General features: G+C 41.1%; 1 protein-coding gene across 1 annotated transcript; it reads right to left on the reverse strand.

The window, feature by feature from the left end:
- Positions 1-62,135: 62,135 nt before the first annotated feature.
- On the reverse strand, positions 62,136-121,645 carry LOC149428760 (sprouty-related, EVH1 domain-containing protein 2-like). Its single transcript, XM_089667035.1, has 5 exons — positions 121,477-121,645; positions 111,352-111,520; positions 105,910-105,974; positions 76,890-77,036; positions 62,136-74,694 (listed from the first exon to the last, which is right to left on the reverse strand). Exons 1-5 carry the CDS (start codon positions 121,615-121,617, stop codon positions 74,047-74,049), a joined length of 1,170 nt encoding a protein of 389 aa, XP_089523161.1. The 5' UTR covers positions 121,618-121,645; the 3' UTR covers positions 62,136-74,046.
- Between the last annotated feature and the right edge of the window lie 20,332 nt (positions 121,646-141,977).

Here is a 141,977-nt window from a genome sequence, read left to right on the forward strand (position 1 = left end):
TACAAGGCATAGTGGCCACCGGTTTTGCAACACGGATGTCACAAGAAATTAAGACGTAATTCAAATAACGCATACTGAATTTCTCAGAGATGAAACACTGGGGAAAGAAATAACAGGCATTTGGCTGTGAGGCATGAAAGCACCAATACTAAGAGGACATACATTTTCTGCTTGGAGTTAAACTTTAACCCCTTGGCGCCGGCCCTTTAAGGGTTTCAGAAGCCAGGAGGCGGGGCGGGGTTTAGGATCATGTGACCGCCGTGACACGCCGTCATGGCGGTCACATGATCGGGAAAGGTCCTGATCGAAAGAGAGAGGAGATCGGGACCTTTCCGTGAGTACCGGACATGTGTGCTGGGAGAGCACATATGTTTTTTTTTAATAGAACGCAAATGTGCGGCCGCTCGGCGTCTAGGCCCAGACACCGGGAGGCGCACATTTGCGTTCGGCCGGTGCCAAGAGGTTAAATATACCTGAAGCCAAGAACAAAAATGTCATATATTGCAGCTTACCAATCCTAAGTCGCGGTGGCTGCATTCATTTTCTTTTTGCAGCCTTTTTTAACCTTTTGTTTTCACCTAGTGATCCTGCCAGTAACACCCTACTTGTCCTAGGGTGACAACACTCACTTACTGTACTGTATCTATGGAGAAGCAGCATTGTCAACCTAGAACTGGAAGTGTTTTAGGACTACAGTAACCTCCTCCCTCCTCTTCTCCATAACATAGAGGGGAGAGGAAGGGTTTTGTAGCTCTCAGAGTTAGCCAAAGCAGTCGTACTGATAAGAGTGCAGCAGAGAGCACAGAAAGTAATCCGCTCACTGAACTTCTGGCAGAATGAACAGGTATTTCTTTGCATTTATTGAACACATATAACAAAATGCTTTCTATTATATATTGGCAAGATGGGTTTTTCTTTTAGCAACAAAGTTACAGTCAGAATAAAACTGACCAGTAAATCTACATATCATCACATATGTACAACAGAAATCTACAGAATATCACATGAAATGCATGATATCTGTATTTTTTGTTTAAAATTCAATTCAGTTATGTAATAAAATCCATATGTGGAGTTAAGTTTGCGTATTTAGGCTCCATGCACACTAGCGTTTTTTTTAGCCCTGGATCACGTTGATGCGGCACGGCACGGCACATCGCATGTGATTCGCACAGGAACCACACCGCATTCCTGTGCAAATCACATGCAATGTCTGTGCGGTGCGATTGGAGCCATACATTTTGTATGGGTCCAATCGCATTGCATCCGCACCAAAAAGGTGCAGGACCCTTTTTTGTCTGCACCTGATTCGCATCGCTTGGGTGTTCTACATGTACTGTAAATATGCTAATAATATGCTAACGCTCCTAAATGCTACTAAAACACTACTAAAAAATGTTATTATCTATGTTTTTTATCCAGCGTTTTTTGAGCTAAAAAAAATGCTTGTGTGCATGGAGCCCTAGAATACATGCTCATTAGCTCAAAAAATGCCAGTGATCTTAGCAGGAAAAAAAACGCTAATCTCGAGTATTTATTTTTACTAGCATTTTTTTCTGCCAGAAAACTGCTCTCAAAAATTGAAAAACAGAAGGGTTTTTTCTGCCTCTAAACACTGAGCTTAAAATATACCTCTAAATGTCCTAATGTGCATGGACACATACAGGGCTGGGAAAAGGGCTGGGCGGAAAGGGCAGGAGCCCTGGGTGCAACAATTCACTGGAGGGGAGGGGGCACAGTTGGAATGCAGTGACGACACAGTACAATGCGGCTGGCAGATGGTGGCTGTCCACTGAAGATGCAAAGCAGTGCACACATCGTGGCTGCTACCTAGAACAGACTATGGGTGTTGGAGCGCTCCCTCTGTCGGGTGGAGTGATTCGCCCGACGGATGATTTCTAGTCCCGGCCTTTGACGTGACGCCATTCAGAGGCTGGGATAGGCGCTGCGAGGGACTGTGCAAGTCGGATTAAGTAAGTGATCAGCTGAGTAAAAGCAGAAGCCAGTGAAGGATAGACAACAAGTGCGATGTTATGTAGACTTTGTCATAAGGCTTTGAGGAGGAACTGTGGACTGCAATGGAGGAGGAACTGTGGACTGCAATAGAGGAGGAACTGTGAACTTCAGTGGAGGAGGAACTGTGAACTGCAGTGGAGGAGGAACTGTGAAATGCAGTGGAGGAGGAACTGTGAAATGCAGTGGAGGAGGAACTGTGAAATGCAATGGAGGAGGAACTGTGAACTGCAATGGAGGAGGAACTGTGAACTGCAATGGAGGAACTGTGAACTGCAGTGGAGGAGGAACTGTGAAGTACTTGGGGAGTGTAAGGGTTGGTAATATGCATCGGGAAGGGGTTCATCTACTGCCAATGGTCACTGATGTATCTCTCTTCATCAGTGATCGGTGGCAGTGTTAATTAACCTCATCAGGCTGCAGCATGAAGGGACTAATAAACACTGTCACTGTCCACTAATGCAGCACAAAGAGGTTCATTAACACTGCCACTGATCACCAATGAAGAGAGATGTCTAAATAGCACTTCCACACTAACCATCCATGGAAACAGATTAAAGTGGAATTCTAGCTGAAATCTAACCAGCCGTAAAGATGCCCCCTCCTTCTCCTAACACCCACATTGACTTACCTATTTTCAGGCTACTCCAGTCCAGTCATGTGATCTCCCTATGTGAGCAAGCGGCATATGCAGGGGAGAGGAGAGAATGTCGGCAATGGCTGAGCTATGGGTGATGTCACCACTCCAGGCTTTACCAATCGTTGTCGGCTGCTCTCTCCTGTCCCCTGCAACTGGTTGATACAGGAAGGATAATGTGACTGGACCGGAGCTGTCTGACAATAGGTTAGTATATATGCCTTGTATTATTTTTATTAGGACCATTTTTTTTTTGTATTAAAAATTCAATGCATGGCTCCTGCAGACTGTCAGTGTAAGCTGCCTGCTTGTACCTTGTACTAGCAAATAGTTACACACTGACAAGAACCATCAATGAACTACCTAGAGCGCTCACCAGCACTCTTGTAGTTCATTGAAAACTAAAAGCCGTCAGGCACAAAGGCTTATGGTATTTGTAGTTTTCTCATTCAACAGCGCGTTGGGGGAGAAGATCCCCGGTTCACTATCACTAGAGGCTGTGGGAACATGTGAGAAGATGCCGCAGCAGTGGGAACATGTCACATGTTCCACCCTAAAAATGAGTTAAAGTAATCAAAATGAACAAAATGTAATTTTGACTAGCATACAAATGCACTAAGGCAGTGCAGCTTTGATACACATTTACTGCAGAGCACCATAACTGTGGTGTGCGTCATCAGAAAAAAATGCCACATGTGCCATTTTTGGTCCAGTCCTGTGCATTGGCAGCCCATTCAAAATAAATAGAATGCCTTAATGCAATGAATGTTACTGTATGACATAACACAGGCTAACACACCTGTGTTAACACAATGCACAAGAATGGAATCCAGCCTCTCTGATCTTCATACATGACCTTGGTCAGTGACGTATGGCTGCCATACACACTTCCATAAATGATGGATTTCTTTTCCCATTGATCTCTCTCGATAGGGACAATCAATTTTTAGCCGTTAACCCATTCAATTGCTATGACACACAAAAGGGAAGTGTGCTTTAATTGATAGCTGGAAGGTACGACTATAAGTTATCGTTCGCATCTGTTTTTACATGTAATCTCATAATGTGATTGTAATGGAACCGACCCAGTCTGCGCTTGGGTACTTCCGTTATAATACCGACCACAGACACCACAGCCAACCAAACAAGACTATACGACACCAGTCTGTCTGAACATGGAACTCTTTATTTGAAACTCGAACTGGCTTTTTATACACTCGGGGCAATCCCCCTCCCTGCATAATGACACAGGGCAGGGCAATCTACTCTTAGCAACAAGAGATACACAGGTATTCAAACTTCACAGCAGCAGACAGTCCCATCAGGAGGGAAGGCTGCTGGAGACACTCCCCCACTAAGCTAATACATATAAACACATACATTCTATAATAGTTTGCTCCTGAGCCAGACACACAATAGAACAATGGAATGCAACCACATGACATTAAACAATCAACAACCCCCCACCCCAATATTAGCACAGATCACACTGTACCCCTAACAGGCAAAGGGTGAATTACACATAATAGGGATATGGGGAGCTGAGACAGGGGTCTCCCCACCTCTCTAAAGTGAGCTGGGTTCCATGGGACTCCCATCACAGTGATCAACCAAAATATAAGTGAGTTGATGAACAAAGCATCTCAGTGGTACAAACTGTGGAGTTGCCTTTTTGGTGGAGAAGATTCATGGTCCTGTATTTCCATTGACCTTCTATACTCGCTGTTTGTGACCACATGACCTGTGCTCCTATCCTATGGTAAGAGGCTGTGAATGGTGTTGGTGGAGGATATTTTTTCTTCTTCTTCTCTTTGACGACTTATCACCTCTTCCAATTTACGTTTTCATGCAAAATACAGTCACATTATATGGACTTTTCCTTAAGGACTTTTGATTTATTACTGTATCATTTATGTTAGAGTGAGATAATAAGCGCTACATTTGGTTTTTGTAAGTAATTTCTCTTGTTTGGCCCATGTCAGTTGTCATCTAGATAAAAGTGAGAGGAAAAGCCCATCACTGACTGTTGTCACAAAAACAGGACAGGATGAGAGGGGACAGTATTGTGAACTACAGTTGTGTCCAAAATTATTCAACCCCCAATGCTGTAAAGGGGTTTAGGGACTATAGTGTACATTTGGAATTGTATTCAGAATCAAATCCTACAAGGACGTTGTAACTACCCAAATGCAACTAAAATGACATCAATTGTTTATGTAATACAGTAGTAAATGGTTCTTATGTGGTTTCTTCATTGCCACAATTATTCAACCCCTTAAAGACTACCACTCTGAAGAACAGAGGTTCATACAGGTGCTTTCCATCAGGTATTGAAAACACCTGTGGATGTCACCGAGCAGCAATCAAGCATAATAAGCACCAATTAGGCAGCTTTAAAATGACTGTGATACTCAGCTCCTTCTAGACATTTACTGGTGTGGTTACAAACATGGTGAAGGCAAGAGAATGGTCCAGGAAGACAAGAGAAGAGGTGATTTCTCTTCACAGGAAGGGCAATGGCTATAAGAAGATTGCAAAGATGTTAAACATACCAAGAGACACCTTAGGAAGCATCATTCGCAAATTCAAGGCAAAGGGCACTGTTGAAACGCTACCTGGTCGTGGCAGAAAGAAGATGCTGACTTCGACTGCTGTGCGCTACCTGAAGCGTAGAGTGGAGAGAAGTCCCCGTGTGACTGCTGAGGAACTGAGAAAAGATTTGTCAGATGTGGGTACAGAAGTTTCAGCCCAGACAATAAGACGCACACTGCGTAATGAAGGCCTCCGTGCCAGAACTCCCAGGCGTACCCCCTTGCTGTCTCCAAAGAATAAGAAGAGTCGACTGCAGTATGCCAAAAGCCATGTGGACAAACCACAAAAGTTGTGGGATAGTGTTCTGTGGACTGATGAAACAAAATTAGAACTGTTTGGGCCCATGGATCAACGCTATGTTTGGAGGAGGAAGAACAAGGCCTATGATGAAAAGAACACCTTGCCTACTGTGAAGCATGGTGGAGGGTCAATCATGCTTTGGGGCTGTTTTGCTTCTGCAGGTACAGGGAAGCTTCAGCGTGTGCAAGGTACCATGAATTCTCTTCAGTACCAGGAGATATTGGATGGAAACGTGATGCAGTCCGTCACACACCTGAGGCTTGGGAGACGTTGGACCTTTCAACAGGACAATGATCCCAAGCATACCTCCAAGTCCACTAGAGCATGGTTGCAGAGGAAAGGCTGGAACATTTTGGAGTGGCCATCGCAGTCACCAGACTTAAATCCGATTGAGAACCTCTGGTGGGACTTAAAGAAAGCAGTTGCAGTGCGCAAGCCTAAGAATGTGACTGAACTGGAGGCCTTTGCCCATGAAGAATGGGCGAAGATACCCGTAGATCGCTGCAAGACACTTGTGTCAAGCTATGCTTCACGTTTAAAAGCTGTTATAACTGTAAAAGGATGCTGTACTAAGTACTAAGATTGAATGTCACTTGGGGGTTGAATAAAACTGATAATGCTGTGAGCACAGAAAAGACATTTGTGGTTATTTCATTATAACTGTTATGTTATATTTGTCTGACCTACAAGTGCCTCTTTAATGTAAATGTAAGCAAGATGACTGAATGATCAAAAGCAATGTCAAACTGGCCAAAACACTCAATTTCAGTGGGGGTTGAATAATTTTGGACACAACTGTACATGATGAAAATGCTTATTGCCCTGCGCAGAGGTCTTCCAACTTGTTGCAAAATCTTTGCAGCTGATTCTGTACAGTTCTGCTTTTCCCAGAAAAGGAAGAAGTATTTTCACAGCCCTTCGTTTCAATCCTAAACACCAGTCTAGCAGCCTAGAAACGTCTTGGCAGGTTTGGTTATTGCGGCACAAATAGGTGGATAACAGATGGACCAAAGCCTACTTAACCTGTCACAGTGTAGCAGTCTGCATTGTAGGAGTAAATGGTCCTTGTGCTTATGGATGATGTGTTTTTCCTCTGCTCTGCCTCAGTGTGAACTGCTGCTGGTCTCATTCCAGCAATTTCCTCAATTGCTCATTGTTTTCATGGCTATTTCCTGAATTGCTCATTAACAAAAGCAGCCTGATATGATTGTGATCTGGGAAGGGCTGCCTATATAAATAAATACTAAAAGTAGATTAAAAAAAAGAGAAAAAAATATACACCGCAAAATCAAAGACAGCAGAAAGGAAAAAAAGAATAATATAACTACTGGCTAAATATACATTTGTTGGTAAGAATGAAGTGGGGTCACTTGTTTAGGAGGGTTTGTCTGATATATACATAACACAGTGATCAGATGATACATGTGTACATTTTTAGCCTTTTTATAATTTATTAAAAGGTTTTATATAATATAATCTGAAGGCATTTCTAGTAAGCCTTTCCGATTTGCACTCTATGCAGTATCTGTTTCCTGGCCACCTGGTTTGCATCCTCCTCACTTGGTAAAAGCTGTCTAGTTGCTCTGAAAGCTTGTTAAGGCCCAACCCCAGGTTATTGAAAAAAATTCTCATGACACATTAAAATAAAATAGACTATCCAGTCTAAGATCCAGTGCTGTCCTCTCTGGGGTTGAGTGACACCTAGAAGCATTCTACCCACATTCTGTGAGCCCAGGGTGTCAAGGACCAACCCCCTAGTGGAGCATCATCAGGTTGTCCTGGACTCTAAAGGACAATGCTGCAACGAAGAGCACCATGCCATTATGTGGTGCTACTCCCTCTGGCATTCAGACACTGTCCACCACCAGAAGAAGAATAGATTTTTGATTTCACATTCCTTTTAGACTGTAAGCTCTAATGAGCTGGGCCCCCTTATTCTTCTTGTACTGAATTGTATTGTCTGCCCTCATGTTGTAAAGTGCTGTGCAAATTGTTGGTGCCATATAAATCCTGAATTATAGTAATAATAATAATGGCCAGACCAAAGATATGAAAATGGTGTGTATAATGATTTTTTTCTGTTTAAAATAAGTTTGCTGGGGTTCTCCAAAGGTTTAATGTGTGTGTAGATAGTGGGGGGTGGGGGGTCTGGAGTGGAGCTGGGTTTTAAAACTGTCAAACTATAGTGTTAGCTATTGCTGATCTGTCATTTGGAAAAAACAAATTGCCTGTCTGACATAAGCTAGCCATACATTTATGGATTCCTAAATCTAATAGATTCCTCTAGTCATGCGAAACAGTGTGGATGGAGGATTCTACCTTGCTGGCTATTATATTGTAGCACCCATGGCTGTCAGAATACCTGAACAGCAATTGCATCTGATTGGATGCAGTCATTGTTTGGCCCACTATTTTCCACCCAGGGTCTTTGACAAAGGTTGATTGAAAATTTGACTTTTGCAAAACTGGGTGGTGCTGATGGGGCCACCTATGGCTGGGATTTGAACTGCTTATGGAAGCCTATACTGTTTTGGCTTCAATACTTTCTGATCACTGACCCTAAATACAGAAATGCAAAATTCTGACTTTTCTCCAACTTTCCTGCATGCTTGTTCTGGATCTGTGACTTAGAATTTGCAAAGCCAGTGATAAGTGAAATAGGCAGCTAGTATTTTCAGAAGAAGGCCCTCAAAGCTTTGTCTCTTCTTATAGGGCGAAGCGGTATTCTTCAAGTGTACTATATGCTGCTGACTGATAGAAAAAAAACAGCAAAGTGTGTATAGAACCTCTGAGCTTTATGTATTGTGCATAATGGAAATAAAATAAAAATGTAATGAGATCCCAGGATGCCAGGGACAATAATATTCACAAGTTGGGTTTTCTTTTGGTCACTCTCAGCTGCAATGGTTACAAGGATAGAGAGAGATACATTCACACTTGTTTATTCTCTGACAAGTGATATGTGGAGCATCACTTTTCAAAGTGTGCCTAAGCAGCTGCTTCTGCTGCCTCCTGAATGTTGTGGGGTTTTCTGCCAAATTGACTTTTTTTTAATGATGCAACCATGAACCACGTGTTTGGTGAGTGTGTGTGGTGAGTCTACTAGGAGGAGCCATATGTCATCTGAACATACTGCGTTACATTTGGCGCTGCATGTAAACAGCCCCCCTCTGGCTGTATAGTCGGGGGTGGGGGTAATTTACAAGTATGGATGTAAACCCAGATGACATCTGGAACTGTTGAAGCCGAGAGTTATCTGAGTCTTTTTTGGCAATCAAAATTTTTGTCCACCAGGCCTGGGGTAAATTTTTGGGTGACCAATAATTGGGGTGAAGCCCAATGGGTAACAGTCCTGGAGGATACAGTATGTTTCCTGTTTTGAGCCAACACATCAAGAAGAGTAACCCCGATCAAGGAATGAAGTCTGACCTCTGCGGGTAGGTTGTTCAGAGGCCATGGGAGACAATTAAGGGGAGTTAGTAATATAGCTTGCTCCATCTGAATCCATCATTTTTCTTGATGATGCTTACGCCAGTCAAGAACTTGTGTCATATACACTGCTCTAATGATATTTTAACAGGTCCTATACCACCTCATATTTTAGGCTGTGACAGAAGTGAGTAACTCAAACGATGGCCCTTATGAGACCAAAGAAATTGGCAAAATTCCACACACACTTGCTTGAGAAAGTGTATAAGAATACGACTGGGGAGAGCTTGTAAAAGTTAACCAACAACAGCCCATGTCAGACATTATAAAACAATCCACCTTTAAAGTGATCCTTAGAGTAGATTTCAACTCTCACTGGATGACAGTTAGTTTGCCAAAGCATTGTGTGCCATAAACAATAGCCATGTTATTTCCCAATAAAATACTGTTTCCATCTTTTCTTCCTCATCTTCATTTTTGTATTACAGTGCTGCCGATCTTCTCTAGCCTCTTTACATCAACTTCCTGTCTATGTGCACGTGCACCAGCTGCAGCTGCATATCATTACTCAGGAAGTTCTTCCTGATGGCGACAATGGCGGGACATGATTGTGGAGTGGCAATGAGCTTCAACATGGCAGCTTGGTGGAGGCGCATTTGATAGGATGATATGCAGGACAGCATTTGGAAAACGGTGTCAAAATGTAATCATTTCTTACTTATAATCTTTTTGGGGGATTTTAAAGGCAACCAGAACATTCAATAATAAAATTATATACATTATTTCTTCTACATAAAATCTATTTTCCTAAAAGCAAAGCAAAACTAATTGTTCATGATCCAAAAAGGGGGTAATGTTTTTGTACAACAAAAAACAAATACAATGCATGGCCCTGTTATAGTAGTATTGTCTAGGATAATGGATTTAATACTGCCCCTAGCAATTCAATATAAGACAATGGAAAGAGAATTTATTTCTTTGGTTTAATTCCCTGGTCCTGCCATAGTAGTACTGTTGTTTTCTTTCTTTTTGTGGCACTAATGAGAACTTTTGGCCCAGCAGTCTTTGTGCGCCATCCAGGGGCAGACTGACAACTCATGAAGCCCCCTGGCAATAGGGGATCATGGGGCCCCTGTGTCCTTGCCCAAACTCAAAAAAGCCTATGAAAAAGGTACCAGGGGCATCTCATGGGGCCCCCTACTGACCCTGGGCCCTCGGGCAGTGCCCGAGTTTCCAAATGGTCAGTCCGCCCCTGGTGCCATCAAATGTATGCCCCTATGGTGGTTATTTGCCTGTCATGACATGTAGAGATGCCTGGCTGCATGAAACTCTTTGTATGTGTATTGTGAAATTTTATAGTTTCATTGCTGCTGCTGGTTGGATACAGCATATTTTTTTAAAATTTTTGAAAACTCATATATGTTTATGAACAAAATTGTAAATGATGTTTGTATCCACAGAGTGGTATTATATCACTGAGGAAGACATTAAAGTTCGAAAGGCATTGGATGCCTAGTGTATGGATAGAAACATCAAGTTTTTTGGGTTGTGTGGTCTACCGCCAATCACTGGGAATACCACTTTATTTTGATGCATTATTCTTTCCATGCATTGTATTTTTTTTTGTTGTATAAAAACATTACCCCTTTTTTGGGTCATGAACAGATAAGTATTGCTTTTAAGAAAAATGGATTTTATGTAGAAGAAATAAAGTATATTCTTTTATTCTTTAATGTCTTGGTTGCCTTTAAAATCCCAGAAAAAGAGGATAAGTAAGAAACTATTATGTAATAGGGATGGTGGCAACCTCACTCACAGCCACAATAACTCAATTTTAAAACAGGGTCAAAATGTTGTCACCCCAAAACAGGTAGTGCTTACACTTAAGCTTCTAATTTAAGAGGTGGGTAAGCATTAGACACATCTTGAATGGCTACATTTGGTTATGTCTCACATACAGAAAGAGTACAGTCCAGAGCATATACAGAACCTTTGTGACACAGGACTTTGAAGTGTTAGTAGATCAAATTCTGATGCAGTTTATTAGCTGTTCTGCTCAAAATTTAATCCGAAACCTAAATGGGCACAAAGGTAAATGGCCAATAGGTATTATGGTTAAACTCTTTATCACTGAAATTTTTGCTTTTTCCTGACGTTTTTCTTAGGACCTCATTGACAGCATACTAAAATGGTGTGGGCTGGTGGCAATTGTGTAGGGTCAGAGCGTTGTGTTGTTACAATGTAAATAGTCTATAATAGTTACTTTGGGGTAGATTTTCTAAAACAGGAGCTCTCAGAATCTGCATGGTAGCCAATCAGCTTCTAACTTAAGCTTGTTCAATTAAAGGGTAAGTTCACCTTTCAACAAAAAATAATAAATGCACATTTTTTTGCAGGTAAAAAAATGTGCATTTATTATTTTTTGGTGTAGGAGCCTGGAAGGTATTGCACCAGCGACCAGCAGATCGTTGATGCCATGCTGGACTCCTGCAGACCTGTCAGTGTATCTGCTTGCTTGTATCTCATACAGGCAAGCCGATACTTACTGGCAGGTAGAATCAAGGAACTACCAAAGCCCTCACAGCGCCGTGTTAGTTCATTAAGAATTACAAGCCGACATCCGCTAAGGTTGTCGGTACTTGTAGTTTCTCATTCACAAAATACTGGGGTTTTTTTTTTTTAATTTTGGCAGCTAGCAGGGGAAAAGATACCTGCTAGCTGTCAAAGCGGGGGATCGGGAAGGGGGGTGCAGGGGCCGTGCACCAGGTTTTGCACTCTCCTGTTTTAGTATATAACACCCTTTTGTGTCTAATGGGTACTTTTCTGTGGTGATCCTGGTTACATAATAGAATATTCTCATACTATCCTTTAGTTATGGTGAATGTCAAATGTGGTCATCACTCCTTTATACTTTCTTTTTAGGCCACAAATGCATTTTGTGAAATGTAATCAGATAAATATTAAGGGACAATAAACAAATTGTGGTAACACAGAGCAACCAACCAAATTCATCTTCTATTTGGGAGCCATACACAGCACAAACTTTGGACTGAATTTTCTACTGAATCAGCTGAAATTCAAGCCATGGGAGGCCCTCTCTGTACCACCTGGCTCTAAAAAATTGAGAAATCAAGGGAGCTGGAAACCTCCAGCCAATATGTGACTGCTGCCAATAACATACAGTCACTGTTCAGGTATTCAGACAGCCACAATGCAACAGCCAACTAAATACAATTCAGCAGTGCAGATTCCCCAATCCACATGGATGGGGTAATTAAGTAAATTCTCTTGTTTGGCCCAGTTGTCATCTGGATAAAAGTGAGAGGAAAAGCCCACCATTGACTGTTGTTACAGAAACAGGACAGAATGTGAGGGGAACTCTCCCAGCGTGGGCACTTATCTCAATGACAGCCCCTTCGTTTCTAGAGGAATTTCATCTTACACCAGTGCTCGACAAATCCCAAGCGCCAGGGTGTCATGGCAACCAGAAACTGCGTCTCAGCCAACTAAATACATTCAGCAGTGCAGATTCCCCAATCCACACTATTTAGCATGGATGGGATAATTGAGTAATTTCTCTTGTTTGGCCCAGTTGTCATCTGGATAAAACTGAGAGTCCACCACTGACTGCTGTTAAAAAAACAGGACAGAATATGAGAGGAAATCTTCCAGTGTGGGCACTTATCTCAATGACAGCCTCTTCATTTCTAGGAAGTTCATCTTACACCAGGGCTCGACAAATCCAAGGTACCAGGTTGCCGTGGCGACCATAAACCTCATCCCAGCACGTGGGTTTCCGCCAGCCCACTCATCAATGGCACCAGGCTCAAGCAACTCCAACTGCCCAATGCCCCGGATATGCAGCTCTGGGTCCTTGGCAGCCTATCCTTCTCTCTCCCCCTGGCTGGTCAGGCTAGTCTTCGTGGTTTCCACAGAAGCAGGCAGTAGGTCTGGCGGAAGTCCGATGTCAGGCCCAGTGTGAGTGACATAGTCGGGGGTGGCCGGGCTCCTTCCCTCAGGCGGCCGTTGTCTCTGAGCATGGTCCAAAGATGAATGGCTTCTCTCTGGGTGAGCTGTGTTGGCACTTCTGCTGCCCATCATGCCTGAGCCTCATTGCCGCCAAGCTGTCCTCTCTCCCTCTGGAGCCCACCCACACAGTGTCCAGCCCTGGTGCGTATACAGGTGGAACCTATGGCCGGAGTATATATAGAGGGGAGTGGTCTATGGGGGGAGTGGGAGGACAGACCCAATGAGTAGGCATAAGTAGGGGGGATGTATAGAGGGGAGAACCTGGGTGTATATGGGGGGGCAAGGCTTGACAAATCCCAGGCGCCATGACAACCAGAAATTGCGTTCTGGCATCCTGTCTACTCACCACCGGCACCAGGTGCAAGCAACTCTCATTGCCCACACCCCAGACATGCAGCTCTGAGCGCCGGGTAGCCAATCCAGCTCCAACATCCAAAAACAAGCAAAAAAAAATCCAGCTTTGCTACTATCCCGCAGCAGAGCCAAGGTTTCTCTCTTCCTCTCCACACACAGACACCCCCATGCACGCTCCGCTCCTCCACCCGAAGACTCACCGCCACAATGTGGAAAGGCTCCCCCACACTCCTCTCTCCCTCAGCACCAGCCAATCCATATGCACCTTTTCTTCCCCTTGCTTGTCCGCATGCTCGACGCTGAAGACAAGCAAGGAGGTGACCAGAATCCAGCCCACACAGCATGCCACACACCACAACACACACAGATCAAAAACCTCAGCCCCATCAACCTCAAGTGTCAAATCCCCACACTCCGAGAGCCCCAAAGGGATCCGCATACCTGAAACCACCCAGTTAGAAAGCAATCCCACCCAGTAGCATGCCTGGCTCCATTCCCCTCCATGTGCAAATTCAAGATCTGCCATCTCAGTTGTCGAAAATAAAGTCCTGTTAATAAAAAAACTGGCTCCTAAATTTTTTAGCTGGCTCCTAGATTCAAAGCAAATTTGTCAATCCCTGTATTACACCCTCTCATATCATCAGCAAGATTGCTGTAAAGTAAAATGGCAGGAGCATGACTTTGCTATTATACTCAATGCTAATTCTCTGTGATTATATGCCATTGCTGACCAACTTTTAAAAGTGCTATATGATTGTTTGTGATGCTGTTCCAATGACTTAAATATTTCAGGAATTGCTAGAACAGGGAATTCTGACATCGCTTGACTGCATGCCCATTCTAGGTTAGTGATTAAAAAACATTATATGGTTGGAAAATTGGTATGACATCCAAGCAACTAACATTATCAGAATGAGATTGGCAATTGCAGCCTTATCACACATTTCCGTATCTATCTACATTTTTTATAATTTTTGATAATGGGGGAGAACAGTTAGGGAAAGTGTGTCATGGGTTTCTGTTCCCATCCCTCCCTCTCCTGTCCATGGGAAAGCAAAACTAGCTGATGCAGGTCAAATGCTGGTCAATTACACTCCATGCCAGGACAAGGTAATCTAGTGCCTAGGGTGAATATGCCAAACGGCACCCCCCCAAAAAAAAAAAATAAATATAAGCATTGTGTCAGTAAAAATCCTATGCCCCCCCCCCAAAAAAAAAGCACTAATCTTCACACTTACATCATAGGCATAAATAGCCTTTGCAAGCCAACATTCTCCCAATAATTCCCCCTCTTCCAGTACAAATCCCCCTCCCCCCCAGCTCAAACCCTCTACCTCTCCAACCATTCCTCTGCCCCTCAAATTTCCCCTTTGAGCATAAATCCCCCACTCCCCTATCTAAATCCCCTCTCCCAGCATAATTCCTCCTCTTAATCCCCTCTCCTAGCACTAATCCCCCCCGAATTTCAACTCCTAGCACAAATCCCTTCAGTCATCCATACTAGCACAAATCATCGCTCCCAATTCCATCTTCCTAACAGAAATTCATCTCTTAGTACAAATCCCTCCTCCAAATCACCCATTCTAGCACAAAATCTCCACCGAACCCAGGGCAGCCGTCCTTCCTGCCCACCCCTTGTCCAAGGCCTGATTGCAATGAATTTTGAATGATCTTAAAAGTATCTCAAACCAATGTCAAAAGCAAATTGCATTGAAGCCCATTGGCATAGGTCCTAAGGGAGATTCACTCTCTCTATTTGTCTTGGTGACTATTGTCAGTGGGACACAAAATGTTGCAAAATCCATAATCTTAGGCTCTGTTCACACCTATGCAGTTTGCTTTCTGTCCATTTTGCAGTGTTTTTCACAGTTCATTTTGTGTTTTCCTACATGCGTTTTTGATGCGTTTTTCTGTGTTTTTAACGTGTTTTGTTTCAGCTTTTTTTTTTCTTTAGAATGGATAAAAATGCATCAAAAATGCACTATCATGGATTTCAGCAGATTGAACTCTATTGTAGCAAAAATGCTGATTTTTGCTTTTAAAAAAGTCCCTGACCCCTTTGAAAAATGCAGCAGCTCAAAAAAGCATAGATGTGAACATGTTCCATAGGAAATCATGTTAAATGGACTGTAGTGCGTTTCTGCACAAAGCAATAAAAAAAGGTATTGGTGTGAACGGAGCCTTACAGTTGTCCAGAGAACGGAATAGCGGAAAAATCTTCCAAAGGGGACCCCTATTCTGGTAAGTACTGTGTAAGCATGGATTTCCAAGTATGATATGTCATCTGTATTAATACAGTTAAAAAAAGTACCAATTCCAATTGTCACTTTTTCACTTCAAGTGATAAAATGAGAGTTAACATTTGAGAACAACACACAACAACGCCACTTTCCCATTTCAACACGATGTCCAATATATATTTTGGAGCAGCACTCAATGCATGAAAAACACATGACCGCAGCTGTCACATTTTCCCCACAATATCTATTTATAAAATAGCTCATGGTTATCCTCTGTTATGATGCAGCATTTTGCATTTGTCAGTCACACCCTGGAAAAAGTACATGGGCATTTTTTTGAAGAACTATGATATTTATAACTTGGTACTTAAAACAAGATTTGCACTCTATTTTTATGTTTTGCTGTTCACTCAAGGTTCTGTTTTTCTAGTCTTGAATCCATTGCTTTTAACTAAGAGATATACAAATGGTCCTTCTCTCAACAAATTAAAGGGAATCTATAATTTTTATATACGTATGATAAAGAGTCCACTGACATTACAGAAGAATCTGAAGTGACCCATCAACTGCCAACTCTTTGTCCAAATGATCTAGCCGATGCTGCTGGGAGCGTACCAGACAACATCCACTGGTAATACTCATAGTAGTTGTCCTTTAAATATCTTACTAATGGGCCAGGTTTATGCTAACACCTTGGTAAAAAGTGTTGATGTTGATACACAACAGGCACATGGCTGCCTCCTCTCTATACTAAGGAACCTAATAAATCCTTTTTGTGATACACGTATAAATCCCCGAAAAAACTCTAACTATTGATGTAATCAATATGACTTCAACTAAATTGTGTTTACATAAACCAACACCCAATTCCGTCTTAAAAGAACAAAAAAAACAAAAAACCCCAAAAAATCAAAATTAAAAATCAAAATATATATATAAAAATTATGTATAAAAATTGTATTCTGTCAACCCTAAAGTGTCCAAGTTCCAAATTTTTCACTTCAATCCAGTAAGGCAGAAATTGGTTCTAAAACTCCATGATCACCTCAAAGAAAGAGAAAAAAACAATTCATAGTGTATTACCCTTTAAATATATATATATATATATATATATATACTTCACTCTGTGCACAACATAAAAACACACCAAATAATTTAGATATATATCACAATCTAAATAAATAAATAAAACCCAAATCGTGAAAAACGTGATCACTCCAATCACAAGTGAGTAGTGATACTAGGTACTAGTACCCTCTAAACTCCAGCCAAAAGTGATACCAGGTACTATTACCCTCTTCCAGTATTTTCAAGCATGAGCTGACATAGGAAATCCGTATCTCTCAATCCTTCATTTTCAGAGGTATTCCTCCCAACTCCTCATAGAAGCATAAAAGGCTCTTAGGCAGAATCCATAAAAAGGGACACATTTTTAATAGTAACTTACATATAAAACAGGGAAATCCAGCTTCCAGTATTACTCTCTCAAGTTTCAGGTTGAAAACCACATGTTTCCAACCAACAAAATGGCCGCGGCGACACTTCCGGTTAGCGTTCCCACACTTTATAAAACCCCCCACACACATACAGTACAGAATCCCCCTCCCACAACAGAGCTCCTTCCCCCACAGTAGGGAGCTCCCCCCTCACAGTACAGAGTTACACCCCCAAGAGCACAGAGCCCCCCTAAACAGTTTAAAGCTTTTGCCCTCACACAGTACAGAGCGCTTCCATGACTCCCCTGAGAGTGTCTGAGTTGCTGGAAGAGATGCGCTATCACTATAAACACAGAAGCTGGTAGAGGAAGTGAGTAGTGCAGAAAAATTCTTCTGCCGACTTCTGTGTTTACAGTGATAGCGCAACCCTTCCAGCAACTCAGGCACTTTGACAAGTTGGAGAGGACAGGGCTGCTGGAGGATTTCCACCACATTCTGGCTGAAAAAACATCCCTGTCTTTATGAGTTGTCACCCTAGGTCTGGGTCTATGTGTCCTTTCCTCAAATCCTGACTGTTGGTATATTAGGCCCCTTTCACATTGTCCGTGTCTAGTCTGATCAGCAGGGGATTTGTGAACAGATCCTCTGGTTGAATCGGAGTAGAACAGAATGGATATCACTTTTGTGTCATCCGTGTCTGTTCATTTTTTTGCTGCATGTAAATGCCAAAGCTTCTGGACCCATATTAGATATATGGGTGGCCAGATACACCTATACTCTGATATGTTAAGGTCCAAAAAAATGGAAAAGTATGCAGACCTTTTCAGGGCTTTTTTCAGACCTGGATGGACCTACTCATCCAGGGTAGACTAACATGGAGCTTCCAATCAGGCCTGCCTGCAATACTGGCAGGCAGAACTGATTGGTCTGCCCATGTGAATGGGTCCTTGGGAAGTTATTATTGTTTGGTTACATGGTCAGTCACAAAAGAAAAAAAACCAAGACATAAACCTAGCTTGGTAATTGCTTGGTTACCATAACAAACTGGCTATTGGAGGTTAAGTATCAGACTGCATTTACGCCTTCTAGGACCATTTTAAGGCTTAGCGAGCGGGTGCCACAATTAGCAAAAGTCCTATTTATAGGTATTCCAGGGGAAATTTAGGTCCCATACGTCTGACTTCACTGATCCTTGCCCATCTGCAGTGCTTTTCCTGAGGCTCTGTTTATCCTAGTCAAAGTATTTCCTTCCTTCCTCCAACTTCATTCCCCTCCGCTCCCTGGAGGGTTGGGGTTTGTATGATCCACTAGCCACAAATCATACAGTCCTGCAGCTCAGCGACAGATAAAAGCTTCAGCTCACCAAGATGTGAGCAGTAATGGTAATGTTAAACAACAGAGCTACTCATTGTTTGGCTGATCTGGGAAACATCCTTGAATTCTGCTAGCTACATTAACTGGTTATTAAGTAAGCTGCAGCTGCTCTGTATCAGTTTCACTACAGCATTTGAATGTACAGCTATTCCCAGATGAGATGCGCAACAGTGTAACATCTATTTAACCTCCCATCTCTTGAATCTGTCCATGGCGAATATAAATGCGTCTTGGACGGTCAGCACTAGACATTCTCTGATTCCTTCTGGCATTCGATGTTAAGCTATTTTGACGGGTCGTGGCGGGCTTGTTTCTCATTCAGGCAAAACAGGGCTAATAATACACAACAATGTCAAGGACAAAGTGCATTGTGGGACATGTTGCTAAAATTTGATGTTACTGCGTCTGATGTTACTGCATATTTTAATTTGTGAAGGTAGGAGAGGCTCTTTTGAGGAGTAAAAATTGCATGTACTTTTATTGGGACTTAGAGGTCTTAAAATTGGCACAGGCTGTTTGGAAGTAGGTTCGGATAGTTGGCCTGGCATTCAGCTTCTCTGTCAGGCAGATGTAGGGAGAGGGTTTAAATGTGTTTTGTGTAAAGTATTTCAGCATTCTGAGGCTACAAGCACTTGAGTGTTGGGATGCTGAAACACATCCAGCACCTGTGTAAAAAAAAAAACAATTGAGTCAGCTTGCATTGTCCTTGGCTGGAGGAGCAGCACAAATAAACAGGGACTTCAGTGTCAAGTGGTGTTGGAAAAAAAAATTGTACCCTTTGCTGCATCTCACTGCAGCTTATCTCCTGTAGCTTCTTTGAAATTACTTCATGTCTACATAAATGTATTGTAGAGATGGCTGCAGACAGGTTTCAAATTGTGGTACCAGTAGACCGTGTCTGCATAATCTGCATTGAAATGGCCACTTATAGTCTTCTCAGAAACTCATGTGACAACACTAGAGCACAATTGGCAGACAGGGACAGAGTGTTGTCACCTTACAATGATATGGAATTTAGGGTATCTGATATGGGTGGGGTGGGATGGGAGAGTATAACCTACATTTTTGTTATGTTTTATTTATTGTACCTAAATGTGCTGTCAAAAACAAACAAAAAAAAAGTAATCTCTTAGTTTTCAGTAGAGTGGAAAATTGTCAGTTTTTTTATATTTTCTGTCTGGGTTCCAATGAGTTAAGTTCCAAATTAAAAATGGATGTTTGAGTTTTGAGTATGAACTTGCTCGGTTAAGCTGGCTAAATGCGGCTTGAATTTCAGGCGATTCCTGCTGAAACAGCTGAAATTTGAGCTGTAGAACGCCCTGTTTTAAATCAACTTTTTGAAGGAGCAGTAAAAAATTTGTTGGTCAAACAGTGACTACATCCAGATACAGCCATTCTTCCAGTATTCAATAGCCACAGGTCCTGCCAGCTGCTTAATACAATAACCAGCAAAAGGGAAATTCCTTCATCCACCCTATTTATCATGGATGGGGGAATCAATTGGTTAGCTTAAAGCAGCTCAGAGATAACTTGATTTTCTTTCCTTCCACCATGGGCAGTTGGAGCCTTCCCTGGTAGCAGAACACAATGATTACTGCTAATGGCTATAGCCACCAACTGTTGTTGAATGCAAAAAATTCATCAGGCTGGTTGTACCCAAGTTGATTGATGGATCGATCAACCTGGCTTCAACACAGAGGGAATCTCTATCCATGTATGGCCAGCATAATTCATGTGGTGCTATCTTAAATAAATTGTTGTGATCTCTGCATAGGTCTTGCTTGTCAAATAGTCCGCCCTTTTCCTCTGTAGTCCAGATCCACATAGCGTACAAGAGATCAATAAAATGAACAATGAGCTGAGTGAGGAAGCCTTGGTGGGACATGGGATATGAGAATAATGATATTGCCATGCCCAGCGGGTCATGCAATCTACCAAAATCTGAAGTTTTAAATGGGCCTGCCCTAAATTACATTATCCTTTTATGACCCCCCTCCCTGCACCCCCCGGCTTCCCCCCACGTGCACTTTTTTTTGCAACTTTACTTTTTCCAGTACCCATTTTTTTCTTTTTTTAGAATGTATTCTTCAGTCAATGAGAGGACTGTTGCCTGTTCTGCTTCATAGAGCTACCTGCATACTATTAGAAATACCTATTGTATGCCTGCATACATGATCTTTACCACCATAACCAAGATGAGTTAATAAAGATGCCTGTTTATTAAAGTGGCTGTAAAGACAAGACATTTTATACCTTATGCATTCCCTGCATTTTGGAAAAGTGATATTAAGGTGTCTTATTTAAGTACATATATGCATGCCCACATTACCAGTTTATTTTTTAGGTATAAGTTCTTTCTGGCCATCATTCTACCTTTACTGTTTAAGGTGTCACTGACCCAAAACAAGTTCAGTTTAGGAACCCAGAGATTACTGACTTCATTGTCATAACACTGACTGTGAAGGCCCATTCCTCCATTCTCATTGTATATGGCCATAGTAGCAGGCAAAGTTGTGGAAGATTTTGGGGTCACCTAGAATTACTTCAGTTACACATGACTGGTGTGTAGGTATGTGGGACTTTAGATATCCCACAGGTATCCAAGTAACCATTGAATATAAAAAGTATAACATTTTATTCCAATATGTTTGAGATCTAGACATAATATCAAACTGTAGATACAGTATTACCACCACATTTTACCAATATATTGCTGTATATCATTGCCCAATGGTCTACACATTTCGCGGTTTCAACTGCTTCTTCAGGACCAACAAGGAAAATTGACAGTTGAAAGATGTGGAAGATTATACAATCAGACATAAAATCAATTCTAGAATGAAAAAAATTGTGTACTGTAAAGTAAAATCTGTATTTTTTTGAAAAATCAAATGCCTTGCCTAATTCCTCTACACTGCTAATTTAATTTATTGCTACAGAACAGGTTCTCTAATATTATTGGTGCTGTTGTTTTACATGCCAACTAAGATTTTAATTCCGTCACAGAAAAAAAAAGTTGGTGTGACGTGACAAATTCAGGTTTCTGGGCATAGTCACCTTACTTGAATCTAACAATGTTCCTTGAGCCTCCTTCTCAAGGGCTATTGTGCATCCTCCTAAGGACAGCCACCATAGGATAGCCTCCCAAGGACATCCAATAAACTAGTCAGGCTCTTCCAAGTCACACAATAAATCCAGTAGAAGAGACTGAAATAACATGGTCCCCATAAAGGGCATATGCAGAAAACAGTGGCAAACCAGTAGGATATAACATTTTTAAACCAAGTGCCTATCACTCAATATATTGTCAGGGATGTACTTTGGGAGCCCCTGAACTATGGCGTAAAGGCTCAACCATGATTCCCTGCTTGCCACACAATGCACACCTTCCAATGGACGCAGCTTACAGAAACGCAAAAAGCAGAAAGGTTAAAGACTCAATGCAAAAAGTAAGAAGGTTTAGTCTGGAGGGTGTTTTCTCAGCAAGTTACTGCAAACATCTGAAAAGGGAGAATGAACTCCCCAAGCTGTTTTAATGTGTTGTCCTGACTTGTCTGGCAGGAACACAGTTTGAGAGGATTGTTTCTTAAAACGAGATATTGCTCATGATAGATCCAGATGCTGTCCTCCCATCCAAAAGATGCAGATGTCATTATGTGAGAGGGCAGGAATTTGATGGCTGCTCCCTAGTCTACACTAGAGGTCAGAAGGACATTGCTTGTGTCACCTGAGAGGTTATTACTTATTGTCCATCACGGCTAATTTTGAGGTCTGTGATTTCTGTAGCCTTGAACACAGGCTAATATTTATAAGTCTTTTTTTTAAGTTCAAGAAAAGGGTTGACACTGGGGCATGGGATTGTAGACAGCACTGAATAATATACAAAACCAAAATTGAAATAAATTCACAATACAGCTTGTTGGATTAAAATGGTGATCACCCATTGTATTGTTTTACTCAAAATACCACCTGCCTAGAGTTTGCATGTTCTCCCTGTGCCTGCGTGGGTTTCCTCCGGGTACTCCGGTTTCCTCCCACACTCCAAAGACATGCTGGTAGGTGATTTGGATCCTGTCTAAATTGGCCCTAGTATGTGTATGTATGAATGTGAGTTAGGGACCTTAGATTGTACACCCCTTGAGGGTTAGGGACTGATGTGAATGTACAATATATATGTAAAGTGCTACGTAAATTGACGGCGCTATAAAAGTACCTGAAATAAATAAATAAAATACTGACAATATATTAGTTAATATTAAGTAAAACAAGCTGGCAACTGGCACCTGTGTTGTCCCTTTGTTCCCTTTTATAGACTGGGGAGGGGAGCCTAGAAGGTTCTACCATGTCACATATAGGGAAACAGAACACCTGGCTATCATATGCTTGTTTCTGTGATTTAGGCTTGGTCGAAGCAGAGTGGACCTTTTCATGCAGGGCATAATCAATATATCATTGTACATGGCTTTCATTATACAGTAGCAATTCAGCTTCATAGATGTCAGCAAGGTTTCTCATGACAATAACTATCCTATTGGAAGATAATGTCAGTTCTCAGTGGAGGATTACCAGTCCTGAGTCATTTCCCAGGCTGCTACCTTTGCATTTTCTCCAATAATCCTCTAGCCCTCTGGCTATATGTCACTGTCCTTAATTACTCCATCCCAAAAATTACCAGCCCAACAATAATGATCTTAAACCTTTTTTTGAATGGGCAGCCTTATTTTCAGACCCAAAAAACTAGTGTGGCATGGCAAGATATGATATCGTCTGTAATTTTTGGTAAATGCGAGGTTTAGTTTGATCTAGTGCAGGGGTCTGCAACCTTTAAGACATAAAGAGCCACTTGGACCCATTTCCGAGAGGGAAAAAAAGACTGGGAGCCGCAAAACCATTGCAACATTTAAAACAAATCCGACACTGCATATATTGCAAAAAGCGCTCTGGTCATGAAGGGGGTTTAAGGGCCCAGTAAGCAAAGGGTTAATCAGGGCCACAGTGTATCGTCATAATCACAATCATAGCCTTAGGTCAGTGGTGGGCAACCTTTTTTTTCAACTGAGCCAAATCTCGCCAAAACCACGATTAAAATTTATTTTGAGAGCCACATTTTTAAAACTGAAAATACATCCCCCATATAGTAATTCATCCCCCATAGTAATTCATCCCCCCTATAGTAATTCATCCCCCCTATAGTAATTCATCCCCCCTATATTGTAATTCATCCCCCATAGTAATTCATCCCCCCTATAGTAATTCATCCCCCATATAGTAATTCATCCCCCATATAGTAATTCATCCCCCCTATAGTAATTCATCCCCCCTATAGTAATTCATTCCCATATTGTGTCAATTCACTTACCTGTACTCCGCGCGTTCCTCTCGCCGTGTTCCCGCGCAGTTCTGGTCTTCATGGTGGACTGTGAGAGGAGAGGAGTTTGTCACGCTGCCCCGCCTACATCCTGACAGCCAATGTTTGCCACGCTCCGCGGGCCGGATTATAAGGTCCGCCGGGCCGTAGTTTGCCCATTGCTAGGCTAGCTGCAGAGTCCTGACTTTTGGGGCGGCCGCCCGAGAGGAGGGAGGGGAGCGGGCGCCCGGCACACAGAAGAGCTGCATTAACCTCCCTGGCGGTATGATTCCTTCCGATTTTTTGTGCTGAAAGCGGTACCATTTTTTCGCATGGAAATAGTTTTTTATTGTAGGCTGTAATTTTTAGGAAGATTTCCCCACAAATCATTATCACTCAATTCTGCAAGTGGTTCTGATTTACTATCGCTGTTCTCTAGCCGGTCTAAAACCGCTTTTGACCTAAAGGGACGCTTTTTGGACGCCATGGACTTTTCTAAGTTTCCAGGCAGAAAGAACAGACAAAATGCAGGCAGGGCACAGGACAAAGCACTAGGGACAATATGTATGTGAAATGGGATGAAACAGCAATGTTTTACTATTGAAAATTGAAAAAAAAAAAAAGACATTTTTTAAATTCTCGTCACGGGGACCGGAACACAGAAGCCGGATGCCGGCATCGGCCGCAGGAGATGGCCGGGGACGCTGCAGGGGACACATCGCGGGAACGAAGGACAAGGTAAGTGCTGCAGGGACCCCCAGAGCAGCGCCGCATGGTAAGCCTGAGTGTAGCTCGTGGTATAGAAATTCTACCACGAGCTACACTCGGGAAAACCGCCAGGGAGGTTAAAAGAGCCGCAGCTTGCTGACCACTGAGCTACGGCAACCCTATTGCCTGTCACCTGGTGGGCAGTGTGCTCCGGAGCCGCAGCAAAGGTGAAAAAGAGCCGCATGCGGCTCTGGAGCCGCGGGTTGCCGACACCCGATCTAGTGGGTTCAAGGATTTAATTCCTGAGTTTGAGGAGTATACAACATGTTCTAATACAATGAAAGGAGACTTAGATCCCTGCTTAATACAATATTTTAAAATGGCAATTTAAGGCAAACTATGTGGATAATATTGCAAAAATGCTGTTGAAAGTTAGTGTTTTACAGTAAACTTGTCCTGAGTATAGAAGCCGCCATTGCAGAACATGTAAAAATTCAAGGGTCTGTCATTAGCCGAAAGCAGAAATCCAGCCAAAATATTAGGATAAAAATAAAATAGGCAATCACAGAAAAAAAAATAACAAAACCCAGCTTGCAATTATCAGCTACAATCCAGAGATTTCCTCCCTCCTCCATCCCCAGTTCTGTTTTTTGCCACTTGATGTCCTCAGTCTGATGGCCAGTCTGATTCAACACACTTCCTCTGAGCTCAGGTTGTTCTTGACCTGCCCCAGCCTGTGACTGGATAGTGAAAGAGAAGCAGCATAGTGATGAGCTCACCTCTGTCACTCTGCTCTGTCCTCCTATCCACATGCTTCTTTTTAACACACAAATTAATTTGCTCCTTGTACTGATTCTTCCTCATACCCTTTGCCTCTGCTATACAGGGACTGCAAGAAGTTGATGTCAGATTAAATTCAGGTATTTACAGCATTTCATTTAGAAATACATGAAATGGCTTTGGCGCTTCGGACCGATTGCAATGTATCCGGGGTTCCTTACGCGGGACAGGAATTCAAACTGAACCTTTTTGCGGATGATGCCCTCCTGACTCTTACTAACCCCCTGACGACGCTTCCTAATTTGCAACAGGTTCTTGAGCGCTTCTCCTTTATTTCGGGTCTCCGTATCAACTTGGATAAGACTGTCGCCCTCAATATTACTTTGGCTTCAGATTTGGTTTCGCGCCAAAAATCCCACTTCCCTTACAAATGGGCTTCCTCTTCTCTTGAATACTTAGGCATTCGCTTGACCCCCACTTATGACTCCTTGTTTGCTGCGAATTATTATCCATTGCTTAGCTCTCTATCCTCTCTTATGCATTCTTGGCAATTTCCGCACCTGTCTTGGATAGGACGGGTTCATTTGGTGAAAATGACCATCTTGCCGAAATTGTTGTATTATTTTCGCACACTCCCCATGCGGGTTCCCCCTCATTTTCTTCGGTTGCTTCAGGCGAAGTTAATGCGTTTTATCTGGGTCAATAAGCACCCCAGAGTATCCAAAAGTACGCTTTTTGCCCATAGACTTCAGGGTGGTCTTGGGGTGCCTAATGTGACTAAGTATTATCAAGCGAGCCAGATTGCCCCGCTGCCTATGTTGCACGCCTCTTCCGACGTCCCCCTCTGGGTCCTGTTGGAACTACCTAATTGTGCCCCTATCGCACTGTCGACGCTTCTACGGCTTCCCCCTGCCCTGCGCTCTATGGCACTGAGTCCGATGTTACTTCATGGCCTACAAGTTTGGGACTCGGTACGTTACTCTGGTGGTCTGATGTCACCTTTTCTGCCTTTGCTGCCAATTATTAACAACCCTCTTTTCCCGCCGGGTTTGGATCACCCAGGGGTGTTTTCTTGGTGGGTGACTAATGGTTTTTCGCAAGTGCGACACTTTTTGATTTTTCGGTCCTTTCCCACCTGGGACTCTCTTCGGGAATCCCGGAATATCCCCCTGGCGGAATTTTTTCGATATCTCCAATTGCGACACTGACTGCTCTCGCTGCGGGGTACTTCTGCGTTCCCGTACCAGAAATCTGCCTTTGAACAGCTCTGCCAACAGCGTCCGGGCGCTCCGGGCCTTAAATCCCTTCTTTATGCAGCTCTGAACAGACGCTCGTCGCATACTTCTCTTTCATATGTTGTTCAGTGGGAGCGCGACCTGGGAGTGGCTGTGGATCCGGAGGACTGGAATAAGGCCTGGTCACTCATAGCTAAATGCTCATTTAATACGACCACACTGGAGGCAGCCTATAAGGTATTGTTTCGTTGGTACTGGGTTCCGGCTCGGTTGGCCCGGGCTAACCCTGCCTGTAGTGATCAATGTTTTCGGGGTTGTGGTCATCGTGGTGATGTATTACATATCTGCTGGTCATGCCCGAGACTGTTTCATTTTTGGTCTCGTGTATTTGGCCTCCTTTTCACTTTGTTCCATCTCTCCATACGCCGGGATGCTCGGTATGCCTTGCTTCATTGCCCTATACCGGGCCTCTTGGCTCACCAGCAGAAGTTGGCTTCCTATCTGTTTTTATCCGCCACTAGAACAATTGCTTAGGCCTGGAAGAGTCCGTTTGCCCCTCTTCAGGGGGTGCGGGATCGTATGACCACTATGATGCTCAATGAACAGATGTCGAGTATCCGCAATGACTCCCAACGTAAATTTTTGAACATATGGGAGCCGTGGTTGCAATATGCCCTTCCCTCACTCCCCCCGGCTCGTCTGGGGATGTAATGGCGTTCGGTATTGGCGCTCTTGAATCCCTGCTCTTTGCCCCCCCCCCACACTTTTTTTTTTTTTTTTTTCTTTTCTTTTTTGTCTCTCTCTCTGTTTTTGGTGTGACTGGACAGCTGCATTTAGTTGTTATAATCAGTTACAGTTATGTTTTGTAACTTATGTGCAATTGATAGCCCCTGCGTGGGCGTACCTTTTGCCCTGTTGGCATTAGAGCATTGTTTTTCCTTTTTTTTTTTTTATTTTGCATTTTGTTTATCTGTGCAATTGATAGCCCCTGCGTGGGCGTGTTTTATTGCCTCTGTTTATACTGTTTAAAAATGTAATAAAAACCATTGAAATAGAAATACATGTAATTATTTATTTAATGATTACAGAGTTGCAATAATTCTTCCTTTTATATCTGTCTAGAGTTCAGCTTTCAGGACCTTTTCAGTCACAGACCTGGAACAAGCATGCAATCACCAAACTCAAAACTCCTGATTTGTGTTCTTGGTTATGACTCAATTACTTTAAAAGTGTTGAAGCCAATGAATCAACACAGCAAATAGTAATTTCAGTAGGAGGGGTATAGATAGCAACCTATATTTTTCTCAAAACAGGTTTACTATTGCTTGAATATCCAGTGCATTTTAATCAGAACTGTGTATAGTGATGCATAGATTTTCAGTGCCCAGAGATTGAAGCTGAGATTTATGGTGCAGAGGGCAAGGACCAACCCTAAATGCCCCAGGGCACCATCTCTCCTTAAAAACTTAAACCCCTTGAATAATCACCTTTTCTGGCTGAAGACTCTTCATTAATTGGATTTAAAGTCTCAGTGACAAACTCTAGCACTGCTCAGTTTCTAGTCATTGGCAGTATCACTAGTCCATATCCAGTACTGTCCCCCAATCTGACTGTAAAGCTGGCATACATGGATCGAAATTTGGCCAGTTCAGCAGGGACGAGCCAGATTTTGGTCGATGCATTGTTAGTTTAGCTACAGATTGACTTCTGTTCACCACTCTGTAAGTATTTTCTCGCTTGATCAGCACTGAAGGCTATAGAATGCAGTGCTGATCAGTGTATTCTGATGGTGGGGAAGTCTCCCTGCTGTCAGAATACAATGACTCAAAGGGGTGGATTTCTGCGTTCACATCGAGTGGACTGCTGGTTGAATGGAAAAACCGGACCCAGCTTTTATGGTCAGACTGGAAATTTATTCTCTGATAAATATAAGAACTTTAGACAAGAAAATGGAAATAAATATATGATCAGCAGTTATGAGAAGCATCAAGGGTGCAAGAGAGCTACCATAGCCATAACTGTCCACACAACCGCTATGGTGTCCAGAAGCACAAATGACTGAGAGCCCTTTGGCTACTCAGTGATTTATGTGAGCAGCAACAGTACTTGGCCAACACATTTGGATAAAATGAAAGCACATGGCTTGTGAACCTCTATAGAATTAGTATTGTGTATCATTAAGAGGATTGCCTTTGGGATTATACAAGACAAGAGAGCCCCTTAATAGTTTTGCTGTGGAGCTCATTCACATTTAGCCAGAGTACTGCTAGTATTTTAATAACCAGCACAATACCTAACAAGGCTAAATTCAACAGGCCAGAAAAAACACTATTTGCGCTTAAAGCCTAACTCCAACTTTTTTCCTGTTTTATAATTAAGTGGGGATGAGTCAGAACTTCTGTCACTTTTCATTCCTGTTTAACCATGAAAAATGGTTTTGACTGGGTTCCAGAGAAAATTTATTATTGCAGATTTCTACATCTAGCCTAAAAGTGGGCCATCTGTGGAGTATGAGGGACAAAGGTCTGGATCCAGAAGGGCAAGTGAGGTCTGCAATGTTGCATATTTTACTTTTAGGGTAAGTACACAATACTAGGGTTTCTGTGACTTTTTGATGCATCTCAATGCAATGTAATTTTTAAAAAATACTCCTTTTATGCGTGAGCACAGACGAGGAATTCATTGGGGTTCAGATGAATCACATAGTTTCACAGTGCACTTGCTAGAGATGATTAGATCTATTTATTTGCAGTGTGCATGTCACTTCTAACATGATTGCAAACACACTGGCAAAGACCATTGACAAGTACATTGTGAGAAATTAAATTGCATTTTGAGAGCAGAACTATCGAATAACAAACACTTAGCAAATACAGAAAATTCACATAAAATGCATGTAAAGCTGTTAGAAAATTGCATGCGTTTGAAAGTATTATCATTCATCATCAAAAATCATAGCTCTTTGCAAGTAAGTTGAATTGTAGGGTTTACAGAACTACCAATGTGGACAAAATTAAAAAAAAAAACATCTCTGCAATACTCGCACATTTCACACATTTTACCTCTTTAAAAAAGCTTTCAGGATCCTTACAAACTGGTAAAGGACACCATAGGTCCTGCAATGTATGATCCCAGCAATACCTGACTGGTGCTGGAGATGTGGTGTGGCCCCGGGAGGTATTTTGCATACTTTTTTGCTCTTGCTCATCGTTACAAATATTTTGGACAAAATCCCCCACCACACAACACGACTCTTTATTACACCATAATTGCATCCCTAGGAGGTCATATAGGAGGAGATCCATCCTATCTCATTTGATCAATGCTGCCAGGAACTGCATCCTGGAACTGTGGAAACAACTTCTGTCACCCAAAATAAATGAAATCAGATGATTAGATGATCGTATTGCCTCAATTTCTCTACTACATCTGAATGTGAAGCACATCGACTCTCAGTCATGGCAGTGAAACTTTGCTATGGGAAGCATAGCTCAGAAGGGTGATGGGATTGAATAAAGATGCCAGATGTTCTCTGGACTTCTGTGTTGTCTTTTACCTCTTTTCCCACCTTCTTCACTAATACCCTTCAAAACATTTCATAGAGGGGTGAACACGATTGACCAGATACCCCCCATCCTATAACTGACTTCCAACACTCCTGATAGGTGACTCATGTAAGTGTTTGTCCGGATATGTGAAGTATATTTCATTACTGAGCGCCTTATCTGGTGGCATACATGTTTTATGTAGTCCAAGAAATATACCTAAAGCTATGCAACTCAACTATCATGCTTTTATACTTTGGTATAAATAATGCAAAAAAATTCTGCAAGTACAGAAAAGTACCTGATGATTTGTCAGATATGCAGTAAGCCCCTACCTGTCTGCTTGAGCTACCAACACAGTGACACGGAGGCACTGAAATTCCAATTAGAATTGTCAGTCCTACCTGCTGAAGTGCAGAACCCCCCACCCAACCTTCTCTTTCTTGCTCCACATGCATACATACACTCTAGGGAAAGGGCTGTAGGGAGATGTAGTTCTGGAGGTGTGCCTGCATCAAAAGGGACTAAGCTCCCATAAATTGCACCTGCAAAAATTTTACAAGCCAGGTGATGATGTCAGTGGGAGTATTAAAAGGTAATTCTTTTGAACAAGTCGCAAGAAAAATATTATGCTGGAACTTGATCTAGGAGGGTAGAGATGTTTGGGGATAAATTTAGGTAGTGCCTTCAACTTACATGTATTTTTTTAAATTCTTTATTCAGTGATATGCAATCAGAAACAATAGAACAACAAAGCATGCTCCAACACTCCATAAGTGAAGTACAAAGTAACAATTTGCAGGCCGTGGAGCTGGGGTTACATAAGAGGTTGCCTAAGACTAGACAAATAATTAGGTAGTGACATGAGCATAGAAAGCCATGGGTATTGCATACAAAAACAAAAAATATAAAGTGACAGTAAACTTGAGCAATCCTTATGTGTGAAGAGATACTCAACATCTGTGGTCAGCTGCTTAGACAAGCACCAGGCTTCCTTACAAGTCATATTACTGTTGTTCTTGCATACCAAGGTTACAGTTTGTGATTTTATGAGGGGGCAAAGGCATTGAAATTGGAAGTCCAAGGGTCTAAAGAAAGGGAGAGAAAAGAAAGGAAGGAAAAAAAAGGGGTAGGATGGATGGGTTGTAGGGGAAGGGAAAGGGATAGGGAGGGGGATCCACGGTGGGGGAAGGTAGCGCCAGAAAATAGGCAGACTTTGCGCTTACAGGTATTGCAGGTAGTCATTGAAAAAGTAGAACCACCAAGCGTTATTTTCTTGTGTCTTTGAGGGTAGTGGTTAAATGTTCCATGCTTTGCATGTCATACACTCTGGCAATCCAGTGAGATACAGTGGGTAGGGATTGTTTCCACATGCATGGGATGCAGGCCCTGGCTGCATTTAGTAAAAGCTTCAGTAGAGACTTCCGGTATCTTTTACTGGACATCTGCGTCAAGTGTGACAGCACTACTGCTGGACTGTCAAACAGGAATGCATCTGTAAACTGATGTATAAGTTGGAGGACCTGTCTCCAGAAGGGTCGAATGACAGGGCATGCCCAAAAAATGTGAAGTAACATTCCGGTGTGGGTCCCGCATCTCCAGCAGAGGTGGCTTTGTCTTGGGAACAGGGACACCAGGACTGATGGGGTCCTATACCACCACGCCAGCATTTTATGTGGTGTCCTGGTATATAATTACAAAGGGAGGATTTGTGAGCAAAGAAAAGTATTTGGTTCTTTTGGTCTTCAGCAAATATAATGTTGAGATCCCTTTCCCATTTAGATAAATTGGAGGGGTCCATTTCTGAAGTTGAAGCTAGCAGAATGTGATAAGAAGAGGAAAGGGCTTTGTGTATGGGGCCATCACCAGCACAAAGGTGTTCAAACGAGGTCGAGCATCTGCAAAAACATAAAAGTTTAGGCAAGGATTGTAGAAAATGTGTGAGTTGAAATTGTCTCCACCTGTTCCAGGCAGATTCAGGGGGGGTAATTGAGAATTTCGGATGGACATACATGTTAATAGTAACAGTGCTCCATACTGAATCTGATAATATAAGGCCCCACACAGACTCTTCATGCTGAGGCAGACAGCAGTTCTGACTTGCACTACAACAGACGGAGCACAACGAGTTAAATACACCAATTAAAGCATATGACACTCCACCTCTGCATTTCATGGAAAACATGTTCGCATGAAACACAGTCAGCCCACAGAGATCCTACAGACAGAGGTAACCTCAGCCAAATACACCTACGATAGACAGCTGCTAGGCCCTTTCACTGAGATAAAAGCATGCAAGAGTGAGTAGTAGGGGCATATGGCCTAATGAAAGAAGAAGGAAATAAAGGATGAAAGGTACTGAAGCAAGCTGATGGAAAAATAGCAAAAGTGGAAAAAAAAAAACGACACAAAGACAAAATGTCCAAAAGACGGCAGCAAGACCCACAGACAGGATGTATGACAGGTGCAGGAGACAGGACATGGATGACACAAGGAGGAGGGATATGAGGAAGACTCTGCAACCAGAAAAGCAACAAAGGGCTCACATGAGAGGAAGATACACCTCACCTACTAGTATGGGAAATCAGACAGTGGCTGCCCTTGTAAACACTATGGGGTTGATTTATTAAAGACAGATAGGCTGTTCACTTTCCCTCAGCTAAGTATATGCGGAGAAAATTCCCTCTGCAAACATTCAAGGAAAATAGAAGAAACAGCATTTTTGCATTCACATGATTTGATGATGGAGGTGAGCAGAGCTTCACCTTATTTACTAAGCTGAGGAAAATCTCCCTTGAAAGTAAACAGGCTACTTGCCCTTAGTAAATCAACTCCTATGTATTTGTCAGGTTTAAACCCTTTCATGTCCAGGGGAAATGGAAACTCCAGGGACCAGACCTTAGTTTTCATTTTTGGCAAATGTCAGTTTACTAAAATTGGAACTTTAGTCAGAAAATTAAGTCCATTAGATTACTTCAGGCTGATCTCTTTTGCAGATAGATCTATGTAAAACATTAAAAACTTTAAAAATAAGTGCCTACTGTTTAAAATCCAGTAATACAGTGTTTCACCCTGCTCTGCACATGCTCAGTTGCTCTCTATTTTTTAGGCACTGTTCCAAATTTGTAGAAGCTGATCTGCTGACAGCCTAAAGATTTACTGCTGCTCAGGGGCTCTGGGCTTCAGCAAAATGGCACCCTCCAGCAAGAAGAAATAGGAGCAATGCTTCAGGAAATTTACAGCACACATTAATTTAGGTAGCATTATTATTAATATGGAATGTATGTTGCTTGCTAAAGAACATTATTTTTTATCAAGTTGTTATGGGCAAAGTTCCACTTTAAAGCAAACTCTGGTTTAAAAAATCTTTTCAAGTACATTGAAATATTTTAATATGTATTCTTTATTCAAAAAGTAACTTCGATTGTTTATCGACCTCCTTCAAATCTCCAAATGTCTTGTTGTTTTTGCTGCTGTGATCTGAATTCCTGTTATAGGGTGGCCATGTTCATTCCCCATGGTCCTACTATGTGTAGGAACATAACCACCCTCTCTTGCTTGCTCCTAAGATGGACTATGGGACTTGTAATGAGCATAGAGTAGTGCTTATGACTGCAAATTATGTGCACTGCTCTATCCAAGCAAATGGAGGTGAGGGGGAAATGGAGTGCTCATGGAGGATGTATAGAAATCAAAAGAACTCGGTAAGAAACAATTTTATGAAAAATAGATTACACTGTTCAACAGGTAAAAAGTTTTGGGCATAAAATTAGCTAATCTTACATAATTTTGGGGTGCCGAAAACGAAAATGACCCTAAAAAATGTTGATTGGCTCTAGTTTCCATGATATATTCACTCATCTAATGACGTAAGCCATTCAAAATTATGATGCAACTTCAGCTGCATATTGCGCAATTGATACTGGTGACCAATAGAAAATTGCATGTATACTGAGATGATGCAATATTAGCCTTTAATTGCATCACTTCACTGCATAAAAGCTGCAGTATCTGTAGCTGATTGTAGTTCGACAGCGTCTTTACATTTCGTTTTATGCTTATATAGGCTACTCAGTAATGCCTCGAACTTGTGTGAATAAAGCAGATCATTTCTGCTATATCTGCGGTGAAATAACTTTTATCTCACAAAAAAGGAGGATAACAGGAATGATTAAGAAAGCCTACAACTTGTATTTTGGCTGCAAGATAGGAGACCAGGACAAGAGCTGGGCACCACATATATGCTGCAATTCTTGTGGGACGGCACTGGAGCAATGGTTGAATGGAAAAAAGGCATCTATGCCTTTCGCTGTGCCAATGATTTGGAGAGAGCCAACAGATCATGTTAGTAATTGTTACTTTTGTATGGTGCCTCCAATTGTAAAAGGGCTAAATAAGAAGAAAAAGTTATCTGTGCACTATCCAAATATTCCATCGGCAATACGTCCAGTTCCTCATGGAGAGGGGCTACCAATTCCTAAAGCACCAGAATCCTTCGTGGTTGAGTCAAGTGAGGAAGAACCTGAAGTGTGTAGTCACGTGCAGTTGTAAGAGATAGCCCTTTCCTCGAATACAAGAGAAAAGCCAAGAGAAGCAAAACCGACACAAACTGAAGACAAAACTAGTGAGAATCCTAAGTATTAAAATGATTCAACTTAGCTTATGGCTATAATTTTTCTTGGTAATCCTATGCAATATATTATGCCATTTAGGCTTTGTTATGTAGTCAATATCACTTGCTTTATATTTGTGGAAAGACATCTATCTATATAATTATTGTGCATTATGTAGTCATTACGCCTATAGTAGAAAATTTTCCGTTTACAGAAAAACTAGAGCCAATTGACAAATTTCATTGTTATATTTGAACTCAGAATGTGAAATTCATTAAGAAATGGATCCTTTTGTTTCCAAAACTGGCAAAAAATAAAAATTTGTTGAACAGTGTTATAGGTCCTTTAAGTAGTAGATGTGTAGGATATTGTTTAGTGTCACTACCTACATACTGAGACCTGTTTATTTATACATCCTAGCCACCTGGCTGTGCAACTGGATGAATTAACTCAACTGAGCAACTGACCTGGAACAAGCATGCAGCAAGTTAGGTCAGCACCTGAGCTCCGTACATTTATTCTAGGTATAGTAAGTGACTTAGAAAGCATTGGAGGAGAGAGAAAAAAAGAAAGAAAGAAGTCTGAAATGGCTTTGGGTAGAGCAGGAAAGTGTTAGGACTGTCAGATTTTTATTACACTCCGTGTCCCCACTGGGAAATTTCACCCTCTCTACTTGTTTTGATGACCATTGTCACCTGATCAGAAAGTGATGGAAAAAACTAAATGTCATTTCCATAGACGGTAAGGAGATATCTTACAATGGGGACACCTGTTCTAATTCCAGCTGTTTAAGGGGGTAATTTCCCTCAACTTGCAGAGATTTCCTTCAACTTCCTTTTGTGTCTCCAAGACAGGAAGTGAAGAGACATCTACTCAAACAGGACACAGACAGCATGTACTCCTTGGCATTGCCTGCCTTTCCAAGCCTTTTGTTTGACAACAACTTACTTGTTAGCCCTTTAAATGGCCAGAATTAAGATTCCCCCTCTCCCCTATAGACTTTAGTGGGATTTGCTGCATGCAAACATTGCAAACTTACCAAAAATCAAGCAAAAGTTTGTGAAACTGTTTGCAAAGTGAACCCAGGCAGATTCTCTTATCCCTAACCTTGATGACAAGGACCCTATATACTGTATATAATATACTGCACATGATAGTAGTATATAGTTGAAAAACCTAAGATTTATCAAAATGATATGGAGCTTCATTCCAACAATGTGACTGTAACCTCCGAATGTTATTGGCCTCTGGCTGAAAATATCTGTCAATTTGAAAAAAAAAATAGGGAGTATTTTCTTGGACTATTAGCTACAATAGCTATAGAAAAGAATCACCCCTTTTAAAATAATCACATTTTGTTGCTTTGCAGCCTGAAATGAAGACAGACACAGTTTTTGTTTTACCCAGTTATATTTACCCAGTGCAACTTATACCATCCAATTGAAAGATATAACACCAACATGCCAGAAAATGTTTAAAAAAATCAGAATTAGTGAGTTGGAAAAAGGATCACCCCCTTGTGTCAGTATTTTGTTGAGCCACCTTTTGCTTTAATTACAGCCTTAAAGCGGAGTTCCACTCTCACTCAAAAACTGTAACTGCTGACGTTTAAAAAACAGCCACTCACCTGTCCCACGATCCTGCGGTGCCCCTGCTGCAGCCCGTTTCACTGCCCGTCCTGTATTCCAGGCGCCAGTATCTTCAGTGTTGGCACCCGACTGTGACAGCTGTCGGCTTCACAGCCGGGTGCCCACTGCACATGTGCAAGTAGCGCTGTGCTTCCTGAATGGCCCCTTCATCTTCTGGGACCTGTCACGTGTCCCACAAGACTACAGGGAGGGAGGATAGGAGGACAACTTCCGCTTCCGATCACCTAGGCGATCACAGCGGAAGTGGGAGCGGGTGCCCCCCCCCCCACTCCCAAAAGGTGCCAATCCTTTCCTTAATGGGGAGCGGGGGACCAATCTTTACAGCAGAACTTCCCCTTTTGGGTGGAACTCCGCTTTAAGTCTGTTTGTATATGACTCTACTAACTTTGCACATCCGGAGTTTGCAATATTTGAATTTTAAACGGTGCTAAAAACCTCCCCACAGAAAATTTTCATAAAGACCTTTCCATAAGACACAAATTTTTATTACAAAATTCATTAACATTTCTTGGGGTATAATCCCCTAAAACATATACACATGTAAAAACAAGCCCAAAAGCAACTCGCCAATCCCAACATCATCTGCCCCAGGCATATATAATATTGGTTGTATTGCAAAAAACAATATATTCCAGAAATAAGGGGGAGGGGGATTGAATAGATGATATCCAGATGTGTTTCGCAAATAGCTTCTTCAAGGGTTCAAGGAGTGCAATTGGCTGTAGCTGCTGAAGAGAAAAAACTAAATATAATAATATACACATGTCAACAGAGAAAAAACAAACTACATGATTGGTATACTGTATATAACCATATATTAGAAAAAAACACATAAAATTAATAACTTACAAAAATAACCCTCAAGTGGTATTTAACGTGAGCTGAAGGATGCCCCACAGTGCATGATTGTGGAGGTCAATGAATTTTGTAATAAAAATTTGTGTTTTATGAAAAGGTCTTTATGAGAATTTTCTGTGGGGAGGTTTTCAGTACCGTTTAAAATCCCAATATTCTTTTTGTTTAGTCTTTATATGTTTCTGGAATGAGGAGCTGAACTAGTCAGCTGGACTCATTTTTTTCACTTTGCAATATTTGCCCACTCTTCTTTGCAGAACTGCTCAAGTTCAGTTATATTTGATGGTGACCATTTGTGGATACCAGTCTTCAAGTCATTCCATAGATTTTCAATGGGGTTTAGGTCTGGGCGCTAACTAGTCCATGCAAGGACATTCACCTTTTTGTCCTTCAACCACTGAGTGGTCATTTTTGCTGTGTGCTTTGGGTCACTGACATGTTGGAAGGTAAATCTTCTTTCCATTGACAACTTTCTGTCAGAGGGCAGCAGATTTTCCTCAAAAATATGATGGTATTTTGTCCCGTCCATTTTTCCTTCTGTCCTGACAAGTGCTCCAGTCCCCACTGCAGAGAAACCACCCCCCATAATGGGATATTACCACTTCCATGCTTTACTGTAGGAATGGTCTTGTTTGGATGGTGAGCTGTATTGGATTTCCGTCAGACATATCATTTAGTGTTGAGGCCAAATAATTAAATTTTATTCTCATCTGACCAGAACATCTTTTTCATGTGGCCTTAGAATCTTCAAGGTGCATTTTGGCAAAGCTCAGTCGTGACTGCATGTGGCCTTTTTTGAGGAGTGGCTTTTTTCTTGCAACCCTCCCATGCAAGCCACATTTGTGGAGAATTTGTAATACTGTCAAGTACACAATGATCACACTTTTGTCATAAATTCCTGCATCTGAGTTGCTGTAGGCCTCTTGGGAGCCTCTCTGACCAGTTTCCTCCTGGCACTCTCATCCAGTTTGGAGCAAAATCCTGATCCAGGGAGGGGGTCTGTGTTGTACCAAATACCATCCACTTCTTAATAATATACTTCATTGTGCTTCTAGGCATTGATATAGCCTTTGAATTTTTTTTTATCTATCTCCTGACTTGTACCTGTCCACAACTATATCCCGGAGATCTTTTGACAGTGCCTTGCCACCCATAGTTGATTGTTTGCTTCAGTTGCACTACCAGGAACTGAAATGCTCCAGGAAAGCTCTTTTCATGCTGAACTAACCAAAATGACCACAGATGATCACAGTTGAAAGTCAAATGGCTTTTTGTGCCACTGAGAAGATGATTAGCTATACCTGATTGAGTTTACAAGTCATTTTTAGGAGGAGGGGGGGTGATCCTTTTTCCAGCTCAGTGATTCTGTTTTTGAATTTTTAAGGCTGCAAAGCAAAAAACTGTTATTATTTTAAAGGGGGAATGATTCTTTTCTATACTCACTGTATGTTAATAGAGCCATTAGAGTGAACATTTGTAGAATTCAAGGTACTAGGCTTTTTCATATACCGTTTCACATTCCATAGCTGTGGCTGAATATTATACAGTTCTAATTAGATCACTCCATCTATAACAGTAGACACCACAGGGGAATTCGATGAGTGAGATATGAAGCTGGCACCTCCCTGTTTTTGTACAAATGTTCCTGGAAGATGGCACAAAAAATAAAGGGCATGTTTTCAACAAGATTTAAGATTAATTATTTTTCACGCACAACAAGCCAACAAGTAAAAACAAACCTACTACTTCTAATTTTAGGGAATACCCTACATGTATTGCTGTATGGGCATTTTATAGGCAGGGCTGTATTTATTATATAGGCACTTGAAGACCTCTTCTTGGGACAGCAGATTTGGAGGGCAGCACCAAGCCACAAAAGGTTAAAAAATAATTACTTTTCATTTATTTTGTTTTCCCTCTTCTGACCTCCTCTGTACTGCATATTGGTGGCGAAAGTCGGCAAATGAACTGTAAGCCCCCTTTTACATGTGAGCGGTTTTCTGTTAATTTGTCTAGGCCTGACTATGCTCAACATGCAGAACCTTATGGGATTGTACATCCTATTAACGTCCATCATATCATAAGAACATACAGAGGTTGGATAAAAATATGGAAACACTACATCATTTGCAGGTGAGAAAAGTGACGCCATGTTTTGTGTTGAAAGTGGAAGTGATGTAACATTCTTTTGCTTCTTCTGTGTGAGGAAACACCTAGCTAACAGGTGGGAAGCCTAACTTTCATCATTCACTGAATGCTCTGCTAGGAAAATGGAGCCATGCCAGAGCTTACTGAGCTTCAAAGAGGGCAAATTTTTGGTGCTTGCTTAGCTGGTGCCTCTGTGACTGACATTGCTCATTTATTTGCCATGCCATGAGGTACAGGATCAACGGTTATGACGGCATATACAGTTTCCAGGAAAAAGTCGCCTGATAGTCATAAACGCGGTCACCATGGTCAACTGACTGAAAGAGACAGAAGGACATTGTGCAGGACTGTGACCCAGAATAAGAAAACAACTGCTGCAAAAGTGACTGCCGAGCTCAATCTCAGTCTTGCAAAGCCAGTGTCAACAAAAACTGCGCAAAGGGAGCTCCATAAGAAAACATTCACGGGTGAGCTGCAGCTGCCAATCCACTAGTGACTGATATTAATGCTCAGAAGAGGAGAGAGTGGTGCAACATCCATAAATCATGGGCTATTGATCAATGGAAGACTGCAATATGGTCCGATGAATCGAGCTTCGCACTGTTCCCAACCTCCGGATTGTTTACGCGTGGCAAACACCAAGCTTACGATCAGGACTGTCTTGTGCCAACCGTAAAGCATGGTGGTGGCGCACTCACGGTTTGGGCAGCCATATCTTGGTATTCTGCAGGCCCCATCATCACCTGACTCCACCCAGTGACCGGAGAGGATACACAACTGAAAGGTTACATTCATTGGCTAGATGATTTCCTGCCAAAACATTTGTCACCAATCCAGTGCTCAGCAGCTGAGGTAAATCCTCCTAGAAACAGCAGGCAGCTTGTCACCTGAAACACAAAACATAAAGAACCAGCAAAGCAGCCACTGAGAGTCATGTACTTAAAGGGTTAGTTTACCTTTCTCAAAAAACTGCCTATGCAGATAAAGGGTGTCTGTAGATGAAAACAAACTGTGCAGCTGTTACTTCAGTGGAAGAATGCCCTTGGTATAGGTGTAGGCCATTTGTGAACCTCATGAAGCCTGACTGAAGTACTCCCAGGACATTGCAAAGCGAGGCCTAGTCAACATAATGCCTCCTTACTGCCTGTTAAAAGTCTTCTGAAGAGTGATCTAAATGTGGAATGCACTTTAATAGGGAACCACATGTATAAATGAACCCTAAAGTTGTTCAGCCAATCAAGTATTTTATCACAATTCAGTAGGGGCCTGGAGCAAGGAACGGGACTATTTATTATTTACTTTGGGGCTCCAATGAGTAATCACATGGTGTGCAGCAATTTTAAAAAAACTTCCCTGGGCCCTATTTGTTCAGCTGGGGGCTGGAACAGGACTACTTAACCACTTCCATACAGGGCACTTTTACCCCCTTCCTGCCCAGGCCAATTTTCAGGTCTCAGCGCTCTCACACTTTGAATGACAATTGCGCGGTCATACAACATTGTACCCAAACTAAAATTTTATCTTCTTCACACAACTAGAGCTTTCTTTTGGTGGTATTTAATCACCGCTGGGGTTTTTATTTTTTGCTAAATTAACAAAAAAGACCGAAAATTTTGAAAAAAAAGTATATCTTTGTTTCTGTTATAAAAGTTTGCAAATAAATAATTGTTCTTCATAAATTTAGGCCAAGATGTATTCTACTACATGTCTTTGGTGAAAATAACCCAAATTAGGATGTATTTTTTAGTTTGTAGGAAAGTTATAGAGTTCGCAAACTATGGGATATATCTGAATATTGATCAATCCTGAAGTACTGACAGCCAATCTAATTACTTGAGGTCCAAGAATGTCAGAACAGTACAGATATCCCCCAAATTACCCCTTTTTGCAAAGTAGACAGTCCAATATATTTCATAAGAGGCATGGCGAGTTTTTTGAAGTTGTAGTTTTTGGAAAATGAAGAAATTAAAAAAATGATTTTCACTATTTTTTTTTTACATACTGTCACCAGTGCAGTACAGCGTCATCATATAACTGGCATGGCGGTGATCAGGGACACTGATTGGTGACAGTACGAAAAAAAAATTTATAATTTTTTTATTATATTTTATTTTTTATTACATTTTTTTCTCTTTTTTTCATATTTCACTGTGACTAAAGTAGTATAATGTTACCATAGTAACATTGTACTACTTTGGGGAAGTGATCAATTTTTTTTACACAATTTGCTTATAGCAAAGAATTACTTTGCTATAAGCAAGCATTTACCTGAATGAAATTGATTCATTCAGGGTTTTTTTTTGTGATTAGCTGTGATTTGGTTGCCCCAGCTTGTGCATGTGATCGCTGTGACCAATCACAGCTAGACACACTTGTATACAATGGATGGCATGAAAGGAAGCCATCCATTGTATACAACTGTCATGTGACCTGCTGTGATTGGTCACAGCAGGTCACATGGTACTAGCAGTGGGGCCGGTACACAGATCTGTCATCGGCCATGTCCGAGGTACACGGCCGGTGACAGGTTGCACCGCAGCACGGCCCTGCGGGCATGCGCAATCTGCGTTCCGGAAAGAACACCATATGGACGAGCTGTTTTCCCGGCCGCCATCTGGCTATAGGCTGGGCGGCAACTGGTTAAAGTCTATTACAGCTTACCAATCCTTAGGTGTGGTGGCTGCATTTGTTTTCTTTTTGTAGTCTTTTTTCCCTCTGTTTTCACCTGGCGATCTGGCCAGCAACACACCTCCTGTATTGGAATATCCTCACTTTGGATGAAGGAGTACGAGGGCACCTTTGGACAGCAGCATTGTCAGTCTCGGGGGAAAGAAGTGTACTATCAGATTTAGATACACTAACAAACAGGAGCCAAACTTCAGCTCACACTTTATAATCAGTTACAGCAAACAGGTATATTCCCTTTGGGATAAAGGTTTTACATAAACAAATAAAAGCTGACCATTGTAAGTACCCCTGTCAGTGGTAAATGGTTTGTCTCAACACTCTTAACTGCTACATTTGAAAGGAGAGATTGTTCTGTTGAAAAACAACAGATTAACTGGCTGGATCACCATAAGAAAATAAAGGAAATAAAGCTTAAAAAAAGAAAGCTAATGCAGCCACCAAATCTAAGAATTGGTAAATTACAATATAATAAATGTTTGATTTTGGATTTAATACTGTTCTAATGTTTTTGGGCACAGGCCTTGTGCCGTATTACCGACAACTAAATACTGCTACACCCCAACTTTAATTTAATGGTTGGGACCCGTGCACAAGGATTACTCCTGCACAGAAATTCATGAAATAGTCCTGGCAATTTAAGTTCAGCCTGCCTTGGTGGATTGATATAGAAGAGGAGGCCAAGACTTTAATTTAATTGTCGGAACCGCAGTACCAGGATTGCTCCATTTGTGCCTGGGGGCCCTTTCACACCAGGTGCAGTTGGATGCATTTTTGACTGGACTCCAACTGCATAGACATTCCAAAATCCAGGTTATCCCATGGGCATAGTTCACACCATTGCACTGAAGTGCAGTACAGTAAAAAAAATAGAGCATCCTGTATTTTCCGCACTGCAAATACGCAAAAACCCACACAAACGCATGTAAATGCACACAAAGGCACTGTAACGCACCATAGTGCACATAGTAGCCCAAAGAAAAAAAGGAAGTGACCTCACAGGACAAATGCAGTTAGAAAGACGCATGTCAGCTGCACTGCATATCAACTGCATGTAAATGCACATATAAACACGCATTAAATGTATGAAAATGTGCAAAGAAAAAACATGCAGTAGATGTGCAGTTTCTAGAGTGAATGGACCCTGAATGACGTGAAATTTTCCTGTTTCTTTCCCCAGCCCCCAGATGAACAAATGGAGCTCAAGTTTTTTCTAATTGCTACAGACTGCAAGATTACTCAGGAGTGTCCCAAAATAAATAGCCCCTCTCTGCCTGAACTGCAGGGGCCCGGGCCTGGTACAGGAAGGTTGGAGCTACCCCCTTATTGGTATCCCTGGTAATTATTAGCAGGGGTTCCCTGAGATCCAAAAGTTATTTCAAGGGTTCCTCTATATTAAAAATGTTTAGAAAGGCTGTTTTGTACAATTAAAAATGAAATATAAAGCAGACTCCATGTTTCCTTCAGCAGCACAGACTAGAGTTAGTTTTCCCTACAATACTTGTAAAGAGGAATAGCCTGCATAAAAATGATCATCACTGGGGTATCATGGTATCCCTATAGTTAAATCTAACTCTATACCTTGCAGAGGCCCATTTTGCAAAAGCCAGAAAAATGACAATAGCAGATGCCCCATTCTACCTATAGATTGGGTATTGTACACTGGTACACGTTATACTCACCCAGGTGGCTGCAGCATTGATCCGATACTGCATCTGTCCCCCGCCACCTCTGCACTGAGAACTGAGAGACCAAACACCGCTAATCGCTCAGTTCTCCTCTCTGCTCTGAGCAGAGAGCCATGACTGTCAGTCACCAGCTCTCTTCTCTGCCCCTCTAGCACTCACTGGATAAGGGGTATGTACTTTTTTTGGTGCAGCATAGTTCATTTTTGGCCTCCTAGACTTCAATGGGAATGCATGGAAAGTGGATGTAAAATGCATGTAATGCAAATGTAGCATGTATAAAATCCAGTCTCCTCTCCTTACAAAAATTTGCTTGCAGCATAAAAAATCATCAAAACTTGTAAATGTGCGCTACAAAAACATACAAAAAAATACATGATCATGCAGCACTAGTGTGAACCTAGGCTAATCTAGGTTCTAGAGGTTGATTTTCTGACGTCTTATTGTCTTTGCAAAGAAAAAGAAAAATCATAGGCAAATAGTTAACCACTTCCTGCCGACTTGGCAGGTGTGCTTTAATGCCATGCGACTTCATATATGCATCCCTAGGTAAAGAGCTCTCCCAGCACAGTACGGAGCAGGTACCGGAAAGCTCCCGATGCATACTTGCGATCAGGAGCTTTCTGATCATGTAACTGCTATGCTGTGGGCTCCTTATCCAGAGGTGCTATTTTGGATCTCCCATGAAAATGTCACGATACTATCCGTGATGGGATACATGCTATGACTGGACAGAGATTCACGGAGACCTATGCACATATGCCTTATGGTCTATCTATATAGATGAAAACAATTTTTTTCTGGAAATATCGAGATCTTTGATAAGTATAATGTGATCTGATTGGCCCCGTGTTCCGTTTTGGTGGGATCCTTAGGTGCCCAGAGCCCACACGCGACTTGGCCGGTAGGTGCTGATAACTCGAAGTCTTGTTGTTAATGTGATGATAAATGTATTTATGTGTTTGATCTTCTCATACTATTATATCACCCTTATGCAGAGTGTTTGCTATCCCTGAGGAAGGAGTTCTATTACTCCGAAACGCGTCAGCTCCTTGCAGAATCATCTCTGTAACTCATTAGGATTATTGTAAAACAATTCTTTGACATCCTTCAATAGTGATATGATACTATGGTAATATGATTATTTTGTCCAAATAGTGTGTTATGCCATAGTTTTATATGTACATTTTGATGAAAATAAAGATTTAACAATTTTACTGTATATATTATGCCTTCAAAGTCCCACTCAGTTTAGGGGGTTCCTCGTTATCTTTATTTGCTATGCTGTGGGCGGACATTGGTGTCAGCGGGAGGACTAACGCTCCATTGTTGGCATCTGTGGGAAGAGAAGTGCTCCATCAGTGGTAGTGGAAGGAATAGTTGATGTCAGTGGGAGGAACAGTGCTCCATCTTTTGTGTCAGTGGGAGGAGTAGTACCCCATCATTGGTGTCAGTGGGAGGAATAGTACCCATCATTGGTGTCAGTGGGAGGAATAGTGCCCCATAATTGCTGTCAGCGAAAGGAAGAGTGTCCAATCCTTGGTGTCAGTGGGAGGAATAGTACCCCATCATTGGTGTCAATGGGAGGAATAGTGCCCCATCATTGCTGTCAGTGTAAGGAAGAGTGTCCAATCATTGGTGTCAGTGGGAGGAATAGTACCCCATTGTTGGTGTCAGTGGAAGGAATATTGTCTCATTGATGGTGTCCATGGCAGGAATTATGCCCAATTGTTGGTGTCAGTGGGAGGAATATTGTGTCTTATCAGTAAGAAGAACAGTGCCCCCTGGTCACAGTTTAGAGATGACTGCTTTATACAATAGTTTCCAGACTGCCACCATGCTTGCCACTGCAATGCAGCTGGGCACTTACTGTTGTCTTTGAACAATTTGTGCATTCTTGTTAGTGACCAAGTAAGTCTAGTAGTAGTTAGCCACATGCAACTAAACTTGTTCTGTAAAGATTAAGATGTTTTGAAGTTTGTCCCAATCACTCAGTTCTAATGAGTGTCAGGAAAATACCCCAGCATTTACACTGATCAGCCATAACATTATGATCACTGACAGGTTAAGGGAATAACATTGATTAACTTTTTACAATGGCATCTGAAAGTCAGTGGGATACATTAGTAAACATGTTGTCCCTGAAGTTGATGTGTTGAAAGCAGAAAATAATGTCCATCACAGTTTGTTGTGTATGGGGCTGCGTAGACACAGACTACTCAGGGGCATGCTGATCCAAGTCCATAGCCAAAAGTACATACAATAGACACGTGACCATCAGAACTGGGCCATGAAGCAATAGAAGAAGGTGGCCAGGTCTGATGAATCATGTTTTCTTTTACATCATGTGGATGGTTGAGGGTGTGTGCGTCCCTTTCCTGGGGAAGAGATGGCACCAGGATGCAGTATGGGAAGAAGGCAAGCTAGCTGAGGCAGCGTGATGCTTTGGGCAATGTTCTGCTGGGCAGTCTTGGGACCTGCTCTTCATGTGGATGTTACTTTGACACATACCATCTACCTAAACATTGTTGTACCAAGTACACCCCTTCATGGAAATTGTATTCCCTGATGGCAGTGGCCTCTTTCAGCAGAATAATGCATCCTGCCACACTGCAAAAATGTTTCAAGAATGGTTTGAGGAATATTAATTTGAGGTGTTAATTTTTCTTCCAAATTCTCCAGAGCTCAGTCCAATCAAGCATCTGTGGGATGTGCTGGAAAAACAGGTCCAATCCATGGAGGCCCACCTAGTATTTATAGAACTTAAAGTATATGTAAACCCTCACCTTGTAAAACAACCCATTCAGTTTAAAACAGAAATGATAGACAAAACATTTGTGTATAGATATACCAAAAAAAAAATTATAAATGTCTTTTTTCTCCTTTTTTTTCATAAGTGATTATGTACCCTGTGTTCTCAGCTGCACAAGGAGCTCAGAGAGCTGGAGTAGGAGAAACAGTAGCAGACTGGACTTCCCAGTGAATGGCTGTGCATGGGGGAAGGGTCATCAGGACAAGTCTGATCATTGGAGGAGAGCGAGCCGAGTTCTCAGCACAGCTAGAGAACTGACCATGCTGTGCTCTCATGCCTAGTGTAGTCAGTTTTTGATTGGAAAGCAGGACTGGCAGGAACACCAGGGATTTCACACAAAGAAAGCAATGCAGATGTTATTGTCCAAGAACAGGATGGGAAGTGTGAAAATTGCAGAATCCTGTTCTAATTACATAATTCCATCCTAGGTGTCAGGAAGGCTTCATAGGTATTAAAGTAGAACTATAGGCAAAACTTAACATTTTAGATAGAGTAAGGGAGAGTTATAACCCGTCAGTTTCTTTTGCCATCTGAGTCCCATTGGGGAGATTTCTCTTCACTTCCTGTCCCATAGCGAAAACAAGAATTGAGAGGAAATCCCTTCAAAATATGGGAATCCCTTAGATTACCAGAACTAGTGTCCCCTTCCCTTTCTGGCAACACCCCAAAATTTGGGATTTTCTTTTACTTTCACTTTCCATGATAATGGTAAACAGACCAAATAGAGAGGGTGAATCTCCTTAATGGGGGCACAGACATTAAAAAAAGCCTGATAAATGCTCTTATCCGTCTGCCTTCTGTCCAAAACTACAAAAAAAGTTCTGCCTTTAGTTATACTTTAATCCTTCAATTTATATGGCTGAAGATGTGAATGTTCAGAATTGTTTATGGACATGAATATTGACTACTGTTGTAATTGGATCAATTGGCAAAGGTTTTCTAACTTGTGCAATCAATGTTCTTCCTGAGAGGTCTGAGCTGGTGATATCACTGGGAGACTTGTACACATGCAGGGGCGGACTGACAACTCATGGGCCCCCCAGGCAATAGGGGATCATGGGGCCCCTGTGTCCTCGCCCACACTCAAACCACACCCAAAAAAGCTTATGAAAGGTACCAGGAGCATCTCATGGGGCCCCTACTGACTCCGGGCCCTCGGGCAGTGCCCAAATGGTCAGTCCGCCCCTGTACACATGAGATCATCACCTGGCCGGTCATGTCATAGCTATGGGCAGGTAAAGGTGTACTCACCGTTTAAAGCAGGATACATGCATAACAAGGATTATTTCTGGCTGGTTTAGGAGTTCCTTTTATGTAAATATTAGCAGCGTATCCTTGCAATTAGAAATCGTAAAAAAGCATTTGTTTAAACCAGAGTTCTTTTTAACCACTTGGCAATCACCCATAGTGTATCTATGTGATCTCATGATACATATGGTTTTGAGATTATATAAATAGACATGATGCAGCCCCACCTCCTCCCCCATGCATACCCTTGAGGCCTCTTTGTATTGTAATAATGGTCAGCATTCTGGCTTGGCCTTGAACCACTCAGTGTGGTCTCCAGTCATGTATACTGTGGCAAACACAGTAAATATTAGTAAAAGTAAATAACAATACAAGTTAGCAGCTGCTGAAGCTGCTGCTGTCCTCTCCTCAGAAAGGTTCTTTCTCTTCGACTGCTCCTCATATTGTACTGGACCATGTGCATTAAAAAGTTCAGGAATATGAAAAAAAAAAACCAAAACTTACTCACTGCCTCTACACCGAGAACTGAGCGATCAAGATCGCTGATTGCTCAGTTATCAATCTTCCGTAAGCAGAGTTGGTGACTGTCAGTCACCAGCTTTCTGCTACACTGCTCCAGCACTCACTGGAGTCCCAGGCTGTGGAAGGGGTGGTAGTGCCTATCTCAGGCTGAGCCAGTTGCTGGTCCATGCATCTGGGTGGATCCCGACAAGCCTGGACTGGCTCTGGATAGATCTGGATCAAGTCCGCTGTTGGCTGAATACGGGTCACAGGAGTGCAGAATGAAGTGCACTCCTGTGATCCCCAGGAAAAAGTAGGGCCAATAGAGCTTTGGCCCTAAGATTGGAATACGTATGTGTACTTTGCACTTTTGAAGTGGAATACCGGGGTTATGGCTGCAGCTGGATGCCATAAACCCAGAATTAGAATTCACAGGAACCACTACTGTTTCTGATAAGAGTGATAAGAGTGATCCGAGCGGCTCACTAGCTGCTGAATGACTTTTAGAAGCAGGGGGAAAGGTTCCCTCCCCTTCGATTTCTTGTGGTTTCTGGGCTTACCTACCTGATTGGTGTGCCTGGGAACTGATCCTATGATGGTGGTGGCTGGTCCTAGAGATTAGCTGAGGAAAGAAGATGGCCTCAACTAATCTCTATGACCTAGGGGGCCGGAGCGCTGTCATGATGTCACTTCCAGTTCCAGGCAAATATAAACAAGGTCATTTATTTCAGGAAAGCATTAGAGCAATTTTTTTCATCTAATGCCATTGTAGAGGGGAGATTTGGGGTGTTATAGACCCTATATCATAAAGAGGACCTGTCATGATTTTTTTTTATCGCAAGGGATATGTACATTTGTTGCGATAGCAATAAAAAGGATCACAAAAAAAAATAAAAAATAAAGGGACAGTGTAAGAATGACAAAAAAAGTCAAAATAAATAATTAAAAACTTGTTTTTGACTGCTTCCCAACAACCCTATAGCAGATATACTGCTACAGGGTGGCATGGGTGCGCAAAATCACGTATATATACGTGATTTCGCATTTCCGGCTATGGCTGTCAATCACCAGGTCCCAGCTGGTGATTACTCACTGAGCATCTCCAACAGGGAGAACTGTTTGTAAACAAAACAGTTCTCCTCCCTGTCAGGTCGTGCACACAGTGTGCTTACAGTGACGCATACAGACACAGCACCAAGTAAAACAGCACACAGTCAACCCTTTGATCACCCTTCATGTTAACCCCTTCCTGCCCAGTGCCATTAGTACAGTGTCAGTGCTTTTATTTAGCACTGATCACTGTATTGGTGTCACTGGGGATGTCACTGACACCAAGTCATTTCCTCCCAGTATCAGAATGCCTGCCACAGTCCCGCTATGTCGCTGCTCGCCGCCATTACTAGTAAAAATTTTAAAAAAAAGATCCCCGTATATATACCACCATTTGTAAAACGCTATAACATTCACATAAATTAATTAATTTACAGGTATTGGGATTTTTTTTTTAACAAAGACATGTAGCACAATACATTTTGGCCTAAATTTATGACGAAATTGGATTTTTAAAATTTTTTTACTGATGAGTTTAATAGCAAAAAGTCAAAAATATTGTTTTTTTCCCCAAAATTGTCGGACTTTTTTTATAGAACAAAAAATAAATATCCCACAGGCGATCAAAAAAGGACATAAATTTAATTTGGGTTCAGCGTTGCATGACTGCGCAATTGTCAGTTAAAGTTAGGCAGTGCGGTAACCGCAAAAAAATGGCCTGGTCAGGAAGGGGGGTAAATCCTCAGGTGGGCAAGTGGTTAAAGTGCCCCCATTCCCCCATGCTCACGATCAGTGATGAACACATACAGAGGTCATGCCCACATATATAAATAGTGTTCACACCACACGTGAGGTATCACCGCGAATGTTATAGAGAGAGCAATAATTCGAACACAAGATCTCCTCTGTAACTCTAAACTGGTAACATCATCATTCAAATTTTACAAAAAAATGCATTATATATTGTGGGGTTTTTTTCCAATTCATGAATGTGCATTTTTACTAAAAAAAACTGCGTTTGAAAATCCGTTGTGCAAATAGTGTGTACTTACACATGAACTGGGTAATGATGAGAAGATACCATAGAGAACAATGGGAGTCCCTGTGTGCACTGTTATTCTCTTTGGTAGTTCCCCATTATCACCCAGCACATATGAGACATAAAATGGAGCTGCAATGGAGTGCAAGCTATACCTGGAAATTGCAGTACAGTGGTACAGGGTCAGTGAGAATTGTTAAGATAAAGTCATTTTTCCCAATTTACGCTAATCCTAGTTTGACAGAAGGCTCTGCTAGTCCATCATTGTTCACAGAGGAAATATAGTTGTGCAAGATACAAATTAATTTTAATTTGTAACTGCCTTTAAACTTATATTGTAGGTTGCACTGCCCCCAGAACCCCTGACCAATCATTATACTCACCTGTTCCCAGTTCATCCAGATATCGTCCATGACGGTGTGGACCTGCTTGCCAAAACCTTCTGAGCTGTCCAATCACCAACTTTATTTTAAGGTATTTATCCTCAGAATGATTTTTAGGTAGATACAGTCAGGTCCATAAATATTGGGACATCTACACAATTCTAACATTTTTGGCTCTATACACCACCACAATGGATTTGAAATTAAGCGAACAAGATGTGCTTTAACTGCAGACTGTCAGCTTTAATTTGAGGGTATTTACATCCAAATCAGGTGAACAGTGTAGGAATTACAACAGTTTGCATATGTGCCTCCGACTTGTTAAGGGACCAAAAGTAATGGGACAGAATAATATTCATAAATCAAACTTTCACTTTTTAATACTTGGTTGCAAATCCTGCCAGTGACTATAGCTGCTAGTAGCAATCATGTTCTGTTGGCCTAAGAAGGCTCCCTGCACCCTCTCATCGGCAGAACACACTAGTGCTGCAGAGAGCATTCCCCCATCAACACTGCGATGTATTTTCCTTCCACCAATGGTGGAAAGGAAAAAAATTGAGTCACCTATGGCTGCTCTAATCTAATACTTGAAGTTGACAGGCAGGAGGATTGAGAGATGTTACTATCAGAGAAGAGATGTGCCCTTAAGCCTGCTACACACGATGTGAATATCGGACGAATGATCATCTGGTTTTTTTTGCATGCTAGTCTCATATTGAAAATGAAGAGGTTACTAAAGTTACGAAAATTCTCATAACAGAACACAACTTTGGAAGTGATGTAAATGCATTGTATTTTGATGTATTCTTTCCTTTCTGAGTATGCATGGTCTTGCTCTTCCGATTTTTTAAAAAATCGTATGATCTGGTATCGTAGGAAAATTTTTTTATGTTTGTCCCTTTAAATAATTTTGGACGAAAGATTATCATACGATCACTTCGAAAGCGGTATTTTTCATCCCAATTTTCTGATCGTCTGTACTAGGCTTTAGTGGCCAACCAGCAGTTGATAGTTGTGGGTTGATGACCAATCCATATTGAGTTAACTTCAATAGAAAAAAGTGAGGTCACTGATTTGGCTATACTGCTTGGCAGGAATTCTTGGATCAAAATGTTTCCTCAACACAGGTAGGTAATACAGTTTACATGTATTTTATCTGTGTAATTAGAATATCATTTAGAGTGTATAAATGTATTAGGATTAGTTCTTAACTATAGTTAACAAGTAGTTAGAGAAGTGTAGTATATAATTGAGGATAGAGCTAAAAACTATGTAAACCCAAACGCCAAAATCTCACATATTTTTCTTGTTAACCACTTCAAGTCCGCACACTTTCACCCTCTTCCAGTGCAGGCCAATTTTCAGCTCTATCACGCTTTGAGTGACAATTAATTAGTCATGCAACACTGTACCCATATGAAATTTTTATCCTTTTTTTGAGACAGATAGAGCTTTTGTTTGGTGGTATTTATTCACCACTGGGTTTTTATTTTTTTGCTTTATACATTATACAAAAAAACTAAAATTTTGAAAAAAAAATTTTTTTTTGCTCAGTTTTTGCTATAAAATTTTGCAAATAGATAATTTTTCTTCATAAATGTAGGCCAAAATGTGTTCTGCTAATTTCTGGGGTAAAACTAACCCAAACCAGTTTATATTATTTAGTCTGTGTGAAAGCTATAGTCTACAAACTATGGGATATATATATTTGAAAATTGATCAGTTAAGATCCTAAAATGCTGGACGCTGGTATGATGTATGGAAGTGATCAGGATGCTGGTAAGGAGTATGGCGGTGATCAGGACACTGGTATAGGGTATGGCAGTGATCAGGACGCTGGTATGGCAGTAGCCAGGACACTGTTAAGGAGTAATGGGGTGATCAGGATGCTGGTATGGGGTGATCAGGATGCTGGTATGGGGTATGGCTGTGATCAGGATGCTGGTATAGGGTATGGCAGTGATCAGGACGCTGGTATGGCAGTAGCCAGGACACTGTTAAGGAGTAATGGGGTGATCAGGATGCTGGTATGGGCTATGGCTGTGATCAGGATGCTGGTAAGGGGTATGGCTGTGATCAGGATGCTGGTATAGGGTATGGTGGTGATCAAAACGCTGGTATGGGGTATGGCTGTGATTAGGATGCTGGTATAGGGTATGGCAGTGATCAGAACGTTGGTATAGGGTATACCATTGCCATTGCCAGAAGGTTTGCTGTGTCTCCCAGCACAGTCTCAAGAGCATGGAGGAGATTCCAGGAGACAGGCAGTTACTCTAGGGGAGCTGGACAGGGATTTAGAAGGTCCTTTATCCATCAACAGGTATCTGCTCCTTTGTGCAAGGAGGAACAGGATGCCAGAGCCCTACAAAATGACCTCCAGCAGGCCACTAGTGTGAATGCCTCTGACCAAACAATCAGAAACAGACTTCATGAGGGTGGCCTGAGGGCCCGGCACCATCTAGTGGGCCCTGTGCTCACTGCCCAGCACCATAGAGCTCGATTGGCATTTGCCATTGAACACCAGAATTAGCAGGACTGCCACTGGCACACTGTGCTTTCCACAGATGAGAGCAGGTTCACCCTGAGCACATGGGACAAGACGTGAAAGGGTCTGGAGAAGCCATGGAGAATGTTATGCTGCCTGTAACATCGTTCAGCACGACTGTTTTGGTGGTGGGTCAGAGATGGTCTAGGGAGGCATATCAATGGAGGGACGCACAGACCTCTACAGGCTAGACAATGGCACCCTGACTGCCATTAGGTATCGGGATGGTGCAGTGGGTCCTGGGTTCCTCCTGGTGCACGACAATGCCCGGCTTCATGTGGCAAGAGTATACAGGCAGTTCTTGGAGGATGAAGACATTGATACCATCGAATGGCCCCCACGCTCGCCTGACCTAAATCCAATAAAACACCTCTGGGATATCATGTTTTAGTCCATCTGACGCCGCCAGCTTGTACCTCAGACTGTCCAGTTGCTCAGTGATGCCCTGATCCAAATCTGGGAGGAAATACCCCAGGACACCCTCTGTCGACTCATTAGGAGCATGCCCCGACATTGCCAGGCATGCATACAAGCACGTGGGGGCCATACAAACTACAGCGTACCATTTTGAGTTCCTGCAATGAAATTTCAGCAAAATGGACTCGCCTGGTGCACCCTTCTTTGTCTGAATTCACTCCTCTGTAGGTTGATAATTTTCATTTCCATCAAATGATGGGGCATCCTTACGTTCCTAACACATTTCCGTGTTCCCAGTACATATCAGTATAGATATCCAGCATGAGATTTTTCCCCATTAAGATCTGATGTGTTTTCAAAGTGTTCATTTAACGTTTTGAGCAGTGTATTTATGTCAATCTCAAAACGTTTAGCCAGGGCTGTACAGACCAAAAACTAAGAGAAAGGAGAGATAGTTTTATGTTTCTTGAAGTATTGTGAGTGTTCTGACGCACTTCCTACACAGCTGATTTGCTGAATTTAGCACAAATGTAGAGGTGGCCGGAAGAGCAAAACAAAAAATGTCAGCTTTTCAATTATGAGGTTTGGTGCTGTCCCTCGAACTTGTTGCCCGATACATCCCAAACACGGCACTACCTACATGGAGTTTTCATGTTCACCCTTTGCTTGCGTGGATTTCCTTCCACACTTCAAAGACATGCTGATATGTTAATTGGTTCCAGTCTAAATTGGCCCTAGTATGTGTATGTTAACCACTTGCCCTCCAGAAGATTTACCCCCCCCCCCCCCTTCCTGACCAGGCCATTTTTTGCGATACGGCACTGCATTACTTTAACTGACAATTGCGCAGTCATGCAACACTGTACCCAAATGAAATGTATGTCCTTTTTTTCCCACAAATAGAGATTTCTTTTGGTGGTATTTGATCACCTCTGCGTTTTTTACTAAACAAAAGAAAGACAAAAACAAAAAAATGTATTTTCTGCTATAAAACATATCCAATAAAAAATTTTTTAAAATCTAACTTCTTTATAAATGTAGTCCAAAATGTATTCTGCTACATATTTTTGGTTAAAAAAAAATCTCAATAATTGTATATTGATTAGTTTGTGCAAAAGTTATAGCATCTGCAAACTATGGTAAATATACTGGAATTTTTTAAAGTTATTTTTTATACTAGTAATGGCAGCAATCGGAGACTTATTGCAGTGGACATTTTAACACTAACATTTTGTGGAAACCAGTGACACTAACACAGTGATCAGTGATAAACATATACACTAATTACTGTACTAATGACTGGTTGGGAAGGGGTTAACATCTAGGGTGATCAAAGGGTTAAGTGTGTGCCTAACTATGTACTTGGTGTACACTAGGTGGTGGTTTTACTATCGGAAGTGATGGATTGTGTTCTCAGCTCTGCAGAGACACAAGATTCATGACTCCCCTATCACAACAGAGCTCTATCTATGTAAACAGATACAGCTCTGTTCTTCTTCCCTGACTGACGATCTGGAGGTGCCAGCAAGCAACTGCTCACTGGGACTTGTAGATCGGTTTGTACTATGACATTTCACAGTGGAAGCGATCCCCTTGCCCCCATGTAGCAGAAGTGCAAAATCACATATATGTATGTGATTTTGCACAGTTATGCCGCCCTGTAGCTGTAAAACTGGTATAGGGTGGATGTTAAGTAGTTAAGGTGACCATATTTTTTAAAACAATATCTGGGGACACCCTACTTACCACACCCCTTTTTATTGAAGGCAGGAGAGGTGCAGAGCAGGAGGTGGGGATAATAGCTGCATTCTAAGTGCCCCACACCAAATGTTGGATGTGGCCAAATTGAGCTAACAGTGGGAGGGGCTTAAACTAGTATGGTTTAATCACACCTGAACCAAAGACTATATAATATCAGCAGGTGACATCATCAATAACCATGGACACAGCTGGGAGCAGATACACCCCTCCCTTTTCTCCTCCTGCTCCAGGCCAGTCACAGAAATGTTGCTAAAATGGATTACCCCAGAGTCGCCTGGGTTGGGGATGCCATTATTAAAGCTGGCAGGAAATAGAGGACTGTCCCTGGAAACTGGGGAGTTCTGGTCACCCTAGGCCAGGCATGTCCAAAGTCTGGCCCGCGGGCCATTTACGGCCCGGGGGTCGATTTAATAGGGCCCTCCAACAGCCCTCCCTGCTCTGTGTAATGTGGCCCTCCCACGGCCCTCCCTTCTATGGCAGACAGTCTTCTGCTTGAGAGCAGAGGGCAGTGCGCATGCCTGACCGTTCTCCCTGGTCTGTGTAAATGCGGCTGTCGCACGGCCCTCCCTTCTGTGGCAGACAGTCTTCTGCTTGAGAGCAGAGCGCATGCGTGACTGCGCCGTGCTGGGAGCGACAGAGGGCGGTGACATAAGGGCCGGGCATCCAGCGTGAAGTGTGTTTCTCTTCCCCTCCCGGCTGCCGAGCAGAGACTTCAGCTCCAGCTACCTTTTTCACCCTTCACATTAGTGCAGGTAAGTTTTTTTTAAAATTATTTTCAATACATTGTGAAAACTCAGCTGTCAGTTGATCTTAATGTTATGAAATGAAAAGTATGTCGTTTGCAATTAACTTGGCATAAAATAATTTATTTGCATTTAATTGTAATGGTTCAAAGAATGTTCGGAAAAATGTTCGGCCCTCCACCATGTTCACTTCATCCAATCTGGCCCTCTTTGAAAAAAGTTTGGACACCCCTGCCCTAGGCTATGTATGCATGCACATGACATAGGACTGTAGGCTCCTTGAAGACATGGACTGATGTGAATGCACATTGTGTAAAGCGCTGTCTATTTTTTGCATGAACACTCGCTTTCCTATGCTAAGCTATCGTTATGGATTAGCTATGGGACTAATTGCATTCAGTTCCTGGACTAGATACAGGTTTTTATTCCTTTTTGATATCTGTACTTTCTAATTTCATGCTTGTAGGTATAAATATGGATAATCATGGGGACATGTGATATCTAATAGATCCTCACAGGTCTACAAGGTAGAAGGTGATTTGGGTCAATGATCCAGACAGCAAGATATAGATACTGAGCCAAATGAAGCATTGTACAAGTGTGGTCCCCTGAGCTTCTTTTAGTATATTGGCAGTTATGTGTACCACTGTAAATATAGCAGGATGGTTCTATCTAGCTCAGCAATGTCTTACAGAATTCTTTAAAATGTATAAATATTACAGTCATGTGCTAAGCAAGACCCAAAACAGTCCAGATCTATATATGGGCTGGATAAAAGATCGTTCAAACAGCTGCTACTCACACTTGACCATCCGAAAGGAAATAGAAACCGCCAGTTAAGTTTGGATCAGAACAGTGGTTTTAGGAGTATGCAATTACAAGACGGCAACTGGAATACTGTGTTTACTGCCATGTAAACAGCTTATTTGAGGAGCAGTGGTTGGTTTGTTGTCTGATTTTGGCTGCAGGCTGACATCATTCATTACATTATTAGATGTTAGAATGTGAGCCTTGCCTTTTGGCAAGAACTATAAATGAACTGGAGTTTGCCATATATTACTCATCATTTTGTCAAAACATGCAAAAAGTTCCTTGACCAAAGACTGCCAATTGTAGTACAGATACCTGGAAAATGTTTCATAATTATTTTGTTTACATAGTCCCATATTAACCTCTTCCCAACCATATAACATATATATTCGGTGGCAAGATAGGTGGGCTTCAAAGCCTAACTCCACATTTCTGTTACTTTAAATTAGTTTGTTTGCATCAAGGTGGTCCAAGTGAACTATTACTTTCACTAACAGATGTGCTTCCTGTCAGCACTGTATAAACTGCATATAACATCAACTACATATAGTATACAGAGCTGTGTTCCGGCAGTGGGACGGAGACTTCCAATCCCGCTCCCAGGGGAGTTACCTACCTATTAGACTGAAGGGAAACTGGTATTTATACCCAATACAAAATTGTACATAGAGGTCTTCACCAATTACTAACCATCCCTTGAAGGTTGATTGAGTCAGATACTCCTTGGATGTATCATCAGTTTCCCAGCCACAAAGCCAGAGTTCCCTCTGCATTTATATGGACATTAGTGTCACATGAGACACAATATAAGATGCTTTTAACAAGCCATCACAACTAAAAGCACAAGGGTCCAGATATTTGCCCCAGGGTGGGGTGGAGGGCCAAACCAGTCAACTCAAATTAGGATTTCAGGAGGGACTTTAGATGCTTGTCAGTTGAATCCCAAAAGGTAAGCACACTCTCAACCAGCCTAATGGTCTTCCTGTGAAGGTAGGTCATTGGCGTATATACGGTGTGAACAGACCGCCGATCTGTAAATTCCTTTTTTTTTTTAAACGTAATATTTATTTTAAGTTCAAACAGTACAAAAAATTACACGAAGAAGTTAGCATCAATAAGAACACGTCTCACCCAATGTTTACAGATGGAAACACGACCATAGCAACCACAAAGCTTTCAATTCTGCAATGTCTGCCAAAGGAGGCATATATCATCTGTATTATGAAAACAAAAGTAAAGCAGCTTGGTGAGCTGACCCAATAGCAAAGATGAAAAAAAATTAAATAATGCTATGGTCACTAACACTATCAGTGTAAACAATGGCCAGCTGATGCCATCAAAGGTTCATAATGTAGACAAGCAACCTGGGGTGATCTGGAAAGGCCTCTGGTGGCCAGGACAACCATCTGTGCTGTCCGAATGCCATCAAGTTACCCATGAGTGGCAGCAGGTGGAAAGGTGACCTACATATAGCACTGGTGAGACCAGTCACTCTGAGAGGTAAAGTGTAGCCAGCATCATGCCATAACAAAATAAATAAAACAATATGGGTTAAATTATCCGGGGTCAATTCTCTTTTAAAAGGCAAAAGTTCCAACACACTTTCAGGTGGGGCCCAGGACCCTTTCAGTAATTTATTCCGCATACAGGAATGAATCAAATAGCAGGTGTAGCAGCTATAAAAGACCCAAGGTCTGAAACAGGAGTCTGATCCTCTAGACGCAGGATAATATACACTGCATCAATAGAGTTTAGCTAACTCTCTGTAAATCTGTGTTAAGGGCAGATGTAGTCCCTGCATAAACAGTTCCTTCAGAGGTAGACTGTTGGGATTTTTGAATCACAGATTTAGAAAAAAAAAATATTGAAATGCCTTTTTAAGCTGCAGTCATGTGACACTGGTGTCCCAATTCTTCTTTTTTGGTTACATTTGATGGATTCCTTCTTTGGAAGTCCATGTCTCTATCTGCGTGACGTGGGCACTTTCTATTGGTGGAAGCAACACTTCCATTAGCAAGGTCCACTTACAACAGCGTTAGAAGGCATAGGAACAGTGAGGTTGGTCCCTAAAGAGATAACGAGTGGGAAAAAGTGGCAGCTTTAAGAAGTCCAGAGTGGACATGGATCTCCCCGTGGACACAGGAGAGGCCTTAGCCTCACTTGAGGAAGACAACCCTATAACAATAGATTTCAGGCATCAGGTACTTTTGGGAATAAAGTAAAAACCCCTGAAACCACTAGAGGAGTATTGGCTGAGGATGGTTGTAGCAGTGGGACTGTCCTTTCTGTGTCTTACTCTGGGTGAACCCTCCAAAGCTGGTGCTGAGAAAATGCCAAGCTGCTCTATAGAGACCTCCTCAAGAAACAGTGTCAGCGAAGATTGAAGGCTTCCCGATTGACGTCACTCAGGAAAAAGTTCTATGAAGCAAGAAATGCTAAAGAAAAAAATAGCTACTTTCTTCACAAAGCGTCTACACTCCAAAGACACTAGCAAAACATTAAGGCATGCTGGGTAGAAGAGGGGTTATATTGGCTTACAATTTTTCTGTGTCCTAAAACTCCAGTAGTATGACCTGAGTGTTCATGAATTCCTGTGTCCTGTGATGGAATGTGCTATATATTACCCAAACTATATATTGGTATACACACACACAAACACACACACACATATATATATATATATATATATATATATATATATACACACATACACACACATATACACACACACATACAAGTTTACTGGTAACAGAGATTTTTCAATTTTTAAACATATTAACTAGACCTTTAGCTAACCTAGAAGAGGATCCCAAAGGATGTTTTTACAACAAACCATTACATACATGTAGTATATTATGTCTATCGTATGTACACAATCCACTGGAAAGTAGAGGCATCACATTCAATGTATAGGTGGCCTTAAATTGAAACCCCAAGCTGAATGGCCAAATAAAAAGGTTAGTCATGGATCCGGCCCAATAGTTCTAATGTTTGAAGCAAGTGCGTAGGACCAACCCTACCTCTTTAAGGCACAAAGTAAAACTGAGTTTGACTTCCTGCTCAAAGTAGCAATTCTGGTACTCTAGTTGACAGGCATATCTTACCGCTTGTCATTCTCTGACAGACTGCCTGGGTATAGTTGCCCTAAGGCCTTGTAGATACAGGCTTCAGTATGTGAAGGAGCAATGTATACAATAAGCTTATACAAAGTACATTCAGCAAGCTTCAAGCGGCATTTTTGAAGCCTTTAAAACTTTCATCAGTTCCAGGAATGTTAAACGCAGATCTTAAGCATATCTAAACCCAAAAACAAACATTTAATATATTGCTGTTTACCGGTCCTGTCCCTAGGTGGCTACACTCACTCACTCCATTGTATCTATGTAAGGAGACATGGTTGTCACCATGGCTGGACTTCAAACATATTTTCTATTGTTCATCCTCACCTGCAGGGTGGCAGGACTAGTAGTTTACTCAAAAAATGATAAAATTGCTTTTGCTTTCAGTTCATCTAACAAAACATGACAAGGTCAATGCATTTCCGACAGGATCAACAGGTGTTTTCTGTACTTGCTGAACATGTTAATAGCCCAAACAATGCAGTTACCACATGGACTACGTAGCTGCAATATATTCAGTTTTTGTTCTTGGGTTTAGTTACACTTTAACCACTTCAAGTCCGGACACTTTCACCCCCTTCCAGTCCAGGCCAATTTTCAGCTTTCAGTGCTATCACACTTTGAATGACAATTGCGCAGTCAGCAACACTGTACCCATATGAATGTTTTAGCATTTTTTTGAGACAGATAAAACTTTATTTTGGTGGTATTTATTCACCACTGGGATTTTTATTTTTTTTGCTATATAAATGAAAATGTCCAAAAAATGTTTAAAAAAGTGTTTTTCTTATAAAGTTTTGCAAATAAATAGTCTTTCTTCATAAATCTTGGCCAAAATTTATCTTTTTAGTAAAAAAAATAAATAAAAATAACCCAAATTAGTTTATAACTAAAAATTATATTTTTTCAAATTTTTTTATATTATTTTTTTTTTACATACTGTCACCCTAGTAGTACAGTGTCACCATAGTGACACTGTACTACTTGTGGGGGGGTGATGTTTTATTTTTTTATATACGGATTGCTTTTACACCCATTAAGGCTGTAAAAGCAATCATTTCTCTTTCTCTCTGGCTGCATTCTTGCAGCCATTGAGAAATACTGTGAGAGCTGTGATTGGTCACAGCTTGTCACATGGTACAAGGCTGTTGTGAATAGCCTTGTACCATGTGACCTCTGTGATCATTCACAGATTTCACAAGTAGTAATCAATGATGTCAGGAAGTGACATCTTGCTCACTACTATTCATGTGATCACTGATTGGCCAATCGGTGTTCTCCGGAACACAGAGGACACCAGATCCTGGTGCCGCGCACTCCCAGGGAAGCGGGAGGACGTTTATAGATGGCCACCCGCTCCTGCACTGCTCCCGTCCGGCCATTTATGTACATGGGCCAGACGGGAAGTGGTTAATTATAGTGCTGACTGTTGTCAAACAAGCTACTAATAGGATTCATCAGACTTTCAAACTGTCCCACAATACAGCTAATGATGACGTGGATAGCAAAAGAAACCCTGAAGGTCTGAAGAGGTTTTATTTTGCACTTTGTACAGAAAAATAAAAAAAAAATTTGCCTGAACAGCATTACACCCTCGAACAGCAGACCAGGCTCCTGCAGACTGTCTGTGTAGCTGCCTGCCCATACATTCTATACGGGCAGGCATTTACAGAATGACCAGAAGATCAATGAACTACCAATGAACCCATCAGCGCCCTCATAGTTCATTGAGAACTACAAGCCTCTGTCATAATGGATGACTTGTAGTTCATTCATTCACAGAACTGTGAATAAAAGACGTGGTTGTGTGAGTGGAGCCCCACATGACTGTGTTCTTTTTGAGAAGATCACTAGCCTGCTGTCACGGGGGGAAGAGAAGCTTAACCTGTTACACCCTAAATATGGGTGTAACATGCTCACATAGGTGAACTTATCCTTTACTATTTTGCTATAGTTCTAATACTGTAGCTATGAGCACTTTTATTATGTTCCCATAAAAAGAATTCAGTATCTCAATTTTTAGCAGTTACATGCATGAGAAATTACAAGAACATTTTTATGTTGGAGTGCTTACACTTTATTGCAACTTCAATACATGTTGCCAATAGAAGAGGCACCTAAAATTACTATACATTTGTACATAAACTTAATAGTCACCAAACTTTTGAGATTTGTCAATAAAAAGTAACTTAAGACAAAACATTTCTCATATTATGTATTTGTATTTACATGGTAAAGCAATAACTACGTTGATCATACATATTAGAAACAATTAAAAAAGTTAACTAAAAATGTACATCATTACACTTGTATGTATAGGTTTGTTTTTTTGTTTTTTTACACAGAGGTAAAAATGCTTATAAAAAATTACTACAACAGGTTTTACTTATTAGTATACAGATACATAATGAATATACTGTTTAGGCACTTTCTTTTGTTAATGTGAGCAATAGCTGAAAGTAAAATAAACATAAAACAAAACATTTATGTTCAAGATACAGACCATGTACAAAACTGGTTAATCCCTTACCACAGATATAAAAAAAATAAAATATGTATGAGCAGTGTGAATTGATTGAAATGTATATTAAAGAATCTATAAACCATATACTCGTCCTTTAAATGGAACCAAGTTTATCCAAATGCAACATTTATGTAATGAAAATTCAACATATTTTTAGGGTAAACCAGAAAACCTTAACCATACTATTCAAATTACAGTGGATGAAAGGTTAGGATGTCCAAACATTTGGGAGATATTCTTTTGGTGCCAGGTCTGTTGTAATTTTGAAAGCAGCTTTGGGTGCAAGATATGGTTTTCTAGGCAAGATTCAAGAATTTAGGCCCTGACTTTCTCACACAAAGACAAGTGCTGGTATAAACAACATGAAACACTGCACTTGATCCCATTTATGACCTATAATCTGTTAACATAGTCTAGTTTAAAGGGAACCTCTTAGATGTAGGACCTGCTACGGACTTGGTTTTAAAGGTGTTTCATACAGGGTCCTTGTTTCATTGACCTGGAATAAGCATGTGCATATTAGGTATCCCAACACTTGAGATACACATGCATGTTGCAAGTTAGTGAGTTGCCAAATGATGAAGCCCTGAAAAATGCACCTACAAAGCAGTCAAGGATAGTTGTTCCTCAAAAGAACCCCTTTAAATCTACTCTATAAGTAAATCATAGAGACCTGCTGTTGGAGGGGGACCCCTGTGGCACACTACAAGAGAAATACAGTCAAAAGGTGCAGGAAAGGTTTGCGTTTTGTGTGGAAACCTACTTAAATATAGCCGTAGACCATAAGAACTGAATGTTCAGTGAATGCACTGGCATCAATCAGGTTTGCTCACAGACTTAATCATCTATTTAAAAAAGGATTGGATGCTCAATGCATGTCCCAAGCTTCTTGACCTGGTGAAGGGCAACTCATGTTGTCAGAAAATGATGCTACACCATTTCTATACAACCAGATTTTTCGATCTGCTGCTCTACATCTAGCCATGGAAATCGCCATTATCCTATATACAAAAAAATTGATGATAGATTAGACCTTTATTAAAAGGCTGTATGGTGGCACCATTGAAACTTAGCTTTTGTAAAACAAACTAAGACCAGCCATAGATGGTACGAATGCCGGCCGGTTCAGCAGGAACTGACTGAGATTCTAACCATGTATGGGCAGGCTGAACATCCCTAAGTTGATGGACCCATCAACTTGGGTAGAAGTAAAACGTCCCTCCCTCACATTTTCATCTCGTTTCCAGCCGTTGGAAAGAATTGGAATTGATTTTTGTCATAGCTTCCCCCGCCAGGAAAATGCAATGGCTTGGTGGGAGGGGTTCCTCAGTCAACACTGTGTTGATGGGGGAGGGGGGGGGGGGTTGGGGGAATCTAGCGAATTTCAATTCACTCCATATATGACCTGCCTGTAGAGCATGGGGCTTGGTGCTCAGTCGGGGGCTGATAAGCTGTATTGTGATTTTGACTTCTACATCATCTGTACAACCATACCTGCGCTGGAGCTTCCAAAAGATGAATACCTTCCAAATGATTGAAATACACTGACCTGCTAGGAAGGAAGAAGGATTTCATGATTTAATAATGCCAAAATTGTCAATTTGAACCAAGAACAGATATTCAGCGACTAGCTTAGCATCATGGGAGACATAAAAATGACTGCAGCACCACAGGCTGCCCACCAGTGGGTAAACATGCATCTGTAAGTGCTGCAGAATCAACACACGTCCCTTTATCTAAACAAAGATGGGTATAAACATGGGTAAGGATGCTAATAAATTTAAGAATAGGTGCAAAATAAATTTGATTAGTGTTGTTCTTTCAGCGATAGAATAGTAATTTGAAGTATAAAATGTTCTTAACATTCAAAAAGTTACATGTTGTTGTTTGCTCGTGTGACAATGACCAAAAACAACCCCCCCTCAGCATGCTCACATACAGGCGTTGTTTTTTGGTGCATTATTCACAGGCACCAAGTGATTTATATGGCCACACTTTTGTTTCATAGAAAAAAAAGTGAGCTTCAAATTGTACAAGAAAAAAAGTTAGACAAATCAGTAAAAATGGCCATTGCTACAGCTACTGGGGACATTCTTGAGCTAGATTCTAAATGTATTCTGTATCAGAGAATTGAGGGTAAAAAACACTTTTCCTACAAAGTTTATCACTTCCGAAGCATAAGTGTTAAAACTTGAAGCAAGCAGAAGCTTCACTAGCAGAGCATAAGGAATGTTGTAGAAACAGCTGAGAATACACAAACTTGGATGAAATGTTTAAAGTGAAACTCTAGCATATTTATTTTTAAGTTTTTTTTGTTTGTTTTTTGATACCAGGGGAAGTGTTTGAACCATCTCAGCTTTTTATTGCATCATCCCCAATTGCAAGATTCAACATTTCCTGTCCTGGTGCCACAAACCAGTAATAAAAAGCTGAAAGATAAGATTCAAGGTTTTCCACATTCTTTCCAAAGCAGCTGGAGTTCCACTTTAGGGGTAAATGTATGCACTGTTTTTGCTATAGTGGTTATCATGTAGTGAGCTTGTCATGCAGTGACCGCAGTTGTAGGACGCCAAACGTCTAACTTTATATGGAACTTGAAAACATTGTTAGTACCCAGGCATTTCCAAACTGGCTACAACATGAAGGCAATTTTACCTATTCTGGTAATAGTGGTTTTTAGGGCCACAAAGTCCTGGAGCCAGTTTGCAGAAAAAAGGGGAAGGGAGGAGAGTGGTTATAATATAAAAAATATTATAAATATTTTTGCATGTGTCGAAAGCAAATCAGAAGCAAAGGCACACCATAAACATTTCCTTTTAAGTAATTATTTTGATAATATTCTGTTAAAAAAAAATGCTGCTTAGCAATGTTCATTGATGGTTAAAGGCATTTATAGGGGTTGATTTACTAAAGGCAAATAGGCTGTGCACTCTGCACATGTAGTTAAATTAGGGAAAGCTCTGCTGACTTCCTTCATCCAATCATGTGCATGCAAAAATGCGTTTTTTTTTTCTTTTCTTGCATGTGATTGAATATTCTTTGCAAAGTGAATTTCCCCTAATTTACTAAGCTCTGATTCAACTGCACTTGCTAAGTGCAACATCTTTTTGCCTTTAGTAGATCAACCCCACAGTGTGAAGTGGCCTTGTTCAAGCAGCCTGATAAAAATGAAATGGCATTATATAGCTTTCCACCCAGAATTCCTGTATCACATAGTATCTTGCATCCTCCTATGCTACAGAGGATGTTACCTCACCTGCCTCTAGAAAGCATGGATGGGAGAAGGTAGACAGGCCCGACACATCGAGGAATAAACCTATCTCCTTTCAGGAGCAACTGGAAGTAAATTTTTCCGTGCCAAAGAAAAATGGTAACAGACCCAGGGAGCCTACAGGCTGTTGTATATTATGCATATCAGTCTGGACAAGAAAGGTATGTAATATCATTCACTAAATTTCTTCTTAGACTTCAGTGCCAAGGCCACCTAAGAGATGTGCAGTGTAATAGTAGTTATCCATTAAAGATGACCACCTACAGAACCAAGATGAAAGAAAATGAATATATCTCACAAACAGAAGCCACCAATAGGTGCATACACATACCTTTGCTAGCAACAAAATAATTCTGCGTACCCAGTGAGACTAAAAGCCTGGGTGCATACTGTATGTTGGCATCAACACAAGCTCTAGAACTACCAATCTGAAACAATTAGGTACCCTACAGCCCAATGAAGGCGCTTCAGTAGCCATTCAAAATATCCCTGCATTGCATTGTGGGATGCCAGGCGAGTGTGTAAATGCCAAGAGAATGTGCAAAAGCCAACTCCTGAGATTAAAGTGGTAGTAAAGGCCAATGACTAGTGTTCCTAAAATGCTGCCTCCCCCTCCTCCTACCTATGCTGTATAGTTAGGTGAAAAAAAAAAAAAGATCTGTGTAAATACCTTTTTATTAAGCTCCTTGTGGGTCAGGCACTGATGTGAATACACAATATATATGTAAAGCACAGCGTAAATTGATGGCGCTATACAAGTATCTGTAATAAGTAAAATAAATAATGAATCCTCTACAGTATGGTCACATGATCCAGCAGCTATGGCTGCAAGGGAGCATTTGATATTGGCTCTGAATTCTTGGAGCCTTGATGTCACCTGTTGGCCACTGCCCCCCATTGTTGGTGCTCCCTCCTCGCCCCTGCAGCAGCCGCTCTGTGACATATGGGGACTGGAGCTAGTGGATCAGGTGGCTGCACAGGAGTAAATTAAAGAAAAAAGGATTCACACAGATCTTTTTAGTACAGGCTATGCAAAGTAGGTAGGAGGAGGTAGAGGCAGCATTTTTAGGAATACATGCCATTAACCTTATCTTCCACTTTAAGTCGATGTGGATGTACAAACTGTTCCCAACTTCAGAGTTCCTCTATCCACACAGAGGTTTTTCTTTTGACTTGTATGTGCAGATACCTTCTGGTGCCTACTCTTTGAAGTTACATAATATTGGTATCACTGGTGACATGCCAAATTCCATTAAGCCTGGGTTCACACATATGTGTGGGGCCGGTTTGCAGTGTGATCTGTAAAAGCGTCTGGTGTGATTTCGTTCAGTGGTTCAGGTGCGATTCCAATGCGAACTGTTACAGTGACACTGGAAATTGCACCTGAACCGGAATGAAAATGGCACAGGACTCTTTTACAAATCACAGTGAGGCCGACCTGCACATACTTGTACCAGCCCCATAGAAAAGGCTTTTGGTTCACGTCATGCAAATTGGACGCGGTTCAAAACACATCTAATTTCCATATATGTGAACCAGGTCTGAAGAATGCCTGAAAACTGTCCACTGTTTGGGCCACAAGTGTATAAAAATATCACGTAATTTTCATTCATAATGAAAGGATGCAGCACAGAAAGTAGACAAATGCGGTCATTGCTTGCCAACCACACTATATGACTGTAGTGTGTAGAAGCCACAAAGAACACATTCCAGCCAATGCATTTAAAGAAACACATTCCACGCTAGGGGTCCAGCATTGCAGCCAAACACGAATTTATGATCTATAAGAAAACATTATATAGTTACTTTTAGGTGGGTAATCAATGAAAATCAAACGTTATTGGCATTAAAAAAAAAATGCTTTAAGACTAATCTCAATGTGCAATCAGAGGATGGGGAAAAGGCACATACCTGCTGGCCATTTACTGCAAGGAGACATTATGGCAGGAACAGAAATGGCAACTTTCATAAGCCAGTCCCCAGCTGCCTCATAATATTTAGATTGTACTATGCTAGTAATCTAGAGCTGAATCAAGAGATATATATATATATATAATTATATTTATTTTTTATTTTACAGATACAAAAATTATTTGGCTACTCTTGTAATAGGTTTAGTTAAAAAAAAAATGTAAATTTTTCCCTTCCCTTCTATTTATACAGCTCAAAGTAAAACTGGAGACCAATATGATTAAATTCCTACTCATAAACTCATGTTCTATCTATGCAAGGCAAAACTGCAAACTATATTTTTCTGGTCCTAAAAGTTCAGTTACATTACAGCAGTATGATTTACATAGAACCTAGACAACATGGTCATCTTAAATATTCAGATATCTGGAGAAGGACAAGGATGCGGAACAGCAAAATATTGCTTTCCTGTGTTTTCCCTAGTCTGGCAAATGGGGTGGTTGGAAATTCTGAGTACTTCCTGTTAGAAAACACTGCAGTTTCCCCTAAACAAGAGAAATATCTACTGAAGATCACCTGATCTTCTGCCACACTGCCTCCAGACATTTTTTATCAGTAGTTCTGTTGAAGATTTGAGACTAAGGTTCCTGTCACACAAACTTTCCAATTGGGTCTGCCTGTCCGTGTTTCAGGCGGACCCAATCAGACTCTCGATTTTGCTCTATGGAGTGGTGGGTGTAAACGGACTTGCCTACATCCACAATCCGATAAAAACAGATGGATGGGGATCTGTTCTCCTCGCCCTGGGCAGACTGGATGGCAGTTGTGGTGTAAATGGACAGGTGGTCAGTTTACATCAAACCACCCATACAGCAGAGTGGAGCAGACATGTCATCCGCCTGCTCAGCGGGGGGGATCAGCAGACAGACCCACCCGTTGAGCAAGCTGATTGGAAGCAAAGTGCACTCCACGTAAAAGGTGGCTTACTGAGCCTCACACACAACTGTCTGACTGCCCATAACAACCAACATAATCTTCCAATCTGGTTTCTAAATTGAGCCAGAAAATGAAAGGCAGCCTTACGGTAGCTAGCAGGAGAAACAGAGGTGAACATTTGAGACACTTCAATTAATAAGGCCTTGCACAATCTACTTTAGATTCACAAATTATGCATTACTTATGTATTATTTTAAAGAAAGATACTGTACACAAGGGAAGGTCACTATCCCGATGAGTGAAGAGCAACAAATGCCAAATCTTATGTTGAAGAGAACAATTACTATAATAAATCTTAAGAAAAAGAAGGTAAGGGATTCAGTTGTCCCAATATTTTCTCTAATCTTAAAGGGATTTTTTCAGGAACAGTAAAAATTGTACTCTTGATTCTTGAGTCAACAAACTCTCCTAGCTATGGCAAAAGTGGAATTATTTAGGATAGGTTTTTTCAAAGAAGTCAAAAAACTTCAGTTCCTTTTTTTTTTTTACTTTTTTGAATGCAATCTACCACTGAATTTTAAAACATTTGTACATACACTCCTTTACAAAAGGCGAGAACCATCGAATACCCAAAGTACCCCAGGACTGGAGAACATTTATTGCCAGTACCCAGTAATTGTGCATTACTGCTTGCTAAGCAACTTTTCAATAACTACAACTTATTTGATAAAGAGTTACAATGAATTTATTGTAATAAGCAGAAGTATCTTCTAAACCCATCATAACTAACCTTTGGGGTACCAATGTTTGAGAACCATGAATAATCTATCAGATGTCAAAAGTAATGGGAGCAAGCCCAGCTACCCGATAATGTGCACAGGTAGACCAGTTATCATATTCAGGAGACAACTGGACCAGTCACGGGTCCCCATTTTTTTTTTTAAGAAACTGTGAAACATGCTTCTGTTATCTGTGGAAAAGGCAAAAAAAAGGTAGGCACTAGTAATTTTTAGGTGCACTGGCTTCAGTTTGTATAGTAATTCAAGTGCTAACCAGGATGATTCAGGTTAGGCCAATATGGCTGAATAAGTAATTTTAGTTACATGGGTAGTTTAAAGGGCTTGGCAGGGACACAAGTGCTTAGGATATTTCCAAACCTGTGGAAACAATAGCAATTAAGGGTCAGAACAGATGTCAGTCAATTCGCATTCAGGATTAATAGGATATCCAATACCACTGTTGGTTACACTGATCAAACACAAGTTAACGCCCAGCTACTTCTGTCAAACAAGTGAGAGTGTGACACATCTAGCCATGTAGCTATTAGATAGTAAATATGGACTGGAGCAAGAAAATACAATTTACCACAACCGTGTCTACTTTGACATCTCCATGAATATTTGTCTTATAGGAATGCAACTCATCTTAGAGCAGGGGTGCTCAGCCTGTGGCCCTCGGCTGCAGAAGGAAAATGTTCATTATGATATTCAAAATTTTAAAAAGTTCAATGTGAAATCATTTATTTTCATTGTGGCCTGTGAGCGGTTACCAAATCACTTAAGTGAGTCTCACTCTTCAAAGGTTGAACACACCTGTCTTAGAGTATACAGAAGAGGCCTACAGTACCCATAAGAACAACCAAAAGACTAAAAGATGGTGTACAAGTCGCAGGGTCTGATCCAACTAGATTTCAGTTTAAAGGGTTCAGAAAACATAAAAAGGAAAAGCGAATAGCTTGGGGATTATCACACCTGCACTTTGTTTTTGGCCTCACTGTATAAGGCTGCAAAAGTATTTCTGAATACTTTCAGGGTTTTTTGAAAGTGTATAATCAGCTAACTATAGTTATTTTTCTCAGTTATAATGGAACAATAAGCCAATAAGCAGGAATGGATTTCTTATCCAGTAAAATATTTGTGCCTCAGGACCTCATACCTTTATTTTATTTACTTTAACAAATTCTTAGTTAAAACTGAACTCTAAGCAAACACCTGTAATTATCTGCAGCTACTTCTGGAATCTAAGCAGCTACAGCAATAAAGCAGGACTCTGATGCACCTCCAGCTTGATGAGTGGACAATGAGGTATCAGTAGATGGATGAAGTCATCTCTCTGCTCACTTTGCTCTCTTCCCTTAATGATCGCACGAGCCCACTACTTCACAGCCTGACTGCCAACTAGCAGTGGCCCTTCCTATCCCCACTTCTATTGTGCAGTTGATTCAAGAAGGTTGATACCGGTTTCTTGTACATGCAACAGCTGCTTTAAAAAATAAATTTCTTATTTAATAATAAATAGTTACATTAGTTGGTATTTTCTATGCCTACAGTTCAGCTTTATGGCTTTAAATCGCAACAGATAACAAAAGGAAATATTTCTCACATAAACATTAAGCCAGTAGCTTCGAACCCATGCACTGCGTTATTGTAATGCCAAGACCACTTTGTGGTGCCTTTCATATTAAATTGCAACACAATGAACTAAAATAATACATCAGCATTGCAATGCACCACAATGCTTTGCGGTTCACTGCATTGGCAAACATGGTGGAGGGGAGATATTTTAGTTCCATTGTGGTGCAGTGACAACCCATTCAAATGAACAGACTGCCTTAATACAATGCACATGAATGTCCTGCATTGGAATGCACAGGGGTATTTTTACATTTTGGCCTTGTTATGAGTATATATCCAAAATAACCTCAATGCATGGAAATCAGATATTTAGTGGATGTCTTTCAGGCCAACACAAGGCTTCGCTGAACATTAATGTTTTGCTTACAAAAGGGGGGAACGTGCTTATAGACACTGCCTCCCCCCAAGTGTTGACTAATCTCTGGTAAAATAATAGCCAACCTTTTTTTTTTTTTCTTTTTTTTTTAAGGTATTTGATCATAAATTCCCCTGAGGATTGTCCACCAGCATGTGTCTGTAGGTCACCTATGAAAATCGTTGCCATATTTAACAAAAAAAAAAAAATTGAATCTTGTGATGGCCATCTTAGATCTACAGGTACCTTCATTTTTACAGTACCAATAAAAAAATAAAAAATGCTTTAGCAAAAGCTACTGATTTAAGATCACTAACACAAATGATCACTGTCCTGTGCAAGTGTACTTAAAGAGAATCTCTTCTGATCAGCTGTCCCCCAGCTTTTTACGCTCGGTTGTTGTAGTATGATGGCACATTATGATCGGCATATATAAAATATAATTCAGTCAAAACTGAAATATTCTAATCTTAGATCATTGCTTCTCAAAATGCAGAACCAGTAGCATTAGTGCTTCCAAATTTACTGTGGGTGGTAATTAAAAATCAGGAGCATCATATGCTCACTCCAATGATGGCTGTCGGTGGCAGGCACTTGAGGCATTACATTTTTTTCCCTAGGGCTTCAATGGCCATTTTGTACAGAACATCCTAAAATGGTAAATGCTCTCTGGGGCAGAGCACTGGATACTGATGAATAGAAAGGACATCTGTAGCCAGTGGGTATTAATGTGAAAATATGTAGTATTACAGGGGGTACTCTAGACACTGCAGAGTTTGTGACAGTGGCAAATGGCTGTCCATAGCCTGGCCTATGGCTTTCATGTTTATTTGGCCACAGCATAGGATGTTCCATGATTTTTACCTACGCCAAAGCACTTCAGCAGCTAAAGGGTGTGCCAGAGTTTGGTAACTAGAAGCAGCAGAATTCTAAAGGGAAAGATAAAGGGTCACTAGACACTGTGGTAGCAGATAACTTACTTTAATGAGGGGCTTACGTTAATGAGGACCAGATGATTTTTTTCTCTTTAATCAAGGCCTCTCTACAAATGGAGAAAAAAGTAAAAAAAAAAAAATAAAAATAAATAAATATTGTAACCAAAATGTCTTATTTCTTATCTATAGGGAAGCCAAATTCTGAATATTTTACCTTACACGCAAATCAAGTAATTTTTGCACGTTTACCAAATAACTACAAGCGTCAGAAAACCATTGCAGTAATATCACTGTTCTTTTTTTTCCCTACATCATCAAAGTCTTCTTTAACATAAGAACAATAGTATTTTTTTTTTTCGAATATATTTGATAATTATTAAACACAACTGCTGCAGTACAACAAAACTTTTCAAAACTCTATAACTTTGCAGAAGCTTTCTGTTTCCAACTTTGCAGGCAAATTCAGTTAAGAAGAGCAAGATGCTATGGAAATAGGCAGTAACCCACTTGAAGAAATTGACTTTCAATTTACTAAAATCATATCAGCCAAAGATAAATTCTGATAGGTTGCTATGGGTTATTGTACAAATCTTTTTGTCTTACTGAAAAAGCTCATTAGTGTTTATCAAATAAAAGAATTCATGAAGCACGGAAGGGGGAAAATGCTTGGTTATGCTGGAAATGAAATTTAGGTTACTTAATCTAGAACACTTAGTGAATATTAAATTCCCTTTTCCAAAAAAACAAAGATTATCAGTAAGGAAGAAAGACCATCTCTCCAAAGTTCCTGTAATTATAGGGAATACGGAAGTACAACTGAATCTAAACTTTATATTACTGCAATATGTAAAGGGAACTAGTGCCATTTGGTATGGATACCCAACCCCACCAAAATGACAGCCACTATAAATAAAGGTTTTGTGCAAAGGCCATTACACAACCAAGGAGTGTACTGACTGCTAGAACATCATAATGAATCCAGTATAAATTAAGAAAAGTTTGGAAGTCAATTTAGTCAACAGAACAGAAACAGACAATAAAAGAGCGAGGGTGTAGAACACACGCAAAGAAAGAGGGGAGAAATAAAGAAATGGTAATGGACATCAAATACTACATACACATAAATAAGCTGGTTTTGGCATAATAGAGAAATAGCAATACTGCATGATGGTACTCTTGTTACCCATGTTATAGAAGATAAGCACAGAATACCTGATTGCAGGTTAAAATACTCATTAGATCTACATGAACCCTTTTTCTTCCAGGGCCCTGCAGACTCACATCCTTTCAAAGATGGAGTCTGAATATCACACTACTGGAAGTGCAAAAACAAAAAACAACTTATTTACAGGTGACATTAGACTGCCAAAACAGTTTGACAGATCAGCATCTCCACATTCCATCCCTCATTCCTTTTCAAAGCCATCTTGCTATTAGTTTAGTATTTCAGCCTTCTAAGTATAAGAGGAGTTTGCTAGGAGCCTATTCTGAGGCTATTGTGGCCGGCTTTTTAAATTTGGGAACATGCCGGCTGACCTGTTGGGAGTGTTTTGTCCACAAACAATTCCCAGCAAACTGTTGAAAGAATTGCAAAACGAAGTCACAGACTTGCGCGCAGTCACCCCACTGCTTTGTGTTTGCCCCCACAGCATCCACACATGACACCACAGTTGTAGCAAGCTCGTAGTGGGATGTAACAGCACATGCCAGGAGCAATGATTGACAAAGGGATGAGCAGCATCCACCGGAGGCAAAACTTTTCATCGCTGGTGTCACAAGAACAAGCGTCTGTATAGTCTCCTTCTGAATCAGACATGCAGTGGTAAAGAACACAGTCTGCAAACCCCATGCAGCTGATCCGTCGTATGCAGGTTCGGACTGAATCCGGGGCATCCTGGCACTGACCCCGACCATTCTCATCATGGTTGAACATGTCCCTGCAATACACGCATCTAGACCTCTCGCCATCTTTCCTTCTTGATTTGCAACGGCTGGGCTGTGTGTTTATCACCGGACCCTTGAGGTCCTTGCACATGCCAAAGTTCGTGTGATCTACGTATGGATAGTTGTAATCATGCTTTGAGGTTTCACTTTTGGCAAATCGCACATAAGAGTCTGTGTTATCAGTTTCTGGATATTTGCGATGAATTGGTGCCTGGCGATAGTCCTCGTAACCAGTGAGCCAGTTTCTTTCCCTTGGGTTGATGCGCACGATTTCGTCATCATCATCTGGAAAGCTGACATGCCGAGGAGGCCTGGGTAATGACTGAAATACAGACATTGCACAATTAAGTACATTTTTACTTATTAAACAGAAACTCTTGAGATAAGAAAAATCTTTAGGCTTAGTTTCCTATAATATTCTATGGCCAGAATGAACCTGGCTTTCAACAGATTCATGTCAGTATTTCTGTACGCATCCAGGCTGTATTTGCTGTATTTTAAAAGGGGAAATCTAATATTTTAGAGTTGTCACCAGAGCAAAGGGTGAGTGTAAATCCACAGGAGCAAGTTACCGCTGCACCACTATGTCCTATACAGCCCAGACACAAGCCCTGTCACGCAGCTTGCAAATATGGCTTTGTCTGTGGCCACCATTGTGGTAGGACTGAGTTTATGGCTTGGAGAAAAGAATGTAGGATGGAGGGCCACAGAGCTCTTAGGGGCCTAACAAATGGAAAAACAGGAGGGGGGGGGGGTATACTGCTTACAGCAATCACATTCCAGATGTATTATTTAGTGTGCACTAATAATTGAAACTAGTGGTGCACCAAAATGAAAATTCTGGTGCAAAACCGATACCAAAAATTCAGAATGCATGTGGCCAAAAACTGAACCAAAATGTGTGTGTATGTGGGGGTGGGGAAGTTTCAATTTTTTTTCTATTTTTTTCTAGTTTCATGTATATTTTTATTTATTTTTAACTTATGATTTTATTGCTATCACATAGGGGACCAACAGTCCCCTATGTGATAGCATATGGGTGACAGGTCCTCTTTGTAGGGGGGATAGGGTGGGGAGAGGAGCAGTGGAGGGTGCAGGAGAGGGGCAGTGTATACAGTGAGGGAGCAGTGTATACAGAGAGGGAGCAGTGTATACAGAGAGGCTCCCTTTGCTGTCTGTCACTATATGTCGGTGCCGATTTTAAAATGCAATTGCCTGCTTTTTTTTTCTTCACTATAGTTAACAAAATTAGCTGTCACTTTCCCTGGAGCTAAAAGAAACTAAAAGGAAACTTTGTTTCTTTTAGCTGGGATAAATGACAGCTGATTCTCTGAGCTATATTGAAGAAAAAAAAAGCCGGTAATTACATTTAAGAACTGGCACTAACATATAGTGACAGCCAGTCACTGTATACACTCCTCCTCTCTTGCCTTTTGCCGCCCCCCCCACACACACACACATCTTCAGTACACACAGTCCCCTGTATTGGCTAAACTTTTCCTATCGGCAATGGCCGATATGTTTCGCTGACCGAACTTTCGGTGCATCCCTAATTGAAACCACAGATGGTTGATCTGAGAAACACCTTTGCTTATCACTTCCCCAAAAGGGTACAATCACCCAGCTCTCTGCAACCTTCACATTACTACTCTCACAGGAAAAAAATGTGTCCATCGTCCTGGCCTTGCTATGAGAAAACCAAATAAAGGATGGCCTAGAAATGTGTACACAACAAACATCGTCATTTGTCACAGTTTTTAAAATAGTTGTCAATGTTCCCACTCAGCGACCAATTCAGACCCAACCTAACAACAAAACAGAGGGGCAACACAATTCTCATTTCAGACATTGACAAATGAGGTGCTATGATAAACTGTAACCAGTACTCTGCTGCTCCAGGCAAGCTCATTCCAAACCCATCCCCATATAAATCCTCTAACCGAGTGCTAGTTCAGCTCGTATGCTGCGGCAAGGAAAGTCCGGATGGCTGCGCACCAACGATCCACTTTATTGAAGATAAAAGACCAAAACGACACACGGTACAAAAACACAGCAGGGGAAAAGAGGGTAAACTCGTTTCCCGCTATTACCAGCGCTCATTCACTACACGCTGGACCCGATCACCAAATGCATTTTTAAAAGTTTAGTACAGCTGTCATTCATTAGCAGGTAATCGGTCCACTAAACTATGCGGACTTTCTTTGTCTTATATTGTATAACAAGGCTCCACTTGACAATCCACATTTAAACAAGTGCTGTCCACCTAGTATTTTACCAAATATATGTTATTAAGTAATTGTACAAATTGAAGGGCCTAGTTCAATCTAGGAGGTAGGGAACATGCCCTTTTGCAGACAATAATAGAGCAGTCTCCAAAAACATTTGGTGCAATGGTATTATTACTAATATAACTAGAGATTGAAAATTTGTGTATAAAAATGTATACTGTGCAATCCACTCTCAGCAAAAAAAAAAACAAAATACAAGAAAAGGACATTACGGAATAAGGCTACTTACTTGTTCTGGATTATAGTGTTCCAAGGAATAAGGATCAATGTGGCTCAGGGTGCTGTATCGACAGCGTCCGCTCGTCAATGGAGACGAGATTGTCCTCACTGGTGCTTCCCTCTTCTGTGATGAGTTCGAAGAGCTATCTGTGCCAGTCTGAAAGGGAAACAAAGAGCATTTTTTATTACAGTGACACAAACTTAAACTGGAACTATTTCATGCACTTATTTGACAAATTAGACTTGGAAGACACTGATGTTTTGGCCAAAGATGTTCAGAGGGTCAACAGCAACAATAGCCAGGTGTCTTCTGTAATGGCTAGGTTGCTTTGAAGTCTGAAAGTCACAGTTATTACAATGGTTGACCTAATCAAAGTATTCACTGTTTATAATCTGGTTATTAGAGCAAAAGCAGTAAATGAAGACTACAATTATATGTTGTATATACTATGATTTACTTTTTTAGTTACGGTTTATGGCCTTGAGAGCAATACACTAGGGGGGAAATTCCTACTTGTCTGGCTGGACGGTTAACAGACTACAGTAAATTCACCCATTACACAAAAACAATGTTGTACAGGGGTAAAATATTTAAGGGCATATGTCGTTTCCTATAATGTATTTGAGCACCTGACAGAAGCATTCATCCTTTTTCAAACAGCATTCCATTTGACTTGCACAGTACGTTAGTTTTGAAAACTTGATATAGTTTTTTCGTGTGACAGAGAAATATCTCAGTTTAACAAGATGATCGTATTGCAAATAGGAGGCTGCGTATGTTCACCATTACAAGTGCCTGTGGCTGGCATTACAAAAAGCAAAAAATCTAACAAGGGCTCCATATTGAGAGGTAAGTTCTGCCCCTCCAAATATGCCTTATAATCCCTTTAAAAGAAAAAAAAAAAAAAAATGGATTCTCTGTCATATATTTTAGCAAATATCATGATAAAGGAAGTAGGAGATCTAGACTGGAGTTTGTAAACTACTATTGACATTCTTTGAAGTAGTCATTAAGGGCCATCTAACCGGAGGCTGAAGGCTACTCCTCAAATAACAGCAAAGTGGCCCAACTATCATCAGTAATCCCCCCTCACACTTGACCCCTGTTTTAAGTACAGAGGCATTTCTGCAATCTGAAAATTAGCTCTAATGAGCTTCAAGATAGAAGCCATCAAGAATATGTCGACATTCCAGCCTTTAACACAAAGCAGGGAGAGCCTGGGCACACATTTGTGGTTTGTGAAACATGAATCACAGCCCACATCGCTCTCCTTCATCAAGACGCACAATCATTTATAGGAACATCTGAGGTCGAGGCCACCAGCAGAGACCAGGAAACGTCCCCCCACCCCCTTCCTCCTCTCTGCATACAAAGATAGCTGTGGTCCTGGTAAACAAGGAATAGTATTATCTGAAATAACCTGGATGAGCCAATAAGTACTTTTCACTGGAAGAGTTCCTAGGCCAGAATAAAATAATAAAGAGTGGCACTGTGTCAAAACAAGTTGGGGATACGTTCATGTCATCTTTTCCCACATGCCATTCCTCACTTTGTGCTCTTTCTAAAGCGGGGAAATGCTTCCTGTTTATAATTTCAGCACTCCATCCTCTGTAATTAATTCCGAGGAGTCCTTGGACACCGAATACAGAACAGGCCTACTTTGTATTAACAAAGGACACGAGGATAGGGAACCAAGCACCTTCGCTTTACAGGAATTAAATAACAATTTGACAAAAACAAAAATCTAAACTTTATTCTTGGAACACCACAACTTTTATTATCTAAGCCTCCCTTAGAAGGTGAAGTATTCCTTGAGAACTTCTTAAACGCTCCCATTTAACCCCAAGGGTCCCCTGCTTTTAGACATGTTAATCTCTTGCCAACTGCATAATGCATATATGTGGTGGCAAAAAAAGTGAGATTTAAATGTCCAGCCACCATACATATGCATCCACGGCGATCTGAGGTTGTCTGCAGAGCAAGCTCCCAGCAAATTGACCAAGCTGTCACTGACAGATCTCACTGGTCACAGCTTCTGATTGGGAGCTAGTGACATGGGCTACTGATCATGTGACCACTACGAGAGTCAATCATAGCCACATGACACAAAAGCTGCATTACCTACTGGCCATTAAAGCCCATTTAAAGGGTTATCGAGAGACTATGTTAAGGGGATAGTCCAGTACTTACATAGCTTGCAAAAAAAAAAATGAATGATTACAAAGTTGGATTAATTTGTGTCTTATTCATGCCTAGAGTGCAACTTGAACAATTTAGTATATCAGGCACTTAGCAATTCATCTTAAAAGTAAAATAAACTGTCAGAAAAGAAAGTGTGCAGAAGTGAAAAACAAGGAAAATGGGATTTTCTCACTTTACAAGTGTGTAGATTTTGAACTCATCATCAGAGGTCCCATCAGATTTAATTTTCATGCACACTAGCAGTCTGCCCCACGTGCATTAAACTATAACTAAAGGCAACACACATATATATATATATATATATATATATATATATATATATATATATATATATAGTTTTGGACAAAGTAGAGATGGATTAGAACTCCTATTAAGTTCCTGTTGCTGTCTGTGCCCGTTACGGAGATTCATCCACTCACTCCTGTTTACCATTATCATTAAAAGTGAAACTAAAAGAAAATCCCAAATTTTGGGCTGTCCCCTAAAAAGTAATAGAGGGGAAATCTTTCAATGCGGACACTAGTTATGGGGGGCTCCAAGGGATTTCCGCTCACTTCCAGTATTGGCTGTGTGACAGGAAGTGAAGGTAAATCTCCCCAATGGAACACAGATGGAAGAAAAAAAAAAGACAGGGGTTATAACCCTCCCATACTCTATCCAAAATGAGAAAAAAAGATTTGCTCATAGTCCTATTTTAAATCCTGGCATTTCCGGGAGGCACAAGTACAGCTTCTAGAAGTCTTCCAAAATCTATGACAGGCTGAAATATGACACAGCTTAATGGTGTACCGTGCAATACTCCCATTTAGGGCCCCATGAGTTCAGGAACATATGAATTCTGTGCTCTGGGCATAAGTCCCTAAATGCAAGTACCACACTAAATAGCATCCAGCCACCAAGCATATCAGTCTTTCATAGGTTTTGACAGGCTGCACGCTGTAGTTATGACTCCCAGGCAGCCCCAAAACACCAACCTTTGATGTGCACAGGCCAAAACACTAGTGTGCACAAAAAACTATGAACTGGTTTAACTCTTCAGCATCAATAAAAAGTTGACACAACAATTTTGGGTGTACCAATTTAAATTTTCAATTAAATAGTTACTCCCATTAATATTTGCAAATGCTTACCTGAGCAGGAAATCATGTGTTTGGTTCAAACATCTAATTCCTTTTGGGGACAGTTTCTTTTTCTGTCTGTCTATAACCAGCCTAAAATTGAACCTATGCTTTGTTCATGCAAAGCAAAACAGGCTCATGTACGTGGGTGTTTTAGGCCACATAGCATAAAGTGCAGCTGTAGTTTGGCACCCAGGACCCATTGGCATTACATACAGCCACCTGTACAAATGAATCATAGGAAAGGACTGTTCTCTGGTGACCGCAGCTCCAAGTGTAAACATCCGTATGCATATGAATGTATGCCCCTAGGTACAGACTGTGTCCATGTTTATGCACGTACCTGTGTACAGCCGTATACCATGCTTCATTTGTACATGACACCTGTAGCTACTAGCCCTTGTTATATGGCTTTATTATATGCTATATATGGCCCAATATGCCCGTGTGCACCATGTATGTCCATTCGGCAAGAAACAGCCTTTGTAAGCTCTTAATAGTTCTACTTGGAGCTTACACATGTCTGAATACTGTTTCTTCACTCCATGTGAGAGAATCAGGCCAAACACTAAGTGTGAGTGCTGTTACATGAGATGAAGGAAGGTGAATCATATTCTCTTCCATACCCAGAAATATCTTGCTTTCTTCCCAAAATGGGGAAGAGAGACGAATGAAAGCAAGGGATGTATTACTACAGAGGTGGCCATCGATGCAAACCTAATGGGATTAGTATATTGTACGTCTCTTTGGGGGTTCCTGGACAGCAAAGAGACAAAGATTTATAGGCACTTGTCTGTATATAACCAGCTAACTTGATTTGCTGGGGTCACTTTAAGGATTTTAAAACCAACAATGAAAATTCCAGCTGTTACACAACTATAATAATTGGTTTTTTTTACTGTCCCATCACTTTGCTGGAGACTGGGATGTCCTTCAGAACTATATGAAAACAAAGCTGCGGTGGCTTCTGAAAGTTATTCATCCAAAACATTTCCCACACTGTAAGCAGAGCTGGTATTTTAAGGTCTGCCAGTAGTCACTTATAGACCATTGAGATCACCACCCTGTATTTTCACTTGAGGCAGACCTTAAAATAGTACCCAACAGCTGATGCAACTGAAATGCTTAAAATACACCCTGTGCTACAATTTTAAATCAGAGGAAATAGTTTAACTGAACAATGCCAAGTAGAACGAGAGATATTTTTATAAGGCTACAACAGGACTTGCATAGTTGTAAAAACCGATCTCTTCAGCGTTCTGGGAAATTAACTCAGCAAAGCACAAAGGACTTTATGTATGGAAGTGTATGATAAAAAACAAAAACAAAACAAAAATAACTTTGTATTGCCCGACCAATATAATTCACCCATGGATTTCAAGGTGATTGACTGCTGGGAAAATGCTTCCAGTCATTTTCATATAGCGTTGCATGAAGACATTTGTGAATTTAATGGAATTACCTTGATTTTTGCAATAACATGTGGTCAGACTGTTATCCAAGTATTACTGATAAAGTTATTTAAAGAGATCTTGTCACTCTGCCCTACCTAGGGTACAGTGACAAGATCTTTTAAAGCCTGTCAACAAACCCACTTACATTCAATAATTGTTTGGGTAGGTATAGGTGGGTTGGAGGTGGGCTAGACGTGAACGGCATAGTGACTATCTTTAGAAGATTAATATTGCACAAACAGTTAACACATATATTGTAAGTACTTCATATATGTAAAATTTTTTAACACATTTCTGGCTTTTTAACAAAATGGCAGGAGCTGAAGGAAGCTAAAACATTGCCAAAGGCCTTAAAGTGCACCTAAAGCCAGGGGATTTTTCATGTAGCACTGTGCCTCATTTTTTGTGTTTTAAATCCAGAGCTAGCTTGTTCAACAAAACCTCCTCCCACTGCTGTCTGACCACACTGCTCTGAATGAGATATTAAAACCAGCACCATCACAACACAGAGAAAAAAAAAAAAGGGGGGGGGGTTAAAGGAGAGGGGCCAGAAAAATATAAGCTGGGTCTGAGCTCCACAATAGCAATGTGGGGGTGGGGATGTGGGGGGTAGGGGATTTGGGTCCATGCTGATTTTATGGTGGAAAGCATGCAGGGGACTGTGGGCAGCATCAGGAATGTCCACAAATCGGGCTTCTGATAGGGGAGAAGCTGTTGGTCTGTAAGGGAAGAAAAAAAATGAAAAAAGGACTAACTACACAAACATTCAATATTCAGGCAGTTCTAGATGGACCAATTTAATTTTATATTACTTATGAGACCTATTATAAAAAAAATAAAGACGATATATATATATATATATATACACACACATGCACACACACACATGTTCGTCCCAAGCATTGCCACTGTCACTTTTGCAGATCGGCTTGTTCTGTGTTTGCTCATTGTTTTTCCTGGACAAGGAAAGTCCTGGAAGGACATCACTGAGGAAACAATGTGTCTGCAAATGTTATTGCTGCACGTCTCCAGTTTGCAAAAGACCACCTGGATGTTAGACAATGTACTGTATCTGGGACAATGTGCTGTTGACGAACAAGACAGGAACTCTTTGGGAAACAAATAACACTATGCATGGAGGGAAACAAATAAGACATTTTACAGGAGATGTCAGGGCAGAAATCGCTCAGCTGAAGTGTAACACAAGTTGGCTGATGCAACAAGCCATTGACTTGAACCACAGGGGTAAATCTAGAAAACCAGAACGGCATGAACAGTGGAAAATTTGTATTTAATCTTAGATGCTGTGGCATGCCTTGAACAGAGTTATGCAAAGGATTCCCAAATATATTAATGGAATAAAACGGTTTTTCAAGGAGTGATGGCCTAATATTCCTTTAACCTCCCTGGCGGTATGATTATTTCAGATTTTTGGTGCTGAAAGCGGTACCATTTTTTTGCATGGAAATTTGGCGTTTTATATTGTAGGCCTGTAATGTTTAGGAATAACTCACTGAAATCTGTCCGAACAAGAGTCTAGTAAACATACCGGGTAGGATAAAACTTGAAACACTAAATCATAAATTATAATTTAATAAATAATACAAAAAAAATATATAATAAATTTAATTCAATAATATAATCAAACCAAAAACACTGAAATTTGAAATATAGCGCCAAGTTTGCACATTGCTGAGCAAAGTCGCAGAATCGTTTTCAGTGTCTGATGACGAATTTCCCCACAAATCATTATCACTCAATTCTGCAAGTGGTTCAGATTTACTATCGCTGTTCTCTAGCGAGTCTAAAACCGCTTTTGACCTAAAGTGACGCTTTTTGGACGCCATGGACATTTCTCAGTTTCCAGGCAGAAAGAACAGTCAAAATGCAGGCAGGGCACAGGACAAAGCAGTAGGGACAAAATGTATGTGAAATGCTTTGAAACAGTAATGTTTTACTGTCATTTTCGTTTATAAGAAAATGACAGTTTCTAAAATTTTTAAATTTGCCGCCGGTTCCGGCCCCCGTACGTACTGACGCTCGCAGGGACCGGAACACGGAAGCCGCATGCCGGCATAGGCCGGAGGAGATGGCCGGGGACGCTGCAGGGGACGCATCGCGGGAGCGAAGGACAAGGTAAGCGCTGCAGGGAATCCCTGAGCAACGCCGCATGGTAAGCCCGAGTGTAGCTCGGGGATACCGCTTGTGGTACTGACACTCGGGAATACCGCCGGGGAGGTTAAAGTGGTTCTAAAGGCTGCATTAAAGTAAAAACCTTCTGAGTGCAACTCCGGCTCCCCCCTCCTTTTCCTTACTTCCCCGAGCCCGATCTCAATGCAGCACTGTGCACGAGCACAGCAGCTCTCTACTTCTTCATAGGCTCGGAGACAGCAGTGGGAGCCATTGGCTACCGTTGCTGTAAATCACAGCTAGTGAGGAGGGAGTGGAGAGCAGAGCCAAGACATGGGCCAACTTTGCAAAGTGCACAGTCTATCTGACTTTAGTAAATCAACCCTACTTTATTCTGACAGTGCGACTCCTCCACTATCAGAATAAACTGATCAGCGGCTGCAGCCGCTGATTGAGAAAGGTTTTCCAACATTCCCTTCTGACAGAAGATGATCTAATGTTCGAGTTCTGTCGAAAGAGGATGGCCATAAATGGATCAAAATTTGGCCATTCCTTGTTGAACTAGCCAAATTCCAATCCATTTATGGACATCTTAACACAGTACACCATTCTGCTGCATGTACCCCGATCCAAAGTGGCAGCAGATTTTGACTTCTTCCAAACTGGAGTGTGTTTAGTATAGGGCAGTATGCTCCCAGAAACTAATGCCCAGCATGCAAAAAGTCTGCATTCCTGGCATTTGTCTCTGGGTGCATATTGTTTTAAACTTTAGTACCACTTGGTGCACCATCCAGTTGCAGCAGTTTTTAGCCTCTCAGAGTTTTACAGGAAGCTGGAAGAGGGGCTGGACAGTGCGCCTCAGCCTTGTGCCTACATTAAAAACCGCCTGGGATCCCATGATCTAAACACTCAGCAAGCACGAGGCCTTAGGGGGTACTGTGCTAAACATACAAGAGGTACTTGGTAAACGTGGTGTAAAACAAAAAAATAATAGGGGGATTAAATAATCTGCGTTGCCACTTTTCTGCCGTTAATCCCTCGTTAATGTATTGCGTCAAATTCATGAAGCAATTGCGACACTTTTGGTTCTGACAGCGACTCATTCACCAAATTCAGACCACTCTTACATTGTGTCGCACTGAATGTGCCACCGTGTCGCATTGAATTTGCCAAATATAAAAGTGGAGCTAATTAAGACCAACTCTTTTGGCGTACAGAGAAAAACTGGCGCAGACAGACTTTATGAAGATGTCTCATTATGTATTCTAAATTTGGCGTACCATGAGCCAAGTTAAAGTACAAGTTCTATACAGGTACATGAATTTGATGCATTCTTCACCACTTTTAGAATGCATGAGAGGCACTTTTGCAAAATTTGGCAGTCTTTATGAATTCCAGGGATTGTCTTTAGCACATTTCAGAGGGGAGAAGGGAACCTATTGTATGGCACAGCAGAGGGAATCCAAACTACTTTGTGGTTACTGCTAAGGCTGATGACCGGCTGCTGATATGGCGAAATCAGCAGAAGCAGGATTCCTAAGGGTGGTCATACACTGTTAGATTTGTGCTCGAACGTTCATAGAAAAATCATTTATCAGAAGATTTTTTTCTTGCCACTAAAGTCAGCTAATTTTGTTGGACCGGAAAAATGTGTCCAGACCTGGTACTTGAATGGAATCCCAGACATATCAAACATGTTTCTTTACAATGCGTACAGTTTTTTCTACACAAAAACATTCACAGTTAGAAATTTGTTCCTTTGAGAATAAGTTTCCATCTTACTACTTCAAATTTTATCATTGCAGTTGAAAACAAAAGTTGATTTGACCTCACTAACCATGAGAAATCGAACAAATGTTCCAAAAATAGAAACTTTTAAATACAATTCTATTGGTGTATGGCCATCTTTGGAGGCTGCCTAACTGACCTTAGAGAGTCACACCCTCTGTAGCTCAGGCAGTGGGATGACACTTCCATCGCTAGCGATCGAGATGGCTGGTGTATGGCCAGCTTCGGAGGCTGCCTATTTGACCCTAGAGAATCACACCCTCTGTAGCTCAGGCAGTGGGATGATGCTCCCATCACTAGCGATCAAGATTCAGCAGCATTCAGGCCAGGGACAGAGCAGTATATTGCTGCATTTGGCCTCTTTAACGATCCTGCCACTGGAGATTTGTCTCCAGCAACAGATTAACCCATCTGACACCAGCGTGGTGTTGACAGGTATCTGCTCCCAATTCCGGTCAGATGCACCCTGGCAATCCAGAAGTTTGCCCCCCCCCCTTCCCCCCCCCGCAGCCTTCTGAGACACTTCACAGGTCCCAGATGACTGCGGGACCATTCACAAAGCGCAGCGTGCTTCGCGCATGCGCAGTATGAAACCGGCTGTGAAGCCACAGGGCTTCACTGCTGGTTTTTCTTACTGTAGATGCCAGCACCTGCATCCATAGTCGACTGAAGATACAGCTCAGGTGAGGACACTGCTGGATCCCTAGACAGGTAAGCATCCCTATATCAAACGTTATAGTTATATAAAAGCTATACTATTTGTAGCTACTGACTTTTAATTTTTTTTTTCTTAAGAGAGCCTGGAGCTCCCCTTTAAGTGCATTTTGAAAAATATGAAATTTTTTTAATGCACTGGGAGGAAGTCAATGGCATAGTCATAGAAGATAATGGCAAGGTTATATTTGGTGGCAATAGATCTTAACTTACTTATGTCAAATTCTAAATTCAACACACAAAGGAAATGCACAATGATGCATGACCATGTACCATATTAAAAAAAAACGAAAAAAAAAAACCAGCACAATGCATAGAACTAAGTGGGCCCTAAAGGCTGCATATTTTCAAGGTACAGAGACACAGCTGCTAGAAAACTGAAGCAGGAATGAAGCAGGAATATGAATTCTGACTGGTAAAACATTTTCCAACATCCACATGTCCCCGAGAAGTCCATGGTTTCATACAAGTGGGGCGATGAGCTGCAATGCACACACTAATGAAACAATGATGCAATAAGCACATAAAGCGACATTCCAGACTTCCCTTCCTACAGCTCTTCCACTCCCTCTCTGGCCAGCACTGCATTGTACAATGAAAAGCAGTTCTAATCTTTAGCACTGTGCTAACAGGAAGTTGTCAATCATCTGCTTGTCACAGCGCCAGCATCCAGTCTGTTCCACGGTAATTGTACGCAGTCTGCTCACAGTGTCACCTTCAGGAGTACAGAACTGCCACCGATCCAGAGCCACCTCAGAAAGGGACGGTAAAAAAAAGAAGAAACTATTTTCTAATCTCTAATTTTCCCAATATTCTAAAAAATGTGAAAAGTTGTGGTAGCAACAAGCTGGCCTTTTCATTTTTTGAGATATTTTAAAGCAAAACACGCCTGTTATGACAAACTACACACTTGCTGCACTACACGTATCTTACACAATAACTTAAGCAGTGTTTCATAGCCATCATCACAAGATCTGTTTTCATGATGCACCAGTGGGTGTGCATTACACCCTGTAGAACACATGCCTGCTTTAGTGCATTATGTAGGGGCAGTGCAATGCGTTGTTATAAGGCACTGCACACTTTGGCCTCATCCACATGGGTGTACTTAAGCATACATTGGTGTGAGTGCCGTGATTGCCTGTATAGGATGCACAGGTGTTCCGTGCATCTGCAGGCAGGAAGTCCCATTCAGGTCTATTGTGATGCAGTGGCTGCACAGACACAGCTACTGGCCCCAATTTGACATCCATGTTCTTGCATGTCCCTCAAAGCAGAGAGCATGCCCAGATGTCAAACTGGGAGCGGCGGCTGTGTCCGTGCAACTGCTGTGTTCCAGTAGCCATGAATGGTATTGCCTGCATGCGGATGCATGAGACAACAGTGCAAACAAACAAGGCCCTCGCTTGGGCATAAGCCCATGTAAACAAGGGTATTACCTTTTTTATTTATTTATTTTAATTATTTGCTTTATTGTAATGTCATAAACTGACATTTCATTAAAGCCACGTTCACACTAGTGTGATTTCTCCTGCCCAATGCAGGACATTGTAAACCACAATATTCTCTATGATGACCGTTCACATCAATGCAACATGGTGTAGTGTGATTTTTTTTTTTTTAGAAGATGCAGGTGCCTCGTTTGCTGCAGCATACTGCATTTTTGGCAGAATTTTGGGTTTTACAAGCAGGCTCTTCCTAGAAAAAAAATGCATCAAGCATGAAAACACACATAAAACACATGCTAAATATGCAGCAGCACTAGTGTTTACCAAGGCTCAGAATTATGCACCAGGGTGTTGCTGTGTGTTGTGTCGCAACATACTGTGCTGCATAAAAATGTGTCCCATCCTACTCTCTCTCAATACTGCCCAATGCACATGTTGTGAATAGGACCATGTACGGCTAACTCTTCTGCCAAATGTCAATCTCAGCGTTTCCCAACCTCATTCCCCAAGTACCCACTACAGGCAATTTTTGGGAAATACGCTTAGATAAAATACCAAACAATTGACATTGATTTAAAGTGCCGATGCAAGGTGAAGAAAATCCTGAAACCATGACCTGTTGGAGGTACTTGAGGACTAAGGTAGGGAGCCACTGCTTTTCTTATGTACACTGTCATTTATTCCACATAATACAGTGACATACTGTAGATGAACACAGAATTTATTTTTTTTTTTCCTGCACAAGCACTCATAAAAATGTAGTAGATTACATTAAGTGTTACTAAACCCAGGACCCCTGCAATCACTATATCTGGTCTCCCACAGTACTCCCTACACTGAAATGCAATTATTGTAGTAAATATAAACTGCTAAAAACTTTTTCTCATCAGCAGTAATGTGACTTCTATCAGTGTCCAGCTGAGCACTGGTTAAAGCTTGTAAGAGTTTTTCTTCTGCTCTGACTGTCCTATGAGGCTGCATAACACCTAACCCTCTGTCTGGATAGTGCTGATTACCTGCACCCTCCCACAGAAGAAAAAAAAAAAAAAAAACACTCTAGCGATACACACTAAACTGAGCATGTGCAGAGTGCCTCCTAAAGCTCTGTACTATCAGCCGATGGATTGGGAACAACAGAAGAAGGGGAGGATCAGATAAAGACAGGATCAAACAGCTTTTTTACACAGTGCAGAGGATTAACCCCTTAGGTTTCACAGTGAGTATTACAAGCATGCTTTACTGCATATACAGACTGATTTTACTGTTGTGGGTTTAGTAACACTTTAAGCAATTTCATAAGCCCTTTGTTTTAAAAAACCCTGCTTCTTCACTTTGGTAAATTGAGGACTCTGAAAGTAGACTGCATGTGGTCCTAATCCTCAGGCCACATGCGTTCCTCAGGGATGTTCAATTAATATCGCCCGATGTCCGGGACATGTACTCCTCACACAGGGGACTGTTTATTCCTTAAGTGATGAAAAATAAAAAAAAGTTTAGTAAAAAAAAAAATTTTTTTGTTTTAATTGTAAAAAATGTAAAGTTACACCCAAAGACACATCCCCCCACATATATGCACGTACAAACATAAAAGCACTAGATGGGGCACATACGTATGAAACATGCTACATATCGCCGCACACGCCAGAATGAGAGCAATAATTCTAGCACCAGACCTCCTCTGTAACACTAAACTGATAAGGGGCTTTAAAAGTGTTCCCTATAGAAAATATAGGGTACTAACATTTGTCAACACATTCTACAATATTTGGTCTACTGTCCTGCAAATGGGAACCTCCTACAGTATCGCTCATTTTATAGCAAATTACAATCTTAATCCACCTATTACAGTTCATATAAAAGGCACTTTCATGAAGCTACAGCTGTTGGGAAGCTGAAGAAGCAGATCAGAATCGCATGCATAAATGCTTCAGAAAACAGGATGTTTGGGAAGAGAGTAAAGAGAAACACAAAACAATCAACATAACAAGTGCTGCCTGCGGGTGCAGGAAAATGTGGATTCCATCTGAACTAAAAAATAGAAGGCAGCTCTATCAGTTTAAATGTTCCCTTCCTAAGAGTAACTTGAAATGGAGATGGGTCCTCAGGGTCATTATTTTACTAAAAATGAAATATATATAATTTAGTCTTTGCACTGCTGAGGGCTTGTTCACATTTTGCGTCTGAGAGTCAGTTTCTAAAATCAATGAAATGCACATTTAAAGTTTTACTAAACCCAGGACCCTGCATTCAATATATCTGGTCTCCCCCAGTACACACAACATGAACATTATTTTAGTAAATATAAACTGCTAAATACCTTTTCTCATCAGCAGTTAGAGCAGTCGTGTGAGTTCTATCAGTGTCCAGCAGATCCCTGGTTAAAGCTTGTTAGAGTTTTTCTTCTGCTCTGACTGTCCAATGAGGCTGCATAACACCTAACCACCTGTCTGGACAGTGTTGATTGGCCCTGTGCTGATTACCTGCACCCTCCCACAGAAAAAAAAAAAAAAACACTCTAGCAATACACACTAAACTGAGCATGTGCAGAGTGCCTACTAGAGCTCTGTACTCTCAGCAGAAGAAGGGGAGGATCAGATAAAGACAGGATCAAACAATAAATTGAACAGAGATTTTTTTGCTGTTGGTAGATGCCCAAAATTTAAAATGGTTCTAAGGCCAAATTTTTTTTTTTTACCTTAATGCATTCCCTTTTATTTCAGTCTGTCCTCCCCCTTCCCTTTGTGAGAGGGAAGAGAGGGGAGAATAAATCTAGCACTGTGCATGCATCTCTTCTCTGTTCTCTTTCTCTTCACATGGGACTCTAGCAGCAGCAGGAGCCATTGGCTCCTGCTTCTGTGAATCAAATGCAGTTAGGAGGAAGCGGAGTGTGGCTCTATAGACACACACACAGCTCAGGAATGAGCAAGCAATGTATGCCCCCATTGCAAGTGGCTTTCTATGGGAGCACATGAAGAGGAGGAGGAGCTATAATCGTTGATGGGGAACCTGAGAAGAGGAGGTTCAGGGCTGTTTTGTGCAAAACCATTGCACAAAGCAGGCGAGTATAACATGTTTATTATTTTGATAAACAAATATCACCACTAGTGTCACTTTAAAAATATGTAGAGTCAATTTTTTTTTTTTTAAGTTTTGGATAGAGTAGGGAATTGTTACACCCTCCATCACTCCTCATTGGTCCTGAAGACCACTGTAAAGTGATGAAAATGTCCACATTTTACAGCTGTCTTGAAAAAAAGGGAGGGAAAATGTTCCCATGAGGATGCTTGTTTTGGTAAAAATTGTCCAAAGGGGAAGTGCCTTTACTCTGGAGAGAGTTCCTCTTACTTCTTGTTCTATCTCCAGGACAGAAGGTAAAGGAATATCTCCTCAAGATAACCACAAAAAGCAAACAAAGGGTTTTTTAACCCTTTTCCACCTTATAAAAAAAAAAAAATTTTGGTTTTACATGCACTTTAAGTCTCCTTGGGATTCTGGTGTCAAGATCTGTCGTGGACATAACAGAACTGGGGGAGATTGCTTTTTATTTCATGCTATGGAGAATGCATGCCTGGAAACATCTGGCATGGCAAGAGGAATATCAACAGAACAACGATGGGAACTAAGGTGGAGAGATTTTGCTGCTGGACTTCAGAAAGATATATATATATATATATATATATATACATATACACACAGTGGGGATCGAAAGTTTGGGCACCCCAGCTAAAAATTTGTATTAATGTGCATAAAGAAGCCAAGGAAAGATGGAAAAATCTTCAAAAGGCATCAAATTACAGATTAGACATTCTTATAATATGTCAACAAAAGTTTTGGGTTTTGAATTGTTTTTCTCACAATCCTGCGAGCTGTTCTGTCTGATATTTTTCTTGGTCTTCCAGATCTTGCTTTAACTTCCACTGTTCCTGATGACTGCCATTTCTTAATTACATTCCGAACAGAGGATATTGACATCTGAAAACGCTTTGCTATCTTCTTATAGCCTTCTCCAGCTTTGTGAGCGTCAACTATTTTCAGTTTCAGTTTTCTAGACAACTGCTATAAATTCTGCAGGGTGCCCAAACTTTTGCAGACGCCATTTTTTTGTTTTCTGTTATTTTGAAAGTGTAAAAGATGGAAATAAAATCTAATTTTTGTTGACATATTATAAGAATGTCTAATCTGTAATTTGATGCCTTTTGGAGATTTTTCCATCTTTCCTTGGCTTCTTTATGCACATTAATACAAATTTTTAGCTGGGGTGCCCAAACTTTCGATCCCCACTGTGTGTATATATATGTATATATATATATATATATATATATATATATACATATACATACATACATACATACACACAGAAAGGTTGGCATATGAAGTATATTTCAGATATAGCTAAAAGGACACCCCCACTTTGGGTGCAATATCCCCCAAGGACCCACCCTGTGAAGACTCCCTGTAATTTCCAAACCTAAACAACAAAGACACAACCCCCAGAGAGGACAAGGAGTTAAATTAGAATGCCTAAAAAAAATTGTTAGGAGTAAAAAGGGTCTAATGGCAGAGAACAGAAGTATAATGTATATTTCTACTTGACAGATGTCCTGTCTCATTTAAGATATGTAACAAGTAGCTCCTCATTATTACCTAGCTACGCTGTCCTACCTTTGTTTTCCTTACTGGATTATATTACCATTTTATTGTATGGCAGTAAAGAGCCATGCGCTGTTAACACTATGCAAATAGAAGGGAGTCTTATGAAAAGCATAATCCTGAAAGCACATTACATTGCCTCTTCCCGGTATCCACCAACCTAACCGGCTAGTGCTCTGAAATGGGAATTGAGGACATCCTTTCCAGCTTCACATGACTGTTGATCCTGTATAATTTCCTGCCCCTCCAGGAAATCCTTTTTCCCGCAAATAACCTGTGTTTGGAGTAGGACAATTACTAAGATACCATGTATATTTAAAAATACCACATGTATCTTATTTTAATGGAAGCAGGTGCGTCTTCTCTAATGCCATTACATACACATCGCAGTGATATTAAAATGCAAATGTTGCCTACAAATTGTAAAAGCAAGTAGAATGAGGGTTGACTATTGACTGACAGATGCCTGCCGAAGAACAATCTGGCAATCCTGTGTATCGATGGGACCCACCACTGTTACCAGCCTGATGGACAGGAGTGGAACTTGTGTGGTGTACACCCTCACATCTTACAGATGGAATATCTTGGTGTGAAGTACAAAATACTTCCATCTTTAAAAGAACTCCTTATCATCCACTTGGGTAGCTTTAATGGCCTAATCCTTATCTAAGCACTGGATAGGGCTCTTAGGGCTCGTTCACACTAGGCTGTTTTGCCAACGCTTGCCAAACGCCCCTATAGCTTTTGGCAAGCGTTGGTCCGGCGTTTGCGGAGCGTTATTAACGCTCGGCAAACGCTCCGCAAACGCCGCATGCGCGGTTTAGAGGCGGTTGCTAGGCGTTTGCCGAACGTTAATAACGCCCCACAAACGCCTATAATGCAGTTTGAGTGGTGTTACCGCTCCGCAAACGCCCCGCAACCGCACCGCAAACGCCGGCTGGGCGTTTGCGGAGCGGCACCATAGACGAGAATAGGAGGCTTCAAAGCCTCCTGACTCGTCCAGAGGCGTCCGTTTTGTCGCAACGCGACGCAAACGCTCCCGTTAGAACAGCACCATGTGCTGTAATGTGCAGAATTGGCAGAGGCGTTTGGGAAGCGGTAAAAACGCTTACCAAACACCTCTCTGCCGCCTGCACACAAGGCTAGTGTGAACGTAGCCTTAGATCAGGGGAGAGACCGGGCGAATTATGGCCACCCTTAAGGTGGCCACTGATGGTTCAATTTGTTTCATTCAGCTGGCGGTATGAATAATAATAAAAAAAAATCAAAAAAAAATCAGAACACAATACCTCCATGCACACAAATGAAATGGCAAATGCTGAATTGGCCAAAATTTTAACTGCTGGTGGTCAGGCAAGCACTACCAGGCTCTACAAAAGTAAGTTCAAATATCATCTGAGCCGGGTGGAAAACTATTGGCCAAACAATAACTGCATCCTTTTAGATACAGTCACTGTTTGGCAGAGCCATTGTATTCAGCCACAGCGCTATCTACGCTGTTAGCAGGGACAGGAAAATCGAGCTGTGCAAGACAGCCTATAACCACATGGATAATCCAATCAAACCAAGCAAATGAAGACACTGTAGAAAAAGGAGATCTTGTCAATGTACATCTAATCTGCAAAGGAATAAATTCATGTCTTTAAAAAACAGCTGCAACGTGGAGAGCAAAATAGAGAAGGTGCAGGCAGTGCAGGGACATGGAAGTCAAAAGCACTCAGCATTTTCAGAAGGAAATCACCCAAAGCAACCTATTTATTTCCTTTAATCTCATTAGGATGGTAGGAGCCATGCTATGCCAGTGCACATAACCAAAACTACATCACAATGACCAATGCGAGGAAAAGGACAAAAAGATCAACGATAAGAAGGAAAGGTTGTTTTTCTGAAACCGCAATGGGTCTATGGTATGTTGACAATTTAAATGCATACTAGCTTTTTTTTTTTGTTTTTCTCTTTGTTTTGAATGACTAAAGTCTAATACACACAATCAAAAAATCGTGCAAAAAATACAGATTTCAAAGCGATCATACAATAATCTGATCATTAGTACACATCTTTCATCCGAAATTGATTGAAGGGACAAGCATGAAAATTTTTCCCATACGAGACCAGATCGTACGATTTTCTTTTAAATTAGTACAGTTTTCATCCAAAAATACAATACAAACACATTACATAACTTCCGAATGTTTACTCAAACGAGAATTTTCGTAACTTTCGTGACCTCTTTACTTTCGATATGAGACTAGCATGCAAAAAAACCCCAAATAATTAAAAAATGGATAATTTGTCCAAAATTCTCATCGTGTGTATGGGGCTTAAGTGCTGTGTAGAAAAATCTATTCCCACACTGATAAATGTGCCCCTTAATATCCATTTGTAGTCTCTAAGTGTGCATAAGCAATTTCACAACTGGGTTATGCATTACGGATAAGATAAGTCTAGGGAGACTTATTTTACTGAAGACCTAGTGCGTGACAAAGAACAAATCCCAGTTTGAAAAAAAAAAAAGGGGGGAAAAAAAAAAAGTGTGCTTTGCCCAATTGCAAGTTTACTTTTTACAGTGTTTGCATAAGGGAACACTGCCCTATTCATTGAGCCCTGTGCTTCAAAGACTCCAGAGACACAGAACAGTGAGCTGCTTCATGGGCTTCAGCAAGGAAAGACAATAGGGCTGAATCTTCATAAATCCAGGAGCAAGGCTAGAGATGTGGCGGACTTTGAGGATTTGAGCATGGATTTGTTTTCACAAATTTCATATCTATGAGCTAGCTTCCAACGATATTGCCTGCAGAGCAAAAACAAGACAAGAAAGCTCCACTGCTTGGCTTATTAACAATGTACATGCTCATACACATACAAATATAAAGTAAAAGTCCCAAAAAAGGACACACCAAAATGCTAAGTATGAAAATGTATTTTTCAATACAGAATAGTACATAGGAATGTATACCAGGCCAGAGCAGAGTGGAACTTGCTGAAGGAGAGCACCCATTGAGGGCTACAGGAGATTCCCGTGCAGTTCACCTCAATTGGTGTGTCTAAGCGTGTTTTTACATATACATACTCGCACACTGATCAGCCATAACATCGTTACCACTAACAAGTAACATGAACAACACTGATTATCCCGCTATGATGACATCTGAAAGTGGGTGGGATATATTAGAACATGTTGTCCTTGAAGTAGATGTGTTGAAAGCAGAAAAAATGGGCAAGTGTGAGGATTTGAGCAACTTTGGACCAAAAAAAGGTTAACTTGTAATGGCAAGACGACTAGGTCAGAACATCCCCTAAAACTGCAGCTTTTGTGGGATGTTCCTGGTCTGTAGTGGTCAGGACCTACCAAAAGTGGTCCAAGGAAGGAAAACTGGCAAACCAGTAACAGGATCATGTGCAGCCAAGGCTTACTGATGAAAGTGGGGAGTTAAGACTGGCCTTTGTATTCCAATCCAATAGAAGATCTACTGTAGCTCAAATTCCTGAAAAGGTTAAGGCTGGTTCCAACACAAAGGTGTCAGAACACAGAATGCATTGCAGTTTGCTGCGTATGAGGCTGCATAGCTGCAGATCTGTCAGGGTGATCATGCTGACCCGTGTCCAGAGACAAAAGCGTCTACAATGGATGTATGAGCATCAAATCTGAGGTAGCCTGGTCTGATGAATTCAACAATGGCTTGAGGAACTCAAAAACAAGTTCGAGGTGTTGACTTGTCCTCTAAATTCTCCAGATCTCAAGCCATCAAGCAACTGTGGGATGTGCTAGAAAAACAAGTCAGATTCATGGAGGCCCCACCTCAAAATGTACAGAACATAAAGGATCTGCTACTGGCTAGGAACCAGATAACACAACATGCCCTTTAGAGGTCTAGAGGAATCCATGCCACAATGGGTTTTGGTGGGTGTTCATAGGTATAGTAGGCACTCAAAGGGGCAAACTGAACAAGGAGGATGCTATAATAGTTGTGGCAAAATCTCAGTGAATTAAAACTATTACACCGTTATCTTTGGTCATCGGAGGAGGCCCTTGGAGTGCGTATTATACCTCAGCATTGACCTGGGATTGAGTGCTGATACTGCCTGCGTGTGTGTGTATATATATATATATATCACATACATACACACGCGTCTATCCATGAAGTTGTATGAACAATAAATTGAATGGATGAAGATGGAGTATATATACTGTATATTTATTACATATATACACACACTTCAAAAATAAACAGCCCGAAGACAGAAAGTGTGAAGCTGTGTTCCGTCATAACGAGCAGACCATAAAACTATTTATGCACATTTTATTTTGTAACTTAAGCCACCAAACTGGGAGTGGCAGAACGCGTAGTTACACAGACTCCTATGGCACTTTACAGTGATGGAAACAGCAAAGCCATTTAATTCATAGAAGGCCTGGGCTCCTTCCCCTCCCCTATCTTGTTCCATAAATCACTCTGGCAGGTAGCTGGGAAGCAGCTGCTAATGATAGCTTTACTCTGGAGCAGAGGAAGTCACCTTTTAACCCAGCCTGCTGTTGTTTGTCTTTTAAAACTGGGACAAAAGAACAGATGGGAACGGAATACCAACTGTTGAAAGGATCTGGTCAGCAATCCTGAAAAGACCCTCCAACACACACCTCTCCAATGACCAGGCTTCGCCTTACAGTCTGCAGGCGGCATAATGAGCAGCGAACATAAGCAGGCTGCTTCCCTAATGAATTATTGCTTAGCTATCCAGTTGTCTCTCACTATCACAAACCTTTCAAGTGCACTTGATATTCCTGCGGAGGAAGAGAGGGTGTTACATTTTGAAAAGGGAAGCAGATGACTCACTGATTCAACACCGCGGATAATATGCTCCTCCCTTGTATTGCCTTGACCTTGGTTGATCTGACCACTAAGATCATGTTCGCTTTAGTTTTACAATGATTCATCTACTGCAGTGGAGTGGAATGTGATGCTGCCTTAAGGGCAGAATCATTTTTTTTTACTGAGCTCCCAGATGCGTAAAAATGATTTTACTTTGACCTAATGTATCACCGCTAAAGCTGCAGTTAAGGCTGCCAAGTGAGCCGTATTTATGCTGTGAAAATACACAGGACATTTGGTAATCCTGCACCTTCTGTGCACAACGTGTGTGCAAACTGGGCAGAAACCAAGGGGAAGTCGCTAAAGTCCCCTCCAGTTCTCTATATTGGGGAGTATGCCACCGGAGAGATACACACTGACTCTGGGCAGCTATTAACAGGACAAGAAAGCAGTTTTACAGTTTAAAGCAAAACTCCAAAAATGGCATTTGTGCTTTGCACACAGCTGGGGTTAGTACTTCCAAGTTTTACTTCTGTATGTGCCCCCATTGATGAGAGGTCTACTTCCTGTCCTGGAAATCCTCAATTTGGCAGTTGTCACAGGAATGGATCGCCCGAAGGAGAGGTTTCCCCTTACTTTTTGTTCCCCAGAAGGACACAATACAAGCAGGTATTGCTAAAAAAAATCTAGGCATTCATGTTCAAACAGCCTGCGGGCTGAAGGAAAGAAATCTAACGATTTCTCCATCCACGATAGACAAATCTCCCCGACAGTTGGAAACCACAGCTGTAAGGCTATGTTCACACTAGCTTTGTCAGCAGGTGTCAGACAGGCATTTGGGAAGCATTTTTAACGCTTCTCAAAAGCCTATGAAAAATCTGCTCATGGCAGCACACAGTCCTGTTCACACTAAAGCGTTAGTGTCGCAGCAAAACTGAAGCCTCATGTTGAGTCAGGATGAGTTGAAGCCTCCCATTCAAGTCTATGGTGCCTCTCCTCAAACAGATGGCAGGCGTTTGCGACATGGTTGCAGAGCATTAATACCATTTAACTTCATTATAGGCATTTGTGGTGCGGTTCTAACGCTTGTCAAATGCCTATCAGATGCCTCAAAACCACACACAGGGTGTTTGGGAAGCGTTTTTAACGCTCCTCAAATGCTCCCCAAATGCCTGTCTAACGCCTGTTAAACACTATAGGGCCGCTTGGCAAGAATTAGAAATAAAGTCAAGTGTGAACAAGCCCTAACTGCAGCTGATTTGACAATTTTTTTTACCTTCTCCTTCAATCTTCAGATCAGTTTTTGGAGCTGGGTGGTGCGAGCAAGGCCACCCACTAATTGAATTTTACCAGATTAAAGCAGGAAATGGCTGAAATTCAATCCATGTATGGCCAGCTTTAGAAGCGAAGGGTCTTCATTTCTCTACCACCTCCTCCTCCAAAATAAAAACTGCCTAGGCATTGACATTAAAAATTTGCTCCCTTTACTACTCATTATGTTTAACTTAAGTGAGGTCACTGTCTGTCTCCAGGCACACCTGCCCTTCATCTATTCATAATTGTTCCAACTTGGGAGAGACTCAAAATTATAGAGTTAGGACCGCAGTACACTGGAGTGCCTTGATGTGGCCACTGCAGCTTACACATATATTTGTGAATGTGTGCAACTAAACCCCTTGTTTTTACTATCAACTGTTAGACAGGGCCAATTTGGTTTGTTGCTGGCTGGTAAGTGAGCTGGGAATTTTTGTTTGTTTTTGACGTGTGTTGCCCCTTCATGTGCTCCTTGCTACAAACGCTAGTAAAAGGTTGGGGTGGTTGTCATTTTTTGTGTAGTTGATGAAGTGGTGCGGGGAAGCACTCGATACCTTCAGCTGCCATTTTGCTCCTGTGGAGTGTCCCGTGCATCCTTGTACCTTTAAGAAGGGGTGGGCTCCTTCCAGGCACACCTACCCTTAATCTATCCATTACTATATGTGTTCCAACTTGGGAGACTCTAAAAAATAAGAGTTAGGACTGCAGTACACTGGGGTGCCTTGAGGTGACCACTGCAGCTTACACATGTATTTGCAAATGTGTGCAACTAAACCTCTTTTAATTCGGTATTGTTGCAGGCTGGCCGGTAAGTGAGCTGGGAGTTTTTGTTTGTTTTTGACATACTGTCTGTCTGAAAGCTGCAAATAATGTTAATCATTCTATACCAATTTTGTCTCAAAAAACAGAAGTAATATAAGATGAAGACATGTCAAGCTCCCTGTGAAACAATACTAAGATTCACATTTGTGTGTCTGCATTATTGTGAAATTTTGTTAAATGAGTTTTCCATGACTCCCCTTGAAGTCTATGGGGCCAAAAATGTTGTATCAATAGAAGCGCCTGCACCTTTTTTTTCATGTTGCATAGAAGCACATTGCATAGGTGTAAATGGGCCCCATAGATAATAATAGGATTCCTCCTATTGTTCACAGGTACTAAATTGCCTGAAACCTAAAGCATAAACATGCCCCCTTCCACAGTGGATACAAAACTCTATTTTGAGTGGGTCTCAATCATACCAACCCGATGTTTACATATACTATATTGCCAAAGGTATTAGGACACCCCTTCAAATCATTGGATTCAAGTGTTCCAATCACCTCAATGGCCACAGGTGTATAGAACCAAACACCTAGACATGCAGACTGCTTCTACAAACATTTGTTAAAGAATGGGTCACGCTCAGTGAATTCAAGCGTGGTACCGTGATATCTCCATCCCTGAAATTTTCTTGCTACTAAATATTCCACGGTCAACTGGTAGTGGTATTATAACAAAGTGGAAGCAACTAAGCCACAAAGTGGAAAGCCACGTAAAATGACAGAGCGGGGTCAGGGCATGCTGAAGTGCAAAGTGCGCAGATGTCGCCAGTTGTCTGCAGATTCAATAGATAAAGACCTCCAAACTGTGTGTGACCTTCAGATTAGCACAACAGTGCATAGAGAGCTTCACGGAATGGTTTTCTATGACCAAGCAGCTGCATCCAAGCCTTATATCACCAAGTGCGATGTAAAGTGGTGGATGCAGTGGTGTAAAGCATGCCGCCACTGGACTCTACAGTAGTGGAGATGTGTTCTCTGTAGTGACGAATCACGCTTCCCTGTCTGGCAATCCGATGGAGGTGTCTGGGTTTGGCGGTTGCCAGGAGAACAGCACTTGCTTGACTGCATTGTGCCAAATGTAATATTTGGTGCAGGGGGAATTATGGTGTGGGGTTGTTTTTCAGGGGCTGGGCTCTGCCCCTTAGCTTCAGTGATGGGAACTCTCAAGGCATTAGCATACAAAGACATTTTGGACTATTTCATGCTCCCAATTTTGTGGGAATAGTTTGGGGATGGCTCTTTCCTGTTCTAACATGACTGCGCACCAGTGCACAACTCAAGACTTGATGAGCGAGTTTGGGGTGGAGGGACTTATCTGACCTGCGCAGAGTCCTGACCTCAACAAGATAGAACACCTTCGGGATGAATTAGAATGGAGACTGTGAGCCAAGCCTTCTCATCCAACATCAGTGCCTGAAGTGCTTCTGGAAGAATGGTCAAACATTCCCATAGAACCAGAAACGACCTCTCCTGCGCTCTATGACCCAGAGCAAGGGTGGATAGATGGAACCAGAACTTGAAAAATTCGACCAATAATGCATATAAGGTTGTGCAGCTCTAAACAAGGCTGGGAAAGTCTGACCAGTACTGCAAAGTGAAACAAAAAAGAAGAAAGTGCACCAACCTTGCGCATTACCTCAGTAGACCATAATTTTATTAAATTCAGAATAATACTCACAAATAACGAAGTCAATCAAGCTTGTAAGTCCTCAAAGGAACTTTAGAAATGTGAAGCCTGTGCAAGTCTGATGAAGAAGGGATGCCCTTCGAAACGCGTCATGAGTATCTACTCCTACGATGTGACTCGCACAGGCTTCACATTTCTACAGTTCCTTTGAGGACTTACATGCTTGATTTACTTCGTTGTTTGTGAGTATTATTCTGAATTGAATAAAATTATGGTCTACTAAGGTAATGCGCAAGGTTGGTGCACTTTCTTCTTTTTTGTTTCACTTTGAAAACATTCCCATAGACACACTCTTAAACCTTGTGGACAGCCTTCCCAGAAGAGTTGAAGCTGTTATAGCTGCAAAGGGTGGACCAACTCAATATTGAACCCTACAGACTAAGACCGGGATGCCATTAAAGTTCATGTGTGTGTAAAGGCAGGCATCCCAATACTTTTGGCTATATAGTGTACTATAATATGTAAGTACAAAAAAAATAAAGATTTTTCACCGGTTTCTTTTTTTTACATACTGTTACCAGTTCAGTACAGCGTCATCATATGACTGATGTAGCAGTGATCAGTGACTAGAGACAGCATGTTAGAAAAAAATAAAATAAAAAAAGTTTACATAATCCTTTAAACAGTTTCTTTTATTTTTCGTTAACATCCTGTCATCAGAGTAGCTCAGTGTCACCATAGCGAGGGTGGGAGGGTATTACAAGTTGTGTACATTGTTATCATGTGATAGCTATGACCAATCACAGCGATCACATGATACCCAGCTACTGGTAACCGATTACTGGTAACTGTAGTCTGTTGTGTCCGGTGGACACAGCAGTCACAGGAGGGGCGCACTGCACGCTCCTGACCTGAAGCAGGGACAATAACTTACATATGGGTGATTGTGCCAGCATGTGCTGCCCTGTGCCACAGTGTATGTGCTGTGGTGGGTTGGCAAGTGGTAAATACATCAACATGTAAATAAATATGCATAAGGCTCCTTTCACAGGGGGCAGACTCTGTTATAATCAGCAGGGGATCTGTTTGCTGATCCCCTGCTGATAAGAGGAGAGTGGGCGGATGACAGGTCCGTGTTGGCTCATTTTATGCAGAGAGGACACGGACGTAGTCCCCTGTGCTCTATGGACCGGCAGGTGCATATAGACTCCGCTTTCCGCTTATACCCGACTGTCCTCTAGTCCAAATCACCTAAACAGAGGGGGTACAGATCCCTTTTAGTTTTTTTTTTTTTTTAGCAGACCGAATGAGAGGTAGTCAGGTATAAATGAACATGTTTACACTTATTCGTCCATAGGGCAAATGGAAGGTCTGTTCAGATCCGCCTGCAAAAACTGACAGGTGGACCTGATTTGACCCTTCATGTAAAAGGGGCCCAATGATTCCAACCAACTCTCCCTTAAAGGGCATACCTTATCCAGGATAAAAATAAACCAAAAACTTGAGAAACACGTAGTCTACATTATTGGGGAAAAAACAATTTTATTAAGCACAAAAAGTACAAAAGATTTAATTTTAAAAAAATAACACCTAAAAAAGTGCTATATATATATATAAAACTTCTAGAACCCAATATGAGCCTCAGAACATCTTGTATAGTAACAAGAGCATTGCTATGCTTGCCCAATAAACACACATTTGGAGTGGTGCATCAAATGCATTAGACTCAAAATTCCTTGATGTGTTTCAACTCCACTACTTCAGAGGAATATCAATGGGCAATATTTTGTCATGTCATATGCTGAAGTTTTCAATCAAAAGCTGTATGCCCTGTCTGCACTCCCAAAGGATAAATGAAGTAGAAGGGGAGCCCGAGGAGCTACCAGGGTGGGTATCTAAGAAGACTGCACAGACGTACCCCTGTGAATAGTGGGTATTTTTTCAATGCTACAAGTAAACATGCCATCAGATCTCACATATTTTAATTACAGATGTACTCAAGATATGGAATGAGCAGCAATAAGACACGGACCCGTTTATTCTCAAGAGTTTTTGGTAATTGAATGCAGGTGTTGTGACATGAGGGGATCCGAAAACGTATGTTCTGTGTTTTGGCACCTTAATGAGTCCTGCAAAGAGGTTAAACATTCTGAACTATCTTGGACTGACAGGATGTGGTGTTGTGGGTGCCAGGGCCTGTTTTACTGACAGCGGTATTATAATCAGATACTGGATTTCTCAGAGAGTGGGTGGGGATCTGCGACAGACATTCAGAGTGACAGGGAAAGAGAATGTGGAGACATTTATAGCTATTACAGAGTAGAAAGGTGGCACACGGGGGGTCATAAAGGCTCTGCACAGAAATACAAATAGTATGATTACAAGGAGCACCAGAAGCATCAATGTGCACAACTAATTGTGGCCATACATAGTTTGGCTGTATTCAAACGGGCAAATGGGGTGGCTGCTGTCAAAAATCACAAGATTCTCACCAGCAGTACAAAACGCTGTCTGCGTACTCTTTGGGTGACCAGCAGCAGCTGTCAGATTTGTACTCTGTACAAATCAAAGGTCAGCAATGCTCATTGTGTTCATATGCCTGCTCATCTGAGCAGCTACATGTGAACAGATCATCCAACCGATCCTGGATGTGGCCAGTGTGTGTCCAGGGTCATTTTTTTTGCAGAATTTTGGTTGCACACAAACTGGACACAGCTAATCAGGGGACCGGTGGGTTCTTATACTACGGTCAGCAAGCCACATACGGCCCCGCCAAAGACATTTATCTGGCTCGCCATGCCTGCAGAAAAAAAAAAAAAATCTGTGCCGGCCGGCAAATAGCTAGGCTGCTCGCTGGGACCTCGGCCACGAGGAACCAGAGAGCAGCAGCCTGGAGGCTCCTGATTTCACCCGCTGAGGCGCAACAGGAGAGAAGGAGAGCATACCAGGCACGAGGTACAGTACATTGCAGTGTCCAGTGCGTTACATTATACAGTGCTTTGGGGTGTCCAGTGCGTTACAGTGTACAGTGCATTGCGGTGTCCAGTGCGTTACAGTGTACAGTGCATTGCGGTGCCCAGTGCGTTACAGTGTACAGTGCATTGCGGAGTCCAGTGCGTTACAGTGTACAGTGCATTGCGGTGCCCAGTGCGTTACAGTGTACAGTGCATTGCGGTGTTCAGTGCTTTGGGGTGTCCAGTGCGTTACAGTGTACAGTGCGTTACAGTGTACAGTGCGTTGCTGTGTCCAGTGCGTTGCTGTGTCCAGTGCGTTACAGTGTACAGTGCATTGCTGTGTCCAGTACGTTACAGTGTACAGTGCATTGCGTTGTCCAGTACGTTCCAGTGTACAGTGCATTGCGGTGTCCAGTGCGTTACAGTGTACAGTGCATTGCGGTGTCCAGTGCGTTACAGTGTACAGTGCATTACAGTGTACAGTGCATTGCGGTGTCCAGTACGTTACAGTGTACATTGCATTGCGGTGTCCAGTGTGTTATAGAGGACAGTGCATTTTGGTGTCCAATGCGTTACAGATTACAGTGCATTTTGGTGTCCAGTGCATTACAGAGTACAGGGAATTTTGGTGTCTAGTGCGTTACAGTGTACAGTGCATTTTGGTGTCCAGTGCATTACGGAGTACAGTGCATTATGGTGTCCAGTGCATTACAGAGTACAGTGCATTTTGGTGTCCAGTGCGTTACAGAGTACAGTGCAGTTTGGTGTCCAGTGCCGTATTTATAGAAATCTAAGTGCTGGAATGTGCCCTACAACATCCAACTATGCAATGCAGGGTACCAATGCTGAGGCACTGCACAGCACTGTGAGATGCAGTCAGGTTGTGCCCCAGTGTCAAAATTTGCATACGGCAAGTCATAGGGAAAAAGCGCATGGACATACAGCAGTTCACTATTTAAGTAAAGTAGTATATTTTGGCAAAGTTTGCTAGTACTGGTAATGCAATAGAACAAATAATATATATCACTACTCTAGCGGGGGACATTGGGATAGCAAGCAATTCTGGATACGCAGCATCCGAAAGTTATGAACTATTTTTTGCATTGAAATCAGGGCAGTAAAAAGGGTTTCAAAACGGAGTTTTCACAATCCATGGCCCAAACATCAATGTAAAAAAGAAAAAAAATGAACACAATTCCAATGTTGATTCAGTCCATGCAATGTACTGTACCCTTGCTTCACATATAAAACCAGACTTCACACATGATCCAGGCTTCAAGAGCAAAAATCCCCCTTGGTGGCCAAGTGAACTTCACTGCATGAAACCAAGTGGGTACTCATTATACACAATAGCTGCAGCCAATACCATCAGTATAGCCAACAAAAGGTTTTGCATACAGCAACTAAACAGGTATTAAAATTCATGATCTAGAAATACAACATTAGTAATCCAAGTGGTTGATCTGGTTAACACTTAAACTCTGTAAATTTTGTTTTAAAGAAGAGATAAGAAAGCCACAAAAAATGAGTGAGGTGAGAGGAGCAATGGTTAACATGAACAATTTATTTAATCTACCATAATGGAAATCTGCATGTGCAATGACTATTTCAGATGCTCAAATCATTTTTCACAGTAAACGGTTTTGTGTTAAGGCAAAAGAAAAATGTGTAGAATAATCTGCAAATAGAAGATCATGGAAGGTCACCTTAAGAGAATCTGTCACTTTGCCAATTCAAAGATTTAAAGGGACTAACCTTGCATATTTCTTGCCCTGGCCCAGATTTATACTTCATATATCCTCCAGGAGGACAATAGACTAATCTATTCATATTAAGTAAAAAATGTAAAAGCCTGCAATACTAATACAATACAGTGCTCCATAAATACAATCTAAGCCATGTTATCCATTAGGGTACAATATTTCTATTTGCAGTTTAAAACTTAAAGTATTTCAAGGTAAGTCTGTTGGCATATTTTAAGCAATGGTTAGTACTCACTGCAAAAACATCATCGTCTCCAAGCTCAGCCTCATTATGAATTGTGGAAGATGATGTAGTGGATCCTTAAAGGAGAAGAAACAAGAATGTAAGCCACTTAATAAATACATATTGTAACATTTCATGCGGTTTCTCTGCATGACACATTTACATTTTCAAAGACAAGTATTTTAAAAAGCACAGCTGTCAGGAAATAAAAAAATAAAAATGATGTTATTGGAAATGTTCTCAAGTAGGGGCTGAGACGAGACCCTATATGAGGTTTAAAGCTATTTCTGAACCTCTTTTTCAACTCTACAAAAATAAAAAGACAAATAATTTCTCACCTTTATGAAGACATAGTTCTCACATTTATCAATATATAGAAGAGGCTTTAATGTGCAAAATTCTTCCAAAAATTTACATCAGGTTTTTCCCTATTTTTGTAATAAAATCTTTTTAATTCATTAAACATTTTTCCATTTCAAACACCTAGAGGTTGCAAGCCATTAAGCTCCCACATCAGTGGGCCCTGCTGTAAGGCCCAAAATATTAGTTTACCATCATCCCAGGACCCTTAAATGTGTGGCTTGTAACAGAATGTCCGTAACAATGCTAACAAAATGTTAAACTGTTAATATGGAAAACAGTAAATTACACATTGGCTACAACATCTCACTTTTTATCACCAGCCCAATGTAAAACTCCCTATGACAATATCCTCGTAAAAAAGTGTTCACTATAATGACAGGCTGCCGGCAGCCACAGCTATTCGCGGCTATCTGCACAGCCAGTGATTACTTGCAGTGATTGCTGGCTGTGGAGAAAGGAGTGAATAACTGCGGCCGCCAGCAACCTGTCATAGTGAATGGGGCCAGCAGCTGCACCTAGCCCCTGAGAGCCGCAGCAGGAATCTCTGATTTCTTACGCGATTATTCTCACCTGCCCTAATCACCAGTGTGAACGTAGCCTTAATTGCATATATTGACAAACCATTTTTTCTCTAAATTTTGGATAGAGCAGTAAATGTTTTTTTCTTTTCGCACCCTGTTCAGAAGATTTTCCATTCCTGATCCAGAGATACAACAGAACTGAGTGAAAATCTCTCAAAAGTAAAGGAAACCATTAAAGGACTTCGCAGGAACGCTTTATGAGACAATTGTAATTTTTGGGATTCCTAATACTGTTCGATTAGATGAAAAAAAAATTAAATATCTGACAGGGTCTCTAACCTGTCCCTACTCTACTAAAAATGGGGAAAAAAAAAGTTTTGGTGAAGATATGTTTTATGTTATTTACATAAGTGTTAGGAACTGGACTCTTTAATGCCGTTTTTTTCGCACTACAGCTTTTACGAGGGGCGTTGAAACAGGGACCTTTGAGATTATATAATACCCGTGCCCTTCCTTCACAGCTGTGTGCCATGTACGGGAGTGACATCGTAGCAGCTTGGCCAGTCACATGGAACCCAGAGGGAAGACCGGATGAAGATGGAAGCCCTGTCGGTGGTGACAGCACACCAATGGAGGGCTTCCTTTTAAGGTAAGCATTTCATAATGTGCTAGTATGCGATGCATAGTAGCACATTAGGATATTACTTTGCAGGGGGAATTTTTTTTTTTTTCTTCAAGAAACTTTACTACCGCTTTAAAAAGAAATCAGGGAGCTAAATACAATAGTGAGGAAGCAATGGTGCAATTAAGGCAGAAAACAAAATGAAACCTCTTAGTAGCTGCATGATCAATGTTACACTCTAAAAGCTCTGAAGTTTTTTCCCCTTTGGGCAAATTGCTGGAGTGAAAGAAAACAGATAAGATATGAATACATGTTTTTAGTACATTATTGAAGGGAAAAAAAAAATGTGTAACTAAGTTTTCCTGGGCGCCCTGCCAGTCTCTAGCTGAACAAGTACTACCTTTCTTTCAGGTAGACAACATGCTTTAGAGCAGAAATCTGATATGCGAGAAGCTTGAGCCATGCTACAATTTAACCATTTCCATTTTTTTGCATTATTATGTAAACAGAATCAACAGGTCCTTATTTCAATATGAAATAATAAAACTTCCCTACTGATAATAGAGTTCCACAGGTGTAGCTAAAGAGCACGGGCCTTTTTCAAAGTTACAAAAACTGGGTCTTCTTGTGCATAATAATAATAGCAAAAAACTTTAAATGCCCACCCAGCCCTCAAAAAGCTCATTAAAGTATCTAAACCCAAGAAGAAAAATGTAATATACTGAAGTTTACAGTCCTAGCTCTTTCTTCATGCTTCATTACCCCCCTTTTCACCTGCTGATCCTGCTAATAACACTTCCTGTCCTAGGGTGACCACACTCACTCACTGTGCTGTAGCTATTGAGGAGCACTGTTGTCACTCTAACACAAGAAGTATTTTAGGACTACTGAATACCTCTGACTTTCATTTCCCTAACAGGTGGGGTATTCTATAGTCCACAGAGGGAACCTGGACAGGAAGATAACATTGCACTGCAAGACTATAAAGGACAAAAATGGATTTCTGGCAAGAACAGCAGGTACTTTTTGCACTTATTGAACAGATATTATGAAACAATTTCATTGGTATATTTAACAGGCCAAAAGGGAGCTAGATGTTTGCATTCATTGTTTTGCTTTATATATGAATAAAGAAGAACTCCAGCAATTGTGTTTAACCACTTCCGGCTCATAGGATGTCATATGACATCCTAGACTTGCAGCAGAGATATCATGATGAGCTACATATATCATCCCATATCTTTTTTTTAAGCCAGCGATGCCCCATAATGTAAAAGCAATTCTAGCAGCTAATTAGCCAGTGAATTGCTTTTAAAAATGGCGGGAGAGGTACAGCCCCCCCCTCCACTGCTCTCCAGCACATTAACAGGCGCTCCCATACGATCAGGGGGGCTGAGACTGAAGCTAGCAATTCCAATAGAGCTGAACAGGGGCTGGAACATCCCGATCATCTCTAGGGTATTAGAGACCAGAAGTGATGGTTCACTCCAGGACAGATCTGGGCTCTGAAAGAGTACCTGTCATTGCTTATTGTTATCACAAGGGATGTTTACATTCCTTGTGATAACAATAAAAGTGATAAAAAAATTAAGGAGAGAATAAAAAATAAAACAGAATAAATAATAATACAAAAACGAGGTATCGCCGCAAACATTATAGTGAGAGCAAACGTTCTAGCACCAGACCTCCTGTGTAACTTTAAATTGGTAGCCTGCAAAGGCTTTTAAAGCATCACCGATGGAGATCTTTGGGTACTGTAGTTTGGCACATTCTACGGGCATAAGCAAATTTTAAAGAGTGACCTGTTGGGTATCTATTTACTCTGCATCACATCATCGTTTATACTCTACCAAATAATGGGGTATTATATTGTGTTTGTGTGCACTAAATTTCATTTCAAAATTTAAAAAAATTGCAAAATCCACCATTTATTATCTAAGGCCTCTGATAAAAAAATATATGTTTGGGCGTTCTAAGTAATTTTCTAGCAAACAAATGATGGTTTTGTAGAAGAAAAATGTCAGAATTTGCCTGGTAGGGAAGTAGTTAAAGCCCAACTCCAGGAAAATAAAAAGGGATAATTTTTTATTTAAAACAGCCTGGGAAATATATATGTGTTATTTATACTTGCCTCTACAGCCCTTTGTGAAATAAGGAGAACTGAAGATGGCCTTTCAGTGCTACTCTCATTTCCTAACACTTCTGGTCCCTGCACATTGTTTGAAATGCAGCTGACCATACGAGGTTAGTTTTTGTTGATCAGCCCAAACTGAGATTCCCAAAGGAGATTCCTCCATCCACACGAAACAAGGTAGATGGAGGAATCCCTCGTGCTTGGATAATAAACTATACTTTGTAAAGGATCACCAACCCACCATTTTTTTTTTGGTACACATTTGTACATGTCCATCAACTTTGTGCTTGCATTTTCCACAGATTGTATATACTGCACTTCCTAAAAACATCAAATTCCAGGGATTAAGGACACAAACCATGCTGGACACCAGAGGGGAATGTGAATACTAAAGACTAGTACACACAATCAGAAAATCGTACAAAAATACTGCTTTCGAAGTGATTGTACGATAATCTGACAAGCACAAAATTGACGCAGTTGGCCAGTTTAAACATGTATTGCAATATATGTGTACCAAATATCCATATTCATTGCAAACTCTGCTTGAAAGGGTATATACCAGTGTGCAGAGTGCCCTTCAGAATTTCGAGCACAAAAATGTATCTCGTACAATACCAGATCATGCAATTTTAGTTTAATCAGCACAGATTTCATCCGAAAATACAATACAAATACATTACAATACATGACGTCACTTCTAAATTTTTATTTGTAACCTTTTCATTACTGGTATGTGACTAGCATGCAAAAAACCCTCCAAAAAACAAAAACGGACAATCATTGGCCTGATATTCTCATCATGTGTACAAAGCTTAAGAGCCGGTTCACACCTGTGTATTGAATTGCACAGAGATGCGGTCCACATTCCTGTTAAATTCTGTGAAGTGAGATTTTCAGCCCATTTCATTTAAATGGGCTGAAATAGCACTGGATCACACCAAAAGTAGAGCATGCACTACTTTTAAAAACACATTGGTATCAAATGATCTGGTGCAGGCAAACGCACTGTGTTTGTGATCTGCATTTGGGGTGTTGTTAGGAATACACTGACCGCACACCCAATGTGTTTTGATTGCGGTTTGGAAAATGCCCACAGATTGCAGGTTTCCAGCACTGCGTTCTGGTGTGAACGGGCCATCAAACTATCTAAAAAGATCAAGTCGGTTTGTGAGAGGAAATGCCACTAGGTACTATGGAGACATAAGGGGGATAAATACTAGAGTGCAGCACGTCAGCTCAGGGAGAATTTGCCAATATGACTACATTAAGTGACACTCAGGATTTTGGCCCCATGACCTCACTTGCAAATGCCTGAGTGGCCACGACAATGTCAGAACTTATAGGCTTTGAAAAGTGATGCAGACATATATCACTGGAGAGTGACGGGACTATGTGTAAGACTGTACAAATCATTATACATACAACACAGTTTTAGTATCTTCCATGCATGAGCTTGGCTGTCTAGCTGGGGATGCCCTATTTACATCTGTGCTGCCCAAAGACTCAGGTGATTATCTGGGTAGGCAACATGCTTCAAAATACAATCCTTTGACAAAAATAGAGATTACTTAGCACTAGTATACCTACCACTCATCTAGGAGATTTGTGCTTACTTTACCCTTTCCTAATAAATATATTTAAACTGGGATAAATTAGAGAAGTCCTTTACTTTGCCTGCCAACATTAAACCAGCTTCAGGGTTTTTCTGGTATCACCAGAATGAAAAAAGGAACTAAGGAATGTGATGGATCATGCAAGTTCCACACCCCAAGGCAAAGAATAGTTGGAATGTGGGTCTTAGGTTTCACTACCTTCTGTGAGGTCTTCAATTGCTTTGCGTACTCCTCTGTCGAAGGCTCGTGCATCAGCAGGACTCTGAAAGGTGAGGCCAAACCTTCTTTCATCAACTGACCAATGATGGAACGTTGGAGTTGCCTTCTGATACACCAAATCCTTCTTTAAATAGCATTCCAATAACACCTGAGATGGTGAAATAAAAAGTACAGGTACATAAGGAAATGATTGGCCCCCTTTATTTTACAATTTACAATTTTAAAACATAATATTAAAGAAGAAATACATGATGTTATAAATTGCATAGCTATGCTTGTTTTGTGGTCCATGTATATGAAGAAGAAAAAAAAACAAAACACATGGAAAATAAAGGACTGTCACATAATTAGAAGTGTTAGTCCGCCCAAATTGATAGGCAGATTCCCAGGGTGGGGAATGCCTTGGCCGCTTACGATTGACCCAATACAGTGACAGCTTTTAGGCAGGCTAGCTCAGGACTAGAATCTGAACACATCTGAGCTCATTTGTACTTCCTGTTGTAATTCCCAGTTTTGTAGTCACCACCCTGGGGTATTTTCACTCCATACCCCATGACAAAGTAAATTAAATAACAGCAATAAGAATTGAACTCACTCCTGATGTCTGCAACAAGTGTGCAGATCTGAGAACTCTCCAACTGACAGATATTAGAAACTGTTAAAGTGTTACTAAACCCCGGACCCTGCATTCACTATATCTGCTCTTCCACAGTACACAGAAATGCAATTATTGTAGTAATTAAATATAAAACTGCTAAATACTTTTTCCAATCAGCAGTATATAGCAGTCTTGTGACTTTTATCAGTGTCCGGTCGAGCACTGGTTAATCTTGTAGAAGGAGTTTTCATTCTCCTCTGACTGCCTGAGGCTGCATGACACCTGACCCTCTGTTTGGACAGCACTGCCTGGCCCTGTGCAAATCACATGCACCCTCCCCCCCCAAAAAATAAACTCTAGCAATACACACCAAACAGAGTATGCACAGACTTGCCACTGCTGCTCTTTACTATCAGCAGATGGATTGGGGACAGTAAAAGAAGGGGAGGATCAGAGGAGACAGGATCAAACATCCTTTTTACACAATGCGAAGGATTAACCCCTTAGGTTCCAGAGCGAGTATAACAAGCATGCTTTACTGCATATACAGACTGATTTTACGGTTTAGTAACACTTTAATCAGGAAACAGCAGAAAGAATGGCAGCGAAGCACTCTACATACACACTGTCACTTTGGCCTAAAGGAGCAAGGTGACAGTGTCTCTTTAAAATTAACCTAAACGCAATCCACAAAATTCTTGTGTCATCTTTAACACAGTAGTGTAATTGTAAAAGTTTTAAAATATTTTGTTTTTTAAATATGCAGCTTTATTTCAAATAATATGTGAAGATCCTGCCATAAAGCTCCTCATTCCGATACTTCCTGTTATGGGCCACAACTGTCTCCCAATTGCACATTGGTTTTGTCACCCTGCACATGCACCCCTGATAGAGGCTACAAGTGGCCATGCTGATACATTGCACAGTCATGAGTCATGTTCTTCCATTGTTGCTATCAGGAATCCAGTGCAATGGCATCAAGAGCAATGATGTGTAGCCTTACACTGAAGCAGGTGCCCTTAGACAGGAAGTGCCTGAAAGCGGCTGCAGGCGATTTCCAGCACTGGGATGCAAAACAAATGAAAAAAAAAAAAAGTGAAAATTGTTTTATGAAAAACAAGCGTGGAAATTGTTTGGGATATGCGGTGCTTTTACCAAACTAAATATCAGACAGTTAAGGTAGAGTGACTTTTTTTCCCCTAAAATGCAATATAGGAGGTATCCATATTACAAGGCTTATTAAGTGGAAAGTCTCAGCCCTGCTGACACTCAGGTCACATGACATGTGCTACATGGGGGTTACAATTACAGATGAAATACAGGCATGGTTTTTATTGCATAGTTACATGTAAGCATACATATTCCATAGCTGTGGGACTACTGTGGAAGTTGAGAATAACTGTAGTAGTTGGTGCTACGTCATTGATCGGTGCAGTCTTCTGAGTCCCTGTGCGGAGCACCTGCCCTTCTGTATAATGAACACAGGAAGTCGCTCGCTTGGCCCCATTCACAAAATGCCTTGTATTTTTTTTCAATGAATACAAAGTGATCTCTGCTTGGACAAGATGGGGGTGATGTCAATGGTGCCAATAGAGCTCCACTTATATGACTTTGTCTAGATGAGGACAACATCAGTCTACTGCAGGCTGAAGGAAGCAGGCAGCTTGTGAACACAGAAAAGACTGCCCAGGGACCGCACCAAAGCAATGGTCTTACCTCTAAGGCCATTTTCACACTACTGCCTTTCAAAAATGTGGTAAAAACGCATATTTTCTTTTGCCATGATCCTGATGCATTTTGCACCTGTGAAAAAAAGTGACTAAAAAAAAGAAAATGCACCAAAAAACACAACTGTGCATTTTTAGATGCATTTTCCATTCATTTCCATTGGGAGGTGCATTTTTTTTTACTGTACCAAAAATGCAGCAAGCAGAGCTTTGAAAAACACAATCGACCCGCAACTGACCAGTGTAAAGAGTTCTACAGGATTTAATGGTCCTGCTTTTTCTTCTGATCTTTTAATGCAAAAATGAAGAAAAACAGACTTTACTGTGAAAGTAAAGTGAAAATCTTAGTCCAGTAAGTGGCTGACCCAACGTGATGCCTGAAGAAAGATGGTTCTGTCTTTCTGGACAGAAAAGCAAATAAGCCTCAGTTCACATCAATGTTACTTGTTATGCGACAAGTTGCACCCCATGTCTTTCAATGGCCCCATTCTAATCGCTGCGACCTCAAAAAAGGTTCCTGTATTATTTTTGTGCGGCTTCATGGTGACTTGCGTTGACATATATATTGTGAAATCGCACAGCATAGTCGGACCTCATTAGTGTGAACCGGGGCTCAAGGAGGAGTACTGTGACCTTTGGAGAGGTAATAAATATCTGTACGGGCATGTCACACCCTCTCACTGCATGTACATATTACTGCAAACCACAGTAATGCATATTGGTACAATTCACTGACATTTATGCTGAATACCGCCCCAATGCCCCTTCTTGATATATACATTGCAGTGTAGCCCAGTGTGTACCGCATGCTGCATGCACCAATTGGAATTAATGCAACACAGGTAACATGCATGCACTAAAGCTGGGTAATACACCCTTAAAATTTCTTTCATTCAGCTCACTGGCTGAATAGAAACAAATGGTTTCCTCATCCGCACATGCGAGGTGGATGGAGGAATCCCCCCCTGCTGCAACAATGTATTCTGACAGTGGTGACAGATATTCCAGCATGAGGGATCAATTTGTGTTGGACAGGGAGGGCCACACACACAAGACAAAATTTGTCTGGTTCCTGCTGAACCCGCCCACCCATTTCTCCCCGCTCCTCCATTGACAAAAGTCCTTGCATTGTTTTCACAGAAAGCAACCAATTCTGTCAATTGGGATGGAAGTTGGATAACAGGACCCTTTCCAGCCACTCAGAGAATGGCTTACGTTGTGTGAAAACATTGCAAGGACTTTTGTTGATAGAGGAGGGGGAAGAAAGCGCCAGGCCCCGGGTCGGGACCCTTCAATATAATTGAAAAGCAATTAACCCATGCAATTTCAAAAATTCAGCACTGTGAAGAGGACCAGGGATCAGTGGAAAGAAAATTCCTACAAGGAACCATCAGCATGCAGGACGCAAGACAGGCAAGTCATGTGACTGCAGCTGTAGCAAAAAAAAAAAAAAAGAAAAACGTTTTTTCACCTTTTTGTGTTTTTGTGAAAAGGTGAACTGACCCCTTAAAGTATATGAACACCCAATAACTAAAGTACTAAATAAACGTAAAAAAAAAAAAAACCTTACATGAGATAAGCTACGTGGGTGTTGAATGGAGAGCAAGCCTGCAAGGTAAGAGGCTTGAGTCCTCGAAAAAGGTAAACAGGATTCCACCTCTTGCTTGCGTTCTACTCTGCTGCACGCCACACCCCACTATAGCCAAAATTACCTGTAATTTATATAAGCCAATTTGTATTTAAGATTCAATTAAGCTTTTGAAAAATACGTACATACATGCACTTTCCTAGCTTAGGATGCAGCAAAATAAAAAAAGAGGGAAAGGAGTAGGAGACACCCTTCGCCACAGGCAAGAAAAATACTTGCTTAAGCTATAGGTTAGGTTACTAAATAAAGGAAATTATAGTTGGGTGTGTGTTGAGCTAAATTCACTCAGCCTTAGGGGTTAAACAACAGCCCACACCTTGGGTGTGTATAATATTCTGATCACTCGAAGACACATGCATAATCCTCCTGGCACAAAGTACATTAGCTCACCCACTTCACCAAGTTTCATCTTAAAATGATTTGCAGTCTTTAACAATGTGTACAATCCGATCACACTGAGCATGTACTAGTGATGGATGGGCTATTGTATAACACTGTCAGCACTCCTCAGGCTTGACAGATGTAGCAAAAAAGATAAAAAAAAAGGGGGAAAAAAAAAAAAAAAAAGAGGACATTTGCATAGCCTCTGCCAGCTATGGGTAATCTAAGCATTGATAAGTCATTAACTAGATATTTTTCCTTATCCAGGGTTGATCAAAGGCTACAGCCTTAAATCACCTAATATTTTGTTTACCGAGATGTATGCTTGAAACTACACTTAACGTGGATTTAAAGGAAGAAGAATGCATTAAGGTAACAAGAAAAAAAATAACTTTGTGCAGCAGTCCCCCCAGCCTCCCTAATACTTACCTGAGCTCCATTGTGATCCCTCGATATGCATAAGAGCTTCAGCTCTCCGGGAACTCTTCCTAATTGGCTGAGACAGCAGCGTGGGTCATTGGCTCTCGTTGCTGTCAATCACAGCCAGTGAGGAGAGAGAGAGAGAGGGGGTGGGGCCAAGCTGGACACAAGAGCAGTGGTTCAGGAATGAGCTTTCTTGGGTGCCCCCTTGGGTGCTTGCTGCGGGGGCACTCGGCAGGAGGTAGGTGCCAGAAGCGTGGGCAGGGAACCCGAGAACAGGAGGATTAGGGCTGCTCTGTGCAAAAGTACTGTACAGAGCAGGTAAGTATAACATGTTTGGTATTTTTTAAACATTCCCTTTAATATGTTATGCAGAACGAAATAAGAATAGAGTAGAATTCCAGGCTTTACCTAAGTAGGCTTAAAAACACTCCCTCCCTCTTCCTAACACCTATAACTAATTTGTGTAAAAAAAAAATGTAGACATACCTATTTTCAGGCCATTCCAGTATGGTCATATGATCTTCCCTGTGTCAGCCACTAACCACTGGGTTTCTGTGTTTCTCTATGAAATGCAGATAGATCAGGGCTCGTGAGAGAGGTCAGCAGAGCGTTGTGCAGCTTCTTGGAAACATCACAGCACCCTACCTCATTACTCCCTTCACGAGCCATCAGTCCTGATGCAACAGTGGGAGGAGTTGTGCAAATATCAAAATGCCTAGATTGGTGGATGTCAGTCGGGAGGAGCAGGCATTCCTAGGCAGGCTATACTTGCATGCAGACTGCCCTAGGTAATGCCAACATGTGATGCTCAACCTCCTTGATTAAAAGAACTGAAATCCAATGAATGAGAGGAGTGGAACAGGAACAGTATTGCTGGGAAGGAAAGAGCTAGGTGATACAGTAGTCCTCTAGCCAGGAAATAATGAGTGGCATTTGACTTGATGCCATTTCTAATGCACACTGTGAGAAGCTCAGAGTGCAGTAAAATCAGTGTGATAAAAAACTACGCTAGCAGTTGATCTCCCTCGCAGTGCAAGGATGTAATGCTCCTTTATGCCTTGGGTGCCAGAAAAGAGGATTTTTTATATGCCTTATTCCTCACTCCTCCAACAGCTGGTGCTCACTTCTCCGACTCTCCTGGTTGTGGACCGTCCCTCGGCATCCTCATGTAGCCCTTCATTGTACATGATGAGGTCAGTGTGCCTGTGACTGTTGTAGAGCTTTAGAGAAGAGGCTGTAATGGCTGGTCGCATATTGTGGAGAGAGACTGGGGAAGCAAGGGATTAATTAAGTAAAACTCCTTTTCTGGTACCCCAAGTCTAAATGAGCATTAACACATGCACTGTGGGAGGAGGAGCCCCACCACAGCTGTAAAGCAGAAGATTAGTTATGTTTATTAATTATTATTAACTTTGTATTACTTATTTGTAATTAAATATATTCCATGTTGTGCAGGCTGATGGTCCCTATAGAATTGTTCTCTTCACTCATGCCCGGTCCTCTTCACAGTGCTGAACTTCCGATGCTGTGGGAGTTAATAGTTTGAGGTCTAACATTGCAGTACATTGAAAAGTCCCAATGGGGTCTGCCTTTTCTCCCCCTCCTTCATTGACAAAAGTTTCTGCATTGTTTTCACAGAATGCAACCAGTTCTGTTAATGGGGGATGGCACCTGTACAACAGGACCCTCTCCTGCAACTAACAGAATGGGTTACATTCTGTAAAAACAATGCAAGGTCTTTTGTTAATAAAGACGGGAGAAGAAGGGGCCTTTGAATGTAAATGTTAGACCCCTGACAGTTAACCCGTGCAATGCCAGAAATTCAGCACTGTGAAGAGGACCAGGCACCAGTGCACAGACAATTCCTACAGGAACCATCAGCATGCCGCACATGGGACAAACCTCATTATAGGCAAGTTATGCAACTGCAGAAAAAAAAGAAAAAAAATTATATATATATATATATATATATATTTTCAAATAACAGCTTAAAAGATTTATTTTAACCTTTTCACAAGAAAATGAAACAGTACACTAATTCACTACACCCTCCCTGTACCCCTGGTCTCCGCTTAACTTATCTCCTTTGTTGTTAATCTGCTTCCCATACCAGCCAATGTGGTGGTCTGGACACCTGAAAAACGCAGTACACTGCCAAGAGGCGGTGTGACATCATTATGCTCACAACAATGAGTGGGCATTGGTCAGCAACAGCACGTGGCCGTGCTGGCCAATGAAAGTCTCTCTAAGCCATCCTGGAAAAAAGAGCTTCCCTACTGAATGGTACAAATTTTGATCCATGTATGACTTGCTCTATATTCCACTTTGTAAATGGAATAGGTGCATTTCGGCAGAAACTAAATTTACACATGAAAACAGCAACAGCAATGGCACAAATCCATTTTTCAATATTATTACTTTCAACATACAGTTTTATCACCCAATTTAATAGTCACGCTGGATGACCTATCATGCAGCTGTTGCAGCGAGCCTCCAACTAAACTGTCACCGAGATGTAAATCACTAGAAGGTTTCTCTTCTGGGAAAGTCCACTTCTGTTTTAGCAAAAACGGACCTTTCCCACTGCAGATTTGGTATCATTCCATCTTGATAAAGTCATCTTCTCACAACGTATATCAGGGTGATAAATTCTTTTTACAGTTCACAGCACATGACAGAGGTCAGCAGAACTGAGTTTACTTAATAGGAGACTCTACAAAGAGCCATTAAAATATGCACAATGCAACAAATGCAGTTTCCTTTGACAAAGGTGCAGGTGAAACATTAGCATAGAGGTCTATTTCAAGTCATCCAGTGAGGATAGCCATTTCGTATGGTCTGAATGCTTTGATCACTTTACATTCTGCTTTAAGAAGGCCATACTGGGTTTTTGGTGCCTTTTGTCCCACCCCACCAATTCCTGTCTGGTTGCAGCATTGTATTTGTTTATAAGCCCTATTCTCCCATTGCCATACCCTGCACTAATGATATCCAGCAAGTCTGAAACAGTAGTATGGAGTTTAGAATAAATTCAGAAATTTTGGGATCTGTGATAGAAGCGAGACAGGCAAATACCTTCTGTCTTTTCATGTTACATTCATATTTAGGCCTCATACACACTGGGCAATTAGCCCCTGTGCATGGCATTCCAGCTTTTTGTGCAGGCAGTAGGCACAGGTGCATTGTCCAGCCCTGCTATCAGCAGTCTGTAAAAGTCTATATGAGCCTCAAAGCTGCCATGGCTGAACAGTGTATCACGCGGTACTAGCACACCAATCAGCCTTGTCCAGCAGCAGCCTTCAGTCTTTTGATTTTTACAGGCTGGTGGACAATAAACCTGGGCCTATTGCCCACACAAAAGCGCTGGAACCTCAAGCACAGGGGCTAAATGCCCAGTGTGCATGACGCAATCAGGTATAACATGAAAGAAGATCACATTCTCAAATCCCCCACCATCAACCCGCTCCTTACCCTACTTACCTGAATCATGGGTGCTTCTCCCTACAACCAATGTATGTGTTTGAATTTGGGATCTGTGAATAAAATGACTACAAGTCCCATCTGCCATTGCAATAGAGGGACTCGCAGATATCAGTGGAGCACAAGTACGATGATGACATTGCACTTGTTTACTTCCTCCAGCCCCATAATGTTGGGTTCTGTACCATCGTACATTTCAGGGACCGGGATGTAAACAACACAGGAGCCTATGCACTGCACTCACAATGCACTGAATGTGGTTGAAATGGTTTGCAGGCTTCAAGAAAAAAATTAATAAATGCACTTTTGAAAATAGAAGGGTTTTGTGGCTGTGGGTTTGGTTGCCAACATCCCTATTTAATCACATCAATTGAAAACCCCTTTCATGCAATTTTAAAGGCAATCATAAAACAAGCTATATGTATTTATAAACACATTCTTTTATTAACCATACCATTGTGATAACAAAAAGTTGATAAACATTAAAAGGAATTTTTTTGTATACATTGCTTCACATATCCGTATTTTCCACAAGAATATTGCATTTTTTTGTGCATCCTTGTTGCAAGATTACATTTTTAAAACTATACAAATACTGACAGACAATCTCTATACAGTGGTATCCCCAGCTAATACATGTGTAAACCATGCACTTTATTTCCCTTACTAATATGGGCGCATTTATTACATATTTGCAAAAGGTGGACTATTCCTTTCAAACTTTGGGTCCAGGGTTGCTCCTCTTCACTATATACCACACAGCAAACCACTGACAACTTGCATTGCATCATGGGATCCTAACTTTCTTTGTCCTGATCCATAATCTCAGTTTGCGAATGCTGAGTAAGGCTGGGTACACACTACTTTGATAATTGGTAATTATGTGGTACAACTTTGCATATTCTATGAGGCCAGGCTGCAATGCCAATCACACCAAAGTAGTACAGGAACCTTTTCCAAAATCATACTGTCCTGATTCACATTGATTAGGATGGGCACCAACTGAAAACAATGATATTGCCCTGGTCATGCAATTCTGTTGCACTAGTATGGATCAGGCCTAAGTGTGAAAACAATAAACAAACTTTTTTCCATTTTTATTGATGGAGGTATGGAGGAAATCAGCAAACGTTTCTTTCACAGAAAGAGTTTTATTTTTTGCACTGTGTAAGGCACAAAAAAAAAAAAGACCCATTCTGGGTGAAACAGGCAGGACCCATTTAACATCAAATACTGCCAATACAATAATTAAAAAAACAAACAAACAAATATATAACTTAGAGCAAATTATTTGTTTGCGATTAATTTGCTCTAAGTTATATATTTTGTTTGTTTGTTTTTTTAATTATTGTATTGGCAGTATTTGATATTAATTAGGAGCGCAACATTTATTGAATTATTTTCTTGGTATGCACACATGATTTGAGGATGTGTTTAATGTCAGCGAACCTTATCTGATTATATTAAGTGGCTCACAAGTAATATCTAATTTAATAGGCAGGACCCATTACTATTTTTTTTTGTTCAGGGTACTGTATATCTCCCCCTCGAATGTATAGAAATAGATGGAAAAGGAGGCTGGTGAACGGCCTACATATCTCTGCCAGGCTTCCAAGCTCTTGGACAGCATGGGAAATCAAGTGTGGGTAGAGTTCCTCTTTATTTGTACCCTTTTTAGCAGTCTTGGCCTGTAGACTAGGCAAGACCCAACATTAACAATATTGGAAAAGCCTGTACTGTAAGGCACATAAACAGATCCCTAAATCTAGCCAATGTACAACAGGAAATAAACACCAACATATAGCATGCATAACAACTGAGGGTTAAAGGGGAAAAAAAGGCCTTACCAGCTTATCTTTTATTCGTTCTCCATGAATAAGAAAGTCACTTCTTCCGCTGCCCTCCGGGTAAACTTTAGAGACTCCAACCCGACTGATTCCGCCGCCTTCATGTGGTAACCATCCCCCACTGGAGTCATCTCTGCTCATAACCACAGCCTTCACACGCACTATGTAGTTGTCACTAGGGTAGAACATACATAGGAGAAGAGGAAAAAAATCAGAACACAACGAAGAGAAGCAATTCTAAAAATACCTTGATAAGATGTTTCATAGGACATACATACAATACAAGTCCATTAGCAACCTTCATATATAGGAGATACAGTCTACCTAAAGAGACCCTGTCACCGTCTAAAAAATGCAGATAAACACAGAGAACAAAGAAGAATTTGAATAGCTTACTTACAGAATTTTCCCTTTCTATAAATAATGTTTATTTTGCCTCTAAATTTTTTAAGAAGTTTTCAGAGTCAAGTCTCGAGCACAGCCCCTTTACTCATGTTGTAGCCCTCTTCTCTTCTGGGAGTGTCTAAATATTCTCTGTGCTGGCCCAGCTCCTCCACCTCACCTCCCTACATAACCTATTGTAGCAGCTGAGGAGGATTGAAGGGGAACAGTATAGAGTGAGTGACAGCTCTGAGTCCGCTGACATGAACGCCAAGATGTTTTATGCATAACTTGCTCATGCATTCCTATGGGAATGTTTATTAGATGAATGGTTTGGTGAATGATGTCAGCTCTGCACTCAAGCAAATGTTGACACTGCCGTGATCTGCTAAGACCCATGTTAAGTTGAACTTTGACTGACCACTTATACAGTGTCATGATCACAAATCATTTATGTAAAGCAATGAAGGCTTTCATTTTCTTTTCCTGGTTTGGACCTATGATGTGCTCAGGAGAAGCAAAACAGCCAAAAATGTAAATATTTCCATATATTTTGGACACCGGAAAGGCAATATATACACCGATCAGCCATAATATTATAATCATTGACAAGTAAAGTGAATAACACGGATTATCTTGTTGCAATGGAATCTGAAAGTGGGTGGGATATGTTAGGCAGCAAGTGAACATGTTCCCCTCCCCCAGAGTTGATGTGTTGAAAGGAGAAAAAAATGGGCAAGCGTAAAAGGGGTTGAGCGATTTTGACGAAGGCCAAATTAAAATGGAGAGATGATTGGGTCAGAGCAACATCAAAACGGCAGCCCTTGTGGTATGTTCCCGGTCTGCAGTGGTCAGAACCTTCCAATAAAGGTCCAAGGATGGAAAACCATTGAACCAGCTGCAGGGTCATGGGTAGCCAAGGCTCACTGATGAATATTGGGGATTGAAGGCTGGTCTGTGTAGCCAAATCCAACAGAAGATCTATTGTAGCTGAAATTGCTGAAAAAGTTAAAGTATAGCTAAAGACAAAACTTTTTTTGCTTTAGACAGAGAGGGATTAGAACACCTATTTGGTTTTTGTTGCAGTCTGCGCCCCCGTTAGCGAGATGTACCAACTCTGTTTCTCCTGTTTGCAATTATCATTGGATGTGAAAAGAAAGAAAACCCCCGAATTTTGGGTTGTCCCCAGAAAAGTAATAGGGGAAAATTTTCCAATGGGGACACTAGTACTGGTTACTTGGGGGGGCCCGACAGACTCCCTTTAATTTCAGGGATTATCTCTCACTTACTGTTTTAGTTATGGGGCAGGAAGTAGTGATGCACTGATATACTGGCCACTGAAAATTATCGGTGAAAATAGGATTATCGGTGTTTTGCTGATTAAAAAAAAACAAAAAAAAGTGCCGAGAATGATAATTCACTTCAATGCAAAATTGTGCCCTATTGACTTCAATACAAAATAGCGCCCCCATTGACTTCAATGCAAAATCATGTCCCATTGAATTCAATACAAAATCGTGTCCTATTGTCTTCAATGCAAAATCGTGCCCCATTGACTTCAATGCAAAATCACGTCCCAAAAAAAAAATATTTTTAAAAAATCGTCCATTTTGGTTTCAGCTTTCGGCCAAGTACATCCTGAATTTTTGGTTTTGGTCCAGATTTTTCATTTTTGGTACACTACTAGCAGGAAGTGAAGGTAAATCTCCCCAAAGGGACACAGATGGCAAAAAATAAACAAGGGTTATAAGCTTATAACACCCTCTTACTCTATCCAGAATGAAGATAGAAAAGCGTGATTGAAATTTGTGGTGTTTGGGGCTGCGTAGCCACAGACCGGTCAGAGAGTCAATGCTGACCCGTGTACACAGTGAAAAGTGCCTACAATGGACACGTGAGCATCATAACTGGTCCATGAAGCAATGGAAAAAGATGGCCTGGTCTGATGAATCATGTTTTCTTGTATATCATGTGGATGGCTGGTTGTGTGTGTGTTGCTTACATGGGAAAGAGACACCACCAAGATGCACTATGGGAATTATGATCTATGGAGGCCCCAACTCGCAACTTACAGGACCCTGATAGGATCAGCTACTTATGGCTTGGTGCCAGATTCCACAATACACCTTCAGAGGTCTAGTGCCTCCATGGGTCAGGATTGTTTTGGGGGCAAAAGAACTTGCTCAATATTAGTAGGCCGATCATAATGTTGAGGCTGATGGGGCTACATAATCCATATAAAAGTGATAACTTTGTATAAAACATCAAATTGAAAAAGGAGATAAATTGTGTCAGTTTTAAACACTGACATGACACAATCTGTCTGAAATGCTCAAAGCATAAACTGAACTGTATGACCTGAAGGGCCAACATGAGACTGTGAAGCTTGGACTGGTTACAATGCAAATCATTTACATACATACAACACTAGTGTATTATAAAGAAATGTAAATGGATTTGTTGCAATATTTGTTAGCATTTAGGTCCTGGGTCAATGTATTCAGAGAAAAATCTTCATGGCCAGATACTTTTAGTTGTGGCTGGACCAGGCACCTTATTGCACATTTCCTCCATCTGACCCATCTATTACAAAAACTCAAGTTTATAAATATGCATGCTTGGGATATACCTGTGTGCATTTTTATACTTTCACTACCCTGGGGGAAAGAATATACACACATTCTTTCCTCTAATATCTACAACCAGCTTTACAATTCCAGCAACAATCTGAGTATTGATTGGATTTCATATGCTCCTATATTTCCCAATGCATTCTAGATTGTATTTTTAACCAGGGATAATCTGCTCTTTAACATCTTAAAGAGGTATGAAACCCATAAGCAAAGATCTTTTATATTGCAGCTCACCAATTCTAAGATGTGTTAGCTGCATTAGTTTTCCTTTTTACAATTTATTTCCTTTATTTACAATCAGCTGCCTCTGGAAAGTGATCAACTGCAGTTTGCTTTTCAGAGGGGCAGTAAAGTACACCAACCATGTGAAAGGAGACATAGAGCAAGACTGAGAAAAACTGATCTATGCATAGTAGATTGGTAAACTAAATCTCCCCAATCTCTTCCTGCTCTCTAAAAAATGGCACTGGAGGTCCCAGTCCTTGGTTAAAGCAGACCTATTGTACGCTTGCTAAGGTAATGCATACATGTAACACAAAATACCTGCACCCTTCCCCCCAACCCCTTAACAATGCCTTCACCTTTTTTTTCCCCTAAAGGCTGGCACTATTTTTGTTCAGACATCATCCAGCGTTAACATTTTTTCTTGAATATGATGGATCATAGGCAACACAGGGGTTGATTTACTAAATCTGGAGAAAAAAAAAAAAAAAAAAGAGTACAAAATCCAGTGCAGCTCTATATAAAAACCAATCAGCTTTCAGTTTTTTTTTTCTTTTTTTGTCAAAGTTTAATTGAACAAGCTGAAAATAGAAGCTGACTGGCTACCATGCACAGCTGCACTAGATTTTGCACTCTCCACTCTCCAGACCGCACGTTCTCGTAACTTCTAGCGCCTGTGCATCAGTGTTCTAGGCTTTTATAATGTACATTACGACGTCAGGCAATTTTTCATGTATTATTTATTTATTTCAGGTACTTATATAGCGCCGTCAATTTACGCAGCGCTTTACATATTTATTATACATTCAAATCAGTCCCTAACCCTCAAGGGGTGTACAATCTAAGGTCCCTGGCTCACATTCATACGTACTAGGGCCAATTTAGACAGGAGCCAATTAACCTACCAGCATGTCTTTGGAATGTAGGAGGAAACCAGAGTACCTGGAGGAAACCCATGCAGGCAGAGGGAGAACATGCAAACTCCAGGCAGGTGCTGCCGTGGTTGGGATTCGAACAAAAGACCCTAGTACTGCCAGGCGGAAGTGCGAACCATTTAGCCAGAGTTGCAATGTTAAAGATAGGTAAGCGTCATGGTGGCCAAACACGCAATGATCTGATTGAATGACCCTTTATAGAACGGGAAAATATGAACGGATCTATAAATGATCAAAAAGACATATACTGCATTATGAAGGATTTTTAGCAAAATGGAACGATTTAATAGAAATTATTCTGAATGGTCTGAAAAGAAAACCTGATCATAGGACAGTAGATTATTTATTTGTTACAGGCATTTATACAGTGCCAACAATTTACGCTGCACTTTACATATATATATATTCTACATTCACATTGTTCCCTAGCCCTCAAGAAGCTTACAATCTAAGATTCTTAACTCACATTCATACATACACATACTGGGGCCAATTTAGACAGAAGCCGATTGACCTACCAGCATGTCTTCGGAGTGTGGGAGGAAACTCACTCAGGCACAGGGAGAATATGCAAACTCCAGGCAGGTAGTGCCCTGATAGGGATTCGAACTGACGACTCTAGAGCTGCCAGGTGGAAGGGCTAACCACTTAGCCACTGTAACTCATGATCATTAAGTGTAGGGCATGATGAGCAATCTTATGGACTTTCCAAATCATATTTCTGATGGGAAAAGAACTGTATAGAACTTACGCTTGTATATAAAATCGCTCTGGGTATGGCCATAATTATGTTTGTTAGCTGTCTCCTGCTTTAAAGAACCCTGATTACCTGAGACTGCTTATAAGTACTGTACACTTTTCATAAGCAGGACTAAACATGAAGAGGTCAAGGTTCTCTTAACAACTGCAGAATATTATGGCACTATGTAAATGATTAAGCAACAATACATATTTATTGACAGTATGCGCGCTTAGACACGATCTAGGTTTCCAGAGCTGAATAGGTCATAAAACACCCTATTAGCTGTAGCTTTCCTTAGGCCTCTATATCACAACAATAACACAGAAAAAACATAAAATTCACTTAAAGTGTTACTAAACCCAGGACCCTGCATTCATTATATCTGCTCTCCCACAGTACACAGAACATGGAAATGCAATTATTTTAGTAAATATAAACTGCTAAATACCTTTTTTCATCAGCAGTATACAGCAGTCTTGTGTGTAATCAGAATACCTCACGAGCAATAAACTCTGTCAGATATTCTAAACCAGTGTTTCTCAACCTTTTTTCAGTCAAGGCACCCTTTAAAATTATGTGGATAGTCCTAAGGCACCCTTTAAAATTATGGATTAAAATGGGGCACTCCATTCTAAAATGTGAAAACTATTCTAATAGCTTTATATAAACGCAGCAAGATCCACATATGTAGGACACCCAACTTTAGAGGTGATTTATTCTTCCAAAGCAAATACACTTTTGTACACTGGCTAGTATTCCAAAGTTTCTCTTCTCCTTCAGTTTTTCTCCATCACTGAGCTAATGTGACCCCAGCACTGATGGAGAGGGGCAGGGGAGGGTCAAACTAGGATGCTGTGCAGGCATCTGACATCCTCCTTAACTGATGATGTCATTGGTTGTCAGGATGCCAGCGGCTAGAAGGTTGTACTGGTGCACAATGAAAACCTGTGGCTTTGTGTAACTAAAAGACAGGCTTGTTCTACCCGCTGACTTTTATACAAGTTTTGGGCAGTTTTTAGACTTTTTGCCAAGGCACCCCTGAAGAAACCTCAAGGTACCCTGGTTGAGAAAGGCTGTTCTAAACTAACAAAAACAGATTACACTACACACACTCATAACATGTGCAACAAAACAAAACATAAGTGTTTTGAAAATGTGAAACAGGAACACAGAGAAAACTCTTTCACTCATCTGTACTGACAGTCCATAGATTGGTGTGTAACAGTGTCGTGACGTCATCAAGCCCCTCCTCTATGCGTTGCGCCACAGGATCACCTGTGAGTGGTATGTTTTAATAAAGCTTAATGTTTTTAAGGATAAAGCACTATTGTGTTTCCTATCTTTTTAACATATACACTGAGTGGAGGAAGAGAGATTAAGGAAGTGTTCAACTCTGGAGGAAGAGTCTTAATCTGGGATATACCTGCTGGTCCATGTCCAATTCAAGGGACGCATGCATTTTTTGACCAAACTTAACGTGAGGTCAAATACTCCAGGTGAGGGCACATCTGGTGATCCATGGTGGAGGATTTAGATATATGAAGATAATGGCTTTGAGAGTTATTCAAGTTGAAGATATCACTTTTTAGAGACTTTATGTTTCAAATAATGCATGTTCACTTGAATGGACTGATATTCACTACAAAAATTAATCAATGCTTTTTGTGATATTTGGGTTCACATTTATTTTTTAGAGGCGCTGCACTGTATTCTTATGTTTTATATAGCAGTCTTGTGACTTCTATCAGTGTCCAGAAGAGCACTGGTTAAAGTGGTTGTAAAGGATGACAGTTTTTTACCTTCATGCATCCTATGTTGTGGGTTTAGTAACACTTTAATACATTTCCCAATAAAATCTAGAATTACTATTTCTACTCCCTAGTCGTTTGCTGCCAGAATTTCATAGCATGTGTATACAAGTTCAATATCCACATTTAGTATTCTTTTCTCACAAAATTAGACTGCCATCTGAAAATGACAGAAAATTAAAGATAATAGACGCAAGAAGTCTATTTGATTTTGCTGCTAGACAACATTGCTGAAGGCGTGTTTAGAAATGTCACCCATCCTGATAGTGCTAAAGAACTACCAAAAAAACAATCCATATAAGAGAAGGTAATGTGTGTGCTTCAGATCCCAACAGCTCCACAGATCATGAATACACTCCTTGCAAAAGGAAGATGGAAGGCTAGCCCTTGTTTTTCATGGTTCACTCGCTATAAAGAGAAGTACACTTAATGCTCCCATTTCACAAAGGACACGCGGACGTGGAGGATTCAATCAACTCGCTTTTCTACTCTACTCCACAACATATTGTAAACAAAAGGACTGCAAACTGTAAGCCATGCCAGATTATGAAATTCACATAGTGCACGGGACCAACTTGTTGCCAAGATTCAAGATTTCGGGATGTTGGCACCCTACAGAAAATGAAGCACTGCCTGTCAACCATCCTGTTAAAGAAAAACAGAATTGATCTGTTTCACCACCTGTACAACCAATCACCAGGCGAAGAGTTTCTAGTATCCGACACTTCACAACGGGTTGCATGTTTGCGTTTCTTGCAGAGTACTATGGTTCCATACACAGTCACCATAGATCTGCAAGGACACAGCAACTGCTAGGTGGAACCACAGTGCACAACAAGCATCCACCATACCTGGAATTGTTTGACCCTGAAGATTCTTTAGCTTGTGGAAGCCTAAAAAAGTAGAAGAAGGCCTGCAGACAGGCAAGCAAATGACCACAATCTCTACCTGAAGTTTTGTATTCATTCCTACAATACAAAGCTTTTTGTTAATGGCTGAGCAGCACTCAGCTAGACTCTAATTTGCTCTGGGAGTGGGACTGGAAGTGCTGGTTCACACACTGATGTGGTGCGGGAAACTGCATGCGACTCCGACAGGAATCGCACCACATTCCTGATCAAATCAAATGTATTTCTTTGCAGTGTGATTTTGGCCTATTCATTTTGTATGGCTCAAATCGCATCACACCCGCACGAAAAAAGGTGCGGGCACCTTTTTTTTTGCCGCACTGGAATCGGATTGCATGGGCGTTCATACCCATGCAATCCAATTCAGACAAATGCACTGCATTTTGCTACCGGTTTTTGGGGTGTCGTGAACATAACATTGACACTTGCATGAACGGACTGCAATTGTGATGCAGTGTGGGAAACGCACAGGATTTGCTGCAAATCCCACATCGCAGAAGTGTGAACCACCACACAATCCCTGCCCTATTGCTGTAATGCAGCGCTGTATATGTAACTGAGGCTATGTACAGTTAATATATGGCACCCAGCAAGCGAACCTGTTAGTGCAGTATATCGTATGTTTGGTCCAGTTTTGCCCAAACAAACGAAAAGGACATTAAATGTAGATTTAGGCTTTAAAGTGGAATTAAAGTGGTCTGTTCTGTCAAACTCTTCTCTTTGCCTGTCGGCATACGTACAGCTCAGCAAAAATTTACAAAATGGCTCTGTGCCGTGACAATGTGACTTGGGTGCGCATGCGCGGGAGCTGCAACAACAAAGCCCAGCCACCCAAACGGCCAGACTGCAAACCCAGAAAGATCGGTCGAAGACGAAAGACCCCTCTGTCAGATGGAAACGCTGAAAGTGCAGCACTGGCCAGGTAAGCCTACCATATTGTGTGAATATGCTATACATACTAAAACATTATAGAATAAACCTCACAGGGCCCTTTTTTAAATGTATTTATTTCTGCAGAGGTTTAATTCCACTTTAAACGAAACCGCTACTAAATGACATTTATAGCTATGTACATAAAATCTGCTTTCTCTTATGTATAAATCAAGATTTTTGCCTTATTTACGTCACCTTGCTATGCAGCCTGGTGCTATGTATCTGCGGTTATTGGCCTCCTGTTTGTTGCATTCAACTCCGACAACAGCATGAATGGCTACAAACCACACATTATGAGCAAGGCAACATACCACATGGGTACATGCAGCAGTGTCTTGGATAAACAACCTGTCTAGAAGGATTAAGTAAACAGAAAGTTTTCTGTCTGAGAAGAAAGGACTGACATGTTCAGACACTGAGAGGAAAGACACTCTGGCATTCATGCCTTTTCTTTACACACAGTGTTTACTACTTGAAATAAAAGAGGATGTGGGCCAAAAGGTCAGGAAGTAGTTGAATGAGCACCACAGATCGTCACATGCAATTGTACCAGGCCGACTACCCTAAATCCTCTTCAGTCCATAAACAAAAGCTAAAGACATGACACATAGAGAATGCACAAACCAAACCAGTTTCACACCTAGTGTGCAAGTTGAAATATTTAAATGGCTTTAAAACATTGCTTCAGGAATTACAAAAGGAATTACAAAAAGAATTACCCCTGCTTTGGGCCCCCCCCATTTCCCCACAAGGGTTATTGACTCTAAGATAGTGCACAGCCCTTTGCTTGCCTTTGGCCCTTGCAACCCATACCAACAATAAGGCATTATTCCTTTCACTGAAAACAACAATAGGGCAGAATTCTTTCCACTTACACCAATGATGGGGCACTATTTCTCCCATTAACACCAATGATGGGGCACCATGTCTCCCAATAACACCAATGATGGGGCACAATTTCTCCCATTGACACCAATGATGGGGCGCTACTCCTACCACTGAAACCAACAATGTGGCACTATTCCTCCCAGTACAGTACTACCAACGATGGGGCACTATTCCTCCCAGTACAGTAATACCAACGATGGGGCACTTTTCCTCCCTGTACAGTAATACCAACGATGGGGCACTATTCCTCCCAGTACAGTAATACCAACGATGGGGCACTATTCCTCCCAGTACAGTACTACCAACGATGGGGAACTATTCCTCCCAGTACAGTAATACCAACGATGGGGCACTATTCCTCCCAGTACAGTAATACCAACGATGGGGCACTATTCCTCCCAGTACAGTAATACCAAGGATGGGGCACTATTCCTCCCAGTACAGAAATACCAACGATGGGGAACTATTCCTCCCAGTACAGTAATATCAACGATGGGGCATTATTCCTCCCAGTACAGTAATACCAACGATGGGGCACTATTCCTTCCACTAACACCAATGACAGGACGCTATTCCTTTTCCTACAGGTGCTGTTTATTTTTTTTTTTTCCTCCCACTGTCAACCAAGCCATTTTACTCCCAATACAATAATACCTACAATGGGGCACTATTCTTATCAGTACAGTAATACCTACACTGGGGCACTATTCCTCCCAGTACAGTAATACCAATGATGGGGCACTATTCCTCCTAATATGGTAATACCTACAATGGGGCACTATTCCTCCCAGTACAGTAATACCAACGATTGGGCACTATTCCTCCCAGTACAGTAATACCTACAATGGGGCACTATTCCTCCCAGTACAGTAATACCAACGATTGGGCACTATTCCTCCCAGTACAGTAATATCAACGACGCGGCGCTATTCCTCCCAGTACAGTAATACCAACGACGCGGCGCTATTCCTCCCAGTACAGTAATACCAACGATGGGGCATTATTCCTCCCAGTACAGTAATACCAACGATGGGGCATTATTCCTCCCAGTACAGTAATACCAAGTATTCCTTCCACTAACACCAATGACAGGACGCTATTCCTTTTCCTACAGGTGCTGTTTATTTTATTTTTTTTACTCCCACTGACAACCAAGCCATTTTACTCCCACCTTATTCCTCCACCCCTGGATGATAGCACAAAACAATATCTTTATTTTCCAAAAATCCATCTCAATTGCCATGTAATCCATTTTCAATGAAACAGTTTCTAAATGTGTCTTTCTGCCTCCTTGTAGCATCCTCTGTGAGATCTTGAACCTTTCCTTTTTGCCCCTCGCGTTTGTTTGCTTGGAAGAAGCAGTGCATGTTAGTTGTGGTTATGTGCACTGCTCTATGCACACTACAAATTCCATAGTCCATCTTGTAAGTGACCAAGAGAGAGTGGCTACTTTCCTGTATACAATAAGACCATGAAGAATGAACGTAGCCACTCACTAATAGAAAGTGTGATCACAGCAGAAAAAAAAGGAATATGGAGCTTTGGAGGAAACTAAGAGCAACAGAAGATGATATATTTTTAGTTTTTTTCTAAAACAAGCATCACTGACTATCCAAGCACAAGCTGGAGTAGTATTGGACCAAGAGATCTTGTTTAAGGACCCTTTCACAAGGAAATGCCATCTGTCTGGTTTTGACCCGTGATTACACAGATCACAAAAGAACTGATGTAATGCCCTCGTGATAGGGGCTTTAAGCAACACATCTTGGTCAGTGACCATTCCAGCATGTGCTTGGATTGTGACGAGGCAAGGACATGCAGTCGAGGTTTACTGTGCTAAGCTTGCTCCCAGTCGATGGAATGTTGGCAAGGAAACTATATGTGGGTAATATCGCCTTTATTTCTTACTTAAAGCAGAGTTCCACCTGATTTTAAAATTGTGCCCCTATCTCTTTCTTCCTGCTGCCCCATTAATGTTTCGCACCTTTTTTTCCCAAATGTTTTCATACCTTTATTTGGGCTGAAGTGCTTTACTTCCTATGTACCTCACCGCAGCGAGGTACATCATATCCGCCTGCCCGTTGGTTCCTAGGATATATGTCATCAATCCCAGGAATCAATGGGCAGCGTGGAAGGCAAGCTTGCTTCTGTTTCAGGTTGCTGCAATGATAGGCGCACAAATGATTACAGGTACAGTTTATGCCAAATTGCATGGCATAAGCTGCCACTATCACAGGGGTGCTTTAAAAAAGAGACAACAAAAACAACCAGAACTCTGCTTTTAACTAGAACAATGCTGTCTGTTCCTCCAGTACTTAACTGTTGGGGATCAGTGGGATTCGAAGCTTTTGCCCCTCATCCCTGACTAAGAAAAGATGAGCAACATTGGTGTTTTTAGTTATTGAATTCCTGCATTTAAAATATGACTGCTGGGGACATTGGCATCTAATAATCAAGTGTTTTATCAGAAAAGTTTTTTTTCTGAAATGATGCCGTTGCTGTGTTTCAGGTTAGATGAAAATATAGACAAGTAGAATTCTGAAACCTATCACTATGCTTTTGGGTTGTGCAGGAAACTGGTGTTGTTCAGAGGAAATCCATGCAAATATGAGGAGAAAAACTTCAGGTTCAGATCTCACGAAGATCAACCACAAATCTGCAAGTCAACCACTAAGCCACTGTTCACAGTGGGAAGAAAAAAAATATTTTATGTGTAAATTCTACGTGTCCATCCTATACATATTTTATATATTTCAATTCTCCTGGGTAAGAGAGTTATGCCGTAAACTATTCTGGGGTCATGCTGGAAAACAAAGGCAAGCTAGAATTTCACTAGGCATCAATGAAACAACACAATTATCTGCTGAAGTTTCTTGTAGTTGGTTACCAGGTTTGCACACATCTCAGGAGGGATTTTGGTCCACTCTTCTTTACAGATCTTCTGTAAATCCCTAAGGTAAGAAACCTGTTGTTGCTTGGCAACTCAGTTTCAGCTCCCTCCATAAATTTTCTAAAGGACTAAGGTCTGGAGACTGGCTAGGCCACACCATGACCTTAATGTGCTTTTTCTTGAGCCACTCCTATGTTGCCTTGGTGGTATGTTTTGGGTCTTTGTCATACTCGAAGACCCATCCACGACCCACCTTCACTGTTCTGTCTGAGGGAAGAAGGTTCTCATCCAGGTTTTTCCAATACATGGCCCTGTCTATTGGCCCCTCAATGCGGTAAAGTCAGCTTTAGCAGAGAAACCGCCCCAAAGCAAAATGTTTCCACCTCTGTGCTTGACTGTACGGATGGTGTTCTTAGGGTCATAGTCAGCATTTTTGTTCCTCCAAACACAGCGAGTCGAGTTAATGCTAAAGAGCTCAATTTTGGTCTCATCTGACCACAGCACTTTCTCCCAATCCTTCTCTGAATAATTTAGATGTTCACTGGCAAACTTCAGACGAGCCTGTACATGTGCCTTCTTGAGGAAGGGGACCCTGCGGGCGCTGCAGGATTTCAATCCATAGCGATGTATTGTGTTGCCAATGGTTTGTTTGGTGACTGTGGTCTCAACTGTCCTAAGATCATTCACAAGTTCCTCCCATGTAGTTCTGGCCCAATCCCTCACCTTTCTCATGATCATCCTTACTCCATGAGGCAAAATCTTGATGGGGCTCCAGACTGAGGGTGATTGATGGTTAGTTTGTTTTTTTTCCATTTGTGAATAATCGCTCCAACAGTTGTCTCCTTCTCACCAAGCTTCTTGCTGTTGGTCATGTAGCCAATTCTAGCCTTGTGCAGGTCTACAATCCTGTCCCTGACATCCTTTGACAGCTCTTTGGTCTTGCCCATGAGAGCTCTGAATGGAAGAAAGATTCTATAGACAGCTGTCTTATTAGCCAGTCTGTGTGAGCTAGAATTATTGTTGGTTTGTAAGGGATCAAATACTTATTTCATGGGTTTTTTTCCAGATTTTGGGTTGATATTCTATCTCGATCATTTAAAACACAACTATGATAAAAATGATAGACCCTTCATTTCTTTGTAAGTGGGCAAACTTACAAAATCTGCAGGGGATCAAATAATTATTTTTCCTACTATAAAAGAGTGTCAAGTGTACAGTATGTATATGACACATTCACACATATACATGAAACACCTCTAAAACATAACTTTTCATTTCTATTTTATCCACGCAGGGCCTTCTAATGGAAAGCGACTGTAAGAAGTGTGTGGGCTCCAAGCAAGCCATCAGCTTCTCGCACAAAAAGAATGAAAGGGAGAGACCGTTGGACGATATATAATGCAGCTGTTGGTGAACACCCAAATACATTGTCAGTGAGAAGTAAATCACTGAAAAGCTGGGAAAACCAAAAATTTTAAAGTAAAATGGGATTTTTCCCAGCATAGATTTGGCTTAAATTCTATTTTCATATCGTCATCTTTTTACACTATATAAAATTCTATGGTGTTCATAGTACATGAAAGTCATCCAAACACAGCAGGATTAAAACCCAACTCTGGACCTTTTTTATTTTTTGTAAGTCTAAGATAGAGTGGGGTTAGAACCTCTGTAAAAGACATCTCTGTCCCCATTACGAAACTGATTAGGGCTGTATTCCTCCCAGATAGGTGTATTTCTGCTTCAGGTATGGCCACGTGTTTCTGATCAGCAACAGACAGGAAAGCTGTAGAAATGAATGGCAGGCCGACTGTCCTTAGCTGTGTGCTAAGGACACAAGCTGGAGGGGTCTGGCGCAGCCTGTGACTGGCAGAAATCCGCCCGCCCTATGTTACTGCCAAAAAATAATAAAAATTTGATTTCAAATATATATTTGTATGACGATTTAAAACAGTTGATTAATAATAATTATTTATTTTTACTCTGTATTCCAAAGGCTGTTTTTTTTTTATTTTGAACATGTGATCAGCAGAAGAGGACTAGAAGCTCCTCCTGCCACTGTTTCCCTGCAGACAGGCTGGGAAAGAGCTGGGTCATGTGACAGCAGTATATCTATTAGGAAAAAGGTACTTAGATGTTTTGTTTTTAAATTAAAAGAATTACAGTGCCAGCATCAATATACAGAAACAGAATGGATAGTATCACTTTACGTGTCAGATTAAAAAGCTAAGGGAAAGAAAATTGGACAATTATAAAAGAGCCATTCAACAGAAATATATTACTGACAGAATAATAAATGTAACTCTAGGGCAGCTATCATAAAACAAGTCCAGGACTATAGCTTCCTTCCTACGTGCAATTCTACATCCGCAAGCCAGAACGAGCATAATGTTAATAACTGTCTGTATTGTGTCCCAATTGTGTTGCTCATTAAGTGGCAGCATAGTAATGCCGTAATTTCCACCATAACTGTACAGGACACTGAAGTAATAAACTCTAAGAAGAGATGTTGGTTATTAGTAAATTAAACTGTTTAAAAAAACATTAAAAACAAATGCTTTGTTGCTATGAACTCAGGCTATCATTCTCTGAAAGTCTCTGCTCCTTTTGGCCTACAGAAGCAGTCATCAGAAAATGATCATTTGAAGTGGTTGAAAACCCTACATATATCCAATGAAGTGACTGGCCTCAGGTGATACACAGAGATGAAACAAATCCCCCTACATAAATAGTACCTGTTAATCTGCTGTCTTCTCTCCTCTACATCCTTTCAAAGTGCAAAATGTTAAAGCTGGTCTGAGAGTTCAGCAAAAAGGGGGCAGAGAACTGAAGTTACACTCTGCAGAGCTCAGTGAGGAGAGCTCTGATTGCTGATTGGAGGGAAAAGACAAACCTCTTCACACAGCTCACAGGAACAGAGCTGAGGCTGTCAATCTGCTGGAGGTCCCTCCCATATCACCATTTTTCTCTTGGGGTCAGGAAAACTTGTCAGAAGCAGACAGAAATGACACTTCGTGCTCTTAATTATGACAAGTACACACTATAAAGAGATATGCTTTGTTCATAATTCATGTCTGAGGTTTACTACCACTTTAAGCTCTGCATGAAAATACTGTTCTGTTATTTATGAATCCATGCCTATGCTTATCACCACATGATGTGCTGATGCACTTGATGGTGTGGGGATCAGAGGAAGGAGCTACTGGCATCTGACACTTCCAGAGGCATTGAATGCCATAGACACTGGCAGAGGCTGGAACAATGGGAAGCTAGAAGCCAAGAGGCACAGCATGGAACTCAGGGCCAATTTTTAAGAGACTGACGACAGTAGGCAACTTCTATACAAGGATTCCTATACAGTTGCACTGAAACCAATTATCTTAGAATAATTTTTCCTACAAAGGGCATTTCAGCTTTGGGTATTCACTTTCAAACAGTACCACTCACTTCCTACTTATAGTATTTTATGCTAAAGTGGAACTCCAGCTGTAAATTTAAGCACAGCCACTGAAGCCCAACCCCTGCCCCCAATTTTTGTTAAACACTATATAATTACCTTTTTCAATGCAGGTTTTTTTGGTTGTTATAGGTGACATCCCAAGAAAGTCCAAGTAGAAGAGCATGACCGCCTAAAGCAGTCAGATGGCACAACAAAGACAAGCAGAGGTGTGAGCTGTAAAACGTGTATGTTCAAAGGTACCTACAGGCATATGTCTGTAGGTTCACCCTGACTACAACTTCTTCTGGTTAGGCACACTCAAGAGACAAAGTGACTTGCTTGGTGGGACTTCTCCAGATTTATTTTGCATTCCTCAACAGGTCAAAAGACCTGTTAGGTGCAAGGTCGGCAGGCGTCTGAAGTCTGCCTTATAGGCTGCATACTGGCAATATCATCCCAAAATCAATGAGCAGGCAGATATTCACTCATTCTTAAACCAAAACACCTGAGACCTGGAACCTGCACTATCCTAGCCCAGTGCTTCTAAACCATTTTTCCATCAAGGCACCCTCTAAAATGATGGGTAGTCTTATGGCACCCCTTAAGATTATGGGCAGTCTTGAGGCACCCCATTCTTAAATGTAAAAAACTATTCTAATATTTATTCTTCCAAATAAAATACATATTTGCATACTGGTACTGACTAGTATTCCAATGTTTCTCTTCTTCCTCAGTTTTTCCCCATCACTGAGCTAATGTGACCCCAGCACTGACAGAGGGGCAGAGGAGAGTCAAACAAGGATGCTATTGAAGGCAATCAACATCCTCCCTATCAACTGATGATGTCATTGGTTGTCAGGACACTGGTGGCTAGAAGATCATAATGGTGCACAATGAAAACCTATGGCTTTGTGTAACTAAAAGGCAGGCGTCTTCCATCCGCTGGCTTGTATACAAGTTTTGGGCAACTTTTAGACATTTTACCAAGGCACCCCTGAAGAAACCTCAAGGCACCCTGGTTGGGAAAGGCTGTCCTAGCCAGACAGTGACAGCAGCACACACACATGTACTTATGGAGCAGAACAAAGGACTGGACCAACAAAAGGTTGAAAAATCATCCTGCTCAACAGCTAATTTCCCTGACTGCCTGAGGGACTTGTTATTGAGGACTAGGAGGACAGCAGCAGCCCAATATTTGCAAGCAATGATATATAAAGAATATAGAACGTTCAAACAACTAGTTCATTTCCAGCCATACACATGGCAATCCGTGGGCCTTTCAACAGATGAATCTTCATTAAAAAAACAAACAAAAACAAAACAATAGTAATGTTAAAGTGATATTAAAGGCATTTTCTTTTTGTTTAAAAATAACAAACATGTCATACTTACCTGCTTGGTGCAATGGTTTTGCACAGAGCAGCCCCAATCCTTCTCGTCTCAGGTCACCCACTGGTGCTCCTGGCCCCTTCCCTCCTGCCCCCAGAGCAAGCAGTTTACTATGGGGTCACCCAAGCAGGCTCACTCCTGAGTTGCTGCTGTGTGGGTCCATTCACACATGGAGCACGGCTCGGCCCTGCCTTCCCATTGGCTTACTGGCATTGACTGACTGAATGGCTCCCGCTGCTGTATCAGCAAATGAGGAGGGAGAGTCCCCAGTGAGCCATGGCTTTTGTACACATCACTGGATCGAGATGGGGCTCAGGTAAGTTTTAGAGGGGGTTGCTGCACACAGAAGGTTTTTTACTTTCATGCATAGAATGCAAGAATTAAAAAAAAAAACTTTCAACTTTTACAACCACTTTGATGGTAGGCTTCTTTTATTTGTCCAGTTGTTCAATCAAAGGCTGTCTGAAATTGAGTGAAAGTAATGAAACCTGGCATGTGTTTAATCTGCAATAATCTGAAAAGACTAATTCTACATTTAAGCAAATCTAAAGCCAACACATATTTTGTAGTTTTGGATCGGGTAAGAAAAGATTTAATCTCATCAATTTTTTTTTCTTGCTGTCTTTTTCCCATTGAGATTTTTTGTCCAAAAAAAAAAAAAAAGGAAAAAGTCTCTTCTTAGATAGTAGTCCAGTCCTGTAATAAGTCCCCATTGGAATGTTTCTCCTGTATTTCTATTCCAATGACAACTCAAAATTTTAGATCGGTTACTTTTTCTCCAGGTGACGATCTCCAGGGCAAACGAGAAGATGAATGCCCTCCTGGTAGGGAAATGGAAATTAAAAAAAAAACTGACAAAAATATAATCCTTTCCCACCCTATCCAAAACTATAATAAAAAAAAATAAAAAAAGTTTAGATGTACTATTTGTGAGTCTATTGTGACTGGCATTGGTCAGAGAATCTGGTTATTTTTTTAATCTTGATTAGAAACACATCCAACTATACTATAATCTAGTTGCTCTTGGGAAACTCCACTTTTGCTTACTCCAGTTTATAGCTGTATGAATACAGTATGACAGCAATAACTGAAGTTTAAAAATGCTCTACTCTGTTCCATATGGGCCAAACGCTTAAAAAGTCAGCTTCTACCATATCCTTTTTTTATTTACAGAAAAGCAAGTGTGGACATATTGCTGTTGAAATCTGTCAGCAGACACTTTTTAAAGGATAACACTTTCTAAAGCACCCCCCCCCCCCTACTGACAGATGTATGGGGAGAGGTTCCCTGTACAAGCGGTCAGATTTTGAAAACACCGTGGCCGTGTCATTCATTCACAGTCCTCTGAGAATGAATGAACTACAAGCGACTATTGCCTTCTAGTTTTCAATGAACTACCAGGATGCTGTGGAGCACTTTGGTAGTTAACTGAATCTTCCTATCAACATTATCTGCTTGCTTGTATACTGACAGATCTGCAGGAGACCTGCATGGCACCAGTGATGTGCTGATCGCTGGTACAATGCTTTACAGGCTGCTACAGACAAAAATGATAAATGCATATTTTTTTTACTTGCATTTTGTAATTTTTGTTCTAAAAGGTGAACTTATCCAGAGAACATGTATTTCTTTTCATCATAAAAACAGTTAAAAAAAAAATAAAAAAGGGAAAACAAATTCCCGGGGTGTATTGCCTACCTGACTTATAAGATAAGTCACATCTTAAGGTAAGGAGATACACTGAGCCTTAAAGTAATATGTGAACCCTCACCTTGTGAAACAACACATTCAGTTTAAAATAGAAATAAAATGCAAAATGTTTGTGTGTACAGTATGTAAAAAAACGAATATATCTTTTTTCGTTTTTTTATAAGACAACATGCACACTAGTGTTATTTTTTTAAGCTCAAAAAATGCTGGGAAGAAACGCTGGATAAAAAAATGCTGGTAATAGCGTTTTTCAGTAGCTTTCAGAAGAGTTTAGGAGCATTTAGGAGCGTTAGCATTTTTACAGTACATGTAGAGGGGAAAAAAAAACCTTACAAAAAAAGCTGTTAGGGGTGTTTTAGTAGTATTTAGCAGCATTTAGTGTTTTTTTTTCTCTGTTGGAAAAATGCTCAAAAATACTCTACAAAAACAATTTTTTTCTGCTCCTAGATGCTGAAGCTCAAAAATGCTAATAGACTAAAGTGTGCATGAACACATAGGATAACACTATTTAGCTTCTAGGAGCAGAAAAAATATGCTGATACTAGCTTCTAGCAGCTTAAAAATACGCTAGTGTTCACATAATCTGTGTTCTCAGCTACATAAAGGGCTTAGAGAGCTGGAGGTAGAGAAACAGCAGTACACTGATCTTGCCAGTGAATGGCTGGGAAGGGGGGCATGTTGGCACAAGTCTTGGCCACTGGAGGACATGCAGCAGTTCTCCCAGCACAACCAGAAAACTGACCACGCTGGGATGGACATGCTACCATGCCCTAGAGTGGTCAGTCTGAAACAAGACAGCAAGGACCCTGGCAGGATCACCCAGGTATTTCACACAAAGGGAGCATTACAAAGAGAACAGGATACTATTTATCACAAGTACAAGCTACAACAGACTCATACCAGGAATATGAAATGTTGGGGCAGCATATTAGTTAGGCAGAACGGCCGGATTCTCTAATTCACATTTTTAATCCTAAAAACAAATACTCTTTATGAGAACTAAAAAGTCTGCAACAGCTGTATGCAAGTTGAAATAATTGCCTGCATAAATTTAGACTGTCTGTGAAATAAAAAAAAATGTAAAATTGGCCACAGGGGCATAAAGGAATGATTTGCTTTGGAAGGCCTCTTATGTTCTGGATTTCTGCAGTGATGACATGCAAATATCTCCTTAAGAAGGAAATCCTGTATTTAAAATCAATTAACACTTATGAATTTTAGAAATATAAAATGCTTTTTTTCTTGAAAAAGAATTCAAAAACTGAACTTCAACCCACTAAAACAAGCTAAATAAGCCTAATACTGCACTCCAGGCAGATATTAGAAAACACCATTGAATTCAGTTATGTACCTGAATACATCTTGTGTATCAGCCGCCTGTAATCCCTGACACAGCCGTATCCAACTTTAGAGGGAGGAGCATTTTGCTGAGCCAACCAGAGAGCTCCTGTTTAGCATAGTGCTTTTACTGTGCGTTTACTTATAGAAGAAGACAGAATGATGACCTCACCAGTCTTCTGCTTCTAATCGTAGGCTGGATGGGGACCAAGCTGTGCTGCAAGAAGGCAGTAGAAAAAAGTAAAGTCACTTAAGCTGGCCATAGATGGATCGAATCTCGGACGGGTT

Source organism: Staurois parvus, unplaced genomic scaffold (genome assembly GCF_062004578.1).
Source record: "Staurois parvus isolate SC_StPar_1 unplaced genomic scaffold, SC_StPar_1.0 ptg002979l, whole genome shotgun sequence".
NCBI lineage: Eukaryota > Metazoa > Chordata > Amphibia > Anura > Ranidae > Staurois > Staurois parvus.

Excerpts from the sequence above, each read along its gene's own strand:
- LOC149428760 (XM_089667035.1), bottom strand. The coding sequence starts at position 121,617 with ATGAGCAGAGATGACTCCAGTGGGGGATGGTTACCACATGAAGGCGGC. Across the intron at positions 111,521-121,476 it reads AACGAATAAAAGATAAGCTG|GTGTTATTGGAATGCTATTT; the intron begins GTAAGGCCTTTT and ends TCACCATCTCAG. Across the intron at positions 74,695-76,889 it reads AACACTATAATCCAGAACAA|TCATTACCCAGGCCTCCTCG; the intron begins GTAAGTAGCCTT and ends TCTGTATTTCAG.